At 43.3% G+C, this 105781-nt stretch overlaps 6 protein-coding genes across 10 annotated transcripts; 3 read left to right on the plus strand and 3 right to left on the minus strand.

Annotated features, from left to right (window-relative positions):
- Positions 1-20319: 20319 nt before the first annotated feature.
- On the minus strand, positions 20320-30967 carry decr1 (2,4-dienoyl CoA reductase 1, mitochondrial). Of its 2 annotated transcripts, XM_070911658.1 has the most exons (10): positions 30913-30967; positions 30065-30273; positions 29854-29911; positions 24068-24154; positions 23675-23822; positions 21539-21638; positions 21294-21366; positions 21061-21207; positions 20893-20955; positions 20320-20599 (listed from the first exon to the last, which is right to left on the minus strand). In XM_070911658.1, the coding sequence occupies exons 1-10, from the start codon at positions 30964-30966 to the stop codon at positions 20540-20542; spliced, it is 999 nt and encodes a 332-aa protein (XP_070767759.1). In that variant the 5' UTR covers position 30967; the 3' UTR covers positions 20320-20539. The 2 variants fall into 2 exon arrangements, with proteins under 2 accessions (XP_070767759.1, XP_070767760.1); XM_070911659.1 differs by lacking the exons at positions 23675-23822; positions 24068-24154; positions 29854-29911; positions 30065-30273; positions 30913-30967 and adding an exon at positions 21873-22552.
- On the plus strand, positions 25068-25931 carry LOC139289643 (uncharacterized; the record flags this gene model as incomplete). Its single annotated transcript, XM_070911241.1, has 1 exon — positions 25068-25931. A coding segment is annotated over one exon (864 nt), but the record flags the coding sequence as incomplete, so codon positions are not given.
- A 976-nt stretch (positions 30968-31943) lies between the features above and the next one.
- pmvk (phosphomevalonate kinase) lies at positions 31944-34177 on the plus strand. Its single transcript, XM_070912344.1, has 5 exons — positions 31944-32136; positions 33028-33091; positions 33171-33323; positions 33540-33669; positions 33925-34177. The coding sequence occupies exons 1-5, from the start codon at positions 32042-32044 to the stop codon at positions 34068-34070; spliced, it is 588 nt and encodes a 195-aa protein (XP_070768445.1). The 5' UTR covers positions 31944-32041; the 3' UTR covers positions 34071-34177.
- Positions 34178-35927: 1750 nt separating this feature from the next.
- Positions 35928-43308, minus strand: LOC139290484 (tropomyosin alpha-4 chain-like). 2 transcript variants are annotated; one of them, XM_070912275.1, is made up of 9 exons: positions 43009-43308; positions 42231-42377; positions 41730-41863; positions 41336-41453; positions 40714-40784; positions 38635-38710; positions 37518-37580; positions 37324-37393; positions 35928-37031 (listed from the first exon to the last, which is right to left on the minus strand). In XM_070912275.1, exons 2-9 carry the CDS (start codon positions 42363-42365, stop codon positions 36949-36951), a joined length of 750 nt encoding a protein of 249 aa, XP_070768376.1. In that variant the 5' UTR covers positions 42366-42377; positions 43009-43308; the 3' UTR covers positions 35928-36948. The 2 variants fall into 2 exon arrangements, with proteins under 2 accessions (XP_070768376.1, XP_070768377.1); XM_070912276.1 differs by lacking the exon at positions 38635-38710 and adding an exon at positions 40036-40111.
- Positions 43309-47260: 3952 nt separating this feature from the next.
- Positions 47261-83082, minus strand: LOC139290483 (rho guanine nucleotide exchange factor 2-like). Its single transcript, XM_070912273.1, has 22 exons — positions 82914-83082; positions 73328-73490; positions 65544-65611; positions 65388-65451; positions 64254-64386; positions 63263-63366; positions 62734-62877; positions 62376-62626; positions 56407-56532; positions 55396-55513; positions 55052-55300; positions 54891-54967; positions 53400-53572; positions 52747-52814; positions 52373-52603; positions 52220-52297; positions 50654-50709; positions 49615-49656; positions 49079-49129; positions 48674-48970; positions 47894-48050; positions 47261-47649 (listed from the first exon to the last, which is right to left on the minus strand). Exons 1-22 carry the CDS (start codon positions 82968-82970, stop codon positions 47600-47602), a joined length of 2757 nt encoding a protein of 918 aa, XP_070768374.1. The 5' UTR covers positions 82971-83082; the 3' UTR covers positions 47261-47599.
- Positions 83083-86439: 3357 nt separating this feature from the next.
- tmem79b (transmembrane protein 79b) lies at positions 86440-94660 on the plus strand. 3 transcript variants are annotated; one of them, XM_070912270.1, is made up of 6 exons: positions 86440-86496; positions 86631-86773; positions 89785-90360; positions 90632-90826; positions 90941-91172; positions 94261-94660. In XM_070912270.1, exons 2-6 carry the CDS (start codon positions 86758-86760, stop codon positions 94463-94465), a joined length of 1224 nt encoding a protein of 407 aa, XP_070768371.1. In that variant the 5' UTR covers positions 86440-86496; positions 86631-86757; the 3' UTR covers positions 94466-94660. The 3 variants fall into 3 exon arrangements, with proteins under 3 accessions (XP_070768371.1, XP_070768370.1, XP_070768372.1); XM_070912269.1 differs by having other exon boundaries at positions 86450-86496; positions 86611-86773; XM_070912271.1 differs by having other exon boundaries at positions 86450-86496; positions 86611-86773; positions 89789-90360.
- The last annotated feature ends 11121 nt before the right edge of the window (positions 94661-105781 follow it).

Consider the following 105781-nt stretch of genomic DNA (forward strand, 5'->3'; position numbering starts at 1 on the left):
ATTTCAATTCAAGGACCTTGGTTTCAAGTCTCTACGACCTTCCGTTCAAAAGTTATTCACCAAAAAGTAAGTGAGCCCAGGCTCACTTTGGGTAAAACCCCCTAATCCTAACCCTAACCCTATCTCCGCAACGGAAGCTCGTACAGACTCGGGGGTGCTACCGTTGGAAAGGCCGGCCCACTATTTCAATTCAAGGACCTTGGTTTCAAGTCTCTACGACCTTCCGTTCAAAAGTTATTCACCAAAAAGTAAGTGAGCCCAGGCTCACTTTGGGTAAAACCCCCTAATCCTAACCCTAACCCTAACCCTAACCCTAACCCTAACCCTAACCCTAACCCTAACCCTAACCCTAACCCAAGAAAAACGAACTGCACCGGGGTGCAATTTCGGTAAAACCTCCTAATCCTAACCCTAACCCTAACCCTAACCCTAACCCTAACCCTAACCCTAACCCTAACCCTAACCCTAACCCCCTAACCCTAACCCTAACCCTAACCCTAACCCTAACCCTAACCCTAACCCTAACCCTCTATCCTTACCCTAACCAACACAGGGGGAGGCAAGCTCAAGGTTGGGCTTGGGCAACACATCTCACACTGGTTAAGGTCAGGGAAAGGGGCCAGGCTAGTGCGTCGTCACCTACCAATCCACCAAAATGCTCAAAAGTACAGTCAAATCAAATCCACTCCAAATTGCCTGAAACGTGCTCCTAACCACTTTCTGGGAACACCATTTAGTTAGGCATTTTTCACCTCCCTCCACACTTAGGCATTTTTCGCTTCAAAATCACCCCATTCATTCCGGATGAGGAATATCACACACTTGTATCTCCGGACAGGAACGTCCTACAGACTCGTGGCTGCTACCGTTGGAACGGCAATAGTCCATATATGCTAGACGAATGAGGGTTGCAAGTCTCTAGCACCTTCCCTTCAAAAGTTATTCAACTAAAACCACTCGGCCAATCACAATCAATCACAAAACACACTTTGGCCAATATCTCCCGAACCGAACCTCGTACAGTCTCCAAACCACCTTCCGTATACACTAATTACACCACGCTGAACACGTAGGAAGTGTCCCCAGCTCTCTACGACCTTCCCAAGCTGAGATACACAAAATCATGACCAAAGGAAGTGACGTATCTCCGCAACGGAAGCTCGTACACACTCGGGGGTGCTACCGTTGGAAAGGCCGGCCCACTATTTCAATTCAAGGACCTTGGTTTCAAGTCTCTACGACCTTCCGTTCAAAAGTTATTCACCAAAAAGTAAGTGAGCCCAGGCTCACTTTGGGTAAAACCCCCTAATCCTAACCCTAACCCTATCTCCGCAACGGAAGCTCGTACAGACTCGGGGGTGCTACCGTTGGAAAGGCCGGCCCACTATTTCAATTCAAGGACCTTGGTTTCAAGTCTCTACGACCTTCCGTTCAAAAGTTATTCACCAAAAAGTAAGTGAGCCCAGGCTCACTTTGGGTAAAACCCCCTAATCCTAACCCTAACCCTAACCCTAACCCTAACCCTAACCCTAACCCTAACCCTAACCCAAGAAAAACGAACTGCACCGGGGTGCAATTTCGGTAAAACCTCCTAATCCTAACCCTAACCCTAACCCTAACCCTAACCCTAACCCTAACCCTAACCCTAACCCTAACCCTAACCCCCTAACCCTAACCCTAACCCTAACCCTAACCCTAACCCTAACCCTAACCCTAACCCTAACCCTAACCCTCTATCCTTACCCTAACCAACACAGGGGGAGGCAAGCTCAAGGTTGGGCTTGGGCAACACATCTCACACTGGTTAAGGTCAGGGAAAGGGGCCAGGCTAGTGCGTCGTCACCTACCAATCCACCAAAATGCTCAAAAGTACAGTCAAATCAAATCCACTCCAAATTGCCTGAAACGTGCTCCTAACCACTTTCTGGGAACACCATTTAGTTAGGCATTTTTCACCTCCCTCCACACTTAGGCATTTTTCGCTTCAAAATCACCCCATTCATTCCGGATGAGGAATATCACACACTTGTATCTCCGGACAGGAACGTCCTACAGACTCGTGGCTGCTACCGTTGGAACGGCAATAGTCCATATATGCTAGACGAATGAGGGTTGCAAGTCTCTAGCACCTTCCCTTCAAAAGTTATTCAACTAAAACCACTCGGCCAATCACAATCAATCACAAAACACACTTTGGCCAATATCTCCCGAACCGAACCTCGTACAGTCTCCAAACCACCTTCCGTATACACTAATTACACCACGCTGAACACGTAGGAAGTGTCCCCAGCTCTCTACGACCTTCCCAAGCTGAGATACACAAAATCATGACCAAAGGAAGTGACGTATCTCCGCAACGGAAGCTCGTACACACTCGGGGGTGCTACCGTTGGAAAGGCCGGCCCACTATTTCAATTCAAGGACCTTGGTTTCAAGTCTCTACGACCTTCCGTTCAAAAGTTATTCACCAAAAAGTAAGTGAGCCCAGGCTCACTTTGGGTAAAACCCCCTAATCCTAACCCTAACCCTATCTCCGCAACGGAAGCTCGTACAGACTCGGGGGTGCTACCGTTGGAAAGGCCGGCCCACTATTTCAATTCAAGGACCTTGGTTTCAAGTCTCTACGACCTTCCGTTCAAAAGTTATTCACCAAAAAGTAAGTGAGCCCAGGCTCACTTTGGGTAAAACCCCCTAATCCTAACCCTAACCCTAACCCTAACCCTAACCCTAACCCTAACCCTAACCCTAACCCTAACCCAAGAAAAACGAACTGCACCGGGGTGCAATTTCGGTAAAACCTCCTAATCCTAACCCTAACCCTAACCCTAACCCTAACCCCTAACCCTAACCCTAACCCTAACCCTCCTGACTGGGGGATGGACCGCGCACCTCCCGCCCCATTCATGGGACGGGCTCAGTTCCCCCATCCTAACCAACAACCCAAACACCAACCCAAACACTAACCCTCACCTCTCCTCTATCCTTACCCTAACCAACACAGGGGGAGGCAAGCTCAAGGTTGGGCTTGGGCAACACATCTCACACTGGTTAAGGTCAGGGAAAGGGGCCAGGCTAGTGCGTCGTCACCTACCAATCCACCAAAATGCTCAAAAGTACAGTCAAATCAAATCCACTCCAAATTGCCTGAAACGTGCTCCTAACCACTTTCTGGGAACACCATTTAGTTAGGCATTTTTCACCTCCCTCCACACTTAGGCATTTTTCGCTTGAATTTCACTCCATTCATTCTCTATGGAGAATAGCACACACTTGTATCTCCGGACAGGAACGTCCTACAGACTCGTGGCTGCTACCGTTGGAACGGCAATAGTCCATATATGCTAGACGAATGAGGGTTGCAAGTCTCTAGCACCTTCCCTTCAAAAGTTAGCAAACAAAAACCACTCGGCCAATCACAATCAATCACAAAACACACTTTGGCGAATATCTCCCGAACCGAACCTCGTACACTCTCCAAACCACCTTCCGTATACACTAATTACACCACGCTGAACACGTAGGAAGTGTCCCCAGCTCTCTACGACCTTCCCAAGCTGAGATACACAAAATCATGACCAAAGGAAGTGACGTATCTCCGCAACGGAAGCTCGTACACACTCGGGGGTGCTACCGTTGGAAAGGCCGGCCCACTATTTCAATTCAAGGACCTTGGTTTCAAGTCTCTACGACCTTCCGTTCAAAAGTTATTCACCAAAAAGTAAGTGAGCCCAGGCTCACTTTGGGTAAAACCCCCTAATCCTAACCCTAACCCTAACCCCTAACCCCTAACCCTAACCCTAACCCTAACCCTAACCCCTAACCCTAACCCTAACCCTAACCCTAACCCCTAACCCTAACCCTAACCCTAACCCTAACCCTAACCCTAACCCTCGGGGGTGCTACCGTTGGAAAGGCCGGCCCACTATTTCAATTCAAGGACCTTGGTTTCAAGTCTCTACGACCTTCCGTTCAAAAGTTATTCACCAAAAAGTAAGTGAGCCCAGGCTCACTTTGGGTAAAACCCCCTAATCCTAACCCTAACCCTATCTCCGCAACGGAAGCTCGTACAGACTCGGGGGTGCTACCGTTGGAAAGGCCGGCCCACTATTTCAATTCAAGGACCTTGGTTTCAAGTCTCTACGACCTTCCGTTCAAAAGTTATTCACCAAAAAGTAAGTGAGCCCAGGCTCACTTTGGGTAAAACCCCCTAATCCTAACCCTAACCCTACCGTTGGAAAGGCCGGCCCACTATTTCAATTCAAGGACCTTGGTTTCAAGTCTCTACGACCTTCCGTTCAAAAGTTATTCACCAAAAAGTAAGTGAGCCCAGGCTCACTTTGGGTAAAACCCCCTAATCCTAACCCTAACCCTAACCCTAACCAACAACCAACCAACAACCAACAACCAACCACCAACCCAAACACCAACCCAAACCCTAACCCTCACCTCTCCTCTATCCTTACCCTAACCAACACAGGGGGAGGCAAGCTCAAGGTTGGGCTTAGGCAACACATCTCACACTGGTTAAGGTCAGGGAAAGGGGCCAGGCTAGTGCGTCGTCACCTACCAATCCACCAAAATGCTCAAAAGTACAGTCAAATCAAATCCACTCCAAATTGCCTGAAACGTGCTCCTAACCACTTTCTGGGAACACCATTTAGTTAGGCATTTTTCACCTCCCTCCACACTTAGGCATTTTTCGCTTCAAAATCACCCCATTCATTCCGGATGAGGAATATCACACACTTGTATCTCCGGACAGGAACGTCCTACAGACTCGTGGCTGCTACCGTTGGAACGGCAATAGTCCATATATGCTAGACGAATGAGGGTTGCAAGTCTCTAGCACCTTCCCTTCAAAAGTTATTCAACTAAAACCACTCGGCCAATCACAATCAATCACAAAACACACTTTGGCCAATATCTCCCGAACCGAACCTCGTACAGTCTCCAAACCACCTTCCGTATACACTAATTACACCACGCTGAACACGTAGGAAGTGTCCCCAGCTCTCTACGACCTTCCCAAGCTGAGATACACAAAATCATGACCAAAGGAAGTGACGTATCTCCGCAACGGAAGCTCGTACACACTCGGGGGTGCTACCGTTGGAAAGGCCGGCCCACTATTTCAATTCAAGGACCTTGGTTTCAAGTCTCTACGACCTTCCGTTCAAAAGTTATTCACCAAAAAGTAAGTGAGCCCAGGCTCACTTTGGGTAAAACCCCCTAATCCTAACCCTAACCCTATCTCCGCAACGGAAGCTCGTACAGACTCGGGGGTGCTACCGTTGGAAAGGCCGGCCCACTATTTCAATTCAAGGACCTTGGTTTCAAGTCTCTACGACCTTCCGTTCAAAAGTTATTCACCAAAAAGTAAGTGAGCCCAGGCTCACTTTGGGTAAAACCCCCTAATCCTAACCCTAACCCTAACCCTAACCCTAACCCTAACCCTAACCCTAACCCCTAACCCTAACCCTAACCCTAACCCTAACCCCTAACCCTAACCCTAACCCTAACCCTAACCCTAACCCTAACCCTAACCCTAACCCTAACCCTAACCCAAGAAAAACGAACTGCACCGGGGTGCAATTTCGGTAAAACCTCCTAATCCTAACCCTAACCCTAACCCTAACCCTAACCCCTAACCCTAACCCTAACCCTAACCCTCCTGACTGGGGGATGGACCGCGCACCTCCCGCCCCATTCATGGGACGGGCTCAGTTCCCCCATCCTAACCAACAACCCAAACACCAACCCAAACACTAACCCTCACCTCTCCTCTATCCTTACCCTAACCAACACAGGGGGAGGCAAGCTCAAGGTTGGGCTTGGGCAACACATCTCACACTGGTTAAGGTCAGGGAAAGGGGCCAGGCTAGTGCGTCGTCACCTACCAATCCACCAAAATGCTCAAAAGTACAGTCAAATCAAATCCACTCCAAATTGCCTGAAACGTGCTCCTAACCACTTTCTGGGAACACCATTTAGTTAGGCATTTTTCACCTCCCTCCACACTTAGGCATTTTTCGCTTGAATTTCACTCCATTCATTCTCTATGGAGAATAGCACACACTTGTATCTCCGGACAGGAACGTCCTACAGACTCGTGGCTGCTACCGTTGGAACGGCAATAGTCCATATATGCTAGACGAATGAGGGTTGCAAGTCTCTAGCACCTTCCCTTCAAAAGTTAGCAAACAAAAACCACTCGGCCAATCACAATCAATCACAAAACACACTTTGGCGAATATCTCCCGAACCGAACCTCGTACACTCTCCAAACCACCTTCCGTATACACTAATTACACCACGCTGAACACGTAGGAAGTGTCCCCAGCTCTCTACGACCTTCCCAAGCTGAGATACACAAAATCATGACCAAAGGAAGTGACGTATCTCCGCAACGGAAGCTCGTACACACTCGGGGGTGCTACCGTTGGAAAGGCCGGCCCACTATTTCAATTCAAGGACCTTGGTTTCAAGTCTCTACGACCTTCCGTTCAAAAGTTATTCACCAAAAAGTAAGTGAGCCCAGGCTCACTTTGGGTAAAACCCCCTAATCCTAACCCTAACCCTAACCCTAACCCAAGAAAAACGAACTGCACCGGGGTGCAATTTCGGTAAAACCTCCTAATCCTAACCCTAACCCTAACCCTAACCCTAACCCTAACCCTAACCCTAACCCTAACCCCCTAACCCTAACCCTAACCCTAACCCTAACCCTAACCCTAACCCTAACCCTAACCCTCTATCCTTACCCTAACCAACACAGGGGGAGGCAAGCTCAAGGTTGGGCTTGGGCAACACATCTCACACTGGTTAAGGTCAGGGAAAGGGGCCAGGCTAGTGCGTCGTCACCTACCAATCCACCAAAATGCTCAAAAGTACAGTCAAATCAAATCCACTCCAAATTGCCTGAAACGTGCTCCTAACCACTTTCTGGGAACACCATTTAGTTAGGCATTTTTCACCTCCCTCCACACTTAGGCATTTTTCGCTTCAAAATCACCCCATTCATTCCGGATGAGGAATATCACACACTTGTATCTCCGGACAGGAACGTCCTACAGACTCGTGGCTGCTACCGTTGGAACGGCAATAGTCCATATATGCTAGACGAATGAGGGTTGCAAGTCTCTAGCACCTTCCCTTCAAAAGTTATTCAACTAAAACCACTCGGCCAATCACAATCAATCACAAAACACACTTTGGCCAATATCTCCCGAACCGAACCTCGTACAGTCTCCAAACCACCTTCCGTATACACTAATTACACCACGCTGAACACGTAGGAAGTGTCCCCAGCTCTCTACGACCTTCCCAAGCTGAGATACACAAAATCATGACCAAAGGAAGTGACGTATCTCCGCAACGGAAGCTCGTACACACTCGGGGGTGCTACCGTTGGAAAGGCCGGCCCACTATTTCAATTCAAGGACCTTGGTTTCAAGTCTCTACGACCTTCCGTTCAAAAGTTATTCACCAAAAAGTAAGTGAGCCCAGGCTCACTTTGGGTAAAACCCCCTAATCCTAACCCTAACCCTATCTCCGCAACGGAAGCTCGTACAGACTCGGGGGTGCTACCGTTGGAAAGGCCGGCCCACTATTTCAATTCAAGGACCTTGGTTTCAAGTCTCTACGACCTTCCGTTCAAAAGTTATTCACCAAAAAGTAAGTGAGCCCAGGCTCACTTTGGGTAAAACCCCCTAATCCTAACCCTAACCCTAACCCTAACCCTAACCCTAACCCTAACCCTAACCCTAACCCTAACCCTAACCCTAACCCAAGAAAAACGAACTGCACCGGGGTGCAATTTCGGTAAAACCTCCTAATCCTAACCCTAACCCTAACCCTAACCCTAACCCTAACCCTAACCCTAACCCTAACCCTAACCCTAACCCCCTAACCCTAACCCTAACCCTAACCCTAACCCTAACCCTAACCCTAACCCTAACCCTAACCCTAACCCTCTATCCTTACCCTAACCAACACAGGGGGAGGCAAGCTCAAGGTTGGGCTTGGGCAACACATCTCACACTGGTTAAGGTCAGGGAAAGGGGCCAGGCTAGTGCGTCGTCACCTACCAATCCACCAAAATGCTCAAAAGTACAGTCAAATCAAATCCACTCCAAATTGCCTGAAACGTGCTCCTAACCACTTTCTGGGAACACCATTTAGTTAGGCATTTTTCACCTCCCTCCACACTTAGGCATTTTTCGCTTCAAAATCACCCCATTCATTCCGGATGAGGAATATCACACACTTGTATCTCCGGACAGGAACGTCCTACAGACTCGTGGCTGCTACCGTTGGAACGGCAATAGTCCATATATGCTAGACGAATGAGGGTTGCAAGTCTCTAGCACCTTCCCTTCAAAAGTTATTCAACTAAAACCACTCGGCCAATCACAATCAATCACAAAACACACTTTGGCCAATATCTCCCGAACCGAACCTCGTACAGTCTCCAAACCACCTTCCGTATACACTAATTACACCACGCTGAACACGTAGGAAGTGTCCCCAGCTCTCTACGACCTTCCCAAGCTGAGATACACAAAATCATGACCAAAGGAAGTGACGTATCTCCGCAACGGAAGCTCGTACACACTCGGGGGTGCTACCGTTGGAAAGGCCGGCCCACTATTTCAATTCAAGGACCTTGGTTTCAAGTCTCTACGACCTTCCGTTCAAAAGTTATTCACCAAAAAGTAAGTGAGCCCAGGCTCACTTTGGGTAAAACCCCCTAATCCTAACCCTAACCCTATCTCCGCAACGGAAGCTCGTACAGACTCGGGGGTGCTACCGTTGGAAAGGCCGGCCCACTATTTCAATTCAAGGACCTTGGTTTCAAGTCTCTACGACCTTCCGTTCAAAAGTTATTCACCAAAAAGTAAGTGAGCCCAGGCTCACTTTGGGTAAAACCCCCTAATCCTAACCCTAACCCTAACCCTAACCCTAACCCTAACCCTAACCCTAACCCTAACCCTAACCCTAACCCAAGAAAAACGAACTGCACCGGGGTGCAATTTCGGTAAAACCTCCTAATCCTAACCCTAACCCTAACCCTAACCCTAACCCCTAACCCTAACCCTAACCCTAACCCTCCTGACTGGGGGATGGACCGCGCACCTCCCGCCCCATTCATGGGACGGGCTCAGTTCCCCCATCCTAACCAACAACCCAAACACCAACCCAAACACTAACCCTCACCTCTCCTCTATCCTTACCCTAACCAACACAGGGGGAGGCAAGCTCAAGGTTGGGCTTGGGCAACACATCTCACACTGGTTAAGGTCAGGGAAAGGGGCCAGGCTAGTGCGTCGTCACCTACCAATCCACCAAAATGCTCAAAAGTACAGTCAAATCAAATCCACTCCAAATTGCCTGAAACGTGCTCCTAACCACTTTCTGGGAACACCATTTAGTTAGGCATTTTTCACCTCCCTCCACACTTAGGCATTTTTCGCTTGAATTTCACTCCATTCATTCTCTATGGAGAATAGCACACACTTGTATCTCCGGACAGGAACGTCCTACAGACTCGTGGCTGCTACCGTTGGAACGGCAATAGTCCATATATGCTAGACGAATGAGGGTTGCAAGTCTCTAGCACCTTCCCTTCAAAAGTTAGCAAACAAAAACCACTCGGCCAATCACAATCAATCACAAAACACACTTTGGCGAATATCTCCCGAACCGAACCTCGTACACTCTCCAAACCACCTTCCGTATACACTAATTACACCACGCTGAACACGTAGGAAGTGTCCCCAGCTCTCTACGACCTTCCCAAGCTGAGATACACAAAATCATGACCAAAGGAAGTGACGTATCTCCGCAACGGAAGCTCGTACACACTCGGGGGTGCTACCGTTGGAAAGGCCGGCCCACTATTTCAATTCAAGGACCTTGGTTTCAAGTCTCTACGACCTTCCGTTCAAAAGTTATTCACCAAAAAGTAAGTGAGCCCAGGCTCACTTTGGGTAAAACCCCCTAATCCTAACCCTAACCCTAACCCCTAACCCCTAACCCTAACCCTAACCCTAACCCTAACCCCTAACCCTAACCCTAACCCTAACCCTAACCCTAACCCCTAACCCTAACCCTAACCCTAACCCTAACCCTAACCCTAACCCTCGGGGGTGCTACCGTTGGAAAGGCCGGCCCACTATTTCAATTCAAGGACCTTGGTTTCAAGTCTCTACGACCTTCCGTTCAAAAGTTATTCACCAAAAAGTAAGTGAGCCCAGGCTCACTTTGGGTAAAACCCCCTAATCCTAACCCTAACCCTATCTCCGCAACGGAAGCTCGTACAGACTCGGGGGTGCTACCGTTGGAAAGGCCGGCCCACTATTTCAATTCAAGGACCTTGGTTTCAAGTCTCTACGACCTTCCGTTCAAAAGTTATTCACCAAAAAGTAAGTGAGCCCAGGCTCACTTTGGGTAAAACCCCCTAATCCTAACCCTAACCCTACCGTTGGAAAGGCCGGCCCACTATTTCAATTCAAGGACCTTGGTTTCAAGTCTCTACGACCTTCCGTTCAAAAGTTATTCACCAAAAAGTAAGTGAGCCCAGGCTCACTTTGGGTAAAACCCCCTAATCCTAACCCTAACCCTAACCCTAACCAACAACCAACCAACAACCAACAACCAACCACCAACCCAAACACCAACCCAAACCCTAACCCTCACCTCTCCTCTATCCTTACCCTAACCAACACAGGGGGAGGCAAGCTCAAGGTTGGGCTTAGGCAACACATCTCACACTGGTTAAGGTCAGGGAAAGGGGCCAGGCTAGTGCGTCGTCACCTACCAATCCACCAAAATGCTCAAAAGTACAGTCAAATCAAATCCACTCCAAATTGCCTGAAACGTGCTCCTAACCACTTTCTGGGAACACCATTTAGTTAGGCATTTTTCACCTCCCTCCACACTTAGGCATTTTTCGCTTCAAAATCACCCCATTCATTCCGGATGAGGAATATCACACACTTGTATCTCCGGACAGGAACGTCCTACAGACTCGTGGCTGCTACCGTTGGAACGGCAATAGTCCATATATGCTAGACGAATGAGGGTTGCAAGTCTCTAGCACCTTCCCTTCAAAAGTTATTCAACTAAAACCACTCGGCCAATCACAATCAATCACAAAACACACTTTGGCCAATATCTCCCGAACCGAACCTCGTACAGTCTCCAAACCACCTTCCGTATACACTAATTACACCACGCTGAACACGTAGGAAGTGTCCCCAGCTCTCTACGACCTTCCCAAGCTGAGATACACAAAATCATGACCAAAGGAAGTGACGTATCTCCGCAACGGAAGCTCGTACACACTCGGGGGTGCTACCGTTGGAAAGGCCGGCCCACTATTTCAATTCAAGGACCTTGGTTTCAAGTCTCTACGACCTTCCGTTCAAAAGTTATTCACCAAAAAGTAAGTGAGCCCAGGCTCACTTTGGGTAAAACCCCCTAATCCTAACCCTAACCCTATCTCCGCAACGGAAGCTCGTACAGACTCGGGGGTGCTACCGTTGGAAAGGCCGGCCCACTATTTCAATTCAAGGACCTTGGTTTCAAGTCTCTACGACCTTCCGTTCAAAAGTTATTCACCAAAAAGTAAGTGAGCCCAGGCTCACTTTGGGTAAAACCCCCTAATCCTAACCCTAACCCTAACCCTAACCCTAACCCTAACCCTAACCCTAACCCAAGAAAAACGAACTGCACCGGGGTGCAATTTCGGTAAAACCTCCTAATCCTAACCCTAACCCTAACCCTAACCCTAACCCCTAACCCTAACCCTAACCCTAACCCTCCTGACTGGGGGATGGACCGCGCACCTCCCGCCCCATTCATGGGACGGGCTCAGTTCCCCCATCCTAACCAACAACCCAAACACCAACCCAAACACTAACCCTCACCTCTCCTCTATCCTTACCCTAACCAACACAGGGGGAGGCAAGCTCAAGGTTGGGCTTGGGCAACACATCTCACACTGGTTAAGGTCAGGGAAAGGGGCCAGGCTAGTGCGTCGTCACCTACCAATCCACCAAAATGCTCAAAAGTACAGTCAAATCAAATCCACTCCAAATTGCCTGAAACGTGCTCCTAACCACTTTCTGGGAACACCATTTAGTTAGGCATTTTTCACCTCCCTCCACACTTAGGCATTTTTCGCTTGAATTTCACTCCATTCATTCTCTATGGAGAATAGCACACACTTGTATCTCCGGACAGGAACGTCCTACAGACTCGTGGCTGCTACCGTTGGAACGGCAATAGTCCATATATGCTAGACGAATGAGGGTTGCAAGTCTCTAGCACCTTCCCTTCAAAAGTTAGCAAACAAAAACCACTCGGCCAATCACAATCAATCACAAAACACACTTTGGCGAATATCTCCCGAACCGAACCTCGTACACTCTCCAAACCACCTTCCGTATACACTAATTACACCACGCTGAACACGTAGGAAGTGTCCCCAGCTCTCTACGACCTTCCCAAGCTGAGATACACAAAATCATGACCAAAGGAAGTGACGTATCTCCGCAACGGAAGCTCGTACACACTCGGGGGTGCTACCGTTGGAAAGGCCGGCCCACTATTTCAATTCAAGGACCTTGGTTTCAAGTCTCTACGACCTTCCGTTCAAAAGTTATTCACCAAAAAGTAAGTGAGCCCAGGCTCACTTTGGGTAAAACCCCCTAATCCTAACCCTAACCCTAACCCCTAACCCCTAACCCTAACCCTAACCCTAACCCTAACCCCTAACCCTAACCCTAACCCTAACCCTAACCCTAACCCTAACCCCTAACCCTAACCCTAACCCTAACCCTAACCCTAACCCTAACCCTCGGGGGTGCTACCGTTGGAAAGGCCGGCCCACTATTTCAATTCAAGGACCTTGGTTTCAAGTCTCTACGACCTTCCGTTCAAAAGTTATTCACCAAAAAGTAAGTGAGCCCAGGCTCACTTTGGGTAAAACCCCCTAATCCTAACCCTAACCCTATCTCCGCAACGGAAGCTCGTACAGACTCGGGGGTGCTACCGTTGGAAAGGCCGGCCCACTATTTCAATTCAAGGACCTTGGTTTCAAGTCTCTACGACCTTCCGTTCAAAAGTTATTCACCAAAAAGTAAGTGAGCCCAGGCTCACTTTGGGTAAAACCCCCTAATCCTAACCCTAACCCTACCGTTGGAAAGGCCGGCCCACTATTTCAATTCAAGGACCTTGGTTTCAAGTCTCTACGACCTTCCGTTCAAAAGTTATTCACCAAAAAGTAAGTGAGCCCAGGCTCACTTTGGGTAAAACCCCCTAATCCTAACCCTAACCCTAACCCTAACCAACAACCAACCAACAACCAACAACCAACCACCAACCCAAACACCAACCCAAACCCTAACCCTCACCTCTCCTCTATCCTTACCCTAACCAACACAGGGGGAGGCAAGCTCAAGGTTGGGCTTAGGCAACACATCTCACACTGGTTAAGGTCAGGGAAAGGGGCCAGGCTAGTGCGTCGTCACCTACCAATCCACCAAAATGCTCAAAAGTACAGTCAAATCAAATCCACTCCAAATTGCCTGAAACGTGCTCCTAACCACTTTCTGGGAACACCATTTAGTTAGGCATTTTTCACCTCCCTCCACACTTAGGCATTTTTCGCTTCAAAATCACCCCATTCATTCCGGATGAGGAATATCACACACTTGTATCTCCGGACAGGAACGTCCTACAGACTCGTGGCTGCTACCGTTGGAACGGCAATAGTCCATATATGCTAGACGAATGAGGGTTGCAAGTCTCTAGCACCTTCCCTTCAAAAGTTATTCAACTAAAACCACTCGGCCAATCACAATCAATCACAAAACACACTTTGGCCAATATCTCCCGAACCGAACCTCGTACAGTCTCCAAACCACCTTCCGTATACACTAATTACACCACGCTGAACACGTAGGAAGTGTCCCCAGCTCTCTACGACCTTCCCAAGCTGAGATACACAAAATCATGACCAAAGGAAGTGACGTATCTCCGCAACGGAAGCTCGTACACACTCGGGGGTGCTACCGTTGGAAAGGCCGGCCCACTATTTCAATTCAAGGACCTTGGTTTCAAGTCTCTACGACCTTCCGTTCAAAAGTTATTCACCAAAAAGTAAGTGAGCCCAGGCTCACTTTGGGTAAAACCCCCTAATCCTAACCCTAACCCTATCTCCGCAACGGAAGCTCGTACAGACTCGGGGGTGCTACCGTTGGAAAGGCCGGCCCACTATTTCAATTCAAGGACCTTGGTTTCAAGTCTCTACGACCTTCCGTTCAAAAGTTATTCACCAAAAAGTAAGTGAGCCCAGGCTCACTTTGGGTAAAACCCCCTAATCCTAACCCTAACCCTAACCCTAACCCCCTAATCCTAACCCTAACCCTAACCCTAACCCTAACCCTAACACCAACCCAAACACTAACCCTCACCTCTCCTCTATCCTTACCCTAACCAACACAGGGGGAGGCAAGCTCAAGGTTGGGCTTAGGCAACACATCTCACACTGGTTAAGGTCAGGGAAAGGGGCCAGGCTAGTGCGTCGTCACCTACCAATCCACCAAAATGCTCAAAAGTACAGTCAAATCAAATCCACTCCAAATTGCCTGAAACGTGCTCCTAACCACTTTCTGGGAACACCATTTAGTTAGGCATTTTCACCTCCCTCCACACTTAGGCATTTTTCACTGACAATTCACTCCATTCATTCTCTATGGAGAATAGCACACACTTGTATCTCCGGACAGGAACGTCCTACAGACTCGTGGCTGCTACCGTTGGAACGGCAATAGTCCATATATGCTAGACGAATGAGGGTTGCAAGTCTCTAGCACCTTCCCTTCAAAAGTTATGAACACAAAAACACTTGTCCATTCATATCAATACCAATTCACACTTTGGCTCATATCTCCCCAACCGAACCTCGTACAGTCTCCAAACCACCATCCGTATACACTAATTACACCACGCTGAACACGTAGGAAGTGTCCGAAGCTGAGATACACACAATTTCCGGCCAAAAAATGACGTAGCTCCGCACCGGAAGCTCGTACAGAGTCGGGGGTGCTACCGTTGGAACGGCCGTAGTCGATATAGGGGGGACGTATCTTGGTTCCAAGTGTCTACGACCTTCCTATCACAAGTTATTCAATTATTATAATCCTCAAAATTCTAATCGTGGTTTTTACCCCTATTCCCCTATCACAAGTTATTCAATTATTATAATCCTCAAAATTCTAATCGTGGTTTTTACCCCTATTCCCTTCCGCAGAAACAAAAATCTTAAAGACTATTTAGTCCATACTAACATTCATCGAGAAAGTAAAACTAGGGAAGCGCCTCGAATTTATGAGGTTGGTTTCGTCCGTCTCCCCCACGTTTTTAACCCATACGCGCGGGTGGGAATTAACCTGTGGCAGGCCCTAAAACCCAATACCATCAACGCAATTTATGCAGTTAGATGTAGGGCCTGTCACAGACTTTACGTGGGGGAGACAAGGAACGAGATCAGCCTCAGAATAAAACAACACATCTACAAAATAAACAGTGGAGACGGGTCGAGCGTTCTTTACTCACATTTTAAACTCCATGGCCCAAAAAATGTTCAAAGTATGGGCCTGGAGAGTAACAGGGACTGGACCACTGCCCAGAGACGAGCAGCGGAGAGGAGGTGGATTCATCGATTAAAAACAATAGACCCGACAGGTTTAAATGAAAAATACGGATGATGAGTCCACCTCTAATTGGTAAAAAATTTCCTTTTATAGTATTGACTAGCAATGCTTACCTCCTAGCCTCCCGGGGCCTCTTCGATACGGCACTTCCCGCACTTCCTCTTTAAAGGGAGCCTCTCTGCGTGTGAAAAATGAAAAATAAAAAATATGTTAACACAACAAGGATGATTGATGATGATTATTATTAATATTAATATTATTATTATTATTATTATTATCGTCATTACTAATACTTATAATTTTTTTTCCCTCCCTCCTTTTCTTAAAAAAATAAATTTTAAACACTTTCGTATATATTTATTTATTTATTCAATTTATTTAATGATTCTCCTTGTGTTGATTCCCTAATGATTTTAAAGAGTGTGTATTTTACTTGGAATTTTACTAACCTTTGTAAATAATCCTAACATTTTTTCTACTCTTTTTTTATACATTATATATTGCATTGTGTTTTTATGGTTGATTTTATCGCACTTACTTTTTAACTGAGCACTTCTTATGCATGTTTTATCCTTTTATGCTAGGGCTAATCTACACAGGGAGTCTCTAAACCCCCCCCCCCCTCCCCCGCTTTTCTTATGTCTATGTTTATAAATCAATTCCTTTTAAATTATTCTTCAACCCTTTTTTTTGTGTGTTATTTTTCTCCATCTTTCATTTTAGTGAACCACACGCAGGGATAACTATTGAGGAGAGGATGCGGGGCCCGTCCCTGTTCGATGAATCTTTTACCTATTTATTGTGACCCCTACTTTTAAGTTTTTGATTGTGTGCTGGATGCCGACTTGATATATCCTAACAATTTTATATTCTTATCAATTTTAAAGTGTGGTATTATCATGTTTTTATCCTTATTTCTAATTTTTGGTGTGGTGTATATATTTGATTCATTGTTTAAAGTGTGTTTTATATGTTTTCAGCACTTGTTTTAAAGCACTTTCTTACGAACACATATTTTAGCACTTTATTAACATGTTTGTTTTTAGGTCATATAACCTTGTCGGCTCTTAACACACTTTTAGCATGTTTATGTGGGTCTTTTTAGCCGGTTCACCACAGGGACGGGCCAACACATAAGGTGCCCGTGGAGACCCAGGGAGGTTGGAGGATTCTTGTTAATTTACTTATTCCCGCTGACACACCTGTTCAGTGGCCCAGTTATACCGCATATTTTTATAAAAGAAATCTATTATAAATTTTATTTTAATTTTTTTTTTTAAAAACTTTTTAAAGAAGGAGGGGAGGCAAACATGGAAAAGCAAAAAACATATTTATAGGGCTTTTATGAACAATCTTATTGACTTTTATGGAATTTTATTGGCCAAAGAAAAGTTTTTAACTAACTAATTTATTGTTCCCATGAGCCAGTGCACCTCGTAGTGTTCCTACGGAACACTCCGCTATTACCCAACCTAACCCTAACTCTACAACATTGGGGTACACATGAAACAGTTCCAGGAGGGAATCTCTGTTCATGGTCCCCACAATGGACACATCGTCCGGCCAATACTGCCGGACTGCTAACTTGGACATATTCTCTGTCTTTTCCTGTGTCTCCTGTGTCATTGTCATGCGAAAGTATGACTAAAGCAAAGAGGAATCCAAAAAACACCTACTCTCTATGAGCTTCACAGTCGAAATGACAACATATGAACTTCTTCCTATTTTAATGCATTAACACTATGAACTTGTAACATAACATTTCAACAACTTTACAACTTACCTTATTTATGAAATCCGGATAGGAAGGTCCTATAAATTCGGGGGTGGTTGGCATCCCCACTAAATCGACTACGCTGAACACGCCAGTCATGGTCCCATGTCTCTACGACCTTCCCTTACTGAGATACGGCTATACGGCTATTGGCTAACAAAGAATCTCACGTATCTCTGCAACGGAAAGTCGTACAGACTCGGGGTTGGTACCGTTGGAAAGCTCATACCCGAATTATGTTAGACGAATCATGGTTCCAAGTCTCTACGACCTTCCTATCAAAAGTTATGGACTAAAATCCCATTGGTCCACATCAACAAGGCTGTTTTTGCCAACATACAATCAATCTAGCCCTCACCTGTCCTTTTTACTTAACCTAACCATCACAGGAGTAGGCAAGGTCGACGTTACCTTACAATAGGTTGGTGTTTGGCAACTCCAAGTCACCTACCAATCCTCCAAATTGCTCAAAAGTCATGTGACATCAAATCGACTCCAAATTGCCTGAACCGTGCTCCTAACTACTTTCTGGGAGGACGATTTTGTTAGTCATTTTTCACCATCCTCCACACTTAGAGATTTTTCGCTTCAAAATCACCCCATTCATTCACTATGAGGAATTTTCAACAATCGTATCTCCGCAACGGAACGTCCTACGGACTCGTGGGTGGTACCGTTGGAACAGCAATAGTCGATATATGCAGACGAATGAGGGTTGCAAGTCTCTAGCACCTTCCCTTCAAAAGTTATCACACAAAAACCAGTCGGCCATTCATATCAATACCAAATCACACTTTGGCTCATATCTCCCGAACCGAACCTCGTACACTCTCCAAACTAGCATCCGCCTGCCATAATTACACCACGCTGAACACGTAGGAAGTGTCCCCAGCTCTCTACGACCTTCCGTTGCTGAGATACACAATATCATGACCAAAGGAAGTGACGTATCTCCGTAACGGAAGCTCGTACAGACTCGGTGGTGGTACCGTTGGAAAGCTCGACCTCATGTGTTGGTTTCAAGTCTCTACGACCTTCCGTTCAAAATTTATTAAAGAAATACAAACTGCACCGGGGTGCAATTTCAGTAAAACCTCCTAATCCCTTTCAAGTCTCTACGACCTTCCGTTCAAAAGTTATTCACCAAAAAGTAAGTGAGCCCAGGCTCGGCCCATAAGTGAGCCCAGGCTCACTTTGGGCAAAACCTCCTAATCCTGACTGCCATTAGGTATCGGGATGAAATCCTTGGAGCCATTGTCAGACCCTACGCTGGTGCGTTGGGTCCTGGGTTCCTCCTGGTGCACGACAATGCCCGGCCTCATGTGGCAAGAGTATGCAGGCAGTTCCTAGAGGATGAAGGAATTGATACCATTGACTGGCCCCCACGCTCACCTGACCTGAATCCAATAGAACACCTCTGGGACATTATGTTTCGGCCCATCCGACGCCAGACTGTCCAGGAGCTCAGTGATGCCCTGGTCCATATCTGGGAGGAGATACCCCAGGACACCATCCGTCATCTCATTAGGAGCTGTTGTCAGGCATGCTTACAAGCACGTGGGGGCAATATACTGTACTGAGTACCATTTTGAGTTGCTGCTTCAGCAAAATGGACTAGCCTGCCGCATAATTTCTTCACTTTGATTTTCGGGGTGTCTTTGAATTCAGCCCTCTGTAGGTTAATAATTTTCATTTCCATCAAACGATGTGGCATCCTTTCGTTCCTAACACATTACACAGTCCATATCAGTATAGATATCCGGCATGATTTTTTTCCCCATTGAGATCTGATGTGTTTTCAAAGTGTTCCTTTAATTTTTTTGAGCGGTGTATATATATATACATATATATATACACACACACATATATGTATATGAACATATACATACATATATATATATATGATGAGCTGCCTCCATTACACACTGCTTGTCTGTGAAGGATGATGATTGGGGGATGATTTTGGTGCTAAGGACCTGTGAGCTCGGTCAAGCTTCAGCCGCCCTGCCTTTGTATTCATTTCGAGGTAATCAGGGATCCACTTTTCCAAGAATTTGACCGGATCAGGACCTTCTGAGCAAGCCAACTACATGTTTATTGATTCAGCTCATCGAATCCGGTTCTAATCGAATCTTGGTTCCGACCGGAGGTGGAGGGGTGCTCTCTGAACTTGTATCTAAGAAAAATATATATTAGAATCATTAATAGACATCAGTCGTTTCCCTTCTATATAAAAGGCGAATGTCTTACTGTTTTGCTAATGATAACGTTCGCTGTATTCTAGGGCAATCACAGCACATCGAACACGGTGCATTCCTTCAGATTCACGCCGTGTTGAAGTAAGTGCTTCATCATAGTGGAGGTGCTTCCTCCCTTTCGCGAAATGTCCTTACTGTAGGTGTTGCATTTTGCTGTGTCGTTATCTTTTTTAGTGACGTTAAGACAAACATTCGAGTGTTTGCTGTGGTCAACAGGAACCGATAAGCAGCATCGAAATGCACAGGTCTTATCGAATCCACGGTTCTTTGAAATCTAAAATCGGTTCCAACTCAGAGCCTGAGTCTCAGAGTATGTTGTTCTCAAGAAATGCTGATCTAGCTTCTGAGGATGTAGTCACAGCCTCCACATCAGCAATCTGTTTCTCGGCTTCTCCCACTCTAATGGCGACCGCTTGCAATTGTGAGGTCTGATCCACCTGAGACTCAAAGTGACTCAGAGTAAATGAGTTAAAACTAAGAGCAACAATAAACTGTAGTGACCACAGGAAACCTCCAAACTACTGTGAGGAGGGAACCTTGTATCTTTAAACAGAAACATTCAGTGTGAAAGTTAAACTTCACTGTTTTATTGTCAAACTGCCACAAACGTTTGTGTTTACAATGAGCATGTGCAGCTAGTCACATGACAGCTTCACCAGCTACCAGCCAACAGTGTTTGCTGTTAGTGAAACCATCAGATTCTCTCATCATCATGACATCACCAAGTGGGCAGGTCCATCTGCACACCAGTCAGATTGGTTGCTGTGGTCCAACGAGGAGTGTTTTTAGGATCCTTTAGTGTTTCTGATCATCGCCTCCATCATCTTCCACTGATCTGGAGTCACCTGAGACACAAACAGACATTATTTAATCATATTTATATCCGTAACACTTTGAGCCATATAGTAGGATAATAATGATTATTATTAATAATCATTATTATCATTGGATGTGTGAACCAACAGAAAATCAGCCTGTAAACTTCCTTCATGTATTTGTGTTTTTCTATCTAAATAATCACATTGGTTCAACAACGTCCTCAGGTTGCAGCTGATTAATGAAAATGTGTCAAAGTCACTTCAAACATCTTGAATGTAATAATTCATGTTTCTGAGGAACATTTCAGTGTGACACTCACCCTGCGCAGTTCGTTAAACTCTCCAGCCATCGACACGTATTCTCCTCCATCTAATCGAATCACCTGAAAACAAACAAACAGTTACATATTTAATAAACTCTGAACCAGTCTAATCTCTGGTTTAAGATAAATCTAAACTCTGATGCAGTAGGATCAGTCTAAACTCACAGCTCCAGACATCCAGGTAGCATAGTTGCTGCTCATGTACGCAGCCAGGTTTGCAATCTCTTGTGGTTTTCCGAGTCGACCGGTCGGGATCCGATCAATCATCTTCTTCTCAAAGGCTCCGGTCGGGTCCAGGCGGCTGAACGCCCCCTAAACACAACAAATGAACAACAATCAATAAACAGGTGATCAACAACAGTCAAACAAATCATCAGCTGTGGTCAGATGGGCGGTACCTTGGTTCTGATTGGTCCAGGCTGGATTATGTTGAACCTGTGCCCGTAGCGCCCCCACTCTGCAGCCAGAGACCTAACACACACAGCCACAACAAAAACAACTGTGTTAACCATGACAACCACACATCAGGAACAGTCAACATCCTGATGGCGTCATGACAACAGAATCAGAGAGTCAGATCTGAGGTCAGCATTTCATGTCTGTTCATGTTGTGTACAGCTGAAAGGCTAAAGGTCAGACTGACTTGTAGAGTGCCTCAACGCCAGCTTTGGCCGATGCACTGGGGACCACGAAACCAGAACCAGACTCAGCGTAGATGGTAGTGATGGCCAGGAAGGACGCACCTGAACAACAACAACAATAATCAATCAAGTTAATTTGTCACACGTAATCATAGAAGGCACAATCACAATGAAATGCAATCCCTCCAGTTCCTTCAATTTGTGCTTTAAGAGAAAAAAGAACATAAGATATAGAAGTGTGTGTGTGGGGGGGTGGGGGTGGGGGGGGTCGTCTTAGTGGTCTGAGGGTAGAAGCTCTTCCTGAGCCTCTCGGTGCTGGCTTGGTGTATCCGGTACCTTTATCCTGACTGTTATCCGGGTGGTTGGGATCCTTAATGATTCTCTTAGCCTTCTTGCAGCATCTGGTGTAAATATTCTTTAGACAGGTAGAGCTTCGCCTACTGTACTGTAGCTGAACAAACCACTCTCTGCAGGACCTTGCCGTCCTGTTTGATGCTGTTTCCGTACCAGGCAGTGATGTTCCCCTATCAGGATGATTGCTCTTCTGAAATTGTAGTTTGCTCCCGAACATGGGCAGCGATTCCGCTATGTAGCTGTTTTTGAATGGTGTGTAGCAGTGATCCTGAGTGTTTGTTCCCATTGTGGTGCAGTCAATATGTTGATGGAAGTCAGGCATAACCTTCTTCAGGTTAGCCTGATTGAAGTTTCCTGCAACAATGACTGCAGCATCAGGATTACCGATCTGTGAGCAGTTCAAGTCCTTGTAAAGATCTGACGGAGCAGCTTCTGTATTTGCCTGTGGTGGGATGTAGACCATTGCCATAATGACAAAGTAAACCTGTACACTGGCAAGCTAAGATCCATGTGGCCTGGATCGCAGCCAGCGTTTAATCCTTCCATATTTCTCTTGGCATTTCTTCTGATGTTGACATGGACACAGAGATGGTCTTGCTTGTCTATGTGGTCGGGATCGTAGCTGGTGTTTGTCCATCTTTTCCTTGATGTTTCAGAACCTCAACCGGCCAGGTAGGTAGGTAGAGTCAGAGTGAGAAGAGTTTGCAAAGTGGTGAGTTGACCATTTCCCTATCCTGATGAGTGGCTCCTAGTCATATAAATATATATCAATAAATAATCAACAATAACAACAACAGACAAAGATTTAACAATACATAATCAACACTAAACCAACACCACCACACAACCAGTCTAAACTCATGCTGTCTCAATTCGCGTTCTTCCCTACTTACACTTGCTATTTTAAGTGCATAAGTGCGTTCACACGCCACAATTATGGCTCTCGTCTCTCTTGCTCTCTGTCTCTCTCTCTCTCTCTCTCTTTCTCAGATGACCCCCCCCCCCCCCCCCCCCCACACACACCTAGAGTCCATCTCTGTTCAAGGTTTCTGCCTGTTAAAGGAAGTGTTTCCTTGCTCATGATAGGAAGTGTTGGATCTCTGTAATAATATTATAAAGAGGACAGTCTAGACCTGTTCTATATGTAAAATGCCCTGTGATAATTTTTGTTGTGAATTGGCGCTATATAAATAAAACTGAACTGAATTGTATTGTATTCATTTTGAGACGACACTACCCTGTTGAAATTGATGCACTACGCAAGTACATAGTGCATTTCCAGGTAGTACACTGTACACTAATAGAACTATACAAGCTGAGACACAACATCACAATGTCTAAACCATAGACTGTATATAAAGATGGACGACAAGACAGCTCCCCAAAAGTGATGCCAAAACGTCTCAATCGCCCCCTGGTGGCTGGCTACAGTATAGGTCATAAACCCTGCCCCCTCCATGTTAGCGGTCGAGACATCGGTCAAACTAAAAAACATCAAATACATTTTGAAAGATGATTTCTGTCATTTCAGGTAGTTCTTATCACGCTGATGTTTGTTCACGTGTTCGTTTTTCTGATAAGTTTGGTTTTACTTAATTCTTTGATGCTAGGAAAAACAGGGCGAAACGTCATAATTGACAGCTGAGACTGACTGTGGTCAACTGGGCAGACTCTGTCTCCAAAAGTTTTGCTTCATTTTTGTACAGTGGGAGTAAGTGGAGATTCGTCAGCCATCTTTATATACCATCTATGGTCTATAGCATGAACCAGGATCAGTTTGTGACCTTTCTGACTCTGGATCAGCCTCTTGCCCAGCTCCAGAGTGATGAAGGCTGTCCCGTTCAGGACGATGTCAGTGATGCTCTTCCAGGCGTTTGGTGACAGACGTTCAGACGGACAGACAAAGTTTCCAGCCGCATTGTTGATGATCACCTGAACCAATCAGGAAACACCAGCTGTGAGAAAAACTATAAATGATGACATCACAGTGCTTAATAGTCAGAGTACCAATTCATCATTCTGTTACCTGTTACAGATCACATGACTGACTTCACTACTTCAAAGGACTGTTTGAACGTTCAGGTTTAGGTTGGGGAATGCATTATGTCAATGAAGGTCCTCACCAGTATAGAAAGACAAGTGTGTGTGTGTGTGTGTGTGTTTGTTTGTGTTGTTACATCAGGAAGTCCTGTCAGAGTTTCCATCTGGTCCACACAACGAGAGACGGCCTGAGGATCTCTGACATCACACTGAACCGCATGGACCTGAGGACAGAGAGGGGGGGGACCAAACAAAGTCTGAAGGCTGCTGAAGATGTTCAACTAACAGGAAGAGTCATGTCATGAAACACAAATTCAAATGGTCAAAAGTAAAACATTCCCTATATTACCAGCTTTTGTAAAAATCAATTAACTGTTCTTCAGTTGTATGTTTTTATGCAGTCTGATTTTTAATGGATGATTACATGTGTTTGATCATTTATCTAGACATCACCCAGACATTATCTAAACATCACCCAGACATAATCCAGACACCATCCAGACATTATTTAGACATCACCCAGACATCATCCAAACATCACCCAGACATCATCCCGACATCATCCCGACATCATCCACACATCATCCAGACATCATCCAGACATCATCCAGACATAATCTAAACATCACCCAGACATTATCTAGATATTATCTAGACATCATCCAGACATTATCTAGACACCACCCAGACATTATCTAGACATCACCCAGACATCATCCAGACATTATCTAGACATCATCCAGACATCACCCAGATATCTCCCAGACATTATCTAGACATTATCCTAGACATCTAGTACATGTCTCTAAAGCCCTGTTCAGTGCTGAACACATGGATTTCTCCAGCTCGCCTGGCCTGACGTCTGACGTACTGCGGTAAGCGTATTGCTTCACTTCCGGCTTCTGTGTCATTGGTAGCGTGTGTGTTTGGCCGCTCTAAGCTCAAACAAGTTATATTTGTTTGGTATATATTTCATTACAGCGGCTAAATAGCCGCTAACCACTTAAACGTACATTAGTTTTGCTTAACGCTGATAGTTCTCTCCTTCTTTAGCGACTTTTTCGCTAATCTCACAGTTGTTTACACACTATTCTGTCTGTTACATTAGTTTAGCAGCTAGCGATGGCTTCTCTCTCTCCTTCTCGCTCTCCTGCTCTGTCCTGCTCGGTGTGTCAGATGTTTAGTTATTCCCCCGCCTCCTTTAGCAATAATGGTAAATGTAATAAATGTAGTTTATTTAGCGTGCTGGAGGCGAGGCTCAGCGAGTTAGAGGCCCGGTTCCGCACCATGGAGACGGCTGTAGTCAGCCAACCCCCAGTAGCCGGTGCGGACCGACTCAGTGTAGCTCCTGCTAGCCGTCCCCCGGCAGCTCCCGAGCAGCCGGGAAGCCAGGGAGGCTGGGTGACTGTCCGAAGGAGGCATAGCCCCCGGCAGAAGCCCACGGCTCACCACCAACCACTTCATGTTTCTAACAGATTCTCCCCACTCAGCGACACACCCGCTGAGAAGCAGATTCTGGTAATTGGCAGCTCCATAGTCAGAAACGTGAGGTTAGCGACACCAGCGACCATAGTGAAATGCATTCCTGGGGCCAGAGCGGGCGACATTGAATCAAATTTAAAACTGCTGGCTAAGGATAAGCGTAAATACAGTAAGATTGTTATTCACGTCGGCGGTAATGACTCCCGGTTACGCCAATCGGAGGTCACTAAAATTAACGTGGAGTCGGTGTGTTCGTTTGCAAAAACTATGTCGGACTCCGTAGTTTTCTCTGGGCCCCTTCCCAATTTGACCAGTGATGACATGTTTAGCCGCATGTCATCATTCAACCGCTGGCTGTCGAGGTGGTGTCCAGCAAACGATGTGGGCTTCGTAGATAATTGGCGGACTTTCTGGAGGAGACCTGGTCTGATGAGGAGAGACGGCATTCATCCCACTTTGGATGGAGCGGCTCTCATATCTAGAAATCTGACCGACTTTATTAGTGAACCAAAACCGTGACAACCCAGAGTCCAGACCAGGAGGCAGAGTCGCAGTCCTACACGCTTCTCTGCGCTTCCATTAGAGCAGTTACCCACCCAACACCCCATAATGACTGTGTCTGCCCCCCGACCACTTAAATTAATTCAACCAAAGTTAAACAGGAGAGGAGTCATTAATAAAAACTTAATAAAAATTAAGACCACTACTGCTATAGGCCAAAACAATAGGAAAATTAAGTGCGGACTGTTAAATATCAGATCTCTGTCATCTAAAGCTGTATTAGTAAACGAGCTAATATCAGAGAATCATATTGATCTACTGTGTCTGACAGAAACCTGGCTGTGTCATGAAGAGTATGTCAGCCTGAATGAATCCACTCCGCCCAGTCATACTAATACTCACATCCCTCGAGGCACCGGCCGAGGAGGTGGAGTTGCAGCCATCTTTGACTCAAGCCTGTTGATGAACTCTAGACCTAAACTAGATTATAACTCATTTGAAAGCCTCGTTATGAGTCTCTCACTCCCAACCTGGAAAACACTGAAGCCAGTCTTATTCGTTATAGTCTATCGCGCTCCAGGTCCATACTCTGAATTCTTATCTGAATTCTCAGAGTTTTTATCAGGTTTAGTCCTTAAAACAGACAAAGTCATTATCGTAGGGGATTTTAATATTCATGTGGATGTTGATAAGGATAGCCTTGGTACTGCATTTACCTCTTTATTGGATTCGATTGGCTTCTGTCAGAGGGTACAGAAACCCACTCACTGTTTTAATCACACCCTCGACCTGGTTCTGACATATGGACTTGAAATTGAACATCTAACTGTCTTTCCACAGAATCCTTTGTTATCGGACCATTATTTAATAACTTTTGAATTCCTATTACTGGACTACACGCCATTAGGCAAAAAAGTCTACACCAGATATCTATCTGATAGTGCTGTAGCTAAATTTAAGGAAGTGATTCCATCGGCATTAAATTCAATGCCATGTCTCAATACAACTGAGGACTCCTATGCTAACCTTCGTCCCTCTCAAATAGACAATGTTGTTGACAGTGCTGCAGGCTCAATGCGATTGACACTTGACTCTATTGCCCCTCTTAAAAAGAAGATAATAAAACAAAGAAAGTCAGCTCCATGGTATAACACCCAAACCCGCAAATTAAAGCAAACAGTGCAGAAACTTGAAAGGAAATGGCGCTCCACCAAACTAAAGGAATCACGTTTAATTTGGCAAGATAGTCTTAGAACTTATAGGAAGGCCCTCTGTAAAGCCAGAGTAGCCTATTACTCAACATTAATAGAAGAGAACAAGAACAACCCCAGGTTTCTCTTCAGCACTGTAGCCAGGCTGACAGAGAGTCACAGCTCTATTGAGCCATGTATTCCTATAACCCTCAGCAGTAATGACTTCATGAGCTTCTTTAATGATAAAATTCTAACTATTAGAGACAGAATTGATCACCTTCTGTCTTCAGGTGGTACCTTACCTTCAAACACAGGAATCTCAGAAATAGCTGTAAAACCTGATGTATATTTAGATTGCTTTTCTCCCATTGACCTTCACCAAATTACTAAAACTATCTCTTCATCTAAGCCATCAACTTGTCTCTTAGACCCCATCCCAACCTGGCTGCTCAAAGAGGTTTTACCTTTAGTCAGCACTTCTTTACTAGACATGATCAATCTGTCTTTATTAACAGGCTACGTACCACAGTCCTTTAAAGTTGCTGTAATTAAACCTCTTCTTAAAAAGACCACACTTGATCCAGAGGTTTTAGCCAACTATAGACCTATATCTAACCTCCCCTTTCTCTCCAAGATCCTTGAGAAAGCAGTCGCCAACCAGCTGTGTGACTTTCTACATGACAATAGGTTGCTTGAGGACTTTCAGTCAGGTTTCAGAGCTCATCATAGCACAGAGACAGCGCTGGTGAAAGTTACAAATGACCTTCTCACTGCATCAGACAAAGGACTTGTCTCTATACTTGTTTTGTTAGATCTTAGTGCTGCATTCGACACCATTGACCATCATATCCTATTACAGAGACTGGAACATTTAATTGGCATCAAAGGAACCGCACTAAGCTGGTTTAAGTCGTATTTATCAGATCGATCTCAGTTTGTACATGTTAACGATGAATCCTCCATGTACGCCAAAGTCAGTCATGGAGTTCCACAAGGTTCTGTGCTTGGACCAATACTATTCACCTTATATATGCTTCCTTTAGGGGATATTATTAGAAAACACTCCATACATTTTCATTGCTATGCAGATGATACCCAGCTATATTTATCGATCAAGCCAGAAGAACCTCATCAGTTAGCCAACCTCCAAGCATGCCTTAAGGACATAAAGACCTGGATGACCTGTAATTATCTGATGTTGAACTCAGACAAGACAGAAGTTATTGTTCTTGGCCCTGAACACCTCAGAAATACAATATCTAAGGATATTGTTACCCTAGATGGCATTGCCCTGGCCTCCAGCGCCACCGTGAGGAATCTCGGAGTTGTCTTTGATCAGGACATGTCCTTTAACTCCCACGTAAAACAAACTTCACGGACTTCCTTTTTTCACCTCCGTAATATTGCAAAAATCAGGAAGATCCTGTCTCAAACAGATGCAGAAAAATTAGTCCATGCATTTGTCACGTCTAGGCTGGATTATTGCAATTCCTTATTATCAGGCTGTCCCAATAAGTCCCTGAGGACTCTCCAGCTGATCCAGAATGCTGCAGCACGTGTACTGACAGGAACCAGGAAAAGAGATCATATTTCTCCTGTATTAGCTTCTCTGCACTGGCTCCCTGTAAAATCTAGAATAGAGTTTAAAATCCTTCTCCTCACCTACAAAGCTCTTACTGGTCAGGCACCATCATATCTTAAAGAGCTCATAGTACCTTATTACCCCACTAGAGCACTCCGCTCCCAGAATGCAGGGCTGCTTGTGGTTCCTAGAGTCTCCAAAAACAGAACAGGAGCCAGAGCCTTCAGCTATCAAGCTCCTCTCCTGTGGAATCGGCTCCCAGTTTGGGTCCGGGAGGCAGACACACTCTCTACTTTTAAGAGTAGGCTTAAAACTTTGCTTTTTGATAACGCTTATAGTTGAGGGCTGGCTCAGGCCTGCCTGGACCAGCCCCCTAGTTATGCTGCTATAGGCCTACACTGCCGGGGGACTTCCCATGATGCACTGAGCTTTCCTCCTCTCCCTCTTCATCTTTGCACATTCATCACAGTCCAATGCATGTTACTAACTTTATTTCTTCCCCGGAGTTTCTTTATGCTTTGTCGACTCGTAGGTCGCTGTGGATCGTGGTCCTGGTACGCCTGGGTGCTGCTGCTGCCATGGGCCTGCCTGACTCCCATCACTACAGTTATTATGTTTAGTCGTAGTTCTGTCACTATTAAAGCTCCTATTATTAATCTCAGCTAATATTACAGCTATTTCTACTGTTAGTGCTGCCATACATCTTTGCCTACCTATCTGTCTGTCTGTCTGTCTATCTGTGTCTCTATGTCTATCTCTCTCTCTCTCTCTCTCTCTCTCTCTCTCTCTCTCTCTCTCTCTCTCTCTCTCTCTCTCTCTCTCTCTCTCCCTAAAACCCAACCGGTCAAAGCAGATGACCGCCCACCTAGAGTCTGGTTCTGCTCAAGGTTTCTGCCTCTTAAAAGGAAGTTTTTCCTTGCCACTGTCGCCAAAGTGCTTGCTCATGGTGGGAACTGTTGGGTCTCTGTAATAACATTATAAAGAGTCGGTCTAGACCTGCTCTATTTTGTAAAGTGTCATGAGATGACTTTGTTGTGATTTGGCGCTATATAAATAAAATTGAATTGAATTGAATTGAATTGAATGGTTCAACATGAGGCTCCAGGTCAGTCTGCTTTGGTCTAGTTCAGTCCGGTTTAGTCCGTTTCTGGTTCTGGTTTGTCACCTTGTTTCCAGTCTGGCTGCTGATCTCCTCGGCTGTTTGCTGCAGAATGTCCAACTTCCTGAATAAAAAACATAAATACATGAAGTCAGGATTTACAAGTCACATTTTAAAAGTATTTGAGCAATGTTCATGAAGAGGTCTTAAAATCGTGAAACATGGGAGAACAGAAAGGGACAGAACATATAGGGTGGGGGGTAATATGACCTCTGACCTGCTGGCGATGACACACTGAGCTCCTAGCTGTGACAGAGTGGTGGTCATGGCTCGGCCCAGTCCTGTCCCTCCTCCTGTGATGAACGCCACTCTGTTAGTGAAACTTCCTGTCGGCAACATGACGCCTTCAGCTGGTGGGAACAATACCGACCGAGGAAGAGTTGAACCGGACTGCTGAGGAAGAACCGCTGAGCTGTGGAACCATGACTGAGGGAAAACACACAGTTTGTTAGAGAACAGACTTCCTGATTTGTTGCTCGGAGATAAAACCGAACGATGAGGGATTTGATGCACCTGGACTGCATCAAATACAGGTAAATACATTATGTTCAGGTGTTGCGTCATCGATCCAAATGTGCAATCACTTAAAAACTGTTAAGTTTCTGCCTTTGAATTGAATAAATAACAGATGACTGAATTGTAATCCAGGTACATTTTGGAAAAAAATGAAAAACGTCAAAATGTACAAGAAATGATTGAAGTTCTGTCTTTCAAAAAAAATTTTTTTTATTATAATCTTTACAGTTTCCTCACGCTGAGTTTTCATGGAGCCTTTCCCTCTGAAGACCAATAAAGTGATCTAATCCTGGTGTTACTGGCATCACCTGGTGGTCAGATCACTGAATTACACCAGCCCATCAGACACCACTTTATCACTGTCATATTTGTGCACGCGCTGCTCGCGGAGGCACGAAAATCTGGGTGAAAGGTCAAACTTTAAGGTTTTCATGCGATTAAAACTGCGTCTTCTTCTTCTTCTACCATTTTTTCATTTAAACTTTAAACGTCACAGTTCGGTTTTAAAAACTTGAATTTTTTTTCTAAATTCCATTGAAGTTTTCTCACCGTGTGAGCTGATCTGAAGAGTTCCGCTTTTCTCAAAAACATCGCGGCCGCCATCTTGTAACCGTAAGACCTTTGACCCAGATCATACCAACATGGAGGAGCGATTATTATATTATATCATATTACACTATATTATATTATAATAGATTACACTATATTCTATTTCATTCCACTATATTTTATCAATGTTTGACAGAAGAAAGTTTGCAAAGACTTTGTCGTGCAAGTACTCATGGGAAATGCAGTTAACAGCTGTAGTTTTTAAAGTAAAAATACACATAAAGCTGATTATAAATATTATAATAATAATATAATTACAAATATATATAATCATACATATGTGAATATATATATTCACATATATATTACTATAATTCAACTCGGTCTCCTAGAAATTATATTCATTCCTCCTACTATTTTCTTTAATGTCATTTCTGGATTTTATTCACAGTTTTTTAGAAACAGTCTTTTCATGTTGAACTCGATGTTTCTGTAAAAAGTTCAACAACAACTCACCGTTCCTCCCCTTGAAAACTGTCATTTGACAAAATACTCAAGGCCCACTTAACTATTTTCGCTGATGGGGGGGCCATTACATGTAGTTGAAAGCTCCGTAAAAAGTTTGTAAGTGGACCTTGAGTTAAGATGATTAAATAAACGCTTTTTGTCAGTCAATGTTTCTTTAAATCACTACATTTGTTTTGGTGGACATACAAATGAAATGAAATGTTAAAGGTTCCTGAAGTAAAACTGAAACTTTGTTTACTTCTTTATTTTGACCCCCCCCCTCCAGCTGCAGTGGTTCAGTCCAGAGTATGACGATGATCATGTGTTACCGTAATGTGTCTAAAACGTGACTTTAGAAAAACATTTCGATTTATTTTCTGTTTTCGCTCCACAAACAAACTCCACACGTCACATGATCGATATCTAATCAGATTTCTGACTGGATGGACCCCCCGGTGTCTGTCAAATCAGTCTGAGAGTAGTTTTATTTTAAAGTGTTTCCTGCTTTCTCTGATAGTTATGGTACCAGCCCTGTGTGGTTCGACAGTCGGATCACGGAGCTGATAGAAATCAGCAGCTGATCGGTCAGCTGCAGATATTGATAGGTAATTTCTGATGACAGATGGAGGATCGAGTCTCTGAACCCAAACTGGTTCTGGTCTTCAGCGGGAAACGGAAGTCCGGGAAAGATTATGTGACGGACCTCATCCACAACCGGTAAATCCAGATAATAACCGTTAATATATAATTTATTAGCGAGTATTAGTGTTTAATAGTGTTAGTTTGTTGTTCTACCAGTCTGTGAATATGTATTTCTGTGAATCAGTTTGGGAGGAAACTGATCTGAGAGCAGCTCCATGAAAATAAAACTACGGTAATTATTAAGAACAGATTTCAACCGCTTCAAAACTAATCAAAGAGATCAAATAATTAGTCCAATTATGATGCTGGATTCAAATCTTAATTCCATGCGCTCATTAATCCAGTGAGAAAATTAATCACCAACTAATGATTAATAGAAATAATAAACAAACCTTCTCTGATGCAGTGATGGATTTCAGTCAGTGTGTAAACTGTCGAGAGGGGTTTATGGTCGGACCAGATCAATAACAATAACTGTATGAGTCTGTACCTGTACCTGTGAGTCTGAACCTGTACCAGTATGAGTCTGTATCTGTATGAATCTGTACCAGTATGAGTCCGTACCTGTGACTCTGAACCTGTACCTGTATGAATCTGTACCTGTATAAGTCCGTACATGTATGAGTCCTTACCTGTATGAGTCTTTACCTGTATGAGTCTGTACCTGCGAGTCTGAACCTGTACCTGTATGAGTCCGTACCTGTATGAGTCTTTACCTGTATGAGTCTGTACCTGCGAGTCTGAACCTGTACGAGTCCGTACCTGTATGAGTCTGTACCTGTATGAGTCCTTACGTGTATGAGTCCTTACCTGTATGAGTCTGTACCTGTGAGTCTGAACCTGTATCTGTATGAGTCCTTACCTGTATAAGTCTGTACCTGTCAGTCTGAGCCTGTACCTGTATGAGTGTTTACCTGTATCTGTATAATGTTGAATAAGGAAGCTTACCTTTTTCTTCTTCTTTAGTTTAGGATCTGATGTTTGCTGTGTCCTGCGTCTGTCTGGACCTCTCAAACAGCAGTATGCTCAGGTGAGACCAACACCTGCTGATACACACAACACATCACCAGGTTTACTGCTGAGTCATACTGGTTCTGCTGATTCTGCAGGAACACGGTCTGGACCTGGAACAGCTGCTGGGTCCTGGTCTTTATAAGGAGCAGTATCGGGCCGATATGATTCGTTGGGGAGAAACTCGACGACGCCAAGAACCTGGGTTCTTCTGTCGCCTAGCAACCAGAGGAGCATGGCAACCTGTCTGGGTACGTCACTGTCCACCGCTGATGTTATCGCCTCCTCTTCTTCTCCTTCTTCTTCACTTTTTTGACTTTGTTTATCCTGCTGCTCAGTTTTTCTACATGTTATCCAAAAAAACAAAACCATCAAGTGCTCTCTAGGAACCACCTAGCAACATGCTTGCAACCTGCTCTCTGACTGGTCAGGAGGTGAGTGATACTCTCTGCTCTTTGATTGGTCAGGTGGTGAGTGATGCGCGGCGGCTGTCAGACCTGCAGTGGTTCTGGTCAGAGTTTCCTCGACAGACTCGAAGTGTTAGAGTTCAAAGTTCAGAAAAAACACGCAAACAGAGGGGATGGAGCTTCATTGCAGGTAAGATTACCTGTCTCTCTGTTTACCTACCTATCTGTCTGCTTATTTGTCTGTCTCTCAGGTTAGGATTATGTAGAGTCAGAGTGTTAGTTTACCTGTCTGTCTCTCAGGTGTGGATGATGTAGAGTCAGAGTGTTAGTTTACCTGTCTGTCTCTCAGGTGTGGATGATGTAGAGTCAGAGTGTTAGTTTACCTGTCTGTCTCTCAGGTATGGATGATGTAGAGCCAGTGTTAGTCTACCTGTCTGTTTCTCAGGTGTGGATGATGCAGAGTCAGAGTGCGGGTTGGACAGCGGGGTTGAATTTGATTGGCTGATCACTAACGAGGTTGACGCCCCCTCCTTAGAAGAGCAGCTGCAGCCAATCCTGAAGCTGGTCGAGGAAGCAGCTGATAATCACTGATCAATAATCTTATTGATAACTGGTGAATATTCAGTAAGAGCAGCAGGTCTGTAGAGCTGATCACTGTTTTTTCTCTGATGCTCAATAAAGCTTTTTTAGAAACTGAAGACGAGTCTGCAGCTCTGTTTGCATCATCACTGCAGCAGCAAAGGCTGCTGGGAGATGCTGTTACACTGTAAAAACGAACTTTTCAGATATATACACTATATTGCCAAAAGTATTGGCTCACCTGCCTTGACTTGCATATGAACTTAAGTGACATCCCATTCTTAATCCATAGGGTTTAATATGACATCGGTCCACCCTTTGCAGCTATAACAGCTTCAACTCTTCTGGGAAGGCTTTCCACAAGGTTTAGGAGTGTGTTTATGGGAAGTTTTGACCATTCTTCCAGAAGCACATTTGTGAGGTCACACACTGATGTTGGACGAGAAGGCCTGGCTCTCAGTCTCCGTTCTATCGGGTTGAGGTCAGGACTCTGTGCAGGCCAGTCAAGTTCATCCACACCAAGGGTTAGGGTTAGGGTTAGCATCCGACGCTTTGCATTGCACTTGGTGATGTATGGCTTGGATGAAGCTGCTCGGCCATGGAAACCCATTCCATGAAGCTCTCTACGCACTGTTCTTGAGCTAATCTGAAGGCCACATGAAGTTTGGAGGTCTGTAGCGATTGACTCTGCAGAAAGTTGGCGACCTCTGCGCACTATGCGCCTCAGCATCCGCTGACCCCGCTCCGTCATTTTACGTGGCCTACCACTTCGTGGCTGAGTTGCTGTCGTTCCCAATCGCTTCCACCTTGTTATAATACCACTGACAGTTGACTGTGGAATATTTAGGAGCGAGGAAATTTCACGACTGGACTTGTTGCACAGGTGGCATCCTATCACCGTACCACGCTGGAATTCACTGAGCTCCTGAGAGCGACCCATTCTTTCACAAATGTTTGTAGAAACAGTCTGCATGCCTTGGTGCATGATTTTATACACCTGTGGCCATGGAAGTGATTGGAACACCTGATTTCAATTATTTGGATGGGTGAGTGAATACTTTTGGCAATATAGTGTATATGTATATACACACACACACACATTATATAATACTATAATCATACTAAACTGTACTAATATTTATATATTATATCTCTAAATGTCTGAGTGAACTTGTGCAACAAACTGATAAAATGTTGAAATTGCGTTGCTTGAAACATTAAGTTTCACAGCTGCATTAATGACTCCTGACACCTGAGCAGCATGATCGAGGCCTTGTTACATCACACAGGTATCAGACAGGTCTATCAATCTGCCTCAGAGTTCAAAGCCGATTAAAAGTTAGCAGTTTTTATAATATTAATTGAAGAAAATATCAATAATGAAACATCAGGTTTCATCATCAGGTCTTGGATTTAATCCTTAAATAATGTAAATTGACCAGCAGGTGTCACCATTTTCAATTCAATTCAGTTCAGTTCAATGGGGCTTTATTGTCATGGGAAAGTACTGCACTGACAGAACTAGAAAGTAGTAGTACAAAGTGTGATCAGTCTGAGGGTGTGTTTAGTTTGAGATTTGATATTTTATTTTGTAGTTTTCTAAGAAATTCCTGCATCTGGTGGGTGGTAACTTCTAACATTTACAAGTACTTTTAGTACTTACAAGTACTCATTTTGAGATACTTGACTGCACTTGAGTATTTCCATTTTATTCCAGTTTATACTTCTACTCTATGTACAGTTTATGCTTCTACTCGACAACATTAAGAGGGAAATATTGTTTTTTTTCATTAATTAGCTTCAACATTCAAATTCTGTACAATTGTTTATTTGTCTGTAATTAAATAAAAACCACAGAGTCAGTTTGGATCTACATAACAGTGGCGGTACTTTTATTTTATAAAATTCTGTCTCAATTTGTGTCATGATTTATTACAATGAGCTGTGACATCAGCATAGTAATGACATCTGCATTGTGATGACATCATCACCAGCTTCCAGGTAAAAACATTTCTAAACTTTATTTAATCATGTCATCAAGCCAACGGTCACCTATAGGAAAAAAAAAAACCCAGACATGTCTCTGACCTCTGATTGGCCCCTGGTCTACATGGCAGTGGAATGCCTTGCTGCGATTGGCTACCTTAAGCCACGCCACCTTGGAAGAAATATAAATCACTGGCTAACAAGACATTGGCTCTAATCAATCAATCATTAATGTGGCAAAGAAAGCTAATCATATAACGACAAACCGTTAACACAAACACTCGGAGGTTAATTAGTCGTTAGTTCTTAACGAGGGAATGGCTGTAAGTTACTGTTAAACTCCCTTATAAACAACAACAAAAAAAAAAAAAACCACCCAGCAGCTCCTCGTCTGGCCTCCCTCACATAATACTGGGGGGGGGGGGGGGTTGGCACTGTTAGTAGGTGAGGAGAGCGGGAGGAGGGCCAGACAGGAGGAGTAAATTAAAGCAACACTCCAAATGTGACTTAAAGGTTCAGAAAAGGAATGTGTGAAAGCAGGAATCATTAAGAAAGGAGAGGGGACGAAAAAGGGAGGGGGGAGGCTATACCTCCCTCACATCCACCAGGAGTGGAGGAGCAGCAGAAGAGGGGGAGGAGGTGACTGAAGGAGGAGGAATATTTGGGAATATTTGCCAGTAAGTTTCCTGATCTCTATCAAGAAACCAGCAGAGGGATGTGAGAGGGGGGAGGAAAGAAGCAGTGGGGGTGGGGGGGTGTTTTGGCCACAGAATTTAACCCTAACCTCCACTAGGAGAAGATGAGATGGAGGAGTTACAGGAATGTTTTGGCCAATGAGTGCCTAACGTCCACCTGTTGTCAGGCAGCAGAGGGAGGTGGTGGTGGCGGGGTGGGGGGGGGGTGTTCAGCAGGAGTTGAGCTCCTCCATGGTCTGATTCAGAGTCGCCTGCAGCTCCATGTTGGCGTTTCTGGCCGAAGTCAAAGCGTCTGAAAACAGAAACAAACAAAAAGTCATCAAAATTATGATGCTTTCACGTTAGGCCCCCAAATCATTAAGACCTGCCCCCGAAACGTTAAGACCTGTCCCTGAGTCGAGAACTATCCCAGAATCGATAAGACAGATCTATTGAATTACTAATGATAAAAATATAATGAATTATTAATTAAGACCACAATTAATTGCTGAGCAGTAATTATTATTTGCCTTCCTGACAACTGCTGAACTCTAAGTAACTCTAACTAAAAACAAACTCCTGCACATAAACAGAATCCGTCGCACCTTCCAGGCCATCGATGGTTTTCTCCAGTTTGGCCACTGAACGTTCTGCAAACTCTGCTCTGGTCTCAGCCTGGAAAATAAGAGTTAATAGGTGACAAGCAGGAAGTCAACAGGTCACATGTAATAAACAGGAAGTCAAGAGTGTTTCAATAACTTCTTATTTTGCGAAACATTTGTGCAACATTCTTTCTCACCTCCTTGAGTTTACTGCTCAGGTTCTTGATTTCCTCTTCATACCTGTCCTCTTTCAGAGAGTACTGAGAAAAACAGACAGGCCGCCAATCAGAGAACCAGGTTTACTGACACACAGACAACAGCCAATCAGGTATGAGGACACCTCCGATTTGCCAGTCCTCCATCACACCAGCTTCAGGTCTGTGGGTAACCAGTTAGTTAACCCATATCTATTAAACTCCTCCCTGACCCAAAGGTGGGAGCTGAACCAGATGTTGAGAAATATCTGTTCAGTGGTCATGTAGCTTTAACCTGCTGAACCTCCACCTGAGCCATTTACAGCTGCTGTTTAACAGTCATGTCCTCTGGTTTCAGTCTCCAGTGTCAGTGTAGTTTACAGGGTTGTGTGTGTCTGCGTGTCGACGTCCACCAGACGCATGAAGCGGATTGTCTCCAACAGCAGAGACAGAAAGAGACACATCCAGTGATGACACTGTCAAACTGCTGAAAGCATAAATTCATCCTGACTGAAATAAATACATCAGATAAACTGTTGTATTTTTAAAATTACAAATTTGAATTTATGGAAGCAGTTTTACTTCATGATCAGCTGGTTTACCTTCTCACCTTACTGCAGTGATGAAGAAGTATACTTCAGGATGTGTCAGTACACTGTGACATCGCTGTTTGGTTTTGCTACAGGTGCAACTCTGCTGACAGCACCCATCAGCAATACCAGGGTTTCTGCCAGTGTATTGCAAGCTCGGTAGCCCAACTTTGATATTATTTAATTTATTTTGTTGTTGTTGAAAACATAGCATTCCAAGACTGTATATTGTCCGATTATTTGTAAGACCCTGCTATATTTGTTAATATTTTTTTTTTAATGTGTGTTGAATAAATGACTTATTTCTAACAAACATAACTTAGTCATATTGTCAAATCTCTGGCACCAGGCCCCATACTTGCCACCAGGCCTAACAATTCTTCTGGGGGAAACCCTGGATACTGTGGTTAAATATTCAACCAGTAACACCAGTGAAAGATCAAACTGGATTGAAGTTACAGTTAAAGATATCTCCGAGCTCTTAAATGACCTCCTCCTCCCCTGCATCCCCCCATTCCTCCTCCTCCTACCTTCTCAGACTGGGCCTCCAGAGACTTTGAACTAGTGAAGACAGTTTTCAGCTCCTCCTCCAACACTCGACACTTACTGTAGGTCAAAGGTCACATCAAAGACAGAGGGCAGATTGTGTCAACAAGTGTTGAGTCGTTGTGTCTTTGTGTAATTGTGTTCCAGAAAACAGGTTTAGTAAAAATGTTTGTTAAACCTTAAGTTCAGGGAAACCAGACACAGAGATCACTTTGACTGAGTCCCTGGAGTCACTTTAACCGAGTCACTGGGGTCACTTTAAATGAGTCACTAACTGCATCACTTTAACTTAAACTGCTCGCTAGCAGGTTTTCTTGCCCAGTCTGAAGGAGCTGCCTGACATGTTTCATTTCCTCATTCATACAGACAAAGCACATTAATTATCAGAAATTTACATCGAGAAAAGAAAAGTCCTGGTTGGATATTACCTGATTACCAAAGGACTATCAGGACTAAGACATTACAATTGTTAAGTATGTGTGTTTTGTGCCCTTCAGGTTACAGAAGAATAAATATTTTTAAAAAGGTAATGTATAATATACAATCGGATTCGAGAACTTCATCATCCATCATAATTAATAATTATAAAACTTTTCCCATCTCAGGATCAGTCAACTCAGAGTTCAGGGTAATGGTGCTTACAGTGAGCGGTTGTTGCTCGGCAACATCAGTGTTTCATATTTTGAATCTGCTACAGCAGGATGCGGCTCTGCTGCTGACTACCTGCGATCTCACCAGCGTGAACAGCAAACTGCTGCTATCACCTACAACACCTCATCACGCAGCTAAACAGAGGAAGTGGTTATCAATAGATACGATTAATATAATATGTTTCACTAACTGGTATCATGTTTGTCTCAGCTGATTATCAGACTGAAGCTGATGTTTTTCTCTGCTGTACGTAAATCATTCACTGAACGCAGATCAGTGAAATCAGACCCTTTATCCTTTCATGTGCTGTAGTTTCTGTGGTTGCCACGGTTACATTGTGAGCCGCAGAAGCCCTCCTGCCTCTACTTGCCGCTCTGTTTACATTGAAAACAATGGATGGCAACCTCTCGCTGTCTAAAAGCAGTTTCCTGAACTCTGAGTCGACTCAGAGACCCTGAGATTGAAACTAGACTCAGAGTTTGTTAAACCTGCTTTCTGGAACATATCCCTGCTGTTGTGAGTCTAGGTGTCTCTCTGTAGCCTGGTGTCAGACAGGTGTCTCTGTGTAGTTTGGTTGGTCTGCAGCAGATTAAAGTCATGCAGAGAGCCGCAGCAGGAGGAGGAGGTGAAGCAGCAGCTAAAGGTCGGAGGTCATGGGAGGCAGCAGGAGGTTGGGAGGAGGAGCTCCTCTGGTTTGATTGACAGCAGGTGGGAGGTCAGGTGACCCTCAGTACCTTGTCCTCAGACGCCTGCAGGCTCTTCAGTGATTGGTCGAAACTCCTCAACTGCTCCTCCAACCTCCGAACCTTACTGTTAGACAGGTAGCAGGACATGCAGCAGCAGCAGTGACATGTTTCCATGGAAAAAGACAGGAAGAGAAAGATGGATGCAGAAAAATTAGAGCACTGTTAGTGAAGCAGCGTGACATCATACTGAGATCATCAGTCTGATCACTGCGACATCACATGCACAGTCATCATGAGTATTAAAGACCCCCTCTGTCCCTCAGTGGAGACTTACTGCCCCTCGTGACCTCACACTTAACAGTTTGACCTCATTTCCTCTGAGTCACCTCATGAGGTAGATCATATATCTGATCTCTGAACAGTCAAAAGTGTAAACCAAGAAACATTGAAGGCAGATTGTTGTAACCACATCTGGAGGAGGTTTGAGACTCATTCTAACCAGATGTTGATGTTGAAAAGGTGTAAGACACATCTGTAATCTTTGCTCCAGGCAAAGCCTGCTTGTCTGTCGGTCTCCTACCTCTCTCTCTACCTGTCTGTTAGCAGTATCAGAGCAGCAGCAGCTTCATGCTGTAAGCAGCTATTAGACATGCACAGGTGTGTTTATGTGTGCCGTGTGTATGTAGTGTGCTAGACAGATAGTGAGTGTGTGTGTGTGTTATAGACCTCTCGCCCTGCTCGGCTCGGTCTTCAGCTCGTTCCAGTTCTCCTTCCACCATCACCAGTTTACGAGCCACCTGTCAATCAAACACCTGTTAAAACCTCAGATGCAGGTGAGTTTTCCAACAATACACTGTGTAAAAACTGCTTTTAGCTTTTTATTGCATTTATTTCTCTTTTGCATTCACAGTGATGTGGATTAATGTGCATCTTTCCTGTAACAGTGTTAGCCAGCTGCCAGAGATTATCTATTAAAAAAAAAAAAACTCAGGGGTAGATTTAGTTCGTTGACACCCGCAGCAGGTATACACAAGAATAAGATAAGTATACAAACAGTGACTGAGCCGCTCTTTATACTGACAGTCATCAGGGGAGATAATAAAGCACAATATTAAAAAGGTACTATATGTAACAATTTACAGGAACTTTGTATTGCCAATGTGTGAACAGATTTTAACGTCACTTAAAAAAATGAGACCCTCCCTGACTTTCTGTTGTCTATTACAGCCTGTGGACTGAGTGTCTTGCGTGTCGTGCTAATCTTCTCTGCATTGATTCCACTTTATCATATGTGCTGCCTGAGCCTCTCTCCACCCCCACCCCCCATTTTACTGTATGTCAGTCTGACCTCTTCATATTTGCGGTCTGCCTCCTCAGCGATCAGTTTGGCTTCTCTCAGTTGAACCTCCAGCTGCTCCATCTTCTCCTCGTCCTTCAGAGCTCGGTTCTCTATCACTTTCATACCTCTAACAGACAGACAGGCAGGGAGGGAGACAGACAGGGAGGAGAGAGAGAGAGAGAGAGAGAGACACAGAGAGAGAGAGACAGAGAGAGAGACAGAGAGAAAGAAAGAGACAGAGAGCTGCAGTGAACAAAGACATCTCATTTGATTAATACACTTCATCATCATGTCCACTGAGAGGAAGATACTCAGACCTGCACCAGGCATACTCAGATTTAAGAATCCTGGCCTTGTTTGAGAAGGGGACCCAGGGTTCAGGTGTGTTTCAGGTGCAACTGACCTCTCGCTCTCGTCGGCAACCTTCTCTACCTCGTCAAGTTTATGGAGGGCCGTGGTTAGTCTCTCCTGAGCTCGGTCCAGATTCTCCTCACTAAGCTGCAAACGACGACCCAGAGCAGTCACCTCCGCCTCCGCCTACAAGACACACAGCAGGGAGTAGACAGTCAGTTACTAAACTGATCCCTGATCAGCCTGATTCACAATCAGTATCAGGGGGTCATTATACCCCTAAATACTACAGCATATAGCTAACCTGTAGTACTGCAGTACTATTTCATACAGAGTACTATAGAACAGTCAACTACAACATACCTCAGAATCCTCTTTCAACACATGCAGGTATTCATGGCATCTTACGGAACCTGAGGCCGATTGCAGACCCTCCTCCACCACCTGCACAGGTGTGTGTGTGTGTGTGTATACCTCCTCTCTGTTCCTCTGTTACCTGTAAAGGTGTGTGTTGTGTGTGTGTGCGTGCGTGTGCATGTGTGTGTGAACGTGCCTCCTCTCTGCTCCTCTTCTCCTTCTCCACCTCCTTCTGCAGTCTCTCAGCTCTGTCCTCGGCCTCCTCTGCCTGCTCCTGCAGGACTTTGATCTTCTTCTTCACTGCATCGATGCTGTTCAGTCCTCCACTCATCTTCTTCTTCTACTGCAGGAGGAACGTTGGTGACATGTTCCTTCATTATCATTATTCATCACATTATTATTATTAAACACACACACACACACACACACACACACACACACACACACACACTGTAGTTCATTTTGACTCAATCCCACATAAAGTGTTAATGCGGTAACCAACATTGTGTGGGTGAGACGTTGCTCTCTCTTCTTCACATTAAAATACCAGAAACCTTCTCTTGTTTTGTTTCCTCACCTTACATATGAATTCATTCTGATTAGAAAGAAAATGAAAAAAATCTTTATAGTCTTTCTTTGACACAATTGATGGAATACCAAAATAGCTGGAATTATTATACACATATATATATATATATATATATATATACACACACACACAATAATAATGACCATAATAATAACAATAATAATCATAACATAAAATCTTTTTTTTAATTTCACAGTAACATTGAGTTGTATCTGACCTGTGATGTTTCATGTTGATCTTTAAGCTATTTCTCAGACTGACGTGATGTTCCGCAGTTAGCACATTAGCTCTTGATGCTAACAGCGGACCACCGCCCTGTTAGCATGCTAGCAGAGTTCAGCGGTAACAGAAACCAGGTGAGGTGTACCTGAGTGATTCTTCTTACCTATCTGATTCTTCTGAAGAAAACACACCTGCGGCTCGAGTCCGACTTCACCTTACACCGTCACTTCCCGGTTTTCAGGCAGGCTAACTAGCTGTTAGCTGACTAACTGAGCGGAGCTGCTGGGCCACTTTACAAACTGAATAAAGTTTTAGAAACAGCAGACAAAGTGCGACTCGGTGTCTGTCGGAAACGTCCACGAACTTGGATCCCTAGTTCTGTGTGTTCCGGTCCTGGTCTCGTTTTCTGGTCACTGTCGGCTCTGGATCAGGTTTCCGCTGCTTTCCGTCGGTTCCTTTTCCAGCCAACTCCCAACCCCAATTTAGGACAACACCCTCTTCCGGGTTAAATTCCCTCCACGGGAAGTGACGTAGACATAAGATCCTTTCCCAATTAAAACAGTGTGATGGAAGATTCACTGACGTTGATAAGAGTCGATAAGAGTTTATTCTCAGTGCTAGAAGAAGAAGGGAAACCTTCTTCAGAGGGCATTAACAGTCTGCTTTTACATACATTTCATGACATAGATGAGGTTGACCCTGCAAGGTTCGGAGCACTTCAACCCCTGAAATGCAGATTTTATATAAATCAGGTAAGAAATGTCAATATCAACACCAGCATTGATGTGTTTCACCAAAGTACATATCAATTAGTTTACAGCTCAACACATTTCATTGTGCAGTACATCTTTTACTTCAGTAAAAATAGAAATGCCACAGTAAAAACTGCTCTGTTACCATACAAGTAAAAGTCCTGCGTTCAAACTTTTACTTAAAAGGGTTAAAATGACAAAAGTATTAGCAATATTAAGTACTTTTAAGTATCAAAAATAGAAAATACTTACTGCCAGTGTTGTATTATTACATCACTGGACAATTATTATTGATGTATTAAAATGTATGAAGTACGCTGATAATTGTGACTATTTCATAGACTGTTTGGTATAGCCTATATGAATAAATCTGATTTTGTAAAGTAACTGCAGCTGTCAGATAAATGTAGTAGAGTAAAGTATAAAATAGCATAACATGGAAATAGTAAGAAGTACATAACATTAGTACTTAAGTACAGTATTTAAGTAAATATACTTAGCTACTTTACATCTATCTGGAGGAACATTTTGGTGAATAAAGATTAAAAAGACAAAACAATCAACAGACAGAATAAGAATTACAACATTATTATTATTATTATTATTATTATTATTATAATGATCAAGGCCAAACTCAAATATAAGGACAGACTGGAGCAGGAGCTCAGAAACACGAGCACAATAACAGACCACCTCTGTGAACACATCCATCCCTGCTGCCTGTGAAGAGCTGCAGAGAGCCCTTTCAGGAGCCTGCACATCCCCCCTTCACACTGGAGGAGGTCTGACAGCTGAGGGGCAGGTGCCCGCCTGGCAAGGCACCAGGGCCAGATGGCATCCCAGCTAAGGCCCCATCCCCCCTCTCCGATTATTCATTTTTATTTCTTTTCATCTTCTGATTTTCTTCGTCTTTATTTTCATTTCAGTTATTACCTTCCTTTTTTTGTTTTGTTTGCTGTCCCCTGTTTCTTACCTGTGTCCTTATGTTTTGTAAATCAATATCATCTGTTGTCTTTGTATTTGTATGTCTATATGTGTATGCACTAACTGGTGAATCAATACCCACCATCACACCAGTACCTTCAGTCCTAGTGTAATTACAGTAAATGTATTTGTAAGTCAGAGTAAGTTCCCGTGTGAACTGAGAAGGGAGATGTTGGAAGTTACAGGCCAGTATCAGACTGTGTCTGTATCTGAGGTAATGTAACTGGGTTTAATAAGAAAATAATAAACGGGACATGGAGACCAGCAGCCACCGTTTCTTTTTCTCTCCCACATGTCAAAAACGGAACTGTGCCAACAACCAACAAGGGGACACATTAGCTCAAATACAGAGTAGTAAACACGGGACAGTCTGAGGTTCTTGAACGTCTTGTGTTTGAGCAAAATGTTTTGTATGAGCTTCAGTCTGGCTTCAGTTTTATGTTGTTTATAAGGGAACCCACATTTAGTTTTTAAAATTATATTTATTTAAGCTAACAGGTCAGTCCTTATTTCTTTTTATGCAGGTGATGTTTATATCCCAGATGTTCTGGTATAATACGTTTTTCTAGGCTGCAATGGTCATAATTTAGTCATTTCTGGTGTCTTTGAGTAAGTCTAGAAAGTTTAGAAGAGGAAGAACATTTCCTGTTTGGTGGTTATTCGTTCAGTTTGTAAGATCGTCGCTTGTCAGGAGCTTGAAAAGAGCTTAATAAGTGGAGAAGTAAAATCACTGCATGTCAAACTACGTCACAGCGTCTGCCTGACAGCAGCAGTAATTACCCATTCTGGGATTATGTTGTAGATGTTTAAATATGAGTAGCTAGTATCGAAGTTTGAGCACAAACAACCACTGAATGAATGTTGAAGCAAACAGATATAATATTTCTTACCATCTTCAAAAATCGGACTACATTTATATTCAACATGTGCTTTTGTTCACGATTGTGACGTTAAACCAAAAAAACTAAACCGGAGCGGCTCAACTCGTAAACCAGGACTACACCCAAAAACACATGTTGAGGTGATTAAACATGAATATTTTATTATTTTAATCTCCAGAAATAAAAACAGCACCATTTTCTCCAGCTGATTAGATTTATAATGAACACACATACAAACAATAAACTTCCAACAAACATCATTTACAGTTTTCTGATCAAATCTTTTTACAAACACTTACATTTCTAAAACTATGTTAAAATATGAAGCTGCTGCTGCAGCGTTTCTGACTCCAGATCAGTTTAGTTTAAACAAAGTCTGAGTTCAGACTGCTGTCAAACATCTCAGCATCACAACCTGAAAACACCTAAACGACTGATCCTGGACCAGTCTGTAAAGCCCTCAGTGTATGTCGCCCAAGGCGATCAGATCAGGTGATCATGTTAGATTATTTTGGTAAAATGGGTGTTTTTCTATCGTGATCTTTAACTGTGCCGGAGCCTTTTTTTATTTACATGGATGATGAAGAGTTTCAGTAGTTATGTTTCTAATACAGTGTTCAGTCTGTCTCCAGTTGATGTCCACACTGTTCTGAACTTTAAATCATAATGACACTGACAACATCATCATCATCACTCTGCAGCTGCAGCAGGTTTAATGTCAATTCATCGAATCATCAACTAAACTCTCAGAATAAACATCGGTCAATGGAGATGGTGTCCGTGGTGACTGTATCCATGGCAACTGCACTCCTTTGTCAATTATTACTCAGTTTCCTTCATTCATATTGTTTCTGATGAACGTTTCTGATGCATTATTTTGAAAATCTTTTTTACATATTGATTCTGAAGAGAAACACATTGAGAGCTGAACTGATAGATATAGATATCTGAAACATGACTGAGCTTTTCTGTCTATACTGATGTTTTCTACATCGACAGTATGTAAAGCTGCTGCTATCCTTCATCAGGCTGTAAATAAAGTGTTTTTGGTTAAAATAAGATCAGAGAGGAGTCAATGTGTTCAACATCTAAATAAAAACATCCTAAAACAAGCTGATTGGTTAAAACCAACCAGTAAGACAAAATACGTTTAGGTTCTATACAGGTATAAAAGAAACAAGCAAACAGCTTCCTGTTTCTTTAAAAACACCACTGATCTACTACTCAACAATATAATCCAACCCCCAAAACCCCCAGACCCTGACTCGACACCCAACCCTGCCTAAATCTGTAGTAGCCGCACCTTCTTCCTGTCAGACAGATGGACTTAGGATCTGCTTCCTTCTGCTGATTATTTTATTTTTTATTGCTGATACAAACTAAACTTTATGCAGTGATCCTTTAAAAACTGAATTAAAAAACTTGTTTTAGGGCTGGAATCATAATTTCTGTAAACATGTAACTTTTTACTTGCAGGCAAACTTTGTTCCCAACTTGAGAAAGTTTTTGGTTTCACATATGACAGAAACAACAATTTTAGTCTGTTTGACTATTATGATAGTAAAATCCTACATAATCTAAAGTTTCTAATGTCAAAAGTACATTTACTTAAATTATCATATAAATAGAATTTATACTGAGGCTGTTTGTCAGATTCAAACAGATTATAACAGATAACAAAGTCAGGCTATGTGAGATTAACCCCCCCCCCCCCCCCTCATCTAAAACTAACCCCCTCCCCGTTTTACAGCAACTACACTGAACACAGCAGGTGGTGACTTCAGCTGTTAACGTCCAAAGGCATTTTGGGTAATGTAGTGTGGCGACATTAATGTGTCAAATCTTTGAAAACACCAACATATACTGTGTAACTATTTAAACCCCACCCTCCCAATACTAAGCCCCACCCACTCCAGCATGTATGGGCGGAGCTCCAGCTGACGAGATGATGTAAACAGGTCACGTTATACTTCATGTTTCTAAGCTAAGAGCAACATTCAGAAAACAGGAAATGACATAATCTCCAGCTCCAACTTTCTTTACAGAAGTCTGACTGTGACTGAATCAGCCTGACGTCACAGTGACATCACGGTGACAACAGCAGAGGTCCCTGAGGTGGTCAGGTGTATGTGTGATGTTAACTGGGATCAGCTCCACACTCGCTCTCTTCTGGGATGTCCTGCAGGTCTGAGAGGTCAGAGGTTACAGGTTACCATGGTGACAAAAATAATACTACAACATAACTTAATGTTATTACCAATATAAAGTACATTCAATTATCATAGATAATATATTATCACATAAAGACACATTATCATTATTATTATTATGGAATATTCTTATAAAATGACACAATACTATAATATAAACTGTTTTAATTATATAATAATAATTAATAATGGTTACTGATGACTTAAACTGTTGAACTGACCTCTGGGGCTGTCAGAGCGAGGAGAGATCCTCATCACTTCCTCCTCTTCCTCTTCCTTTCCTTCTTCGACGCCGTCTAATTGGTCGACAGGATCCTGGCTGGCCAATAGGGCGCGGGGGTGGGGCTCCAGGTCCCTGCTGTCACGCCTCCTGCTCACCTGCTGACACAGACACTTTAGTTTAACTTGTGTTTTAGTTTAATTATATGTTAGCTTAGTTTGTCCTGGTTTAGTTTATCTTGGTTTAGTTTAACGCGGTTTACTTTATGCTGGTTTAATTTACCTTGGTTTACTTTATCCTGGTTTAGCTTACCTTGGCTTAGTTTATCCTTGTTTAGTTTACCTTGGTTTACTTTATCCTGGTTTACTTTATCCTGGTTTAGTTTACCTTGGTTTACTTTATCCTGGTTTACTCTATCCTGGTTTAGTTTACCTTGGTTTAGTTTATCTTGCTTTTGTTTACCTTGGTTTATTTTATCCTAGTTTAGTTCACCTTGGTTTAGTTTATCCTGGTTTAGTTTTTCTTGGTTTAGTTTATCTTGGTTTAGTTTACCTTGGTTGATTTTATCCTAGTTTAATTCACCTTGGTTTATTTTATCTTGGTTTAGTTTACCTTGGTTTAGTTTATCCTGGTTTAGTTTATCTTGATTTAATTTATCCTGGTTGATTTCACCTTGGTTTAGTTTACCTTGATTTAGTTTATGTTATAAAGATTATAAACGTTATAAATTAATAGTCACAGACACTTTGACACCTTCATGTCACCAAAACACCTCAGCCACCTGTTCTCCCTTGAGGACATCTTTGATCTCTCCGTTACTCCTCTTCCTGATCCCTGGCTCCGCCCCCTCTCTGGTTGGCTCCTCCCCCCTCAGACGCAGCCGTGCCACTTCCTCCTGCAGCAGCTCCACCTGCCGCTGCAGCAGCACCACCTCCCCACCGGCGTCCAGCCCCGTGTCCCGTGACATCGACCGATTGAGACGGCGCCCGGGGGCGGGTCCAGAGCCTTGGGTAGAGGAGGGTGCAGGGCCTGTTCTGACTGACAGCTCCAGGATCGAGTCCTGACGAATCACAGTTGCCTGGGGATGGAATCAATGAGTTAAAAGGCCGATATGTCATTTTATGTACTGTATCATCAATATCAATCATTTCTTTATCAACATATGAATAATAAACCACCGTCATACCTGCAGGGCATGAAGCTGTGTGCTCAGGCTGACCAATCGCTGACAGACTTCCTGTGGAATTGACAGGTGTCAGCTGTTAATAACTGCTCTGATTGGACAGAAAGTGGGTGCATCTCAATTCCAAATGAAATGAAATTGTCTTTTTGTCTGCTACAGTGCAACATCCTGTTTATCATTGCCTGTTTCCTGTTTTACTTTGAAATAATAACATGTCTTATCGTTCTAATCACTCCCTTGATTATCCACACCTGCCCCTGATTCTGTTACCAGCCAACCCCGTATGTAGTCTCCCCTGGTTTTCCTGTTCCCCTGCCAGATTGTCTTTGTTAATTCTTGTGAGTTCAATGCTTTCCAGCATTATTCCTAGTATTTTTGGGATTTTTTCCTACTCCCTGCCTGGATTTGTTGGAACACAGCCAGAACTCAGCTGGAACACATCCAAATCCCAGGAACACAACCTCTTCAGCTGGCAGTGTGATGTCCTCCCGCAAAACAGACAGTGAAATATGAGTGTCATGTTGCCCCTTGTTTGTTACCTCATTTAGGGTTCGTTCCTGCAGCTGGTTACCATTTCTGTCCTGAGAGAGAAAAACAAGACAGAAATATTCAATAAACTCAGACACTGTTTCTCACTTCTCTTTACATTGTTCAAACCTGCAGTGTTTTTCCAGCAGGGCTCTTATTTTGATAGGTTACTCTAACATGGACGATCATCATCATCAAATCAGGATAAAAATATAACAAGTGGTTCAGTCACTTCAACAACATGAAACATAACTTCATCCATGAAATCTGACATTTTATCATCTATTGCCATGTACAACAACATAGCCAAAATAGCATTGCTTGAACAGCACATACATTCCTCCATTACTATACTATTAGACTTAAAGGAGTGATGTTGTGTCCACAGTTGGATCGAGTATAGAGGTGATTGTTCTCTTCCAAATTCATTTAAACTAATGTTAATTTTATTAATTTGTTAATTCTGTCTACTAAAACACAGTTTGTTAAAAGATGTTTACTCTTCTACTGAACACTGTCTCCATTTTCCATATAAAGACAAATTACAATGTCCTTTTACAGAAATCTTCCAGTTCCTTTCTAGTAAATTACTGGGAAACAAGGGATCAGTAAAATAAAGCATTAAAAACATTTGGTCCGCAGATGATCACAACTTGAAATCTACTGGATGTTTCCATCAGACAGGGAGCATAAAAACCCAAGAAGTCCTGCTGGTTTTCTTTTTCAGATCAGTGTTTTACTGTATATCTTCTCTCAGATCTGTTTCATCCCTTGTTGATTTTCTGTGGTTGTAAAACTGCTTCTACTTTTAAATGTTCCTGTTTCCTTCTAGTGTCTTTCAGGATCTCATCACACCAGACTTCAGAATCTGTTGTTTTTACACTGCCTGCCTCACTGAGAAGAGATTCTTACAGACTAAACACTTTTAAACACAGGCCTTTAGTTTCTGTTTTCCTGTAGATGATCTTTCTGAGTTTAAATAAAGTAAAAGCAGCTTTAATCAGAGTCAAGTATCTGTGATCAGAGGTTAAAGGCAATGACGTGATTTACCTTTGAGGAGCTTCTGTTCAACTCAAAAGAACCATTCAGAGAACCAGAGTCACCATCTGAGAGTGAGACAGAGACATAAAGACAGACAGGTGAATATATTGCTGACAGTGTCTATTCATCAGTCAGTGTAACACTTGTCTGTTTTTCACAGTTACACAATGAACATTCAAACTAATCAAACAGAGAAGAGGGAAACCTTATTTTCATGTTCTCATGTTAATCACTGTAACTGCTGTGAATACAGCTGCTGTTCTCTGACTGTGTGTTCAGACAGAACATGAAGACGATTTTAGCGATTTCATGTCAATGGAAAGTCAATGGAAAGACATGAATTTGTTGGAATGTCGTGTAAAAAGAGGAAACATGAGAGAGACTGGAGTTTCTGCTGAGTTCAAAGGTCACAGTCAGAATCAATATACACAGTCGGCTATCAAAACCACTAGTCGGCCCTGTGCATCGTTGGTCATCTGTGGTTTTAACACGGTGCAGGCCGTACGTCCCGATGCTCGACTGCAATCAGCAGTGTGAAAATACTTTACCAGAGCAGATAACAGCAGCAGCTGCAGGCTACAGTAGGTTCACAAGTTATATCTGAAGTTCGAGCATGTAATCATAGTGCATCACAGTAGGCTATTCAGAGCTTTGGAGATGGCCTTCAAACGGCAGAAGGTGGACATAACTTTGGTTGTTGTTGAACATAGACCTGTTTGAACAATCATTTTATCATCATGTTAAATAAACAGAATTTAAAGACTCTTGCTATCCCTGAAAGAAAGCAGTCACATTGTTACTGCAGTCAAACAGTATACAGGTTGGTCCTGCCTACATTAGTTAACCCTTTATTGGTTGTATTTGAGACCTTTTGACAGAATTGATCATTGTTATTGGGTGAAAAAAATTTGATATATCTCCCGCGATTAATCGACTATTCGACTACTTTTTGAGTGAAGTTGATGACTACTAAAATGCAGCAGTCGTGAATGCCCTAACACACACACAAAAGATAAAGGAAGACAAGTCGCCACAATGTGACTGTGTAAACAGATTTATGTCCCTACAACATGAGTAATACACGATCTTGGAAACACACACACACACACACACACACACACACACACACACACACACACACACACACACGGTCTAGCTAGCTTACAGCTAACGTCTGCACAATCAATACATTGGCTGTTTGGGGTAAACAAACGCAAACGGTCGAATTCGGACGACTACACTTCCTATCTGAAAACAGCTGAGCTGCAACAATTAGTTGATTGACAGAAAATAAATCTGCAACTATTAAATTTAATAGTTTTTGGTTTTGAACTATTCAAACAAAACATGGATTATAACAAACAATTTTTCACTTTCTGAAAATTTACAGACAAAACGATTAATCAATCAATCAATCAAACTTATTGGCAGATTAATTGACAATAAAAATAGTCATGGTAATGTATAGTAATGAAATAGTCAACAGCTGAGAGAGGGTTTGATACTCAGAGGACAGATTCAGTTTTCCTTTAACTTTCATCAGGTTACAGGTTTCGACAGGTGACAGTGACTCACTGCTGAGCTCCTGGTTGCCATTGGTTATGGTGGATTTCTGGATGTTGGAGTCCAGCAGCAGCTCCATCAGTTTGTCCACTGAAACACAAAGAGATTCAGTTCAGTTTGATTCTGTTGTTTTACTTCACATGAAAACTGAAAATAAAAACTCACCTTCAGTGATGGAAGAGGTGAGGAGCGGCTCGGCCTGAGGAGCGTAAGGAGTGTCGGCTCTGAACAGGTTCCTGCAGGACGAGGAGGAGGACCTGGAGGAGGAGGTGCTGAGCTCCACATCGCCTTCTTCTTCTCCTCCTCCTCTTCCTGTTGCCTCCACAAGGTCAGAAAACAGAGTGACTCGCTCCTGCAGGAGCTCCAGCACCTCCCTGTCCTTTTGCTGGATGTCAGCTGGGGGGGTGGGGGAGGAGGAGGAGAGGAGGAGGAAAAATGTTGAATTAGATCTGAAACAGATGTGATTTTGAAATGTTTATGACAGGAAAGTTCAAAAAACAGGAGGAGAGGTGAAGGAGAAGCAGGAGGAGGTGTTGTACCTCTGAGTCTACGCAGTAAAGCTTTGTCTTCAGTCTCGATAAGAGGAAACTCGTCTCTGGATGGACAGCTGAAAACAAAACACATGATACTGTGAAATACTGAGTACTACATACTGTACTACACTCTACTACATACATACAGTATTATGAAGAACTGCACTGTACTACACAGAATTACACAGTACTACAGATTGTTACACAATACTAATACACAGTACAACAGGGTACTATATGTTTCCATACAGTACTAATACACAGTACTACAGAGTATTATCTGCTTCTATACAGTCTTAATACACTGTACTACAGAGTATTACATGGACAGTCTGTTTACCTGACAACACAAACAGTCTGTACTGATAAAGCCCTTATCCTGAACAAACAACATCCTGATGAGTCATCTATTCTGACCAGTTGTGGAGCTAATGCAAAGTTTGTTCTGAGGAGGGCGCTAGAGGCAAGATCATGAGGTCATTAAGATCTGAAGGGTTCATCCTCTGGAGAGGAATTCATTAACTTGAATTCAGAAACTTGTATCTCACTAAGGAAGGACTGAAATCACAACACAACACTTCCATCCCTACAGAGCACTATGCAGTACTACAGAGTGCTGTGAGGTACTGTGAGCTACCATGCACTACTGCAGTATTGACCTGAGAGTAGTCTGTTGTATGCGGCTCATCCAGGTCCTGCGGTCATCTTTGGATGAAGCGTACAGCTCGTACATCTCTGGAGGGGTGGAGGCACTGATCAGGTACATCCCTCGCTCCTGATTGGCTATGTCTCTGACGATCAGGTTATTGAGAGAGACCACTGGAGACTTGTCCTGAGACAAAACGGCAGGTGGACCAAAAGGTATATGGTTAGGTAATCAGGTAAACAGACAGGGGAATAGACAATCTGAACCTGAGAGGTGTTTTGTTATTGGACTCCTGTACCAGTCATGGATTGTCCATAACAAAGACAGTGTTTGTGCATAAGGTAGTTCATAAGTGTACCTGGTACCTGAACACCTGAAATTAATGATCGACTTTGTAGTCATATCATCAGATCTGCAGTCTATGTCTATGTCTTGGACACTCAAATGGTGTGGGGGTGTGTGTGTGTGTGTGTGTGTGTGTAGGGGGGGGGGGGGGGGGGGGGGGGGGCTGCCGGACAGACCTGGCAAATCCAAAAGGGTAGTGAGGGTCATTGCTGGGGCAAGGAAGTAAAAGTTTTGAGACACCTTTTAAAAGAGTCAAGAGATTCTGCTGTTCTGTATATTTTCAGGGAGATTATTCCGGAGTCTTGGTGCAGCAACTGAGAAGATTTGAGTGAGGCAGAGGGTGTTATATAACGAAGATTGTTAAAAGTTATAGTTCTGAGGTGGTGGGGCAGGTTCTTAATATGGTGACTCAAGTGTAACAAGTTGGTTTTAGACAAAGTTGAGTTAAATTCCTTGCAGGCGTCTACATTGTAGTTATATTGACTGTTTCCAGTAAGAACAAGAATACTGGCATTAGTATTGTCTGAGGTGGCAAAACTAGAATTAAAAGATGCAACTAGATTCAGAATAGGTCTTATTGGGTGTCAAGGTGTTGAGGGCAGTTCAGAAAAGTTGTGATGTCACTAGTCCTACAATAACCCCCGAGCCAGGTGTGAAGTAGACAGACATGACTGAGAGAGAGTGGTGGGTCAGGTGCCACTGATTGGATAGGAGGAGTTGGTGATGATGGAGGGATTGTATATCCCGTCTGACCTGGGAACACCTCGAGACCCTCAAGAAGGAGCTGGAGGAGGTGGCTGGGAGAAAGAGGTCTAGGCTACTTTGTTTACCCTGCTGCCACCATGACCTGGATCTGAATAATTGGTCAAAAATAGAGGAATGGGGCGTCTGTGGCTCAGGAGGTAGAGTGGCTTGTCCACTAATCTGGCTTGTCTTGTCCACATGTAGAGACACGGATGTTGCACACTGTTGCATGGCAGCTCAGCCATTCACACAGTGTGTGTGTGTGTGAATGGGTGAATGAGAGACCCAGAGTCCGTCATGGTAGAAAAGCGCTATATAAGTGCAGACCATTTACCATTTACCATGAAATATAGATGGATAGAAAGAACAGGAGCAGGGACATGAGGAGGTGCAGCTGTTACCAGGTGTGACTCACCAGTGACGCAAAAGTGAACTTCTGGTCTTTCTCCTGAAGGAAAACCAATATGTCTGACATCAGCAGGACCTGCACATCTGAAGACAAACATACAGAGACAGTTCAGCAGGTGCATGCTCCACCCACACATCAACAAATCATACAGCATCAGCCTCCTCCACCTTTCATCCTGGAGCCCTGGACCTTCCAGAGAAGTGTCCCCTCATGGAGGAGCCTCCTCCTCAGCAGCTCTCCTCCTCTGAACACTCCTCCTCCCCGGACCTCTGCCTGGGCCCGGGGGTCCAGACGGGCCTGAATCTCCTGCAGCCTCCTGGTTCGGTCCAGCTCCAGCACCTCCTTGTCCACCGAGCTGATCAGCTCCTTCAGGAGGAGCAGTGCCCGGCTCAATGCCTGCGCCTCCTCATCTCTGCCTGCAAGAGGTCACAGGGACATGGTAACATCAGAGGTAACAGGTCAGAGGATATTAAAAGTCAGATGTTATTAAGGGTCAAAGCTCGTAGGTTACCTTTGGTGTTGTCGAGGATTCGTTGGATGAGGACAGGGTACTTTGTGATTCGCTGTGTCACCAGCAGGATGCACTCCTGGACGCCATGACGACGCAGTAGAGGACCACGACAAGCACGCTGAACATTTTGGGATGGAGAAAGACAGAGAGTAAACATCAACACAGAAATACCAGGATTAAACCAGTTTAAACCAATTCAAACACATTTACAACCAGTTTAAACCAGGCCAAAATGGGTTTAAACCAGTTAAACTACCTTAAACCAGTTTACACCAGGTCTAAACCACATCTAAACCAGTTTAAAGCAGTTCAAACCATGTTCAAACCAGGTCTAAACCTATTAAATCCAGATAAACCAGGTCTTAACCAGTTTGAACCAGGTTTAATTCCTGGCCAAACCAGATAAAAACTGTAAAATAAGGTCTTGTTCTGAACAAATTAGGATAAACCAGGATTAAACAAAGTCTAACCTAGACCCAGACCAGGCTAAACCTGTCTGAACCACACTCAATCTAAAGAGAAAACTAGGTCTGAACCACATTTAATGGACCTAAATCAGGCTAAACGCAGTCTTGACTAAAACAGAATAATTCAGAAAGAGTAAATAAAATCAAACCAGGTTTAAAGCAGGTCAAATTGAAACTACATCTAAACCAGGTTAAATATATGTCTATGCTGGAATAAACCCAGTCTAGGTCTGCATAAACTGGGATGAACTGAGTCTAAATTTTATTCAAAGCAGGGTAACCGCAGTTTCCAGCCGGTCTAAACCAGGTCTAGTCTAGTCTAAGCAGGTAAAAACAGTGTGATAAAATCTTGTCAAAAGCTAATCTAAAACCTGAAGGAAGGTCTAAACCACACAGAAGCCTGGTCTAGACCCACTGAGAAAGGTCTAAAGCAGTCTAAACTGGGTCTTGTCAGATCCAGATCCTGGTAAAAAAAAGTAAATAAAGAAGTCCTGGATCTGGTCCAGGTCCTGGCTCTGGTCTAGTTCATGGTCCTGGTCCTCACCCTGATGAACTGCTGCAGTCTTCGGTCTCGAGTTAAAACTTCTTTGTAGAGTTTAACAGCTTTCGGGTGTCGACTGCAGAACTCAGAGTAAAGTTTCTTCATGTCGTCTGCAGACTGACCTGAAAACTACACACACACACACACAGAAAATGATTTCAGATCAGTTACTTTTTGTTGTTTTGAACAATCCTCGTGTGTTAAACACATTTAGTTGTATGAAGTCACCAAAGACAGACAGACAGACAGAGGGTCAGGTTACATTGGCTGTTCAAACAGAAGCAGAGATGTGTCATGTGTTTTTGTGTATATTTGTATATGTACTGTATATACGTAAATATGTATATAATTGTATTTGTACTGTATATACAGTCAAAAGTCTGAGACCACCAGTCAAGATACGTCTATTTTGCATGTAATACTATTTTTTTCATTACAAATGATAATATCAGCTTAACAATTTGAGTGAAAAGTTGAATCTTTGAAAAATGTTCAGGAATTTCAGAGACTCTTAGTCTCTGGTATGTCCCCCTTTTGCTTTAAAGACAGCATGCAGTCCAGCTGGCGTGGACTCCACAGGTCTGTGCCAAACCTGATGACCCATGTTATCCCAGCATGATCTGACAATGTTCCAAAGGGATTCTTGTGATGTCACAGAAGGCTTGGCTTTCTGAGTCTTCAAGTGCCCCCATAAATAGTTCAATGGGGTTGAGGTCAGGTGACTGTGGAGGACAGTCCATGACAGTCAGGACTCCTTGGTCTTCTTTGGTCTTCAAATAGTTCTTGCAAAGCTTTGAGGTGTGTTTGGGGTCCTTATCCTGCTGCAGTATGAATCCCTCTCCACAAAGATGCAGACCAGAGGGTACAGCATGTCTCTGAAGAATGGAGTGGTGCTTCTCCTTGGTCAGGGTGTAGTCGATTCGCTGCAGGGGTCCAACTCCAGAGTAGGCAAACCCCCCCATCCGCGGCGAAGATGGCGCCGCGGATGGCTGCCTCGGTCTGTTGGAGCGCATTGTTTTGCCTTGTTTTGTCTGTAAATAGCGTTTTCGGTTTTGGTTCACGGAGCTCTTTCACCAGAGAAGAGCTCATGAACATCAGGGGAACAACTCCAGTGGATTTGTTTCCCGAATTTCTTACACCTTTAACTGTTTTATGGGACATTCTGGTCAAAGGGGCTCTCACCTTTGCAGCTCTACGTCGACGTAGAGGGAAACGTGCCGGTGCGCTCGTGCGTCTTCGCCGGCAAGGACAACGCACACCACTACCCGGAATATTTCTCTCTAACGTGCGCTCACTGGGGAATAAGATGGACGAAGTCCAGCTGCTGATGAGGAGAAACAAGGACTTTTATTCATCTGCTGTTTTGTGCTTCACGGAGACATGGCTGGGGGAAAGAACTCCCGACGCGGCGCTGCATCTGGACGGATTCCCGCTTCTCCGAGTGGACCGCGACACGCACCTCTCCGGCAAAACATAGGGTGGAGGTATTTGTTTGTTGTCAACAGCAGCTGGTGTAACGACGTGACAGTGATCCGACGGCATTGCTCTCCTTCCCTGGAAACTTTTTTCATAAACTGTAAACCATACTACTCCCCCCCGTGAGTTCGCTTCATTCATTCTGGTCGGTGTTTACATTCCACCGGAGGCCAACGTGCAGGACGCACAGCGCGCACTCGCCGACCAGATACTGGAAACGGAGCGGACCAACCCGGACTCCTTAGTTATTGTCCTCGGTGATTTTAACAAACGTAACCTCAGACACGAACTCCCCAAATACAAACAGTTTATTAAATGCCCCACCAGGGAGGGGAACACTCTGGATCACTGTTACACCAAAGTCAGTAACGCTTTTCACGCCGTCACCCGCGCTGCACTGGGACACTCTGACCACGACATGATTCACCTGATTCCTGCATACAGGCAGAAATTAAAACTTTCTAAGCCTGTTGCGAGAACATCGAAGAAGTGGACCAGTGAAGCTGCAGAGGACCTGAAGGCGTGTTTGGACTGTACTGACTGGGATGTTTTCAGGACTGCTACCAACAGTCTGGATGAGTACACAGAGGCTGTGACTTCATATATCAGCTTCTGTGAGGACTGCTGCGTACCAACTCGGACCAGGGAGAGTTATAACAACGACAAACCCTGGTTCACAGCAAGACTGCGACAGCTGAGGTTGGAAAAGGAAGAGGCATTTAAGAGTGGCAACAGAGCAGAGTTTAAGGAAGCCAAGTACAAGTTTAGCAAGGCGGTGAGGGAAGCTAAACGACTGTACTCTGAGAGACTACAAGACCAGTTCTCCTCCAACGACTCTGCTTCTGTGTGGAGGGGGCTCAGGCAGATCACCAACTACAAGCCAAGAGCCCCCAACTCTGCTAACGACCGACGCCTCGCCAACAGCCTCAACAACTTCTACTGTCGCTTTGAAAGACAATGGGACAGTCCTGACACCATCCCCCACACCATCACCCACCAGCTCCAGCCCAACAGCCCCAACCCCCTCATCACACCTGGGGCTGAACTCTCACACCTCTTACCACCACAGCTGCCCCCCACAGTTCCCCCCCCCTCCTCCAGCATCGACACCTCTGTCTGTCCTTGAAAGAGACGTGAACAGGCTCTTCAAGAGACAAAACCCCCGGAAAGCTGCTGGACCAGACTCCATCTCCCCATCCTGCCTGAAGCGCTGCGCCGATCAGCTGTCTCCGGTGTTCACGGACATCTTCAACACCTCACTGGAGACATGCCACGTGCCAGCCTGCTTCAAGGCCTCCACCATCATCCCCGTCCCCAAAAAAACAGGGCCCACAGGATTAAATGACTACAGACCCGTCGCCCTGACCTCTGTGGCCATGAAATCATTTGAACGCCTGGTCCTGTCCCACCTCAAATCCATCACCGATCCTCTGCTGGACCCCCTGCAGTTCGCCTACAGAGCCAACAGGTCTGTTGACGACGCCGTCAACTTGGCCCTACACTTCATCCTCCAGCACCTGGACTCCGCAGGATCCTATGCCAGGATCCTGTTTGTGGACTTCAGCTCTGCCTTCAACACGATCGTCCCGGCTCTTCTTCAGGACAAGCTCTCCCAGCTGAACGTGCCTGACCCCACCTGCAGGTGGATCACAGATTTCCTGTCTGACAGGAAGCAGCACGTGAAGCTGGGGAAACACGTCTCAGACTGGCGGACGATCAGCACCGGCTCCCCTCAAGGCTGTGTTCTTTCTCCTCTACTCTTCTCCCTGTACACCAACAGCTGCACCTCCAGTCACCAGTCCGTCAAGCTCCTGAAGTTCGCGGACGACACCACCCTCATCGGACTCATCTCTGGAGAGGATGAGTCTGCCTACAGGTGGGAGATTGACCATCTGGTGACCTGGTGCAACAGCAACAACCTGGAGCTTAACGCTTCAAAGACAGTGGAGATGGTTGTTGACTTTAGGAAGAGCGCAGCCCCACCCGCCCCCATCACCCTGTGTGACTCTCCAGTGGACACTGTGGAGTCCTTCCGTTTCCTGGGCTCCATCATCAGCCAGGACCTCCGGTGGGAGCTGAACATCAGCTCCCTCATCAAGAAAGCCCAACAGAGGATGTACTTCATGAGGCAGCTGAGGAAGTTTAACCTGCCACAAAAAATGCTGGTTCACCTCTACACTGCCATCATAGAGTCCATCCTCACCTCCTCCATCACTGTCTGGTACGCTGCTGCCTCCACCAAGGACAGACGCAGACTGCAGCGTATCATCCGCTCTGCAGAGAGGGTGATCGGCTGCAACCTCCCATCTCTTCAGGACCTGTACTCCTCCAGGACCCTGAGGAGAGCAGGGAAGATCGCTGCTGACCCCTCCCACCCCGGACACCATCTGTTCGACCCCCTCCAACTGGCAGGAGCATCAGGACCAAAACCTCCCGCCTCAAAAACAGTTTCTTCCCCTCTGCAGTCAACCCCCCCCCCCCCCCAGAACACAAACACAAGTTATCCGTTCTATTAACGTACATCACCCCTGTCCCCCCTGCGTTACATTAACGCACCCACCCCCTACTGGACACTTTATCTGGACACTTTACTTTATTCTGGTCACTGCACTGTTTGTTATTTATCTTATTTTTATTCTTATTTTACCTTTTATATTCTACTTATTTGTTATCAAAACAATAGCACCTTCAGACCACGGCAAATTCCTTGTAAAGTATGTTACTTGGCAATAAACAGTTACTGATTCTGATTCTGATTCTGACTTGAATATTCCCACCACCATGTTTCACTGTTGGTTTGATCCACTGCAGTATCATTCTCTCTCCTGCTCGTCTCCTTACATACACCCTTCTGTTACTGCCAGAAATCTCTAACCTGGATTCATCAGTAAATAGGACTTTTCTTCATCCACAGTAAAATGCTGCTGTTTCTTAGCCCACCCCAAGAGTTTGGCCTCGTTTCCCCTTCTGAGAAGTGGTTTAGAAACCGCTACTGGTTCTCTGAGACCACTACAAGACAGACTTCTTTTGACAAGACTTTTGCTGATTGGAGTCTGGTGTTCTTCTGATCTTCTGATGGTGTGGTCTCTTTTGGTCTGCCTGATCGTGCTGATCGTGCTGATCGTGCTGACTATAACAGGTGAACACTGGCTGCAAGCTGAGTTCATTGAACGAGCCGTCGATGAGGAGATCAGATCCACCTGAGTGTCATCTGAACGCATGCTTCGAAGGAAGGATACAACTCAAAGACATCTGACCTTTTGGAAGAAGGACTTCAGTTGATCAATGCAACAAATGTGCTTAAATTTGATTGCCGACCTACAAATAGTGCAGAATCAACATATTTCTTCTTCATTTTACATGTCATAACTTCTTGTGTTTTTCAATGTTTCTGAATCCTCAAACTTTGTGATTATTTCCAGGTTTACATGAAAATATCTGAGATTTTCAATGTGGTCTCAGACTTTTGGACCCCACTGTATGTAAATGTGTATATATATTGTATGTGTATATGTGTACATGTACTGGATGTATGTATATATGTGTACATGTACTGGATATATGCATATATATGTGTATATGTGTACATGAACTGGATATATGTATATATACATGTCAGGATGGGTTGGTTTGTTCAGAGACGACGTAGAAGTATACATTTTAAGTACTTGTACTTTTTGTGAATATTTCTGTTTTTTTGCTACTTAATACTTCTACTGCACTTCAGAAGAAAAACATACCTTTTACTCATTTATCTGACAGCTGGTTAGTTTGCAGATTAAGACTTAACATACAAAACATGATCAGCTGGTAAAATATGAAGTATTGTTATGCATTCAACTTCTACATGCCTTAGAACAGAATACGTTCTTTCACTTTTGATACGTACATTTAGCTGATTTACTAAAGTTCAATTTTTGAAGGGGAGTATTTATATAATGTGGTATTAGTACTTTAACTTAAGTACAGGAAAGGATCTACTGGTGAAATGTCATTGTTGTGGCAGTGATGCTGTGGTTGATGAAATAACTTTTTGCTTTTGGCACATGAGGTAAATATTTGTCATATATTGTGAGCGACAGTCTTCTGCAGGAGAGAAGTGTTTTCAGTATCAGTAAGTATAATGATTTGTCTAGCAGGTGGAGCTATTTCCCTCTACACACACTGACCAGTTCAGACTATTTCAATACATTTAAAGCTGAACTCAGTTCAGTTTCAAAACAGCCAGAGGGTTAGGGTTAGTCTTACTGTTTTCTCACACAATGATGTGAATGTAAAAAAGAGTCAGAAGTTGCTCTTTAAACTTTGTCTGACTTCGGTTTATCAGATGTGGAGAATCTGGATTTCTCAGATCACACAGCTGATTTCTGGAATCCTGTTGAGTCTCTGACAGGTTGAATCTTGACCTTCATGAAACCCTGATCCTGTATGATGTCGTCCCTGAACATTAATAACCTCAGTGAGTCAAGACACAGAGATCACCTGTGCTGCTGTACCTGTCTGAGGAGCAGCTCTCCGATCCTGCGGACGGTGAAGTTGGTGGAACTGCCTTCCATCAGACCTTCCTTCCTCCTGTTCAGCAGCTCCGACAGGAAGCTGGAGTGCCACTCCAGCAGCTGGTCCAGACAGGGGAAAATGGTGTGAACCACGCCCGCCTCCAACATCACCTCCTCCAGCATCCCCCGCCGGTACACCCCCTCCATGATCCGCAACGTCCGCACGTGGTGGAACTCCGTCTGGATCAACTCTGAGAGACAGAGATGTAGAGAGAGAGCCAAGAGACTGGTTTAACCTGATGCAGTTGTCATGGTAACAGAAACACAAAGACGTATATATATATATATATATATATACCGTAGATAACATCCTGCTGTTTTATGAGGTCTTTATGAAGCGTCTGCAAGAAGTTTGGTTCCACGACGAGACTCCAGCTGTCGGCCTGAACACAGCTGCCCTCCACCTGCAGCTCCTCCAGCAGGGGACTCCACCACCACTCACCTGCAACACACACACACAGACTTTCACTTTCTTGCTGTTGATTATTTTATAGTTGTTTATATGTAACATCTTCAACATGGTTGTAAAATAATCCTGCCAGCTGGTTTCAGATCAGCCTGCAGCTCCTCCTGCTGGCTGGGAGACTGGGGGACTTATTCCAAAAATTGTGACATCATCAAATTAATATCTAATGAACAAAGTCAACTAAAATATGAAGGAATTATACTTTTGATCATTGTGACCATTAACCGATCCACAATCTGCTGCACGGCTCTCAATATGAACTCAAATAAAAATTAAAACTGATAATAAAATAATAATGTGATTAAATGGCTGATGACATTGTTGATACATCATAGAGATGATATAAAACGGCTGAACAGACCGTCATCAGTCAGAGACTCCATGGACAAAGTCCTGCTCCTGAAGTTCAAAGACTCAGTGGACTGAGACAGAATCCTCCTGAGACCAACAGAGTCCTCACTCACACTGAGGAGAGACAGACAGGTGGAGAGAGAGACCAGAGAGACAGAGAGAGAGAGAGAGAGAGAGAGAGAGAGAGAGAGAGAGAGAGGGCAGGTTAAATAACTCTTCTGTTTCAGTCATTCAGTTTTGTAAGAAAGCAGTTTGTTGTAAAATGATCTAAAACAGTAAAATGACTAAGTAACCATAGCAACTGTTTCTACTGAGCCACACAACTTCATGGAGTCTAACCGTCCCTTAAAATAACTTCAGTGTGTAATTTAAACTTTAAGTTGATGTTATTTAGACTTTTATGCTGCTGTAACTATATGTATACACACACACACACACACACACATACATACCCTATATGTTACATATACAGTATATATACATATACATATATGTATATATACATATACATATATATATATACATATACATATATGTATATAGCCTGAACCTGGAAAATAATCTTTTCATCATTCCTAGGAATCAGTCAAGGATCCGACTACTAAACGTCTCCGGAGACTCAGCAACAGCTGAATAATCCCTCCCCACGGTAACCAGGAGTCGGTGAAGCCTGGTTTCCCCTTTGTCCTTTTTCTTTTTTGAACTTATTTTACAACATATTTTTTACACATCAGTACTCGGAAGTTACTTTTTTAGGTGCAGCTGTGTACACCTGTGTCATAAACTTCTACCTTTATAAAGCTGATGAGGTTCAGTGTTTGTTGATATGTTTGTTACTGAGCTCGTAGTGAGTTGAGTTGTTGGACTGAGCTGCATTATATCTATTATATTCAACAGTCAGAGTAGAAACACATCCCTGAAGGACCTAAAGACAACAACAAGCTCCTTCAGCTGAACATCTTCTACATTCAACAACCAATCAGGTGGCTGCTCAGTCTCACCCTGCAATATTATTGGTGGAGACGCTCTTCGCTAGCGAGAGGCCAGAGCGAACCCGTCTGGACCCGAGCAGTGACTGACGAAGACTGTCTGAGGGATAGATGGCCGAGCTGGGACGCTCCTTCATCATCGGAGCTGAAGAGACAGAGAAGAAGAAACACTCGTCATGATAAAGCTACGAAAGAGAAACAGACTTTTAAAAACAAATAGATGATGAACACTTGATGAGGAGACCAACAAATACAACTAGTGTCTCTTCTGAGAGACGGACTACAAACAGAATGGAAATGTTCTAACTTTTAGTACAAAACACTGGATCATACATCTCCCACAATGCAGCTTGATAGTATCTCTCATTGGGAGTGGGAGACTCATTCCTCCCAAATGTACAACTGAGCGCCACAGGAAATCATTCCTGCATGTGGCCATCAAATTTTTCAACTCCTTCCTCTGACTGTCACACACTCAGAATAAACAGACTAATTCTGGACCTGCTTCTACACAAACTACCTCACTATTATTTATTCTTTAAACGTTTCAGTGCAGTACATATATAGTCATACACAACAGTACAATACTTACATACATACATATATATACATACATATATATATATACATATACATTGTTATTGTATATATTTTTTACTTTTATTTTTCACTTAAATATTGTAAATGTGCATATTTTTATTTTCTATTTCTTATTTTTATATTTTGTACATACTTTTAGTTCTAAATTTATGCTACTTTCTACTCTTGAATGGGAGCACCGGTACTGTACAATTTCCCCCCGGGGATCAATAAAGTATTTCTGATTCTGATTCTGATTTCTGATTCATTGTAATGGACAAAGTAGTCTCTAGCCAGACCTCTCCACACAGAAAGGTCTGGCTCAACATCATCACTCTGAGATAGAAGATGAAAACGACCTGCCTTGTTTGTTTTTCTTTAAACCAATATCACAGTCGCTTTGGGCGGGGCTAAGCCCAGGATGCAGCGACGGTAGCACGCAGAGAGGAAGAGGAGGAGAATGAGACTGAAATAGTTGGCCAATGGCAGACTTATCCCAACAGCCTACATCCTGTGAGCCAGACTATAAACAGGCAGACAGGTAGAGAGAAAGACAGGTTGACTCACTTTTGGTGCGCAGGGCAACATTCTGCAGAGCTGAACTGTTTCTCACCATCGCCAGCTTCTGTTGCTGTAAGAGAGAGACAGACAGGTAGTCAGTACAGACAGACAGACATAGAGACAGACAGGCAGGTAATCAGTAATGAGTAAGACAAGTCTTACCCTCTGTTTCATCTTGGCACAGCTGGCCAGACTGTCTCTGCAGCGGTTGTGGATGGTGACATTACAGGCTGAGAGACAGACAGACAGGTAGCTGGTCAGAAACATGTTACTGTATTTATTGATCAGGTTCTCTGGAGTTATGTTACTGTATCTACACACATCATCAGATCAATTATTCTGCTGTATCTAAACATCATGTTGAGAAACATCAGGGAGGACGTCTGAACGCAGTAATGTGATTGGTTCATTCAGGACGTGTCAACAATCCTGTTTAACTGTATGTTGGTATTTTTGTCAAACAAAACCTGCAACAAAACACGAGAGAAGTCCTGCAAAAAACAGCCTGCGGTCAAAACATGTGGTGAGAAATTATCCTGCTGCATTTTATGACAGAACAAACTGTCACCAGACGTGGAGGTTAAGTTGTGTTAGGGTTAGTGTTAAAACCTGTCACACACATACTGTACACGCTACACACACACACACACACACAGGGACCAAAAAAAACCAACACTGATTCGACGACAAAAAAATCATGACTTTACTTTTCTGCAGTTAGGATGATGTCATCACTTGAAACCAACAAACACACACACAGTTATAAATGCCACAGTCTGTGTGTGTGTTAATAGGGTGTTTGTTTATTTTCATATATTCAGTTTGAAACGTTCTCAGTAACTTTTTATTCAGAATTAAATATTTTTCTGTCTGTTCAGATGAAAGAGACAGAGAGAGAGAGAGAGAGACAGACAGACAGACAGACAGAGAAAACCCTCAGCAGTAATGACTGAATGAGCTTCTTTAATGATAAAATTCTAACTATTAGAGACAAAATTGATCACCTCCTGTCTTCAGGTGGTACCTTACCTTCAAACACAGGAATCTCAGAAACAGCTGTAAAACCTGATATATATTTAGATTGCTTTCCTCCCATTGACCTTCACCAAATAACTCAAACCATTTCTTCATCTCCAACTAGGCTGCTTAAAGAGGTTTTACTTTTAGTCAGCACTTATTTACTAGACATGATCAATCTGTCTTTATTAACAGGTAGTAGCTGTAATTAAACCTCTTCTTAAAAAGCCCAGTCTTGATCCAGAGGTTTTAGCCAACTATAGACCTATATCTAACCCTCCCTTTCCTTCTGGTACACCTAGCTGCTGCAGCCCTGGGCCTGCTTGACTGTCATCGCAATTATTATAATTATTATTAGAGATACAGTGAGAGAGAGAGAGAGAGACAGAGAAAGAGATTTTCTTTTTTTGATTTTTACAAAAACACTTTATTTACATACTTCACATATTTACAGACAACTCAATAAAGTGCTAATTAAAAATAAGATATCCAGTAAAAACCTGTGCAAAATGCAATTCATCATTATTAACAGAACAGACGATGTCTCCGTAGCACCAGCGCTGTCTAAAAGCGTCCAAATCACCAATGTGTTTAAAAAACCTGTATTTGAGCCTGATGTTACAGAGCCAGACTTACCTGGCCTCCTGTCCCTCACGGTTCTCCACCCGGTTCTTCCTGCTTACATATATGGCCATCTTTGCTTCTCCTGAGAGGAAGTTTAGGAGCTGCCACTTCTCTCTGTTTATCTTTTTGTAGCCAGCTCCCATGATAAAAACACTCTGAGAAAACTTCACACCAAAGAGACTAAAAACCAACGTTAGAAGAGTGAAGAACTCTGTGAGTCTCTGACACTCAGTAAAAACATGGAAGACAGTCTCGCGGAGATCACAGAATGGACACTTGTTAAAAACAGCAGGATTAAGAATAGAAATAAAAGCGTTGGAGGCGACGGCACCGTGTAAAATCCTCCACTGGAGCGCTCAGCGCCAGCCCTGCCGCATCCACCAGCTGCTGTAGGCACAGGGTCCTGGACCTGCACAGCGTTCCCATCAGGCCGGGTGTGGCGCTGCTGCTGATGTCCAGCCTGGCCCTGTGTATCAGTGGCTCTTTCAACAACCAGTGTAGAGAGTCAGACTTCAGACACCTTTTTTTATTAAAAAGGGCCCAGGACTTAAAAACACCCTGATAAAATGGAGGCAGCCCACCTAACTTTAAAAGTTTTAAATCAGTTAAGAAAAAAAAAATATATATATACAGTAACAATGTATATATATGTATGGATGTGTTGCACTGTAGTGTATAACTATATATGTATTGCACTATACATGTATTGCACTTAAACAATCACTATTTATTGTGATATATACATTGTTACTGTATATATATATTTTTTTTTTTACCTCACTTCACTTAAATACTGTAAATGTGTATATTTTTTATTTTCTATTTCTTATTTTTATATTTTGTACATACCTTTAGTTCTAAATTATGCTATTTTCCTACTCTGGAATGGGAGCACCGGTGCTGTACAATTTCCCCCCGGGGATCAATAAAGTATTTCTGATTCTGATTCTGATTCTGAACAGTGCAGCGTCCAGCCCCAGGTTGTTAGCACGTCTGAGAATGCAGCTGGCCACGTCTCTCCAGACTAAATCTGCTGGACCTGTTAAATATTTCTGTATAAACTGGAGCCTATAAGTAGCTGTTCGGCTGGCCAGGTGGACGAGGCCCTGTCCCCCCTCCTCTCTGGCTAAAAACAGCACCCCTTGTGGCACCCAATGCAGACCGTCCCAAAAAAAATCCACCATTTTCCTCTGTATTTATGCTAATAGGTCTGAGGGGGGATCTATACATGTCAGACGGTGCCACAGTTGGGATGCCACAAGGTTGTTTAAAACCAGAACCCTACCTTTAAAAGACATTTGAGGGAGCAGCCATTTTCATTTGGAAAGTTTTCCCTCAATCTTTTCTGTGACGTTCTCCCAGTTCCTCTGGACCATGTTTTCTTTTCCCAGAAACACTCCCAGGTACTTTAGGCCGTCCTTTCTCCAGGCCAGGCTCTGGGGAAGAACTGGGAGACCTTCACGCCATTCACCGACAGCGAGGGCTTCACTCTTTTTCCAATTCACCCTCGCTGCCGATACAATAGTAAATTTTTCCACCATAGTGGCTAGAAGGTCTGCATCCCTCTGGCTTCCGATAAAAACAATGACGTCATCGGCGTATGCCGATAAAACAATGTTTCCACTAAAACCAGGTAAAACCAGTCCTTGGATGCTGGAGCGTATCTTGTTCAGTAGGGGTTCTAGGGAGAGTGCATAGAGCATCCCCGACAGAGCACAGCCCTGCAGACCCCTCTACACACTCTAAAAGAAGCACACAGACCACCGTTAAACTTCAGCACCCTCTCCACGTCACTGTACAACACCTTGATCTTAGCTATGAAACCTGCGCTGAACCCAAACTTCTCCATGACCTTCCAGAGGAAGTTGTGCTCAACGCGGTCAAAAGCCTTTTCCTGGTCTGGAGAAATCAGACCAGTGTTTATACCCAATGAGCTAATTAGGTAGACATTATCTACCATGGACCTGCTGGGCACACAGTAGGTCTGGTCCCGATGGATGACCTGCTCCATAGCTCCCCTCAGCCTGTTGGCCAAGGCCTTGGACAGAAGCTTGTAATCCACACACAGCAAAGACGCTGGTCGCCAGTTTTTGATGTCCTGCAGGTTTCCTTTCTTGGGCAAGAGCGTAAGAACAGCTCTGCGGCAGGACATCGGCATGGAACCAGAGGCCAGACTTTCATTAAAAACATCTAAAATATCTACACCTAAGATGTCCCAGAAGGCTTTATAAAACTCTATTGTCAAGCCGTCAATGCCGGGAGCCCTCCGACCCTGCATGCTTTGCAGGGCTGCCTGAAGCTCCCTCATCTGCAGCGGCTCCTCGAGCTGGGAGTTAGTATCCCCAGAGACCCGAGGCAGTTCACTGCAGAACTCCTCCAGCAGTGTGTCCTCCTCCTCGTACTCAGTAGAATACAGAGTGGAGTAAAACTCCACCGCTCGCCTTCTGATCTGGCCTGGCTCCATGAGCTCCTGCCCCGTGTCTGACAGCAAGGAGTGGATTACCTTCCTCTGTCTGTTCTTCTTCTCCAGGCCGAAGAAGAAGCTAGAGGGAGCATCCATCTCAGTGATGTTCTGAAATCGGGACCTGACCAGTGCACCCTGTACTTTACCATCTAGCAGGTCGGCTAAAGCCAGTTTTTTTTACTTTGAGGACTTCAATATATCCTCGATCTCCTGTGGACTCACTCATTTTCTCTAGTTCCACTATATCACTCTCCAGGTCCTTCATAGATCTGGTGACGTCTCGTGTAACATTGAGGGTGTGCTGTTGACATAGAAGTTTAATTTCAGTCTTCCCATGGTCCCACCACTGCCTGAGACTGCTAAAATCACCCTTCCTCTGTCTAAAAACACCCCAGAAATACATAAGAACCTCCCTGAACTTTTTGTCAAATGTTAAAATTGAATTAAAATGCCAATATGCACTTTTTGGCAAAATATTTCTAATAAAAACATGACATAAAAGCAGGGAATGATCCGTAAAACCAGCAGGTATAATTCTGCACATTTTAAATATATTAAAATGATGCTTAAAACAATAAATACGGTCAAGTCTGGCTAAGGAGATCCTACTCTCTCTGAGGTGGGACCATGTGTACTTTCTGCTGTCTGCGTGCATCCTCTACACGTCCACCAGGCCATGAGAGTGGACCAGCTGCCCCAGAGCATGCTGGGATGCTGGATGAGGCTCTGCATGGTTGCGATCTAAAGACGCATTTTTAGTACAATTAAAATCCCCACCCAAGAATAAAAAATCCTCCGAGGCACAGCTATTTAAAACATCGTTGACTTTTTGTAAAAACAGCTTCCTCTCTGCACTGTTTGTTGGAGCGTACACGTTGATAAAAACAGCAGTGAAATGTTCAAACCGAGCTTTAGTTAAAAGTAACCTCCCCTCAATAAAATGCTCGACCTCCAGCGAGACTGGAGAGAAGTTCCTTTGTCTGCTGGAGAAGCGACCTGATCTTTTCTGCAGTGTACAGCTTTCTCTGCTGGCTGCTGCTCAGTTTAAAACACGGCACATCACTGCTGTCCGACACACACTCCTCCTCACTCCCGCTTTCATCCGTCTGTTTCCTCACGGTGTCCTCCCCAACTACTCGTTTTTGCCTCACTGGCTGCATTTTTTGTTTGTCTCCTGCGTTTGTTAGCAGGTTTTGGTTTTGCTGTTGCTGCTGCTGCCTCCTGCTCCATCTCAGCTTCCTCCACCTGCTCACTCCACACAACACTTTCCTCACCTGACTTATTTTCCTGTGTTTCACTTTCCTTACCTGCCTGTATCTCTCCTAACTTACCCGTCTCACTGACCTCACCTGTTCTGTTTATCTGTTCCACCCCCCCCCCCCCCCCCCACTGTCACCTGTTTTTGACCCCTTTTCTCCCCCAACCTCACTGTCTCCTACCTCACCTACACCCTCACCACCTTTTTCTGCATCACACCCACTTCCACCATGTACATTATCCCGTGACACCCCGTGTACCGGGTCAGACACAGCAGCCAAACGACGCGTCACGGCGCGCCCCGGGCGGAGAGACTGCCGCCGGGGCTGACGGACCCGCCAGCTGCGGCCGCCCCCAGCCCCGAGACAACGGGCGGCCCCGCCGCAGCGCCGGTCGCCCCCCCCCCCCGGGCCAGGCCGAGCCGGATCACCGCGCCCCGGACAGGCCTTCACGGTGTGTCCCTCCTCACCGCAACCAAAGCACTTCATTACCGATGAGGTTGCAAATATCACGTAGTCATAATCATCTACTTTAACGTGGAAGCGGAGGTTGAGCTCCTCGTCCCGGTTGTTCAGTATCATATATAACTGTCTCCGGTGAGACACTACGTGCTTCAGTAACTGAGATCTGCATCCAGACAGGATCTTTTTAATGGGGGAAACCACTTTTCCGTGTCTGGAGAGTTCTCTACTCTCTAAACTCATCGGTAATAAAAGGAGGGACATTTGACAAGACAACTTTGGTTGCGGGCTGCGTCAGCGGCAACACCGACACAAACATTCAGTTCACCGAAATACCTGTCTCGATGACGCGGTTCACCTTGTCCACCTGGTCCAGGCAGATAACCGCTAGCCCGATGTCCTCCACACTGCACGGGAAACCGGCGGAGATCTTAACGTGTTTCCGCGTGAGCCTGGAGAAGTCTCCATTTACCATGGTGTCAGAGACGCCGGCCAGCAGAGACACCGGCAGGAGACAAAGAAAACCCCAACAAACCACAAAAACCACAAAGGTGCACCAACTATCAATTAAAGTAAACCACCACCAAGAAAACTACTTTAAATTAAACATATTACTGAAAAAAAGAAACGAAAAAAAGTACGAGATCCACTCACTCAGCGTCTCACTCACACGCCACAATCTCCCAGCATGCACTCTGAGAGAGAGACAGAGAGAGACAGAGACAGACAGAGCGAGAGAGAGACAGAGAGACAGAGCGAGAGACAAAGAGAAAGACAGAGAGAGAGAGAGAGAGAGAGACAGACAGACAGAGAGAGAGAGAGAGAGAGAGAGAGACACACACAGAGAGAGAGAGAGACAGAGCGAGAGAGAGACAGAGAGAGCGAGAGACAGACAGAGAGAGAGAGGTCCCGGATCTTGCCCATATATGATAAATAAAATATTAATTTCAAAAAGACAATGCTAATACCAACCCTCCGAAGGAAGGACTCGAACTCGAAGTTCTGGATGAACTCACATTAAAAAGCCTGTAAACTTTTAACAAGTCCTGTTTGATTGTACTGGATCAAAGACCTGAACCTGCTGCCTCTCAGACAACAGAGTCCACCTGCTGCTGAAGTGGGGTTAACAGGCACACGCATGTGCAGGTGCATGTACAGTCCCATGCGCGCAACTTAACCTATGTTAAGAGACATATGTACGCACACACATGCATGTGCATGGCTGAGTTGTACTCATCACACACACACACACGTACATATGTGCATCTTGTCCTCCGTGACCCATTTCACCCCCCATACACACACACATACACACACACTCTGAGACACGTGTCCCCTCGACCCAGTTCTCAGGGTTCATCCACAGCAACCAATCAAAATGTTGGACAACAGGGTCACAAACACACACACACACACACACGGTATCAGAGTCCGTCTATTGTGTTCACACGTGGAGAGTTAACACTGTTACAATGATCTCAACTGTTTGTGTGTGTGTGTTAATCTGAAGTGCATCTGTTCATTGTGAAGGAGAAGGATTAACACACCATCTGTTTAGCACACACACATTTCATTTATAGAAACATTTACAGTATGTAATGTGAAAACCTCAGAATCAAATGTTTCATTAATATCAGTTATTCATTAATATCCTGTTCATCCATGTTGTGAAGGTGAGCAGCAGACAAACAGGCAGACAGACAGGTTTACAGGTGAGAGCCAGACTCTGGTCTGGTCTGTTGGTGTGAGACTGGATGTGTGTGAGATGAGATGTGTGAGACTGGATGTATGTGAGACTGGATGTGTGTGAGATGAGATGTGTGAGACGAGATGTGTGTCAATAATCTTTCATCATGTTCTGCTGCTGTTTCACATTAAAAGCTTCTCATATGTAAATACATAAAAGCTTTTATTGTGAAGCAGCAGCAGGAAATTCTGATTTATTCAGTGACAGATAAATGACTGATTGATAAAAAGTAATTTACATCATCTTTAGTTCAAAATGTTTTATTCTGACAGGTCACACCCTGGAACCCTTCAAGGTAGAGAGGCCGGTGTCTCATCTGTACTGTGGGTTTGGTGTGTGTGTACATATATATATATATATATAGTATATATGTTACCTGGGCAGCTGAGCGCCTCCTTGGCCGTGATGCTCCTGTTGCAGGAGGAGCACAGGGTGGTGGAGGACACAGTCAGGGAGGTGAACAGGTGACCATTGCTGTACCTGGCCTCCCTCTCTCGCGCCTCCTTCTCTCGCTCCTTCAGACGCTCCTTCTCTTTTTTCTGAAAAGACAGACAGACAGGTCAGTTACTCTTCACTCACAAGTTCATCTGAGTGTCATGTGACCACAAGTGTGTTTTGTAAATCATGTCACACACAGGTGTTCCGTATGAATGGATGAATGAGTGTTGGGTGGGGTTACATTCACACAAATACTCTGATCTCTGGTCACACAAAGACTCAGTTTTTAGCTAAAGACTGGTTCTGCCTCCACAGGGCCGATGGGGAGCCCCCACCCCGCTGATCTCTATCTGATGTTTCCACGGTTACAGCTTCATGTGTTTCGGATTGAATTATGTTTGAAGATGTAAATTAGGAACTCTGCTGCAGCTCTTTCTAATCACACTGTGGAGGTCAGAAGCCCTGATCTGATTGGCTGTCTCAGATGCCTTGCTCAGGGGTACACAGCTGCTGCTGGTATGAATTATAGATGAAGGTCAGACTCCAAACAGACAGACACTCTGCTTCAGGACACAGCATAAGCCCATGGACTCATGGGAGCTGTAGTCTAGATAGAAACTACAGGGACCATCAGGCCTGTCAGCAGGATGACCTCTGACCTCTGAACACTGAACAATAACTGAAGAGATTCATAATAAACTCTCAGACTGCATCTAAAAATGGATTCAAAGTTACACAACTACGGTTTATAGACAGGAACACAGAGAGAGGCATTGTGGGTACACCAGGCTAACAGTCCACAGCCACATAACAGCTCTGTGAGGCTGAGACACAGTGGAGCTTTGAAATGCTCTAAACTCGTTCAGCCTCCACATCATCTAGTCACTTCCTAAAAGCAGTTTCTCATTCTTTTGAACAAATTCTAAATGCTTTGGCTCATTCATGCAAGTGATTATGTTCAATTGTCTGCTGTTTCCTACATTATCAATCGCTTATGTCATGTTGATCTAAGTGTATTATACTGGTTCTCTGATGAACAGTCTTATCCCCCAAAAACATCCAGGCATGAGTTCATTGCATCAGTCATTACATGCAAAATGGTTGAACGAGTCGTTATTGTCTGTCAGGCAGATTTTCTCTATTAGACTTCTTTTGTAAATGGATTCAATCCATGAATTGCTCTCAGGTGAATCATGACTCACTAACAAAGATGAATGTGTGATGCATTGGATCGACCAATGATCCAGCTGGTTCTCTAAAACAGCTCAGAGGTGCACCTTGGCATTTATAGACCGAGTACAACAGGTGTTACAATGGAAGACCAACAAGGACATGAACAGGGTTAACAGCTGGGCAGAGTCCCCCGTACAGCGCCGCTTGTACAGTTCTGCTTTAGGCTGCATTCAGACCAAACCAGGCGTTGCTGCGATTAGCGCAGGGTTGTGCAGTGGTGTGAGAGCTCTGGAGCTCCAACATCGGGTTGTCTTTCTCCAAAAGTTGAATGTGTTTCAAATTTTCTGTGTTTTTTTTCAGCTCAACTCACTACCCACATTCAAACGAATGGGAGGACAGGCGTTTCTACCGGGACACCTAATTTGGTCTGAATGCAGCCTTTGGTGTGTTTCCTCTGTATACGTTTCTAATTTTGTATTTTGTTCTTGTCTTGTCTTTTCCTTTTCTGTATCGCAATGATGGTCTGTCAAGAAATTACAGTCCTGTCCAATCTCTCGCAATCAATCTCTCACATACAGTAATGTATACATTTGTACTGTTGAAATTGATATATGCCATAAAGAAAGTGCAGCCATGTTCATTTCAATCATTGTCATCAAAACCAAGGGCGTAATTTATGTCCTTGCCACTTTTCTGATTCCCTGAAATTGTTCCCACCACTAATTTGATATTAATTGCATATGTTAACTTCCTTATGTTCCCACTGGATGAGAAATAGAGTTTCTATTGGTATTTGTTGGCTTTATTCCCGCCTCCTTTACATGCAGCGATGTGATTGCTGCAGTGCATTTTGAATCATAAACAGTGCAGTGCATTCAGTCAGAGCACAGAGCTCGAGACAGTCCAAGGCTGTCTGTCGCAGGTGCTTTGCCTTGTGTGATCATAACGTTAAGGTGCTGATATCAGATTAAACATGTTGATGGTTCAGTGATATGAAAGACACAGCTGTCCTGGGCTGACTCACTGCAGACTGTTGTGACAGAGTGTGCTGCAGGGGAATTTTGTGCTTTTGGTTTTGACTTGGCCAACATTAACTGCTCTTGTTCTTCTCATGTCAACATTAATATTATACTTGTTGGCCAAACAAGAGGAGCATTCGTAATTATTCCAGGATTGCTAGTTTGTTATTCTGTCTTCCCCAGTTTCAAATCCCATCTGTGTGGCTGCAGGATGACTGTTGTTAATATTACATTAAATTGCAATATTTCCTCTTCATTCAGTATGGATTAGCGTCATGGACGTCAAGTAAAAAAAGAGACAAAAGGTCTTCTTTCTTGGTGAATGTAAGTAGCTCTGTATGTAGTAAAGGCTGAGTCAGCTCACTGCTTTACATCTATCAGCAAATAACAATTGCCAGTAAGCACATGCTTGGTGAGTTAACTTATTATCTAGTGTTGTATTGCAATTCAGGAGTTACCTTCATTTTCATTCAGCTTTGTTGTTAACACAGACATCAGAGAGGGACAGGAAAAGAAGGAGAGAAAGGCCAGGCAGGGAAAGAGAAGAGGAGACAGGTAAGAATTTGCACTATGAGCTGTAATGTTACCTCAGAGAGCACATCCTTCCGATTTGAGCATTGTTTTAGAACAGTTTCTACCATCACTCATTTTACGTGCATGAACAAAGTGGCATATTTTTCTTTTTAAGTTAAGACGTATCACTAACCCTCACTACAGGTGTCAGAGAGACAGATCTGTGCGCTGTAATGTTATCCAATTGAGCTCATCCTTCTGATGTAACTATTATAAAATTATTTATCCCATGTGCAAGACCAAAGCTAGACAAATATAGTCATAATATATTGTGTAGAATTCCAGGAAATGCAATGAAAACACATCCTTGATCAAAACCTTAGTCATAGTTTACAACAGAAAACAACAGTTTTACAGACATCTCTTTTATAATGGTCGTCTCCAGGGAAAATGCTTTTTGGGGCAAGGCTGGGCTGCGCCACCGTATCGAGGTCTTTTTATACAATGGTAACATGCAGACAGTGGAAGGGAAGTTGAATTCTGACTGAAATAGTCGGCCAATGCCAGACTTATACCACCACCTACATCCTGTGAGTCAGACTAGTTTTTATGAAGCCCTTCCTTCAATCCAAGATGACATAGTTGTGTAGCGTGAGAATAATAAATATTAATTAATAAAAATATTAAGAACTCTGTTCGAAAATATCTTTAAACAACAATAAACAATCTGTAAATAATTTCACTTTTAAATTCTTGTTCAATTGTGGTTGAATTTAGTAACCATGGTGATGTGTTGTTCTCAACAGTAACAACAAAGCGTTTTGAATGACGGCTGAGGCTCATGGGTAATGTAGTAGAAACAGAACAAACCTGATTAGTCAGAAACACTGTGTAAATAATTCAAAGTAGTTGGCAGAACATGAACCTGTATTAATGTTTAATTATCCAGGAGAGTTTCTGTATTCAGTCACATTCAGAATTTCCATTAAAGAAACATCTGAAATAAATAATGAGGAGAACACTTAAAGAACCAGCAACTCTTCATGGCTCTGTTTTCTATTTTAGGAGACAATAAAAGCACCTGGTCACACCTGTCTGACCAATAACAATATGGACACATGACAGCCAATCAGGGCCCTCAGAGACAGTCAGTAACTGATAATGTTAGTTAACCATCAACCAACAGTTCACATGTTGTTTAATACGAACTGATATCTGTTTTCTTTTAAGATACATATACGAAATATGAACCTGTATCAGTTAATAATTCAGAAACATTATACAACATCTGTTGTAAACATAAAATCAATAAAGTAATAATAATAAAACATTGGGTTAATTAAATATTCCACAGTACAAACATCAGTGATGATGGTGATGATGATGATCATACCACACAGAACTGTTTACAGACTCTGTTGACATCATGAACAGAAAGTAGACACACAGCTGACATCACAAGCACAGAGTGAGAAACAGACGAGTCAAACTTCACTTCCTGTTTTCTGTGAGTGTGACTCGACTGATACTCGATCGTTGAGGCTGATATCGATATCTGGGAGTTTAAATAATGTGATAATAATATATCTGCCCATAGTAACTTCTTCGTTCACAGATCCTCCGTCTTTGTTCGAAAGTAAATCTGAGACTTCAGCTGTTTCACTTGTTAAGATCATGTTAAGATCTTCTGAAGTTACAGACTTCTTAGTATAAATCTTTTTGTCTCTGTGAACAGAGTTTCCTTGTTGAGCCAGAGTGAAAAGATGGAAACATAAGGACTGACTTCATACTAACAAGTCTGTATGTTTGGCCTGCTTGGTTTATGTAACTCAGACTGATGAAGCGTCATATTAACTTCAGATAAACTTTAGAATATATTTTTACACAGAATGAGGACTGTTCTCCTCAAATTTTGTTCTTCATCACAACACAAATGATGACACAACACAAGTTTGGGACAAAGCTGAAGACGAGCCGAATGCTCCAGAAACAAACCAACATAAAGATGTTTTAGTCTTTGACAGTCAGGAAGGATTATAAACCTGATGACTGAGTAAATAGACGACACACTGGACCACTGCTCAGTAACCACTGGACCACTTTCGGTAGACGACCCCGCAAATCCTGTGACAATGCCAACTATCACGTGATCTTGTACCAAAACAATCATGGATGCTAACTGTGAAACGTTCCTGTACCAAAACAAACATGGATGCCAACTGTCACATGTTCTTGTACCAAATCAGACATGGACGCCAACTGTCAAGTGTTCTTGTACCAAATCAGACATGGACGCCAACCAGCAGCTTGCACTGTTTATTTACAGTGACATTTGTGCTGAAGGCCCAAAGTGGAGGAAAGATCCTGGATGGTGAGTTTGTAGGACTGTAGAGTCTACAGAGGGAAGTGGAGGTGAGTGAACTTTGTAAAATGAAGCCAACTTCAGGGAAAGCTGTCTATTTACTGGTACGTCTCCCTCGGCGACACACAAGTGATATCATCAAATATCAAACTGCAGAAGCACATTAATGTGAGCTGTACTTTTTGTGGGGAACTCAGAGAAATGCTGGTGCATTTATTTTGGTTTTGCCTGCATACAAAACATCTGTGGAGTAAATTGTCACATTTTATTGCTGTTTATTTATCAGTTTACACGACCCTGGAAATATGTTGTGTTACTTCATTCTTCATTTGTTATTGTGACCAAACAATCAAATCAAAATTTACAGGTTTTTATTTTTTATTGACTTACTTTTCTTTTCTTGCTATACTTTTTCAATAGGTTACAATAATATTTTTTCACTCTGTCTGTCTCTCTGCTTGTCTTTCTGAACCTTTCCTTCCCGTTCTGACTGTTTTTCACATTAACGTCTGCTCTGAACTGGGAGGAGCAGGAAGGGGAAGTGTGTGTGTGTGTGTGTGTGTGTGTGTGTGCGTGTGTGTGTAAACTGTAACCTCAGTGCATTTCTGTTGAAGACAGTTTCTGCTGTTTCTGAGTCAATGATGAACGATGAACTTCGTCTGACAACAAAAATAAAGATCGGTTGTGTTGTCACATCTGACATCACTTCCTGCTGGACTTCATACTGTATGAAACGTGGCCATTGATGGTTTATAGTTGTCAACATGGACATTGTTGTCAACATTGTCACACTGTTTTGATTTTCCATAAATGACCAAACATTAACTGTTTATCTCAGTTTTATATCACAGTCCACTGAATCTCTGTGTTTTGGACAAAGATATCTGAAGATGTCAACAAGGACTTTAGGAAAGTGTGATGGATATTTGTTACTATTTTTGACATTTTACTAAACGATTAGTAGAACTGATTAGTTAATTGTTAGTTGTATCTCTGGTCTGAAGAAGATTTATGTCTATTTTAATTACACTGTACAAGTAAAAGCACAACTAAAGATAAGAGTTGATCTATAAACTCTCTGTGCAGCACATCAGTTTCATGCTCTGTACTGAAACTATGTTAAATAAATTCAAATCAGAATTAAAAAGAAGATATCTCTGGTCTGGTTTATCATCTGAGTCTGTTCAAGAACTGTAGTTTGTAGAATATAATCACAATTTGAGTATAAGTATTGATCAGTAAACTGTCACAAATTTAGTCTCCAAATGGTCTAAAACAAGTTCAATGATCTGGTGACTGTCTGCTGATCAATAAATAAAGAACTCAGTGATGGAGAGAAATAAAGAGACCTCTGTCTGATCTGGGGGGGGGGGGGGGGGTCACAAGACGGGGGGGATTGGAGAAAATAAAAGAGACAGAAACCTGAAACCAGTAGAGTCACAGTGGAAAATAGACTCAGATTCAGGTGAGAAACAGGTAACAGGTAACTGATCTGAATGCAGCTGAAACACTTCATTCATCTCTCTGAGTCATGACTAACAAATGTGACCTCACTGTGTACCAAACCTCCAATAGAATGATATTCGCTGTCAGGCTGTTGAACTGAACTCCAATATAACTCTGTTTTAGTTACAAAAACAACAAACTGTCATGTTCACTTGCAAAGTGACACAACAAGTGCGTATACATGTACAGTAGTATCCTTCCTTAACCTAGAGATGTTACCTGGAGTACTCCGTTAGAAACCAGGATACTGTTAGAATCATGTAAACAGGGAGATGAATAATCAAGTTCCATGTAAACGTCAAATCCACCAAACCGACACCAAACTTTCACCAAACGGATACCAAACTGACACCAAACTGTCACTAAATTGACACCGAACTGTCACTAAACTAACACTAAACTGATACCAAACTGTCATCAAACTGTCACTAAACTGATACCAAACTGTCACCAAACTGATACCAAACCGACACCAAACTTTCACCATACGGATACCAAACTGACACCAAACTGTCACCAAATGAATACCAAACCGTCACCGAACTGTCACCAAACGAATACCAAACTGACGCCAAACTGTCACTAAACTGATACCAAACCGACACCAAAATGTCACTAAACTGATACCAAATTGACACCAAACTGTCACTAAACTGATACCAAACTGTAAGTAAACTTTGATGGAGGCAGATGTTTTTCTGCAACTCACATTAAATATAAAAGAAGAAAGTGACGCTTCCTATAAGTTTCATGAATATGCAACTCAGCTGTTGTGATTCTTTCTTCATTTCAGTATCAGAGCTGCTGGATGTAAACATGTGACAAACATACAAAACAAGAAAAGACAGAATACAGAAACCGAAAATATCCAATCAGGAAAGTTTCAGATGAGAAGAAGAGATGAAGATATCAGAGAAGAGGACATGAAAATATCAGAGAAGAAGAGATGGAGATATCAGAGAAGAAGACATGAAAATATCAGAGAAGAAGAGATGGAGATATCAGAGAAGAAGACATGAAAATATCAGAGAAGAAGAGATGGAGATATCAGAGAAGAGGACATGAAGATATCAAGACAAGATGAAGATATCAGAGAAGAGGACATGAAGATATCAAGACAAGATGAAGATATCAGAGAAGAAGAGATGAAGATATCAGAGAAGAAGAAATGAAGATATCAGAGAAGAAGTGATTAAAATATCAGAGAAGAGGAGCTGAAAATATCAGAGAAGAGGAGATGAAGATATCAGAGAAGAAGAAATGAAGATATCAGAGAAGAAGATATTAAAATATCAGAGAAGAGGAGATGAAGATATCAGAGAAGAGATGAAGATGTCAGAGAATAAGACATTAAAATATCAGAGAAAAGGAGATGAAGATATCAGAGAAGAAGAGATGGAGATATCAGAGAAGAGGACATGACGATATCAGAAGAGAAGACGAAGATACCAAAGAAGACATGAAGATGTCAGAGAAGAAGACATGAAGATATCAGAGAAGAAGGCATGAAGATATCAGAGAAGAAGAGATGAAGATGTCAGAGAAGAAGAGATGAAGATATCAGAGAAGAAGACATTAAAATATCAGAGAAGAAGACATGAAGATATCAGAGAAGAAGAAATGAAGATATCAGAAAAGAAGAAATTAAGATATCAGAGAAGAAGTGATTAAAATATCAGAGAAGAGATGAAGATATCAGAGAAGAATACATTAAAATATCAGAGAAGAGGAAATGAAGATATCAGAGAAGAGGAGATGAAGATATCAGAGAAGAAGAGATGAAGATATCAGAGAAGAAGACATTAAGATTTCAGAAAAGAAGAGATGAAGATATCTTATCTGATGACAGAAACTGTTTAAACTGTTTAATCAAATTGGTGTTTTAGTTTTGTTCTTCTTATATATTCTAATTTAAACATGATGACTCATTTGACATCATAAAAGTATTAAAAACGAACAAAAACATTTTTTTTAATAAAAGTTAATAAAAGGTGTCGTGTTTGGCTCCTGCAGCAGACAGGAAGTCACTCCTTCTTCAGTTTACATGTTTTTACATCATCTGAGTCTTAAGATGCTTTTAGGAAACAAGACCCTGATCCTCTGTTCTATCTGTGTGTTTGTGTCTGTCTGTCTGTCTGTGTGTCAGTCAGTCTGTGTCTGTGTCAGTCAGTCTCTGTCTGTCTGTCTGTCTGTCTGTCTGTCTGTGTGTGTGTCAGTCAGTCTGTCTGTCTGTCTGTCAGCAGCTCTTTGGTTTATTAGAAACTAAAACACTGACACTTTTTTATTCTTTACCTTTTTAGTTTACAGTCAGATCAGAGGTCAGAGGTCAAACATCCACCTTCACTCCTGACCGACACTTCCTGTAAGAACACACACACACACACACACACACACACAGTGTCTCCCCTCCCCCCGCTCGTTTCCTCCTACAGGACAAAGCGGCCACGCTGCTGCTAACGGACACACACTCAAACACACCGAAAGTCCGTCTGTACAGGTACACAGTGAACGTACACCCCGACACGCACCGACCCGTACCGACACACTCCGCTGTATAAAAATATCAAATCGGTTTTCAATCTGAACTGAAAGAAAAAAAGTGTTTCCCGTTTCTGAGCTCCGCCAACTTCATCAGTGTGTTCACACACAAACTGCTTCAGCACACACCCAATCACACCGCCGATCACTGATCGATCATCTATAATAACTATCGATAACCCCTCCAACATCTGCAGTAACGGAACAACCCCGGGTCGGTGTGTTACAGATGTGAGTGAGCGGACAAAGCGGAACCGACAGAAAGTAAGACAGAGTTAATCTGTTTCTGATCGATCACGCCCAAACTGTCCCATCACTCCCACCTCATCGATAACTATTATTATCGACTATTAAAGTGAGCGTGCACGCGCCCATCATTCCGTTTCTTTCTTTCTTTTTTCCGGTGAACTCACCTTCAGGTTGATTTCCTTCATCCTGTCCTGTCTCCTGCTCTCCAGCAGCCGGGACATCCCCTCCAACTAACCAAACCGATCACACCTGATCGATCACCTGATCACAAACTAATCTATAATTAATCAGTAATAATCCGGCGGAGTGTTGGGTTCTGGTCCCGGAGCAGTCCGTAGTCTAAACCCAGGGGGCGGGGCCTGTCTCTGACTGACAGCCCCGTTCTCTACTTCTGACCAATCACAGCTCAGCCCGCTGCTGCCGCGGTCAGCCAACCCCCTCACCGCAAGCACTTCAAGCCCCACCCACCAGCATCTGTCAGGGAGCGCTTGGTTTGACACCCAGGCAGTGACATGACGGTGTGGGTGGAGTTAGTCTCTAAAACAACGTGTCAACGTGTCACGTGGTACGCAGAAGCCAATCAGAGCGCTGCAGGAGGTCACGTGAATGATGAACATTGATAATCCAGATCCAGGAATCAATAACTCCGCCCCCACCGCAGCAGAGTGTACAACACGCTGCTGTGTGACGTGGAACCACCGAGCACTGACCCCGCCCACACGGACAGTACCGGTATTAATAAAAAAACGAACCTCCCGCTTCATAACGGAAACACAAAGAAACAGGGAGACAAAATCAGAAACGGGGATATCAAAAATGTAAATGTGATCAATGACTGATCAGAGTGACGTCACACTGTGTGTACTCATAGTGCAGTAGTACTACTATATAATATGACAGGAAGTTATTATTATTATTATTATTATTATTATTAATGCTCGGAGTTTTGTATTCATTAATCAAATTGTTCAGCTGTTTATTTGTATTAAACATATTTCTTCTTCATTTGAATGTAAAAACAAAAGACTAAGATTTACAAGGTTTTTATTTCATCATCATTATACAGTATACTACAGTACGTGTGTATATGAGTATACTACAGTACGTGTGTGTATATGAGGATACTACAGTACGTGTGTATATGAGTATACTACAGAATGTGTGCGTATATGAGGATACTACAGTATATGTGTATACTAGTATACTACAGCACGTGTGTGTATATAAGTATACTACAGTACGTGTGTGTATATGAGGATACTACAGTATGTGTTTGTATATGAGGATACTACAGTACATGTGTGTATATGAGGATACTACAGTACGTGTGTATATTAGTATACTACAGTACGTGTGTGTATATGAATATACTACAGTACGTGTTTGTATATGAGGATACTACAGTATGTGTGTGTATATTAATATACTACAGTACGTGTGTGTATATGAGTATACTACAGTACGTGTGTCTATATTAGTATACTACAGTATGTGTGTGTATATGAGGATACTACAGTACGTGTGTGCATATTAGTATACTACAGTATGTGTATGTATATCAGAAACTGTTAATTGCCAAATAACATACATTACAAGGAATTTGCTGTGGTCTGATGGTGCTACATTTTTTTAACTTATAACATATAATCTGACAGACAACAAGCATGTAAAAATATAAGTCATTGTAATGTATGTTACTTGGTAATAAACAGTTTCTGATTCTATATGAGTATACTACAGTATGTGTGTGTATATTAGTATACTACAGTACGTGTGTGTAGTAATATACTACAGTATGTGTGTGTATATGAGTATACTACAGTACTTGTGTGTATATGAGGATACTACAGTACGTGTGTGTATATTAATATACTACAGTACCTGTGTGTATATTAATATACTACAATACGTGTGTGTATATGAGTATACTACAGTATGTGTTTGTATATGCGGATACTACAGTACGTGTGTGTATATGAGGATACCACAGTACGTGTGTATATGAGGATACTACAATATGTGTGTGTATATTAGTATCCTACAGTACGTGTGTGTATATAAGTATACCGACTGATACCACGACAACCAGCTCCAACAGATAACACACAGAGGAGGAAGTGATGTATGCTGACCACAGAGGAACCAACCATATGACAGCTCCACCTACTGACAAGTCTGTGAACTACACTGATCATAACACTAACACTAATACTAATACTAACATTAACACTAATATAATACTAACCACTAACTCATAGATTAATAATCAGAGATCAGTATTTTCTATTGCTGTGATGTAACAAACAAACTTACCTTTCTCTCCATCTTACAGAGGACTTCGTCTCCTCCTCCTCTCCTCCACCTGTGTGTCCTCACCTGAGGACCAACAACATACGAACACGTGTATTTAAAGGTATGAAGCTGATTCTTTATGAATGAGTCCAGCTGTTGTCTATCTCGTGCACAAGGACGAGGTCGCACACGCATTGTGCACGTGGTGACACAATACACGGTCTTGTGTCCTGGTGTCACATTATTATTATTATTATTATTATTATTATTATTATTGTTATTATTATTATCATTTCACAGATCTTCAGGTAAGATAAGCTGCCATGCACCTGATGAGTTCAATGATCCACACAAACAGTTTTAGAGACAAACTTTGAGAAATCACCACAGAGCAGCTTTAATATGAAGAAAACATAAACAAAGAAAATATAAAATACAGCTGTTAACATGCAGATGATTCACTTCTGTGAAATGATGAATCATTATGTTGTCAGACTGTTTGAACATTAAGTAAGATATATTTCTTAACAGATTTTCACTGAAAAATGAAAAACGTTCCACCACACTTGAACTACAACATGACAGCTCACTGCTGGTTGTCATAGCAGTACAACATGACTTCCAGGAAGTGTAAAGATGGTAAAGAAACACTGAAGCATCACAGAGACGAACCTGAACCAAACCAACAGGAAGTTCAACATTGATTGATTATTGATCTCATCAGAGTTAGACATGATCAAATATAAATTATATCAGGAGGAGTGAGGCCTACCGTTCAGAGGTCAAAGGTCAAACAGACGAAGAAGAAGAAGAAGAAGAAGAAGAAGAAGAAGAGTTCAAACAGAGAGAGAGAGAGAGAGAGAGAGAGAGAGAGAGAGAGAGAAAGAGAGACTGTGTGGAGGCTGGTGCTGCCTGACACACGAACAGACTGCAGCTGCTGCAACAGAAGCTGAGACACACAAAGAGGGCAGTGTGTCCTCCTTCTTCACCTCCTCCTCTCCTTCTGCACCTCCTCCTCTCCTTTAACACCTTCTCCTCTCCTTTAACTCCTCCTTATCTCCTCCTCGGCCTCCTCCTCTCCTTCTGCACCTCCTCCTCTCCTGCTGCACCTCCTTCTCTCCTTTAACACCTTCTCCTCTCCTTTGACACCTCCTTATCTCCTCCTCTGCCTCCTCCTCTCCTTCTGCACCCCCTCCTCTCCTTTAACACCTCCTTCTCTCCTTTAACACCTTCTCCTCTCCTTTAACACCTCTTTATCTCCTCCTCTGTGTCCTCCTCTCCTTCTGCACCTCCTCCTCTCCTTCTGCACCATCTCCTCTCCTTTAACACCTCCTTATCTCCTCCTCTTTCTGCAACCCCTCCTCTCCTTTAACACCTCCTTATCTCCTCCTCTCTTTCACTACCTCACCTCCTCCTCTGCCTCCTTTTACCAAACATTTATTTTGAAAAACAGCAGTAAGTAACATTTTGAGTATTTTCACTTGTTACAGAGTATTTTAAACTGTGTATTAGCATACTGAAGTAAAGCACCACTGTTATGTTGTAATATTCTTCCGGATATTTCACCAGTTGGATTCTTTTCCTTTAAGAGGACTTTCCCTTTAACTCACCTGATGGGGCCACACCTGAGCTGAACTTTCGGAGAGTTTCACAACAATAACAACAACAACAAAAGAAGAAGAAGGAGAAGACGGAGAAGAAGCACAGAGTGGGTTCATGTCAGATCATCACGGTGAGTCTCTAACTTTCATCTTTAGTTTAAACTCTGAATCAGTTCAATCTCAGGTTCATTTCAGTCTGACGTTTGTGTCCAGCTCCGTTAGCATGTTAGCACGAAGCTGTTGCTTCTATATCACCGAATGAATCGGTTTTCTTCTGATCATTGATCAGTAACACGTAGACACATGGAGCTGATGATACCACCAGATACCACTGTAACTCTTAATTTATTTTGATTATGATGTTTAATCTGAAAGACGTTACGGCCGCCATGTTGAAGTCAGACTTACGTCACCTCCAGTGGGCGGGGCCAAACTAACCTGCAGGCTCACAGCTGCAAGTGAAATAGATTAATTTAACTCTGTCATTGTACAAGCTATTATTATAATCATCATCACCATCATGTTTATCATCTTTGTTGTTGTTGTTATTATCATCATTGTTATGAATATCAGGACAAAAAGATCTAGTGTAATATCTCAATAGAAATGAGAGATCAATAAAGATGATCAAAAATAGACCACTGAGGTAGTGACAGAAAGAAGGGAGATGATCTATAAACACAATATACAAAACATAAAGTAGCTATGATAAATAGCCATTACTCTGTGTCCACGACATCAGCCAGCCATGATGAAATTGACTTTTTTGCATTTGAAACGGAGCCTGAGGACTGCTACTCGGCAGAATAAGAAGTGATGGAATATGAGGTTGGGACTCAGAACCAGTTCTCAAACATCAAAAACATTACATGAAGTACAACACTCCAAGCCCATCCATCCTGTGGAGCGGCTTTTTAGTTAAGACGTTTGGTGCTCACCCCATGACGGAACAGACCGTCTGATGAGAGGTTTAGAAGCTAATGAGATACAATCTTAGTTTCACTTCTGAACAGTAGGACCTTGCTTAATATGTCAGAGAAGAGATAAAAGAAGAAAAAGCTGGACACGATATCAGCCTTAATGTGTTGTTACGCAACATTTATCTTTAGTAAAACCATTAGAGACAAGAGACTGTTGCTTTTTTTATAATGTTTTTTTATATATGTATAAATATATACATGTATATACTGTATCCCATCAGGGTTGAGAGGCTGTAATCTTTGCAGTTATGCAGTTTGGCTGAGTGTTGACTCCTCCTGTGAGGTTAATTATTATTCCAATGAAGTGGATTCAGTTCTAATGTGGCGAATGTGGTGGTGGTGGGGTTGGGGGGAGGGTAACTTGCCCAACACTGAAATACATACATGTATATGTGGCATTGGTTTATGGTACATACTATTGATCCAAATACAAACAAACATTAAATACAAATAAATGTATACGGTTATGATATATACAGTATGTAACTATTGTAGAGGGCTCTATATGGACATAAGGGCATAATTCACTGAAACTTGTTTGTAGTATGAGTTCAGCATAAACTGTTATGTTATGAGACTTAGGTTCAGGTTTTGGCGATGTGACTTTTGATTTTGTGAATAAACAGCCACAGAGGTGTGCAGCCAACAGAGAAGTTTAACTTAATTTCAGATTAGTTTCTCCACCTCCTTGCCGAGTTCCCGGAACTCACACAGCTCGGCCCACCTGTTCACGCCACCAGGTGCCTGTTTATCTGCTGAACGTTACCAAGATGGTGCTGATCACCCCGTTGGGCCTGAGGGAACTGCCTTTCTTATTCGTCTATCAGGACGACATCCTTGTTGCCAGCTCATCCAGGGTATAGCTGGTGCAATTGCCATCACCACAGACGCTTCGGACGAGCAGTGGGGAAACGTGGCCTGTCAGCCGCTTGCTTTCTTTCTTGGCCTCTACCTCGCCATTCGACTCTTCCATATTCTGCTGGAGGCTCGATAGTTCACAGCGTTTGTGAACCACAAACCACTGACGCCAAGGCTTAGGTGGCCCAGCCATGGTCTGCCTCCCGGCAGCACCAGCTCTCCTTCATCTCAGAGTTCATCATGGACATAAAACATGTTGCTGGCAAACACAACTGGATCCATCTACTTGGGGCTGGACTATGCCTGCATGGTTGTGCATAAAATTTCAGATGCCACTTTTGAAGGCGCTGGCAGCACCCTACTGTGTTTCCACAGGTTTGCCACAGCCCGTTGTTTCTGCCAGGTGGATGCACCGCCACACCAAGGGCCCCCAATGCAGTTCTCAGTGCCAGAAAGGAAGTTCGACCATGTTAACGCGAACCTGGTGGGACCTTTGCCTCCTTCATATGGATGAATGCATCTCCTCACCATGGTGAACAGGTCCACTCGTTGGCCAGAAGCCTTTCCACTGTCGTCAATAACATCTGCCATGGTGGCTCGGGCATTCATTGGGACTTGGGTCGCCTGGTTCAGTGTCCCGTCTGATGGCTCCCCAACCGGGGCCCCCAGTTCACATCTTGAACGCAGTCACAGAAAGCCTGGGGCTGTAGCTCCACCGCACCACCTGCAGGTTGTGTGAGCAGTTCCATTGTTTGATGAAGGCCTCTAGGACAGCAGCTAGGTCAACAGGCTCCAGTGGGTCATGTTAGGTCTCAGGACTGCCCCAAGGGGAACATGTTAAACTGTCTCTGTGTTTTTAAGTAACCTGAGCTGATATCCAAGTGTTTCCAAGTGGTGTTATTGTTATTAGTATTATTATTATTATCATTATCTCTGGGTCTTGTTCCCCAATGAGGATCAGGTGGAGGTCAGATCACCAGGTAACTAGTGCAGCATCAGCAGTGATGTGGACTCAGACTGTAGTAATTCAGAGAGAGCTGATCCTGAAGGTTAAGCTCTGGTCAATCTGCATCCCCTTTTATATCTTGAATTCACATCCATATCGAATCCTTATCTTGTCCATAGTACCCCTCTCTCTCAGCACCTGTCTCTTTCTACTGGCTGTACAACACACAGATGCCAAAAATAAACAGCATGCATTTGTTGTGGCATTGAGATACTACAGCAGATTGTGAAATGTTAAGTGTCACTAAATGCTGTTGCCTCTGATAAACTGATAAACTGTCCACTGTTCTCTCTGACAGACAGACAGGCAGGGAGAGAGATAGACATGTCTCTGCTGACAGAAGATTGGCCAGAAGATGCCCAATGCGCAACAGGAAATACCAAGATGGAGGATAGCGGAGGGATGAGACGGACCAAGGGAGAGGACGAGGTGGTGAGGTCCGCTATGATGGAACCCAGCACCCTGCCGTGGCCCGGAGACAGACAGACAGGTGGACAGACAGGTAAAGGTGACAGGATGAGTGTGAGGTCAGATATTTCTCAACGTGAGGCGGACAGTTGGACAGAAAGTGAGAGAGAGCTGATGGCAGAGGGAGAGAGGAAGGGTGGAGCAGCAGGTGAAGAGGAGGGGGTGGGGCTGAGGACACACCTGGAGGAGGAGGAGCCTGTAGAGAACCACCTGCCGGCGAAAGCAGCTCAAGTGTTCAGTCCAGCAGTGACTGTCCTGCACTCCCCCTCCTCACCCAGAGAGAGTGAGGCATTCTGGGAAATGGAATCAGAGAAGAGCCCTTTCCTGGGTCCCAGAGGAGTCCCCCAGGACTACAACCAACATGGCTACCAGTATGAGTGGACCGAGGACACGCCCCCTGCTTTATGTAAATATACCTGTCCTCACCTTCTTTGTCTGTCTCCCTCTCTCAGACGTGGGTGGAGTTTTAACCTCTGTCTCTCCAAGCTGTCTCTCTCTCAGGTGGGTGGTGCTCTGACCTGTCTCCCTCTTTCCAAGGTGTCCACGGATTTAACCTGTCTGTCTCTCTTGCAAGGGGGTTCGGCTCTGACCTGTGTGTCTCTCTCTCGGCTGGGTTGGGCTTTAACCTGTGTGTCTCTTGAGTGGGTGGAGTTTTAACCTGTCTCTCTCTCTCTCAGGTGGGCGGGGCTGTCCTAGCAGGGACGTCCTGAAGGTGGGTGTATCCTTTATGACATCAGCACTCTTCTTCCCCTTCCTGGTGTGGGGGGGGTTTGTCTTCCTGCCGTTTGACGCCCCCCTGCTGGACGGCGCCCCTCTCAGACTGGTCTACTCGCTACGCTGCTCCGTGTTCGCCACCACACCCATTGTCCTCGGTGAGTACGACACCACAGAAGAAGTCATTTTCCATGGCTACGATGTCCCACCTTTCTCACCTGTCTTTGTCTCACCTGTCTGCCTCTCACCTGTCTCACATGTATGTCGGTTAGGTTGGCTGGTTCTGGGCGTCAGTCGGCTCAGGTTAGGTGTGATGCGGCCTCTGTCTGATGAGGAGGTGAAGGAGGCAGACCTTCAGGAGGTCACCGTCCATCAGCGCTTCGTCTCTGACACTGCCTCCCTGTTCCTGATCTACTTCCTGCAGCTGGTCGTCATGGCGATGTACCTGAGCCAGGAGCAGCTGAAGCTCGTCCCCCTGCTGACCATTGTCTTTGCATTTGGACGGTGAGATTTAAACTGTGGAACCGATAAAGTGCATATTACTGCTTAAAAACCTGCATGTTAACAGGCCAAATTATAATACAAATAACTCAAGATACATAGATCAAGATGGCATGCAAATACACTATACTGGGACACTCTGACCACATCATGGCCCACCTGATTCCTGCATACAGGCAGAAATTAAAGCTCTTTAAACCTGTGCAGAGGACCAGTGAAGCTATGGAGGACCTTCGGACGTGCTTGGACTGTACTGACTGGGATGTTTTCAGGACTTCTACCAACAGTGTGGATGAGTACACAGAGGCTACGATGTCCTACATTGAATTAAATTAAATTTTCTTTATACAGCGCCAAATCATAACAGTTATCTCAGGGCACTTTTCATAGAGCAGGTCTAGACTGTCCTCTTTATAATATTATTACAGAGACCCAACAGTTCCCACCATGAGCAAGCACTTGGTGACAGTCGCAAGGAAAAACTTCCTTTTAACAGGCAGAAACCTCGAGCAGAACCAGTATCTGTGTGGGCGGTCATCTGCCTCGACTGGTTGGGTTGAGATAGAAAGAGAGAGAGAGAAGGGCAAGGGGATAGAGATCCAGACTCTGCAGCTCTGGAGGCAGAAAACAATAGAAGGAGATAGACAAGAGCATGTCCAGTCAGTAACTGAGAATGAGTCAAGCTGGAGAGGGAGAGTATGAGAGAGGAGCTCAGTGCGTCATGGGAAGTCTCCCGGCAGTCTAGGCCTATAGCCACATAACTGGATTGCTGGTCCAGGGTTCACCTCAGCCAGCCCTAACTATAAGCTTTATCAAAGAGGAAAGTCGTAAGCCTACTCTTTAAAGTAGAGAGTGTGTCTGCCTCCAGAACTCAAACTGGGAGCTGATTCCACAGGAGAGGAGCTTGATAGCTGAAGGCTCTGGCTCCTGTTCTGCTTATGGACACTCACCACAAGCAACCCTGCATTCTGGGAGCGCAGTGCTCTAGTGGGGTAATAGGGTACTATGAGCTCTTTAATGATGGTGCCTGACCAGTAAGAGCTTTGTAGGTCAGGAGAAGGAATTTAAACTCTATTCTGGATTTTACAGGGAGCCAGTGCAGAGAAGCTAATACAGGAGAAATATGATCTCTTTTCCTGGTTCCTGTCAGTACACGTGCCGCAGCAGGACAGGGACACAAGACTAGCCTGATAATAAGGAATTGCAAAAATCGCTGTTCTGCAAAATCTGCAAAAATCCAGCCTAGAATTCAATCAAGAAGAGTTGATTCAGATGTGGCTCCTCCTGTCACACCTCTGCCACTCTGTATCCTACACAAAACACAAGAGAACACCAGAAGCCACAAACAAGAGGGGGAGGGTCATCACATAACAAATGCATGGACTAGTTTTTCTGCATCTGTTTGAGACAGGATCTTCCTGATGTTTCAATGTTACAGAGGTGAAAAAAGGCAGTCCTTGAAGTTTGTTTTACGTGAGAGTTAAAGGACATGTCCTGATCAAAGATAACGCAGAGATTCCTCACGCTGGAGGCCAGGGCTATGCCATCTTGGTAACTATATCTTTAGATGTGCTGTGATTTTGCAGGTGTTCGGGTACAAAAACGATAATTGCAGGTCATCCAGGTTTTACATCAGCTTCTGTAAGGACTGCTGTATACACACATGCACAGTTATAGATGGCAGCCAGGCCAGATTCTGTCTCTTCATCCACCCCGAAGCACTGTGCCAATCAGCTGTCTCCGATGTTCACAGACATCTTCAACACATCACTGGAGATTGTGTCAGCCTGCTTCAAAACCTCCACCATCATCTGCATTCCCAAAAAAACAAGGACCAAAGGACTTAACAACTACAGACCCGTCACCCTGACCTGTGGTAATTTGAGCGCCTTGTGTTATTAGGGTTGGGCGATGTCTACTGATTAGGCATATGACGATGTCCAACATCGCGATAGGCAATGATATTGTTGTGTGTGTGTGTGGGGGGGGGGGGGTCATCTTTGCTTCATGTTTGGTAGGCTACTTCAGTAGTAGTGCTTGTACATTACTGAACCTATCCTGGACCCCCTGCAGTCCGATGCAGTGAACATGGCCCTCCACTTCATCCTCCAGCACCCTGACTCCTCAGGAACCTCTCCCAGCTGAGTGTGCATGACTCTACCTGTAGGTGGATCACAGACTTCCTGTCTGACAGGAGGCAGCATGTGAAGCTGGGGAAACGCATCTCTGACTCCAGGACCATCAGCACCAGTTCCCTTTAAGGATGTGTCCTTTCCCTTCTGCTCTTCTCCCTGTATACCAACAGCTGCACCTCCAGTCATCAGTCAGTCAAGCTCCAGATGTTCATGGAAGACACCACCTTCATTGGGCTCATCTCTGGTGGGAGACTGACCATCTGGTGACCTGGTGCTGACAGAACAACTTGAAGCTCACTGGTCTGAAGACAGTGGAGGTAGTGGATTACAGAAAGAATCCAACCCCACCCATCCCATCACCTGTAGCGAGATGTGCCATCATAACTTGTCAGAACATTTCTTCCTGCGGTATCCAGTTGTTGCACCTTGTAGCAAATTTTCCTCGGGAAACTGCCCACAGTGCAATCTTCCTTCTGAAAACGTTTTTTAATCTATTCAAAAAGTCCACTTGCAGAGACACATTTAAAATGTTCAACTGTTCAAACACATCCTGAAGTCACAGTGCATCACTAAATAAGTCTGCAGTAGTGATCTCTGTTTCAAGTTCATAGATGCATACAGAATCCATTTCCTCTTGGAAAAACAGCTTATTTAATCACCCTATTTACCGTCCAGTGAAAGCATGTATTAATTTAGGCACAAACATTTTGTAATATTTTTTATTATTATTTTTAAATCTACCCGCTTCTGAAATTCATCTTCCACCATATTAGTGCATAATAGTAATTTATACGAGCTGTGGTCTGTTGTCTTGAATCTGGACAATGGTATGGTTTTCGTGTGTTTCATGCTGAGGTTTGTCTTCAATATAAGTAAAACCAAGTTTATATATGTATATTGGGAACCACTTTTCTAAATGATCCACAGAATCTTTAAGGGTTGTTTTGTGTCTCCAGGCTGGTTTACTGGGTGGCCGCAGCTTTCGGCAGCAGTGTTCGTGGTTTTGGATTCGGTCTCTCCTTCCTGCCGAGTCTCGTCATGATGGCTTCCAACATCTATTTCATTTTCACAGTGGAAGCGGCGGGGTCAATCTTCAGCCTCCCGCCTCCCCCTGAGGAGGTGTTGACTCCACCTGCCGGCAGACAGAGGTTCTGGGGATGAGAGCTGATCAGTAATCAATAACCTGTCAGGCTGAAATATTTCCATTTTGTTTTTTAAAACTTTTTAATGAACTGAAACTTTAAAACAGAAAAATAACAGAATTAAAGATAAAATTGAAGAATAAAAATGTTTCTCTGTTTATAAAGTCTGTTTTATTCTTTTGAAACATTTTAAGTTTAAAGAATCATTTTTAACACGGGATAACCCTAACCCCCACCCAATTATTATAAGACTCTGCCCACTCCTTCTAATGCTTGTTTAATTCATTTTTTGTTAACAATTCAATCACGTGACGTCAGCAGCGGATGTTGGTCGTCTTTGTGTCGTGTTTGCGTGAGCATCTGCATTGCTCATGTAGTCCACTTGTGGCAGAAAAGGTGGAAGGACTTTACAGCGGTACAAACAGAATCTATTAAGGATCTTTTACAAAGTTAGTTGGCTTTGCGAAGGTTTTATTCTGTCATCTGTCAAACTTTAATATATCAAAGAATCCAGTGCTGTAAGGTGTAATTTTATCACCATTAGTGAGCTAGTGTAACATGATTCAAACAGTTTGTATGGTATCTGTTTTTTAAAAGCAAAACAGAACTGTTAATCTGAACTAGAGAATGGCAGCAAACAACCTTGGCTCAGCCTGGCCTAGCATGAAAACTATAGCAGTGCTCCATCACTTTGGATGGCTTCATCTCATACTGAGTTTGCTAATGCCCAAAGTTTTTTTTATATTCGTTTGGTTACTTTTGATTTTAGTAATGAAATTCAAGAACTGAGTCACAAACTGTAAGACTATCAGGACTTTGTAAATAAGAGTCATGGACCTGACAACATCTGTCGTTGTGTGCAACATCTTGTGCAAAAGAAGTCCTGTGTTCTACTACATTTCTTTACAGACACAGCATGTACCAAAGGTTTAGAAGGATGCTGTGGTAGTCCCTGTTCCCCAAAAAACAGTTTCCCCAAAACTCTAAATGATTTTAGACTGGTTGCTCTCACATCAATTTTCATGAAAACGGACAAAGAGTGACTGTAAAGCACCCGAGTTTGCTCCTCCACTGGCTCCCCATAAGGATGTGTTCTTTCACCCTTATTATTTATCCTCTACAAAAACATGAGTCCGCGCAGGTGTGAAAAAAGGACAATTTTAAAGTATGCAGATGATTCCGTTATTGTTAGTCACCTCCAGGACAATAAGACCAGCCAAGGCCCGGTCATCGGTGACTTTGTCAAGTGGTGTGAGGAGGAGCCCTATCTTCAATTAAACATTGGTTTTAGAATACATGCCCTATCTATTAAAGGTCAAACAGAGGAATGGGTGCAATCTTCCAAATATCTTGGGACAATTATTGACTAGAAACTGAACTTTGAAGCAAATTGTGAAGCCATATGCAAAAAGGGGCACCAGCATTTGTTTTGTTTGAGGAAACTGGCCTATTTCCAAATTGACAAAACCATGATGACCTTATTCCATCAAGCTTTTATTGAATTGATTATATGTTTATCTTTAAAGAAGAGGAACTCCCTGAATCAAATTATGAAATGGTCTAGTAACCCAGAGTCCCTGTACAGCAGACGGCGTCCCACCCTCCCGCCCATTTTACAACATTTTATTTTGTAAAATCACTTTTATGATCATTAAATATTTGATGCTCAGTATATATAAATATATGCATTTCATAATAAAAGCATGAAATTCACCTCCGCTTATCTGCCTCACTTTCTGTCTCTAATTTTATTTTCAGTTTAAAAATCTTTTAAGTATTTTTAACAAAATGTTGTTTTACAGTTTCTAATTATTATTAATTATTATTCTGCAGGAGTCTGTTTGCTCATAGTGACATTTAATTTGTTTATATGACAAAAAATAAAACTTTTTTAAATATGATTCTTACATTGAAACACTTTGCAGTCTGTCAGTGATCTGATCAGGCTGTATTGATTATTGATCGGTCTGCTTCACATGAAGCTGTTGTTCCAGTTTAACTGGTCGATCAACAGATACCGGCACACAGGAAGTACTGACAGTCTGACTTCAAAATAAAAGCAAAAAGACGACAAGTTCTAGTTTGATGGGTTTTAATGTGAAATGATGTCTCTGATTTTAAAAATCATCTTTAAAGTCGTCCTTACATGTCTTATTGACTAATAATCATTTATTAATCTCTATAATTATAATGATCATATTCATTATCATGTTTTTGTGATGAACAGCTCTCTCCGTCATCTGAATCACTAATTGATTTATAGTTTTGGAATAAATCAATAATAACATACATTATCTAACAAACGGGGTGATCCAGCTGTGCTCTCCTCCTTATCCCCTTGTGTTCCTCTGTTTTTCCCCTCCCTGGTGTTTTCTCCCTCTCTGTCTCTCTCTCTGTGTCTCTGTGTGTGTGTGAGAGATTGTTTGTCTGGCCGTGGCCTCAATTATCTCCGGCTGTCTCCTGCACTCCACTAATTAAGACCTGCAATAACTTAACCCCCGGCCCTTCACTCCAGTCTTCGCCAGATCGTTCAGTTTCTCAAGTGGTAACAGCGTTAAGGCCAAACTTAGTTATAGTTGATCGTGTGTTTTTTGGAGTTCCCGACTAACCTGTCTGCCACTGCTTGCCATGCGTTCTGCCTGTCTCTCCGAGCTACCTCCAAATCTGCTTTTCTGTTTGCCACGCTCCCACCCCGGACTGCCATCACCTCATCTCACAATTCAAACCTTGTTCAATAAATCTTTTTTTTTTTTTTTAAACATTTAAGTGTTTGTGGTGGCGCTGGTTTACAGAACATCTGATGTGGATCCAGGAAGCTGTTCCAACTATTTGTTGTTGTCAAGGGTGTTTAACAGTTGATGGATGATTTCTTCAATGCAAAGGAATATTAAAAGGAAAATATTACAGGTCTGACATGTCGCTCTTTTCTTCTTGATTAACAGTATAAAACTTATGAATGTAGCATAATAAATTACAAAACAATCTTAACTTAAAACAATAGTGCCACAACAACCAAATAAGATATTACAAAAAGTGAAATGTCCATATTGAACTCACATCAGCCCTCTTTTTTTTCTGCCTGGAATGGTTAGGAGAGAAAAAAGATGCCTGAAGGGCGGAGTTATATCATCTTAGGGAAGTGGTCTTGTCAGGAGTGGCAGTCTGTACAATGATGGTGGAGACTTGTGATTTAACAATTAGTTTATTTAGTTTATTAGAGTTTTACCTGCTATGACGCTGATGAATTTCCTGTCATCTCCTCTGTTTCTAATAAACGTTTAAAATGACCAAAATAATAATTAATACAAAAAAGGAGGCTCAGAACAGCAACTCTTATTGTGAAACGTTTGAATGAGTCAAACAGAGTGAACCACTGACGTTCAGCTGCAGGTATTTAACATAAAACACTGTTTTTAACAGCATGTTGTAGATCTGCAGTGAGCTCTGACTGTAAACACCTGAACTCCAATCAGATTAGTGTGGGTTTAAATCTTGTGTGTGTCATATGTACAGAAAATTGATGTTTAAATAACTGAAGTATCGCACCCTGACAGGTTTCATATTAATTCAACCTTTATTTAAACAGGGAACACAGGACAATAACAGTAAAAGCAGACAAAACCCCAAACACAAAACTCACAAGACTGAAAGTGAAGGGGTAAAAAATGGCATTAAATCTAATCTGAATCACAACAATAAAAGTAAAGAATGAAAGAATATATTTTATAGCAAGACAATAAGATGATCAGCATTTCCTAGGAACTATAGTTCTCCACCATTGCGATTATGTTTGTTGCAGTGATAAGTAATAAACAGATTTTTCACTGAGTCTGTTTCTTTACTTTTATTTAAGTGACATTCGAAAAGAACAAAAGGTGGAGACGTTTCTTATGAGTCATCAGTCAGTTATCAATTCTTTTAACAATTTTTAAACTTTTTTTTATATCATATTGGAGTTTTATATTTTGACTGAAAACTGCAGAAAGTTCACACTGTAACTGTGACTGTGACTTGTGATCAACAGTAAAGAGGAACATTCAAAGAGGAAGTTTGCAGAAAATGTGTCCGAGTTTAACCTGTTTAGGAAGGGCTTTTATTTTGAAGGCTCAGGTGAGGCGTCTGCAGGTAGACTGCTGACAGACACTCGGTGGTTGTCAGAGATGTTTGTGTTGACTGAAGTCTTCACAGGCTGAAGGAGGTTATGAACAGAAGAAAACTGTTTGTTTCTACATAATCGACACGTTTAAACTGAGTTTGAAAGTTAAAATCGAGTGTTCTCTCTATGGAGTCTCTGTCTGTGAGGAGGAAGTCCTGTCTGCTGCGGCTCAGAGAAAACTGTCCGTTCAGGAAGCTCCGTAGACAAACATACGGTCAGTTTATTCATGTTTAGATAAAGTTTAATTCAACTTTAATAAGCTGCTTATTTACGCTTCATGTTCATATTATTATTCCGAGATAAACTTGAAACACTAAAATAAAAACAGATGAATTTGATGTTTTACTGAACGAACTGCTGAGCCTGATCTGATATCTATGTTTTTTATTTAACTTTTCAACCTCTAAGAGTTTATTGTCACAAGATTAATCTAAACATTTCTATCTATTCACATCCTTTAAAGATGCTGGGATTATTTGTCTTTATGTTTAATCTTTATTTTAATTGTTTTCAGTATTCTATAGTTTATATTCATTCAGAATTATAATTACATTCAGAACTCTGTTGTTTCATCACTTTCATGCTGAAACTTTTGATGACAGGAAGTTTATTCTGAAATCATAATGTTTAAATGTCACAAACAGTAATAACAGAGCTTGTTTACAGTTGGAGGCGTGTCAGCAGTTTTACTAATATAATGGAGGTCTATATGAATATAGGTCAGTTGTAATGGAGGTCTACATAAATATGTCTATATAAATAGTCCATGAGGTCTATATAATTGTGTCTATATAAAAAAATTATAATGAAAGTCTATATCAGAATCAGAATCAGAAATACTTTATTGATCCCTGGGGGGAAATCGTACAGTACCAGTGCTCCCATTCAAGAGTAGAAAGCAGCATAAATTCAGAAATAAAAGTATGTACAAAATATAAAGATAAGAAATAGAAAATAAAAATATACACATTTACAATATTTAAGTGAAAAATAAAAGTAGAAAATATATACGACAGCAATGTATATGTATGTCCATATATACAGTACTGTGCAAAAGTTTTAGGCAGGTGTGAAAAAATGCTGTAAACTAAGAATGATTTCAAAAATATGAATAATAATTGTTTATTTTTATCAATTTACAAAATGCAAAGTGAGCGAAACAAGGCCAAGCGACTCAACTATGCACGAAAACATAGGAACTGGGGTGCAGAAAAATGGCAGCAGGTGCTCTGGACTGATGAGTCAACATTTGAAATATTTGGCCGTAGCAGAAGGCAATTTGTTCGCCGAAGGGCTGGAGAGCAGTACAATGATGAGTGTCTGCAGGCAACAGTGAAGTATGGTGGAGGTTCCTTGCAAGTTTGGGGCTGCATTTCTGCAAATGGAGTTGGAGATTTGGTCAGGATTAATGTTGTCCTCAATGCTGAGAAATACAGGCAGATACTTATCCATCATGCAATACCATCAGGGAGGCGTATGATTGGCCCCAAATTTATTCTGCAGCAGGACGACCCCAAACATACAGCCAATGTCATTAAGAACTATCTTCAGCGTAAAGAAGAACAAGAAGTGATTCTATGGCCCCCACAGAGCCCTGATCTCAACATCAGCGAGTCTATCTGGGATTACATGAAGAGACAGAAGGATTTGAGGAAGCCTACATCCACAGAAGATCTGTGGTTAGTTCTCCAAGATGTTTGGAACAACCTACCAGCCGAGTTCCTTCAAAAACTGTGTGCAAGTGTACCTAGAAGATGCTGTTTTGAAGGCAAATGGTGGTCACACCAGATATTGATTTGATTTAGATTTCTCTTCTGTTCATTCACTGCATTTTGTTAATTGATGAAAATAAACAATTAACACTTCCATTTTTGAAAGCATTCTTAGTTTACAGCATTTTTTCACACCTTTTGCACAGTACTGTGTGTGTATATATGTATATATATATATATATGTGTGTATATGTATGTATGTATATATAGAAAATGAATGCAATAAGTCACAGTCACATCTCTATCATCCTACAGCTGCGCTTGCATCTAGCATCCAAGGACGCCTTGAAGTAATAAGTACTAGCCAATCACAGCACAGTAGGTTTTAAATGGGTGGGAAAAAAATAACGCTCCTCAGACTGACCTCTGACCTTCCATTACTTCACTCTTGAACAGATGTGTCAGCAGCAACTTGCTCTCCCATTGGCTCGTACTGGAACAGCACAGTCTACTCAGAACCCCTCCCACCTCTTCCCAGGTGCCTGAGTGTCTGTTCTCCCAACCATTTGGAGGCAGCTGCAGGTGAGTGTTGGTTCACGGCCCCACCCACTCTTAGTGTGTGGGTGTGGCCAGTGACGTCTAGTATAATCAATACACTAGTTTGCAGTTTGAACCAAACTCTGTTCATTTTTCTGTTGATTCTTCTGTCTGACATGCAGATGTTCACATGGAGGAAGATCCTCCTGCTGCAGAGAACCAGCAGCACCCAGAGAACAGAGCTGAGGACTGTATGGGTGAGAGAGACAGTAGATTACATCTGGTAGGGGGTTCCGGAGGCATTCTCCCCAGAAGAAAATGTTTTGTTATTTTAACATGCATATTAAGCCATTTGGAGCATTTTGAGATTAGAATAAAGGGAGAAAACAACATCAGGCAAGATGGGAGGTAGAAGCATAGGCAGAAGAGGGTGAGATCGAGGAGGGCTGAGCGAACATAATACAATTGCAGTATGGACAACCATAATTGAATCATATATATGAGAGAGACAGGGAGAGAGAAAGAAAGAGAGAGACAGAAAGAGAGAGAGAGAGAGAGAGAGAGAGAGAGAGAGAGAGAATATATACTATACTATATACATATACTAGGTTTTGACCTAGTCTTGTTAACCTTGGGGACAGGCAGGAGCCCTGTATTGTGAGAGCAGAGAGCTCGGGATGGGATACAAGATTGAAGGAGATCAGACAGGTATGAAGTCATTAGAAGCACCTTAAAAAAAGAAGATTGGTGTGATATGGTCACATTTTCTAGTTCTAGTTAAGATCCAGCTGCAGCATTCTGAACCATTGGAAGCCTTTTATTATTAGCATGCAGCAGGCCAGACAACAAGACATTACAATAATCAAGTCTGGATGAGGCGTGAATTAGGATCTCATCATCAGCCAAGGACAGAAAAAGACCGGAAGGAATTTTAGCTCTGTTGGTAGGTGGAAAAAGCCGTGTTGGTGATTTATTTAATGTGCTGATCAAAAGAGATGGTAGGATCTAATGTAACACCAAGATTGTTGGCTGTCGAGCTTCGAATCACATAGTTGTCAAGAGTTAGTTATTTGATCAAACTGGTGTCTATGTCGAGCAGGGCCAATGACCAGCATCTCAGCTTTAGTAGAATTTAAGAGCAGGACATTTTGTGGCTATTGATTGGACAAGTTCAAGATGGCGCCGCGGATGGCTGCCTTGGTCTGTTGGAGCGCATTGTTTTCCCTTGTTTTGTCTGTAAACAGTGTTTTTTGTTTTGGTTTACGGAGCTCTTTCACCAGAGAAGAGCTCATAAACATCAGGGGAACAACTCCAGTGGATTTGTTTCCTGAATTTCTTGCACCCTCAGCTGTTTTGTGGGACATTCTGATCAAAGGTGCTCTCACCTTTGCAGCTCTACGTCGACGTAGAGGGAAACGTGTCGTTGCACTCGTGCGTCTTCGCCGGCGAGGACAACGCACACCGCTACCCGGAATATTTCTCTCTAACGTGCGCTCACTGGGAAATAAGATGGACGAACTACCTCAGGGGTCAGTGCAAGTCTTTGGCCATGTTCGTCAGGTTGACTGCAGAGGGGAAGAAACTGTTTTTGTGGCGGGAGGTTTTGGTCCTGATGGACTGCAGCCTCCTGCCAGAGGGGAGGGGGTCAAACAGATTGTGTCCAGGGTGGGAGGGGTCGGCAGTGATCTTCCCTGCTCTCCTCAGGGTCCTGGAGGAGTACAGGTCGTGAAGAGACTGGAGGTTGCAGCCAATCACCCTCTCTGCAGAGCGGATGATACGCTGCAGTTTGCTCCTGTCCTTGGTGGAGGCAGCAGCGTACCAGACAGTGATGGAGGAGGTGAGGATGGACTCTATGATGGCAGTGTAGAAGTGAACCAGCATTATTTGTGGCAGGTTAAACTTCTTCAGCTGCCTCAGGAAGTACATCCTTTGTTGGGCTTTCTTGATGAGGGAGCTGATGTTCAACTTCACGTACTGCTTCCTGTCAGACAGGAAATCTGTGATCCACCTGCAGGTGGGGTCAGGCACATTAAGCTGGGAGAGCTTGTCCTGAAGAAGAGCCGGGACGATCATGTTGAAGTCCACGAACAGGATCCTGGCGTAGGATCCTGCGGAGTCCAGGTGCTGGAGGATGAAGTGTAGGGCCAAGTTGACGGCGTCGTCTACAGACCTGTTGGCTCTGTAGGCGAACTGCAGGGGGTCCAGCAGAGGGTCAGTGATGGATTTGAGGTGTGACAAAACCAAGCGTTCAAATGATTTCATGACCACAGAGGTCAGGGCGACGGGTCTGTGGTCATTTAATCCTGTGGGCCCTGTTTTTTTGGGGACGGGGATGATGGTGGAGGCCTTGAAGCAGGTTGGCACGTGGCATGTCTCCAGTGAGGTGTTGAAGATGTCTGTGAGCACCGGAGACAGCTGATCGGCGCAGCGCTTCAGGCAGGATGGAGAGATGGAGTCTGGTCCAGCAGCTTTCCGGGGGTTTTGTCTCTTGAAGAGCCTGTTCACATCTCTTTCAAGGACAGACAGAGGTGTCGATGTTGGAGGGGGGGGGGGCACTGTGGGGGGCAGCTGTGGTGGTAAGAGGTATGAGAGTTCAGCCCCAGGTGTGATGAGTGGGTTGGGGCTGTTGGGCTGGAGCTGGTGGGTGATGGTGTGGGGGATGGTGTCAGGACTGTCTCATTGTCTTTCAAAGCGACTGTAGAAGTTGTTGAGGCTGTTGGCGAGGCGACGGTCGTTAGCAGAGTTGGGGGCTCTTGGCTTGTAGTTGGTGATCTGCCTGAGCCCCCTCCACACAGAAGCAGAGTCATTGGAGGAGAACTGATTTTGTAGTCTCTCCGAGTCGTTTAGCTTCCCTCACCGCCTTGCTAAGCCTGTACTTGGCTTCCTTAAACTCTGCTCTGTTGCCACTCTTAAACGCGTCTTCCTTTTCCAACCTCAACTGTCGCAGTCTTGCTGTGAACCAGGGTTTGTCGTTGTTATAACTCACCCTGGTGCGAGATGGTACACAGCAGTCCTCACAGAAGCTGATATATGACGTCACAGCCTCTGTGTACTCATCCAGACTGTTGGTAGCAGTCCTGAAAACATCCCAGTCAGTGCAGTCTCCAAGGGCTCCATGTCCAGCCACTGCGCCATGCAGCACATAGAATCAGAAACTATTTATTGCCAAGTAACATACATTACAAGGAATTTGCTGTGGTCTGATGGTGCTACATTGTTTTTTAACACATAACATATAATCTGACAGACAACAAGCATGTAAAAATATAAAGGTAAAAGAATAAAATAAAAATCAAACAGTGCAGTGACCAAAATAAAGTGTCCTGACACCTGACATTATCCGTGAGGGGATGAAGGCTTAAAACAACAAAGCCTACTGCTGTGAGGAAGAGGATACGAAGGTTATGCACTTAAACAGTCCAGTGAGGAGCAGAGGTTCAACTCATGTTATGCCCAAAACACACCTATGATTAATTAAGAGACTAGATACAACCCTTTTGCACCTTAGTTTGTGCCCCGATTATATGCCGTTTAAATAGCAAAAGGGGAGTTGGACATGCCCTAAATTCACTTGCGCCATGCACTTTACACCATGCACTATAGGTCGTTTAAATAGGGCCCAGTGACTTTCCCAAAGGGACATGAATGATCTTCTCGTGACGGTCAAAGTTCGTCTCTCTACATGCTACACTGAGTGCTGGACAGTCAGTCCCCCGTCATCACTCTATGTAGCCTTGAGGCCTCCTACAGCCCCTGAGAAGGAGGGCTCCAGCAGAATCTGAGGTTGTAGTGACCCTTTAAAGGTTCTTCTGTTTTCTTTGTTTTCCTACCTTAAGTTTTTTCTTCTTCCTGTTTCAGATCTGGATGATGATGTCGACCCTGAAACTGGAGAAAGAGCACAGGGATGACTCCACCCACCACATGTCAATCACATCAGCCCCTCCCCCCTCAGACTTCTGATACACCCCTATAAACACAGTTTGTCTCAGTAGTTGTCTCACTGGTTATACAACTAAAAATGAAATAATTTCTGGATGATCTGATTTGAGGATTAAATGAAATCAAACTGCTGCTTTTGTTTGGTAACACTGATAAGCAGGAAACTACACATAGTTACCTACAGCAGGTGTGTGTTTGTTCATAAAAAGTAACCTTCTTCTTCAGATCATCAAAGATCAGAGATTATTTAATTTTTATGATGTACTTTGTTTTATATGAGCTGGTGTGGTGAGTTATCATTTGTTTTGTTTTAAATTTCATGTGTTTTATATATCTTATGTTAAAGTCTGTGTGCTTTTTGTCCTTGGGGACAATAAAGTTGGAGTTAAAGTTGAAGTAGTTTGGTGTCTCCTGATGTGTTGAAGGCTGCTGGTGTTTTTGTTTAATGTGTCATCAGATAATCAACAAACAACGCAAAGAGTTTACTGTGTCACCAGCGAGTAAATCTAAAGTTTTGTACTTGTTGTTCTTAGAAGATATGAAAATAAGCCTACTCACCGCTTTGAACCATGTTTTTATATATACACTACTCACAAAAAGTTAAGGATATTCGACTTTCAGGTGAAATTCATGGAAAATGTAAAAAGTTCATGCTACAGTGATATATCATGAAAGTAGGGCATTTAAGTAGAAACATGCAATGGTAATTTCTTCATCTCAAACAATTTATTGAAACAAAAGCTAACAGTGGTGGGTATACCGCAACAAAAAATGTCAGTGTCTCAATAACTTGTCATGTGTCCCTGAGTATCAATTACAGCTTGACAACGATGTCTCATGCTGTTCACAAGATGACTTATTGTCTGCTGAGGCATGTCATTCCACTCTTCTTGAAGGGCTGCCCTCAGGTCATTGAGGTTCTGGGGTGCGGGGTTGCGACCCTCTACACGATGACTCAGCTGATCCCATAGGTTTTCTATGGGATTCAGTT

This window comes from Enoplosus armatus, chromosome 9 (assembly GCF_043641665.1).
Source record: "Enoplosus armatus isolate fEnoArm2 chromosome 9, fEnoArm2.hap1, whole genome shotgun sequence".
Lineage (NCBI taxonomy): Eukaryota > Metazoa > Chordata > Actinopteri > Centrarchiformes > Enoplosidae > Enoplosus > Enoplosus armatus.

Bases quoted from the DNA above. Each gene is read 5' to 3' on its own strand.
- decr1 (XM_070911658.1), bottom strand. From the start codon at position 30,966: ATGGCGGCCGCGATGTTTTTGAGAAAAGCGGAACTCTTCAGATCAGCT. The intron at 29,912-30,064 runs GTCAGAGGTCAT...TTTTTTATTCAG, and splicing joins CAGTGTGTCATCGCCAGCAG to GAAGTTGGACATTCTGCAGC. The intron at 21,208-21,293 runs GTACCGCCCATC...TGTTGTGTTTAG, and splicing joins CTGGACCAATCAGAACCAAG to GGGGCGTTCAGCCGCCTGGA.
- pmvk (XM_070912344.1), top strand. From the start codon at position 32,042: ATGGAGGATCGAGTCTCTGAACCCAAACTGGTTCTGGTCTTCAGCGGG. The intron at 32,137-33,027 runs GTAAATCCAGAT...CTTCTTCTTTAG, and splicing joins ACGGACCTCATCCACAACCG to TTTAGGATCTGATGTTTGCT. The intron at 33,670-33,924 runs GTAAGATTACCT...TCTGTTTCTCAG, and splicing joins GGGATGGAGCTTCATTGCAG to GTGTGGATGATGCAGAGTCA.
- LOC139290484 (XM_070912275.1), bottom strand. From the start codon at position 42,365: ATGAGTGGAGGACTGAACAGCATCGATGCAGTGAAGAAGAAGATCAAA. The intron at 41,454-41,729 runs GTCAGTTGCACC...TCTGTCTGTTAG, and splicing joins GTTGCCGACGAGAGCGAGAG to AGGTATGAAAGTGATAGAGA. The intron at 40,785-41,335 runs GTCAGACTGACA...TTTGATTGACAG, and splicing joins CAGACCGCAAATATGAAGAG to GTGGCTCGTAAACTGGTGAT.
- LOC139290483 (XM_070912273.1), bottom strand. From the start codon at position 82,970: ATGTCCCGGCTGCTGGAGAGCAGGAGACAGGACAGGATGAAGGAAATC. The intron at 65,452-65,543 runs GTAAGACTTGTC...TCTCTCTTACAG, and splicing joins GTGCCAAGATGAAACAGAGG to CAACAGAAGCTGGCGATGGT. The intron at 63,367-64,253 runs GTGAGACTGAGC...GTCTCTCCTCAG, and splicing joins TCCACCAATAATATTGCAGG to TGTGAGTGAGGACTCTGTTG.
- tmem79b (XM_070912270.1), top strand. The intron at 90,361-90,631 runs GTAAATATACCT...TCTCTCTCTCAG, and splicing joins GGACACGCCCCCTGCTTTAT to GTGGGCGGGGCTGTCCTAGC. The intron at 90,827-90,940 runs GTGAGTACGACA...TATGTCGGTTAG, and splicing joins CACCACACCCATTGTCCTCG to GTTGGCTGGTTCTGGGCGTC.